Raw genomic sequence first — 144,179 nt, forward strand, 5'->3', positions numbered from 1 at the left:
GACGTTGTTCTGTCGAAATAAGAATGCAAAACAATTATTAATTACCGTTTTAAAAGAGCATAAGCAAAAGGCAATTAGAAAATCGCAATACTCACAATCGGTGCACAAATGGGAAGTGTCTGTAGAGAGAAATGGATAGGAAGCCGCTTGGGATTTACCAATCAAATGTGAGAATGCCTCACATACCACTCCATGTAGTTTGAATGACACTCCCATGGATAAGTAGATATGGGTTCTCGACTGTTGGGTTGGATCACGTGATTCTACCATGACTCCCAATATACAGGCCCAACAGTCATCAATGTCCATCTCACATGATACTCGCGTCCGACTACTGTCCTGGTCGTCCAATTTGGTGTTAAACGATCTGCGGGTATAAATTGCACATGACCCAACTGACACATGACCCTTGCAACAACGTAAATATCTCCACAATGTTAAAAAAAGTATATCACTCCCTAAAAAAAGGCAATGTCATCGATTGGGCGTGTAGCTCTGACATTATCGTAAGGACGCCAATCAACCTTAAATAAAATAAAATGTGTCATTAATCAAATACTCAAATTATCAATTCCAAAAAAAAATTGAAACAAACTGAAATACTTACATTAAACACCATCATATCATCAAGTATCGTTCAATAATACTGCAATGCATGACATGTGTCCTCATAGTGCAGAGCGGTAACTGTGCGTGACACCTTATACTCCAAGTTTGGGATAAGCCTGAATAACAGGAAGTACTCATAGATCCACGTCTATATATATACACACATAGTTAACATTCTCATAAAAAAAATTACCTACCATTAACAATAAAAAGAATCAGCAAAATACTTAAGTTTTGCTTATAGAAGAGTCACGAAGCCTAACACACCTTTCACCTTCGCACACGCAGAAGTCCCAAGTCCTCTATGCAGAAAGGCAAAAATTACTACACCCCACGCATAATCACTGATTTCACTGAATTTCAACAACAACCTCAAATAATAAATAGGCACTCTAGTCCCAGACTTGTCAGTGAAGATCCTACATCCAAAGAAAAACAGTAGATAAACTCTTGCAGCCAGCGTACCTCCGTCAAAGTCGACACCTTCCTCTTTGCCTTCCCATGTTTATCCTTATCATGGACCTTCCCAGCGAACTGGCTCTGCAGGAATTCTAGACTTACCTTTGAAATGAACCGGTTCATTTCCATCTCTACCTAATCAGAGGCAGTGAGATACCCAGAGCATGGTGTATGAGATTCTCCTATTGTTCACGGCTCAACCACTACACCAAAATTGTCATTTTCTAACAATGCCAATTTTAAGTTAGTAATGGTTATAACGGTTACTTACTGTATCACGGATATATCCGTTGGTAATGGGAATAGTTGTTAGAAAATATCTATAATAATAGTTTTCATAATTTTTAATGAATTGGTCACGGTTATCTAACGTTTTTATCCGTTAATAAAGCACTAAAACAAAATAAAAATATATAAACCAAAATAAAGAAAACCAAAAAACAAAATAACAAAAATATGAAACGGGGAATGGTCACGCACCCGACCTCCACTTTTTTCAGTTTTTCACATTTTCTCCTTTCTCTCTCTCCCGTAAACCCTAGTCAGTTAATTCTCTATTTCTCTACCCGTAAACCCCTTTCAATTCTCTCCAACTTTGTCTTACTTTTCGATACGCTGCCGCTAAAAATTGCATTGCAATCATGTGTTGAGAGGGAAAGCGAAAAATTAAGTGAAGTATTGATCTTTATCAATCTGAGATTCGTGAAGAGTTCGAAGCTTCTCATTCTTGACTCTCTAAACGATTCAAGGTGAAATTTCTGTTTCTCGACATCAATTCGATATTTCCTTTTGTAAATTAGTTTTTAGATCAGATATCTGGATTGTTTGGGGTTTAATTTTCCTTCATTACATTTAAATGAATTCTTATGGAATCTTGTAACTCATATGAATTTGATTGGGGTTTGGTGTTGAGTTTTCAGTGATAAACTGAACCGTTTGACAACATTTATGTTTGACTTGTTCACGTTAAGTTTTTACCTGAAAATTATTATTAATTCACCAATCATAAGAAGTGAAGTGAGTTTTAGTGAAATTGTATTATCATGTAAGCATGCTGAACTTCTTTGAGGTTATGTTTGTACATGAATTCTAAATATAATAAAGTGAATATGGTTGATGGAATAAAGCTTTGATGTACACTTGTGAATTTTATTTATAATCATGTTATTGTACAACAGGTTCACTCGCAGGCATGCCAGCAAATGATGGATGACGTAGATAAAGATTACAAGAGGGCATCTTATCTTATCATTGACAATGTTGAAGCCATGACGGTATTATTCTGTTTAGTGATAAGCTTATAATGTATGTTTGGGTGGTGCTTTCTTTTCAGAATTCCTATGCTGAGAACATTGCAAAAGCAAAGGGTTCAACAAATCGTTGTATGTATTTGTCCCTGTCCTTGTTTGTGTGAATGCCTGAGCTTTGAGCTCAATCCATGAAATTATATATTGCAATGTTGTTCTATTCTTTTGTAATGTAAAGAAAAATGTGTCTGGAAAACAATATAAGGGATGATCAATTTGTTAACCTAGATTAAAAGGAAATTAGTTGACTCTGGTTAAAATTTCCCATTTTTTGTGCAAATATAGTTTTCTGAGCTCATGCCACATATATGCACCAAACTGCCTCTGGTAACACATGTTTCCAGAGAACAAGTGATTTTACAAGGTATGATATCTTTTTCTCGTATAACCTGGAGAGTTTCTTAATGTAAAGGTATGATATCTCTTTCTTTGTTTGGCTACATTGAATATTGTCTGGGGTTCTTTCTTTAATGTTACAGCCAAGTTGCATTCTGAAGCCGTTTCATGCTGTTTGCATAAACCTAGATGGCAAATGCAATCTGTTGCTTCTTTTTTTTACCTTTTGTTTCCCCCCCACAGGAAGTTCATTATAATCAGCATGGGTTGTTACTATTAGAAGGACAAGGCATTTACCATTTGAGAGAAACTGGTAAGAACCATGTCTTTTTGTTTCTTGCATTTAGTTGGATCGACTTTTGATGCAACTTTCTGTGTATGATATTCCTACTACTTGCATCTACATTGGGTGCTATACATGATAAGAGCCCAAAACTGTAGTTTTAACCACTTTAACAATATCGCTTTTGACCAATTATGTGATTAATAAGTAAGAGTTAGTACTGTTATCGTGTTCTTGTGTATTTTAGGCATTGGAGTTGAATATGTGCAGAAATACATCCCTTTGTGAGATAAAGAAGCAAAGGTTGGTTGTTAAAAAGTTCTATGCTTAAAGGCCAAGATTCAAGGAGAAAAAGCCTTTTTAATGCCCAGTCAAAGCTGAAAAGTCAAAGTCAACGCGGGCAGAAATAGCACACAAAGTTAGCAGAACTTCCGGAAGCCGTATCTTTGGACTCAGACATCAGAATTGGGCCTACCTTATGTTAAAACGACCGGATCGGAACGAGCTTTCCAATGGTCCAAGCCTTGACCTAATCAAAGGATTAGAAGTGGACGAAAAGGTTGTTGAAGTCAAATCTAGCTGAAAATGCCTCTGTGAACTGAAGAAATTGGGTTTTGGGCTCGTTTTTCCGGCCCAAAACATGGCTCCTCAGCCCATGCACAAAAAAGTGGATCTTGTCTTCTCCATTTCAAGACACAACACTTAGCTCTTAAGCATATAGTTTTTTTAGTTAGCCATTATCCAAAAACTTGTTTTAGATCTAGTTTTTACATTGAATTAATTAGTTTTAGAACGAAATAGATTATTATTTAGAATCATATTTAGTTTTATAATAAAGTATTAGTTTTTTATTTCAATTTAGTTTATTTATTCAATTCTTATTTAGATTTAGTTGTCTTAAATTCATAATTAGTTTTTTTTAATTTGATAATTAGTATTCAGAATCTTAGTTCTAAATTAGTTTTAAATTCGGTTTAATCCATTTTGAATCTTAGACTATTGTTAAATTAGATTATAAAATTTAATCATTTATTCAATAATGAGTTGTTATATTTGTTCTGGTTTAAGAAATGATAGTATAATGATTCAAGGCTAAAATCTCCATTAGAGGGGTTTGAGGAAGTCTTGATGAAACTTGATTTTGATTAGCATAGAATAGTTCGTAATGTTTTATTCCATTCTAGAAAGTAATTATTTCACCATGAGAATGGGTTTAATTGCTTCACATGCTAGTTGTTAGTTTGTAGAGATTACTATGAACAATTAGGGATTAGAAACACCCAATTGTTATGTGGAAGCATTGCAATTCGGATTACGACAATTCTTCGTTAGTAAATTAAGTCGAGTTAAGGTGAAATAAAATTCTCCTAATTCATTATCATATAGTCAATTTAGTATTTCCGTATTTTGAATTATCACATCTTGATTAGTATAATTTCCATCGTAGCATAATTATAAATTCCATCATTACTCTCATCGACTTTAATAGAATTGATAATATTAGTTAAGGTAAATTCTAAAGAACTAGGAGTGGAACGAACTTTCTATTCCAACTATATTGCAATAGTATCGAGAGTAAAGAACTTTGATAACATAACAGAAATTAGTTTTAGTTTTACTTGCATTTGAGTCTCGTTGCTTATTCGTAGGTAAAACTATCATTTTACATTTTATCAAATAGCGCCACTGCCATCTTAGTTCCGTTTAGAATTGTTTTCATTAGTATTGTTAGTCTTCCCAAAATTCCATTAAACCCACCCACCCTTGTTTGATTCTAACAGTGATTATCTGGTTTAGAAACTAAATTTTTTTTCCAAGAACAAGCCTGAGCGCGCCCCGCGCCCATACAAGGCTAATTTCGAGCGCCCCCTATGCTAAAGCGCATGGAACTCGAGTTGGACCTGAGCACGACCCGCGCCCTATCAAGGCAAATTTCGAGTTCCCCTTGTGCTGAAGCGCCTAGAACTCGAGTTGGACTTGAGCACGAACCGCGCCCTCTTCTTGAACCGCCCGATTTTCACCGGTTAGTACAAACTTCCATTACTTCAAGTTATTCAGTGTTTCTAACTTGTTAAATACCCTGAGCTCGCGTATACAAGACGCTATTCATAAGCGAAGCAAGGAGGCATTCAAGTACTTCTTTTTCCATTCCTCGTATCTCCTGTTAGAGGTTTATAATAGCATATCAGGATTATTTTGACGGTTGTCGTGTTTAGTTAAGATTGGTCTTAGCCTTGCATGAGATTAATGTCAGGTACAAGAAAAACGCCTAACATAATCAAACGTCAACGTTAATAAACACGCCTTTCTAGTATACCACTCACTACACCTCTAGCTAGTATACCACACACTACACCTGAAATAATGGCTGAAGAAAGAGAGTCTCCTCTCTCTGACTTTTACAAAGCCTTGAACGATAGCCCAAAATCTTGCATCGTTCTTGTAGACCCAGTGGGGGATTTTCGAATCCCCCCAAATATATTTAATTTGTTACCCGTTTTTCATGGGTTAGACCCTGAAAAACCTTATTAGCACATGCGTAGGATTGAACAAGTCCTTACCACATTTCATCATCCTACGGTTGGTGCGAAACAAATTAAACTGAGGGTGTTTCCTTTCACCCTAGCCGACAAGGCGGCGTCTTGGTTAACTGCCCAAGCGCCTAATTCTGTGGACTCATGGGCCAAACTTGTTCAACTATTTATGGAACATTTTTACCCACCACTGAAGACTAATGAAATACTTCAAAAGATTCATTTTTTCTGCTAGAATCCTCATGAATCCTTTTCAAAGGCCTGGAATCGTTTCACTGATCTTCTCATCGAGTGTCCACACGCTCGATCGTGCCTTTTTCAATGGGTTTTTACATCATCATAAAGAGGTTCTTGATATAATGACTGGGGGTAGTTTCCTCAGTGAAGGAGCCTCAGGGGCTTATAAGTTTTTAGAAGATCAAACAAAGCGTAATAATAACTGGGGGGTATTGACGATATCCCCCGCTCCACTAGTTTTTGTTCAACAGTTAAGGCCGCTTGTATGTTTGAGATTAAACCCGATCCTGAGCTTAAAACTTTAATCGAATCTCTAACTAAAAAGGTAAAAACTATTTCTGTTCAACAAAAGCCTACCCTCGTCATGAATGTCAACTCTAATCCATGTAATTTCTGTTTGAGTCCTGAGCATCCCGACTCCTATTGTCCTCTCGCTTATGAACAACAAACATCACATCAAGATAATGTTTGCTCAATTAATAGCTATCTTATTCCTAACGCCCTTGGAGACAACATCCCAACTTCAGTTGGAGAAATAATCAACAACTTACACCTCCAGGGTATAATAATCAAAATGTTATGCCAGCAAACAATTACAACCAAGCTCCACCACGACAAAGACAAGGTCAAGGACAAGGTCAGGGTAATTATAATAATTATAACAATAATAATTATAATGCTAATAGAGGTATCATTCCGGTTAATCATAACTATCACAACCGACCTGCTAATAATCAACGGGACATAGTTCTTGTCACACAACCTGTAACAAACACTCCTCCACAACCGGATCATTTTGACGCCTTTATGCAATCCCAACAACAGATTTTACAAGTCATCCAACTTTCCTTATAGCAGTTAACACAAGAGAAAGTACAACCAAAAGGTGTGTTTCCAGGTCAAGCAATACTTAATCCTAAAACAACAAACACGGCCTTTGAGGTAAACGGTAATACTAGTAAGGAAAATGCAAACGTAGGTGAGCTAAATGCCATCACCACTCTCCGTTCTAGTTGAGTGGTTGATAACGCCGTAACTATGCCTATAGTTACCGCACCAGTAGTCCCTACACCAGATATTGAACTAGATACCGAATAGAAACTGAAGATCCTACCCCTGTAGAGGTACCAATTAAACCACAACCTAAGAAACAGAAAGCCAAGGTTAGACATCCTGTTGATCCATACACTAAATATAGAGAGAAACCACCGTTTCCCCAGAGATTAGCTATGTTGAACAAGGATACAAATTTTGATGAGATTAAGGAGATTTTTAAAAATCTAACGATAAACCTACCTTTTCTCAAAGCGATTAAAAAGTTACCTCACCATGCTAAGTTTTTCAAAGAGTTGTGCATTACTAGGCGTAAGACAAATATTCCTAAAGACGCATTTTTAACTAAACAGTTTCCAACTTTATCATAACATAATGGAATCGTTAAGTACAAGGACCCTGGTCGTCCTACTATACAATGCACCTTAGGATATTCCCACACGACGATCGCTTTATTAGACCTGGGGGCGAGTGTTAACTTACTCCTGCATTATTTATACAAACAAATAGGTCTACAAGAGATGCAACCTACTAAAATGACGTTGCAATTAGCGGATCGGTCTATTAAGTATCCTAAGGGTGTGGTTGAAAACGTGCTTGTTAAGGTTTAGGATTTCTACTATCCTTGCGATTTTGTTATTCTCGACACGGAAGTCGTTAACGACTCTGTTCCGATCAACTTAGGGTGTCCCTTCTTGGCGCGCTTATAAATTGCCGCAATAGTTCGATGTCCTTGTTTTTTGGCCATCTTTCTATTGAGATAAATGTTTTTAAAATGATGAAACAGTTACCAGATTCGTCTGTAGATGGGGAGGTTAGCATAATCGAGAGCTTAGCTCAAGACTATTTTAATAACACATTTCCAGAAAACCATATGCATAAATTCCTTTCTTTTAGAAGTTCAGATTTCGCCGATGACTCCTACTTAGAGGAAGTCAGCACCATCTTCGAGTCTACACCTACCTTAGACCCTTCTGTTGCTCCATCTACTGAGTTTGAAGACTTGCTACCTAAACAAGTCTTCATTACTCAAGATGAGGACCCTCCAGAAGCATTTATCGACATTCCTTCCACCCCGGTGCTTAAACATCTTCCTTCTGAGTTAAAGTATATTCAACTTGATCCGGATGGTAGTCATCCGGTAATTATATCTTCTCTGTTATCTGCGAATGAAGAGGCACAGTTGATTAGGGTGATTAGGGAACATCGTTCGGCGATTGGTTGGTCCCTAGACGACATTAAGGGAATTGACCCTAATGTTTGCACTCATTGTATCCATTTAGAGGATAACACAAAGACTTCTTGTGAACCTCAGTGTCGCTTGAACCCTGCCATGAAAGAGGTGGTCAGGGAAGAAGTCTTACGGTTACTCGATGCAGGTATCTTATACCCAATCTTTGATAGCAAATGGGTAAGTCCCATTCATGTAGTTCCTAAGAAATCAGGGATTACCATGGTACATAATGCCAAGGGTGAATATGTTTCCATGCATGGTCCTATTAAATGGAAGATCTGTATTGATTACAGACGTTTAAATGTCATGACACAAAAGGATCACTTTCCTTTACCCTTTATAGATCAGATGCTCGAACGTCTAGCTGGTCATGCTTTTTATTGTTTTTTAGATGGCTACTCTGGCTATTTTCAAATTATTATTAATATTGATGACCAAGAAAAGACTACATTCACATGTCCTTTTGGAACGTATGCCTATAAACGAATGCCTTTTGGCCTTTATAATGCTCCTGGTACCTTCCAGCGGTGTATGCTTCATATATTTAGTGACATGGTAGAGCGCTTTATAGAAGTTTTCATGGATGATTTTTCTATTTATGGAGACTCTTTCACTGACTATCTGTCTAACATATCTAAGGTTTTGACACGGTGTGAAGAGAAGAGTTTGGTTTTAAATTGGGAAAAATGTCATTTCATGGTGAAAAGGGGAATTGTCCTAGGTCACATTGTATCTAGTGATGGCATCGAAGTAGATAAGGCCAAACTAGATAAGATGGCATCTCTACCCATACCATGGACTGTCCATGATATTAGAGCCTTTCTAGGCCATGCAAGGTTTTATAGGCGTTTTATCAAAGATTTTTCAAAAATAGCTAGGCCTTTGACTAATTTGCTTTTAAAGGATGCCATCTTTGATTTTAATTTTAACTATAAACAGGCTTTTGAAACTTTCAAAGCTGCCTTAACATCTGCACCCATTATACAGCCTCCCGATTGGTCTAAACCTTTCGAACTCATGTGAGATGCTAGTGATTATGCCGTTGGTGCTGTCTTGGGACAGAAACTAGATAATAAGTCCACTAGCTGTTATTTATTATGCTAGAAAAACTTTAAACGATGCTCAAAAAAATTATACAACTACTGAAAAAGAATTCTTAGCTGTCGTTTATGCTTTAGATAAGTTTCGTCCTTATTTGGTTGGTTCTAAGACTTTAGTTTACACGGACCATGCAGCCCTTAGGTACATTCTCGCAAAGAAGGATGCTAAGCAGAGATTAATCCGATGGATTCTTCTTCTACAAGAGTTCACATTAAAAATAAAGGACAAAATAGGGGTCGAAAATGTAGTTGCCGACCACTTATCTAGACTAACAAATAACGATGATAGTGATTCTGAGTCCATACCAAACTCTTTTCCTGATGAGCATCTGTATGCTATTTTTTCTACACCATAGTATGCTGACATTACGAATTATTTAGCGTCTGATATTCTTCCGGATGATTGGTCAAGAAATGAACGTAAAAAGTTCTTGGCCAGAGTTAAGCTATACTACTGGGATGAGCCCTGCCTTTTTAAGTATTGTGTAGATCAGATTATTCGTCATTGTATTCCCCAGTGGGAATATAATGAGGTTCTCTCATTCTGCCATGACAAAGAGTGTAGTGGCCATTTTAGTGGTATGAAAACAGCTGCTAAAATTCTTCAATGTGGGTTTTATTGGCCTACTCTTTTTAAAGATGCCCAAGTGCATTGCAAGACGTGTGTTCGTTGCCAACAACTTAGGCGAATTACGAAGCGTAATATGATGCCATTAAATCCAATCATGGTGGTAGAAATTTTTGACGTATGGGGCATTGATTTCATGGGTCCTTTTCCTTTTTCCCATAGTTTTATATATATTCTTGTTGTCGTGGACTACGTGTCTAAATGGATAGAGGCCATGGTTTGCCGTAGCAATGACCATAAGACAGTTGTATTTTTTGTTAAGGAGTATATTTTCTGTCGATTTGGCATTCCTAAAGCCATCATTAGTGATGGTGGAACACATTTTTGCAACAGAGTTGTTGCGTCTCTAGTAAAAAAGTATGGAGTTATACATAAGATAGCAACTCCTTATCATCCACAAACTAGCGGACAAGTAGAAGTTTCTAATAGGAAAATCAAAAAAATCTTAGAAACAACTGTAAATCTTGATAAGAAAGATTGGTCGAAGAGTCAAACTGATGTCTTATGGGCGTATAGGACTGCTTTCAAAACTCCTATAGGTATGTCTCCCTTTATACTTGTATTTGGGAAACCTTGTCATTTTCCCGTTGAATTGGAGCACCGTGCTATGTGGGCTATAAAAAGCCTTAACTTCAATTTTGATGAGGCGGGACTCAAGCGCAAGTTGCAATTGAATGAGCTTGAAGAAATTCATAGCGATTCTTATGATCTCGCGAAGGATTATAAAGCTAACATAAAACGTGTTCATGATAAGAAAATCTTGTGCAAAGAGTTTGTGGTAGGTCAAAAAGTCTTCCTTTACAACTCCCGTCTACATATTTTTCTAGGGAAATTAAAAATCAATTGGTCCGGTCCTTTTCTGGTTACGGAAGTCACCCCTTACGGGGCAATCACCTTGGTAAATCCCAAGGACAAAATTACCTTTCAAGTGAATGGCCAACGGTTAAAATATTTCACGAGTTAATGTCCCCTGCTATAAAAAGTCCTTTTACAGGACCCTGTCTATGAGGACTGACCTTTGTTGTTGGTGTACTTCCTTTCACTTCCATATATTGGTTAGTGCACCATTCAAGTAACCAAGCCCTCCCAATGGAGTGTGTGGCTGTAAGTACTGGATCCTAAGTCCATGTTTAACATAATTCATATTTTCCACTCTTGCATGTTTTCTTGGTTTTTGAGTCATGTTTCTCTATGGTGTGAATTATGTCCTTATTGCTTTATTGTTTTTCTTATATTAAATCTTATTAATAAAAAGTAAAAAATATCAAAACCATATAAATAGTAATCTAGAAAGTCTCGGGAATCTGACTTTAAAAAACCCACGTTTGAAACAAATTTTCTAAACTCTGTTCTATCAAATTTGTTTGGGGGTGGGGTGTTGGTATTTCCATCCTTGATTGTTCAACTTTCCATTTTTTTTTTGTGCATGCCATTTAATCATGTTTTGATTCGGGTGAACATTATCTATAAATTTATATTTCATTTGTTCGCATAACTTACGTCATTCACGCACTTTGAGGCATTTTCCATCATTTTATATGTCACCCACAGTTAGAATAGAGTGTTTTATGGATCATTGAATTGGAAATTTTCTCCTGGTCGTTTCCATATCTTATTCGAAAAAATCGGACCGGTAACGAGTCGGAAATTTCAATTTTAAATTTCACATGCATAGGGACAAAATGGGTATTTCCGAATTTGTTGGGCTTGGGCCCAAGTAAACAGTACAACCCAAGAACGCATCGCGTTCTTCTTCTTTCTCACGCATCCAACTCCATTAACGCACAAAAAAAAAAAAAAAAAAAAAAAAAACGACCTCACAATTGAGCCTACCTCAGAAGCCCGGTCAAAGCTGAAAAGTCAAAGTCAACGCGGGCAGAAATAGCACACAAAGTTAGCAGAACTTGTGGAAGCAGTATCTTTGGACTCAGACCTCAGAATTGGGCCTACTTTATGTTAAAACGACTGGATCGGAACGAGATTTCCAATGGTTTAAGCCTTGACCCAATCAGAGGATTAAAAGTGGACAAAAAGGTTGTTGAAGTCAAATCTAACTGGAAAGGCCTCTATGGACTGAAGAAATAAGGTTTTGGACTCGTTTTTCCGACCCAAAATATGGCTCCTTAGCCCATGCACAAAAAATTGGATCTTGTCTTCTCCATTTCAAGACACAACACTTAGCTCTTAAGTATATAGTTTTTTTAGTTAGCCATTATCCAAAAACTTGTTTTAGATCTAGTTTTTACATTGAATTAATTAGTTTTAGAATGAAGTAGATTATTATTTAGAATCATATTTAGTTTTATAATAAAGTATTAGTTTTTTATTTCAATTTAGTTTATTTATTCAATTCTTATTTAGATTTAGTTGTCTTAAATTCATAATTAGTTTGTTTTAATTTGATAATTAGTATTCAGAATCTTAGTTCTAAATTACTTTTAAATTCAATTTAATCCATTTTGAATCTTAAACTATTGTTAAATTAGATTATAAAGTTTAATCATTTATTCAATAATGAGTTGTTATATTTGTTATGGTTTAAGAAATGATAGTATAATGATTCAAGGCTAAAACCTCCATTATAGGGGTTTGAGAAAGCCTTGATGAAACTTGATTTTGATTAGCGTAGAATAGTTCGTAATGTTTTATTCCATTCTAGAAAGTAATTATTTCACCATGATGAGAATAGGTTTGATTGCTTCACATGCTAGTTGTTAGTTGGTAGAGGTTACCATGAACAATTAGGGATTAGAAACACCCAATTGTTATGCAAAAGCATTGCAATTCGGATTACAATAATTCTTCATTAGTAAATTAAGTCGAGTTAAGGTGGAATCAAATTCCCCTAATTCATTATCATATAATCAATTTAGTATTTCCGTATTTTGAATTATCACATCTTGATTAGTATAATTTCCATCATAGCATAATTATAAATTCTATCATTACTCTCATCGACTTTGATAGAATTGATAATCTTAGTTAATATAAATTCTAAAGAACTAGGAGTGGAACGAACTTTCTATTCCAACTATATTGTAATATCATCGAGAGTAGAGAACTTTGATAACATAGTAGAAATTAGTTTTACTTTTACTTGTGTTTGAGTCTCGTTGCTTATTCGTAGGTAAAACTATCGTTTTACATTTTATCAATACATTATATGGATCGGCTCACTTTCCTGTGAGCGATGTTATTACCATGAATATTATTTTTCATAGTAATTCCTTTCTCGTATATTTTAACTGTTGAAATTATTCTCTTGAAACAGGTGTCCAGTTGAAGCTGGTGATGCTATGTGGATGGCACCATTTGTTCCCCAATGGTAAGTGGTTTCATTAACTTGGATAGATTTCAGTCTTCATTTTGCATATGGTAGGCGGAGTTCATTTACAACAAGGTGTAGTTCAAGTCAATTGGCATTGAGTTTTATACTAAACCTTGACCTTCTTGTCAACCTTTTCAGGTATGCTGCACTTGGAAAAAATTGATCCCACTATCTGCTTTACAAGGATGTAAATAGGAACCCATTATAACTGAGCGCCACTTTGAAATATGCACTTGGGTTTCCAAGATAATTTCCAGTGATAGAAGAGCTCGATAAATTTAGAGAAGCAGAAGGGACTGGCAAGATTAAAATATCTTTTTGTTGCTGAAGTTCTTAGTTTCCATATATCAAGCTCTATAACGTTTCTTATCGCCTATATTTTTTATAGGTTTGTCCACAGGCTGCAGATGTGCTAGAACGTTTTATATATCTTGGTGAGCCTTGTCATGTTTGTTAGCTTCTTCTCACTATTTCACCTGGCGCAGACGATTCCACTTCTCCACCAGTAGTTGATGTAAGGGTGGGACGCAATTTGGACGGGCTTAAACTTGTCATAGTCTTGTACCTTGTTCTAATTTTCATAAGATCTTAAATCTTGCTATGATAAGTTTTCTTGGAGTGGGATTGGTATACTGAATACTGTAGCATTTGTTCTCATACTCTGTTATTAGGAATTGATTGAAGTTGACGATGGTTGGTCTTTTTTCAGTGCTTTTAATTTTGTTATGTAGGAGAAAGTCAAGTGTTTTGGGGCAGTTGTACCATTTTATCTGATGATGTTGGCTAGGGACTGCATAGACTATCCTTAACTGTTACAGGTATGCTTCATGATTCAAGGAAGCTATGAGGTACATTTTCTCTTCGCAAAAATTATGCTAAATTTATTCCCGACCAATTTACCATGTTAGTAGGTCTTTATTTTTGTTTCTGCATTGTTGTTTTAAAATTATATTAAAGTTATTATTTTCTATTAGTGGTTCACCAGGTTATGTCAAACAAAGAGGAAGTGGATGTCATTAAGGGGATAAAAGTTTTTGAGTTGTAGGTAATCATATGGTTGAAGAAGCAATTTGTTGATGTGTACTTATGTTTTTTTTTTCTCACTTCTATTTAGTAATATTTCAAGTTGTTCATCTGTTAAGGGACATGTTTATTATAAATTTAGTTTGTTCCTTATTCATGTCAACACAAACATATAAGGCCCAACAGGGGATATATAAGTCCATATGAACTTATGAGTTATACACGAGGTATAGTTATTGATTTGTGCTTTTCTATCTCAGTATTCTATCTTGTGTTCATCTTGTAAGTTGTTAAAGCGCTTGAATGAATGAGAAACAACACTTTTGTTGCAGATTTGTTAAATACTTAACACTTTCTAGTTGTATTATGATGCCTTAACTTTTCTTTTGCATCATGCCATTAATTGTTAAATTGTGTTCGAAATTTAAGTTCATTGGAGATAATGTTAAGGAAATATATGACAAAATGCTTAAGTTAGTTGAAGGGGAATATTCACCTCATAATAGTAAGGTTATGGTTGCTTGAAAAAGTACGCTAATCGAGATGGCATTGCACTTTTTTTTCCAAATTTTATGGAAGACATGGAGATTTGTGAGCTAAATTCCTCTAATTGACTATGGTATGCTTCTCAAGGTATATATCATTATCTTTAGCTTTATTTATGTAATAGTTAGATTATCACTTTTATTTTCTTAATAGTATCACGCACCAATTTCTGCTTAAACCTAGTACATTCATCATCTTTTAAGGTTGGCTTCATGTCTATATGTGATGTATTGTTATAAATGACAAATTATGTGAGAGCCACTTTCCATTAAATGACAAGTTAGACTGCTTGTTAAGTGCTTATACTATTGTGCGTATGTAGGTCTTGTGGAATCAGCTTCTAATGGAATTTTTTTTTTCAAAAATTAAGCTAGGGTTAGGCAGACCCCCACCTGTATTGATTCAACTGTTTCGTACATAAGCTTGTCCACTTGCATCATCATTTACAATACATTGTAATCTATGGTCTAATGGAGGGACAAAATGTACAACAAAGCTAGATGCGTCATGAAGAGAAGCTAGATAGTTTGCAGCTCGGTTCACTTCTCTATACGCATGAGAGAAGGATATAAAAGTGAACCTAGCTCTTTTCGTATCTATAGCTTTAAGCATGTCAAGACAGAACCAAGGAGGTTTCTCTACCTTGTTGATTGCGTTCACGGCTCTCAATGAGTCAGACTAAACCTCCACTTCCTTGTAACCTTCATCGAGACATCTTTGCAAGCATATGTCAATAGCTTTGATTTCCTGAAACAACACAGACGCCATGCCTCCATTGCCACTGAATCCAGCTAACACTTGTCCCTTTTTGTCTCTTATTACCCCACCTTGTCTAACTCCATTACTACTCAAGGCTCCATCGGTATTGGCTTTCACTCGATTGCCACTTGGAGTTCTCCAAACACATTCGATTTGTCTTTGCGTCTTGTATCTGGGTTCAAGATTAAGTCTCTGAAAAAGGTTTCTAGCTTTATCCGAATCAATGATTTCAGGTCTGAGGACATGCAAATAGTTCCTTATATATCTAACCATTTTCTCATATATCATCCTTGCTGACTTGGCAATATGCTAAAATCTGCGATCATTCCTTTCCCTCCAGATATAGGCAACAGCAACACATAAAAATACCTTATATACCTCTCCCACATCAGCCTCTTTGCATATACGCAAAATCGACGACCACTCTCTGTTTGCTGTTCTGTTATCTGTGATAAAACCAAGTATCCGCTTGACTCTAGAGATGACTTCCTTGGAGTACGAGCATTCAAAAAACAGGTGCCCTGAGAATTCGTAGCTGTTATTACATAAGCAACAAGCTGAAGATTGGAAGATTCTCCTTTGCACAAGTCTGTCCTGGGTCGGGAGACTTTGTGAGAATAGCTGCCATGTAGTGAAGGAGTGTATAGGTAACACCCACTTACCCTAGACGAGCTTATGCCATTTTTTCTTATCCTTTTTGGGTGAGAGAGCGTCACGCGACTGCGGTGAGGTAAACTGCCCCCTCGGATGAGGCGTCCACACTACCTGATCTTGTGCGAGATGGGTATTGATATCCACTGCTCTAATACTCTCCTTTAAGGTTTGTGATTGCATCAGGTTAACTGCGTCGTTCCATTCCCCATTGGAGATGATTACACTCACCTTTGCGTTCAAAGGAAAATCCCATTCTGCCTTTGCTTCAGCGTCTTTGATCAGTGGTGATCTTGAGCACCAAATGTCATGCCAAAACAGCGTTTCTTCCCCTTTTGCAATGGAGTATTTGACGAATTTCTTGGCTGTGGTTCTATTGTTCAAAATACTTCGTCACGTCTAAGAACAGTCTCTTAGTACTTTCATAGTCCAAAAGTAGTTGGATTTGATGTGTTGCTTCCAAATCCAATCTACCCAGATGGTATCTTCTTTCGTGACTAATTTAAAAATCAGCCCACAATGTGCACCCACATTCCATCTATGGACATTCATAACTCCTAACCCACCTTCTTCCTTTGGTTGGAAAACTGTACCCCAGCTCGCCTAGTGCAGTCCTCTCCTATTATTTGTACCAGTCCATAGGAATTTTGCACAAATACTTTCCACTTGCTCAAGCACTGTCTTGGGAAGAAGGAAGGTTCTTGCCCAATATGTGTGGAAGGACAACAGAATGGACTTTATTAACTGTAATCTACCCGCATGCGATAATACCCTTGCTTTCTAGTTGGTAATCTTCTGAGTGATCTTCTCTACCAAAGGTTGACATTCCTTGATTCCCAGTCGAGCAGAGGTAAGAGGAAGTCCTAGGTATTTCACCAGAGGTTTAATCAAGTCAACCTCTAAAATGGTAGCCAAAGCACTTGCTTCTTGATCATTTAGTCCTCCCACTGGGATTGATGTCTTGTGCTTGTTGATCTGTAACCCAGTTGCACTTCCAAAGATATCCAGACATTCTTTCATGGCTTGTATGGATGAAGTCTCTCCCTTGCAGAACATAAGAACGTTATCAGCAAAAGCAAGTTCCTTAATCACACAACTGAGAATCTCCATTACTAGTACAAAGAGATACGGAGATAGGGGGTCTCCTTGTCTGACTCCTCTGCCACCATTAAAATATCCTTCCGGCGCTCCATTTATCATGACAGAATAAGAAGGAGATGAAATACACATGTCAATCCACTGATACATGTTTTTAGGAAATCTGAAGGTCCTGATCATTGCCTTGATAGACTCCCAACTGACCATATCATATGCCTTCCGGATGTCCAACTTAATGGTACATCTAGGTGTGCCGTGCTTCCTATCATATCCTCGAAGAAGCTCATGAGACAGAAGAATATTGTCTTGAATGGATCTGCCAGGGATAGAAGCGGATTGATTAGTCTGCACCAAATCATCAATAACTATCTTAATCCTATTTGCAATAACCTTAGAAATACATTTATATATGGTATTACACAAGGCTATAGGTCTAAAGTCTTCAACTTTTGTGAGATTGTTGACTTTAGGGATTAGACATAAGAAAGTAGCATTAACTCCTCTAGGGAATTTGCAGTATTTGAATGCATTAAGAATAGCAAGAGAGAAATCATGACCAACTACTTCCCAGCATTTCTTAAAGAAAATAGGGGTGAACCCGTCTGGCCCTGGGGCTGTATTTTCTTTCATCTCAAAGAGAGCATTTTTAACTTCATCTACTGTAAAATCCGCTTCCAAAATAGCCTTCATATGGCTAGAGATTGTATTTCGGACTTGCAACTGATTGAATAAATTCTCTCCGCTTATCTCCTCGGCTTCAGTTCCTAGAAGAGCAGTGTAATACTCAATGATAGTCTTGGTCACCTCTGCATGTCCTGTAATAGCAGTCCCTTGAGAATTCTGGAGAGCCCATATCCCTGTTCTGGCCTTCTTTTCTTCTAAGGATTTAAAAAAGAAAGTTGTACATTTATCTCCTTCTAACATCCATTCACTGTCTTGCTTGCTTTTGATCTCAGAGATTTCAATACCTGCCAGTTCACTATACCTCTGTAGAGCTTCATGTTCCTTCTGTCCCAAGTAAGGGTCAAATGGCTTTGATTGGATCTGCCTTTGGATGTCATATAGATTCTCTCTGGCTTATTGAACTCTTCCATGGATGTTTGAAAAATTATTCCTTACCCACATGTGCTTCAACCTTTCCTTCAGAAGCGTTAGTTTTTGCATTAGCACATACATAGGATTGGAGAAAATATTACTCGACCACACTTCTTGAAGGATGGTGTGAAACTGCGGCTGTTCAAGCCAAAAATTCTTGAACCTAAAACCGCATTCCTCTCAAAATCATTCCAAAAGAGTAAAGTCGGTGAGTGGTCAGAAACACCATGGGGCAGAAATTCTACCATGGAATTTGCAAATTTATCTTCCCAAAGACTATTAACCATACAGCAGTCAATTTTGGTCATGATTCTGCCTTTTCCCTCCACCTTGTTGTTCCATGTGTAAAAAAACCCATTGAATCTCAGATCGGATAGTTCTGTTTTGTGCAGACATTCCACAAAATCCTCTGCTTCTCTTGGGTGCATTGGACTACCACCCATTCGTTTTTCCGCTTTGGTAATGTTATTAAAGTCTTCTGCTGTACACCAAGGCAAGTTCACTGAGCTTTTGATAGTAATTAAGTTTCTCCATAAATTCCATCTGAGATATCTGGAATTTCTGGCATACACTGCAATTAAAAGGAACTCGTCATTAGTAGGTTTGAATCTCCCCTTGCAATGAATGTACTGGTCAGATTCCGATATCTTATTAATTTCCATCAGGAAAGGGTCCCAGCATATCCAAATACGCCCAAAAAGATCCTTATTGTAGTTATTCATATGCTCTCATAGCGGACAACAAGTGTTCCTAATGAGATCATACTTATCTTGCCTGACTTTGGTTTCAAGCAAACAAAAAACACTAAGCTTCTTCTCTACTCTGACCTTGTTTATTTCTCTCGCTTTCGCAACCTCATTGGCACCTCTCACATTCCAGAAGCACATAGATGTCCTCATCGATGATTCCTATTTTTGGAGCCTCGAGGTCTGCCCTTATTCTTCTTGCCACTGTTGTTACTCCTTGGATTCGAGTCCTTTTGTTTACTGACATCAGGGCCTCTTCTTCCACATTGTTTCCCCAATCTTGTTGTAACACCAGTTGGTATTTCTACATTCGGTGTAACAAGTTCAGCCACTACCACATCCTTGAGCTGAACACGGTCATGGAAGTGCTCAGTCTCGACTTCAGAAGTTTTCGAGTCCTCAGAGTCCAGCCCATCTGTCAAGAGATGGAATCTTCCTGATTCCAGATTGTATAAAGCTCTATCTTTTGTTTCCATGAATGAATAGAGTGGTTCAATATGAGTTACTTCGTGGCTGATTATGTCTTGATCCACCCCATCCCTTCTACTTTCACATTGGACGTCATACTCAGTCATGGAGGACTCCATGGTGTCATTCCCTAGTGCTGCACCACTCACTTTAGGTGCATTCTGAGTGGCCTCCACTTGCCCATCCTGAGTCTCCACGTCCTGTTGCTGCTCATTGCTTATTTCTGGTGCCTCGCTATTAGTGGCTGGTGTAGACCTTGGTCTCCACTCTTGTGCTCTATTATTTCTCTTTAACCTCCTTTTTTGGCTCTTCGACATTCTTGTCCTTTCCTCCTAATTTTCCTGCTTTACTGGTCCTTTACCTCTTTCATTTACTTGGTTTACATTCTCTGTAGTAGCTTGTGCCATTGATACATTTCCTTTTGCTGCATTCCTACACTCAGAAACTAAGTGCCCTACAAACTTGCAGTGATTACAGAACTTAGGAATTGATCCAAATTGAATTTTCTGCCAGAATTCAATCCCTAGTTCAGGCACTTCCACAAATATCTGGTCCGGAATTGGATTGGCTAAGTCGATATCAACCAATACACTAGCATAGTATCCATTATTCCTTTCCAGAGAGTTCAGATCAACACGAATTGGACTACCAAGTCTTCTTCCCATACTCATGAGTGTTTCCACTTCCCAGTACTCAAAAGGCAACCCTGGGAATTTAATCCAAACAAACGCAGATGTTTGTCGATGAGTTTTGATATTAAAATTCGGTGTCCATTTAGTAAATCTAACCAGTTGGCTCTACAAATACCAAGGACCACCAAAGAAAATCCTATTATAGTCTTCCTCATTAGAGAATTTGAACAAGACATATCCTTTCCCCAAAGGTGAGAGCTTGACAGTTGCAGACAAACCCCAATCAGTTTTGATTACCAATCTGATGGTGTCTAGGTTCAGAGTTTTAGCATCCAGCCTAGAGATTAAAGCAAACTTACAGGCCTCAATGCCTTTTTCCACCGTAGCTCGGGGAAGTTTAATAGCCGGTTTATCTCCTTTGCGTGTAGGAAGTGGAAGAGCTGTGATGTCCGCAGTTTGTTTCATCCTTCCTCGAGCTATAGCAGCGTATGAGTCCTTGTTAGTCGTGGCACCATTTCTAAGCTCTCCTTGTCTTGGTGTTTCCACTCCAATAGCATCTGATGACCTTGTAAACCTTACTTGATGTTTGTCACTACTGAGTCCAAATGGAACAGAAGCCATTGATCTTAGATGGACCTGAGAACACGAGAACCTTGTTTTCCGTCTGTGAACTCACACTGTAGCCAGTGGAGGATTTTACCAACAGAAGAAAGAAAGAGGTTAAAGAAAGAGATTTGCTTCCACTGTTGAACGCTCACTATTGGTAGTGACGGATTATACCAAAAGTGGAAACAAAAGGCGCTAAACTATGATAAGAAAAACTTGACGAAGGGTTTTTTTTCCTAAACTTGGTAAAAAGGGGGGACACAGGATCTAAACACAGCTTAAGTTATGTTGCAGCCGGTCGCCACTAGAATGGTCCCCATTGCAGTTTAATGAACTAATTTTTCTTTCAAGAGTAAACCAATGCAACAATCGACATGAAATTCTGGTTTTGGGAATCTCTAAGTTTTATTCAAGCATTGTACTACTTACCATTTGCTAGTTGTTTTTGGTACAATTTGGTATAGCATGTGGATGAATAGAATGTTTTGGTTAAATACATTAGTTTTGGATGAATAAAATACACTAAAAGTATTGTTTGAAGTTCATCGTTGAGGTTGTAGTATATATATTTGTTAAATTATTTGAATGGTAGAGTTGGTGTAATTTGTAGATGAATATAAGTGGTTTTATATTGTTATTACTTGGTTGATTTTTATTTATTTTTTATAAAAGTTGTCTGTTTCATAAGATTTGGTAGTGTACAGTGGATGCCAACCCAAAGTCACGTGGAGTACTAACGGTTTCTTGTTTCTTGTTTCTTGTAGCCTTGTAGGGGGTGCAAGTATCCCCAAAATTAAAACTGATTTTTTTAAAAAATATATCGACCATTAGTAACGGATATTTCCGTTACAAATATGACAAATTTAATCAGGCCACCAACAGTTGCCTATCTGTTACAAAGAATTTTAGTAACGGATATAACCATTACTAAAATTATTATCAATAATGGTTATATCCATTACTAAATTAGGCCTAAGTGAGAGTGACGCCCCAGAGCTAACGGATATAACCGTTAGTAAAAATATAAGTAACGGATATAACTGTTAGTAAACGCCTTTTCTGGTGTAGTGAACTCTGTGTTCCCTAGCACTGCTCTGCCTCTAATCGAGATGCCTAGGATTTGGGAGACATCATCTAAAGTCACAGTCATCACCCCCCACAACATATGGGAGGTGTTGGTCTCTAGATGTCACCTCTCCCCAAACGCAGAGATCAACGACGGATCGTGATGCTTGTAATACCCAAATACGATATCATAAAACCCAGTCCTCTTAAGCTCTCTTTCAAATCCGGGAGAGTTTTTGAACTCATTCCTGATATCCCATTGACTTAACTTGGACAGATGCGGAACACACATCAACACACCGCGCTCTGGCTGAAACAACAAAAACTCAATGAGGAGAAGCAAAAGGTTTTGTAAAGTCAAAGGAAAATCAAGATACTAAGTCTATGATAATACCTTCTTTTTCCAAACATCACGAGCCACATGCACCGTATAGTCATATAGAAACTCTGACTCAGTAGGGCCACCACCATATACACGTCGTGTGTACTCCAAATCATCTTTGGATTTTCTCACATAATCTCCCACTGGAGGTGCTTCGATTTCCACCAGTGCTTCAACTTCCATCAATTATATTCTTCCAAATCATCCTCCTCCTCACCATTGTCATCCTCTTCATCACCCTTCTCCTCACCAGACTCTTCCCCATCATCTCCATCCTCACCTGAGTCATCCCCATCATTTTCAACTACACTCTTCCCACGATCCATTGCTATATTTACATCTAAATCTAAATCTTTATCTATATCTAAATCTTCTACATTAATATCACCCTCACTCTCAGTTTCACTATCACTTTCAATATTTACATTACTCAGAAGAACCTCTTTGTGGTCCCCTCTATGCATTGAGGCCGAGGTGCCCGCTCTCCTTTTTCTCTTCTTCTCTCCTTCTACATCACCTACATTAGTAGGATCAACATCATCCGATTTTCTATCGCCTCTATGGATTGAAGCCGATGTTTTCAACCCCCTAACTCTCTTCTTCTCAAGCTCAAGAGCATCACCACGACTGGAAGAGGAACCGCCGCTACCAAACAACTTTTGTGCACCTTTGAATGTAGATTTAGCTACATTCTTGACATTTTTTTATCGAGGACCCATTGCTACAAAGAAAAATAAAACATGTATTAGTAACTATAATAAGTTTAATCAAATTTAAATCATATTCTGATTTTTAACACTACTATTACAGTTCAAAAACCTCCAAACTTCCAAAACTTCCAAAAATTCCAACAATGATTACTTCGCAACGAAACAAATGTCATAATTGGTATACCACTAAGATTATTAAAACAAAAATCAAACATCATTAAATTCAACAATTTCCAATAGATATATAATGGAATCGAACCAAATAAATTTATATGCTTAATACAAATGAACCTAGTTTTAAAACAATACTTGAACAATGCACCAGGTATACTTCCATAAAACTCATTTCTCGAAAAATCAAGTAACCGAATATTCTAAAACTAACCAACAAAATTACTACATTCTTGAATAACACAAATACTCAAACCCTACAATTACTACAAACACTCAACTCTATGTCATTCTAAAGGAGAAACTTGAACACTCAACGTACTCCTTACAAACACTACAATCACTACAAACATTCTAAATGAAATTGAATAAAATGAATTAAAACTAATAGAATAGGAAACAAACCTGTAGTATTTGGTATTTGGTGAGAGCACAAGAGAGAAAACGAGTGTTTTTAACAATAGTGGTTGCACAATAGAGCAGACGAGTGTTTTGATGTAATGGTTCACTTTTTTAACAATAATGTGATGATTTAATTGCCCAAACTCGAATTAAAATGGTGAGAAAAGGTTTTTGGTTATTGGTTTTAGGTTGGTTTTGTATCTCGAAGGTGTTTTTGGTTTTTTTGTGCGTGCGCGAGAGAGATGATACCGGCTAGAAAGATTGTTCCCGATCATGCGCGTTTTAGGTGGGGGGTGTGCAGGGCCGGCTCTGGGGCAAGGCTAACTACGCAGCCATCTAGGGCCCCCAAGTAAAAGCCCAATAATAAGGCCCCCAATATATCAGTACTTGGGTCCGGTTTGTCTACAATATCAAATGAATTGGATGCAAAAAAGATCCCAAAGAGAGTCGATCTTGGGGTAATTGTAGAGAGATTAAAATTGGCAACCAACTTTATTTACCAAATACATTTGGGTGTTTATTAGGCATTTAAAATAGTTTTGCAGCATAAACAACAGGTTACTTTAGGCACCCTTTTAAGAGTTCGTCTTGGGCTCCCACAATCTCAGAGTCGGCCCTGGGGGTGTATTGGGTTTGCTTTGGACTTCATTGTTGGGTTTGGGCTTGAGGCTGCCCAATATAGGACCCATATTTAAGGAGCACTGTGTTTTGTTGATTAGAAGCTTGTACAAGGGTAATAGACGTACATACCTTTTTTATGCATTATCCAAATATTACCCAGTCTAGTAGCCATTAGCCAAGTCATTATGCAAGAATTGGCCTTCAAAATTACAAGTTCCCATTGAGTTGAGAATATCGAGCTCAGGTTTAATCATGGGTTCACTAAGACAGAGAATCAAAGGGTTACTGCAGCTAATTTCCTAATCCCCCAAACATTCAAATATATGATCCTCATTTAGAAACATTGCGGATTGGGGTGGGGTGGTACTGTGGCAGAACGTGTGCACCTTAATTTAAGTGTAATCTAGTCTAACTGTCTAAGGTGGGGGTCTAGAAGATTTGGGATTCCTTCATTCCTCTTAACCTTAGGCCGATTCACTCTTTCTGTAGTAGAGTGCATGTTCTCGTTTGCAAGAAAACCCTTCTATCAAGCGCCAACGTTGTTTCTCGTTGGAACTGTTATTGAGTATTTGTCACATAATTCATATACGTTCTTGGGCTAAGTTTGGGACGGACTCTTTTTACAAATGGATAAGATATTGGAAATACACCAAATTAAAGGTGTGACCAAACAATTGTATGACCATACCCAACACGTAATAGCTCAAGAGATTCTTCTACCACACAACAAAACCTGAATGCACCCATTTTTATTCCCAAATTAAAGCCCTTTTATCCAAAATATGTTGGAAAATTATTACTGAACCAGACCTTTTCTGGGTTCGGCTTCTCCAAGCCAAATACTTTAGGAACGTTCCTTTTCTGAAAGCTACAGCAAAAAAATCGGCTTCCACTTGGTGGAAAAATGTAACCAAGAAAAAAAAAAACGAGATATCTTCAATACCTTGTTGGAGTATATCTACAAGGGATAACATCAAAATATGGGAGGATAATTGGATTCCATCTCTTTCGTATAAAAAGCCTTTTGGTCCCTAGCCTTGTAATTCTGACTTTGTTTTTGTGTCTAACCTGATTGATCATGAAACTTTTTCTTGGAAATATGATATTATTGATAGTATTTTTATACCTCATATTAGAGATGTGATTCTTCATACTAAGATTCATCCCTATACTCATTCTCAAAAGATGTTTTGGTCTCTTGAAAAAAATGGTTGTTTCTTGGTAAAATCTGCTTATCATTGGTTTCTTAATATGGATAGAATTATTTTGATTAATACTAGTAATCATTATGGTTATCTTAAACAAGTATGGAATCTGATTTGGAAAATTCACTCACCTCTTAGAATTAAAACTTTTTTATGGAAAATAATGCGGCATATTTTACCTACTCGTAAAATTTTATTTGATCGGCACAGCTGTACTTCTGATAGTTGCCCATGATGTGATTCTTCCATTGAAACTATAGAGCATGCTATATTTACTTGTCCTAAGATTACTAAAATTTGGTTTGCTTCACCTCTAGCTTTTTGTTTTGACTCCTGGAATACTCTTGTTTCTATACAGGAAGTAATCAACAAGATAATTGGTCATGGTATAAATAAGGATGATATTTTAGCCTCTATCACTAATCTAGCTAATGTAGCTTACTTTATTTGGTTTGATAGAAATAATCTTATTTTTGACACTGCTTATAAAATGCTTGACTGTTCATAGATTTTGACACAAGCACAACAATCTATTTTAATGAATCACCCTCCTGTTAACATCAAGTACTCTATTCCATAAAAACATGTGGAAAACCTATTCATGTTTTGTACAGACGGTGGTTTTGATCTAATAAGTAGTAATGCTGGTGCTGATTTTACTATTAATGAATGGCATAAACCTTTATCTTTTGCAGGAAGCAAGCACATCGCAGTTAGTTCCGCAGAAGAATTAGAACTGCAAGCCCTAAAGCTTGGGCTTGAACATGTGTCGCTCCTGGGTATAAATAAGTTAGTGGTTTGCTCTGACTGCCAAAGCTTAGTTCAAGCAGTTCAAGGCCCCAGTTCATACTTATCATGGCTTGTGTTGAGTCTTTTACAAGAGATTACCTCTCTATCTATGTCTTTTGTTTTCTTTAAGGTTATCTATGCCCCAAGGTTTCTAATTCAACATGCCCACCTCATGGCTGAAAAAGCAAAGTACGGACTTTCGTCAGGTTGTAATAATCTTGTCCCAAGCTCAGTGCAGCTATGCTTTAATAGAGTCCAGACGGAACTGTAACTCATCTACTATCTATATACTAAAGCAAAGACCTCTAAAAGAGATTTTTCTTTCTCCTATGTGGCACTTTAATATGAGAGATATCATTTTCTCTCTCCTATGTGACACTCTAATATGAAAGATAGTCTTTTCTAATAGTCTACAATCCCACGTACATGGAACCTCTTTAGAGAGTTTGAGTGTATTTCTAATTCTTATAGGAGAGTTTTAGTGTATTTCCAATTCTTATATATTTGATCAAATAAAAAAAATTGCTAAAAAATAGGTGATTTGTATAAGCTAATTCCCTATTACAAATCATACACTTTTAGTGTCTATGATAAAGCATCGACTTATTTCAAATATATCTTTAACACGACCTAAAAAACATTACATATTGTTCAGTTAATAACTTATTATAACGTGTATAATCAGCTTCCGACGGTTCCTCACATTCTCTAAGGATTATGTGAGAAATACTGAATTAGAACACTCAAAATGTTATTTGCATAACCTTTTCATATACCTGGAATTTGCATTTGTTGTTGGTTAACTTCTTAAGAAGTAGACCAATATACTTTCCGAGTAAGTGCTCGAATACCCATCACACACTCTCACATTTTTAACATATGCACTTTTCTTCCTTTTCGTTTTTCTTTCTTGGATCTCATTCTGATTTTCAAACACACATGCATGCTACAATATGATAATACATATTGAAAGTTTAGACCTGTAAAAAGAACACCAGCTTATTATGAAGGGGTGCTTTTATTTGCACATTTGATTTGTGCTTCTTTGTATGGCATTGCTTCTTTAGACAATCTAATTATATATTTAATAATCATCCAAACACAACCTCTCACATACATACACTCGAACACTCGATTCAGAAAATGTCAAAGTTAACACGAGATCAAATACCAAGGTGCAAACTCTCTCAAGTTCTTTCTCATTAATGTAGAGAACTATGCTTTTATCGGTTTAAGAACACTATGAAAGAATTGGACGAATACCGATAGTCATATTTGGAAGACAGGTAGATGTAATGTATGGTTATGCATGTGATGTTGTTTTTCTATTCAATGTATATAGAGCAATAGAGTACATTTACATGTGAATCCATAAAACTTTTTCCATCACAATAAGAGCTAACTATAACAATCTAGATTTTGTACTCGGATATCATCAGGAAACACAAATGAACTCAAAAGCAAAATTGTATTTGGCACTTGGGACGGTTTCCTTTAGGGCCCAAATGGTAAGCAAAACCTTAAGTATATATACTTAACTAATTTCATTTATAAGGCTAAGTCCAATGGTGCGGCAAAACACTAAATATCACGTAAATTGTGATACAATGGTACGTGAAATTGCTAACCCGCTAACGCTATCGGTATAAGTTTTGCTATGTATACAGTCAATTTTAACGATATAGTGTATGCTCTGCACGCCAAAAACGCAGTGGCGCCAACGTAACAAAAGAGCCACACGCCCGATTGAATGGCGGTTACAAAAGTTTGTTTTTTCTCTTCATTTCACACGCCATTGTGAATGGCGGTTAAAAAAAAAAATTCTCTCTCAAGCCACTGCGCCATTGTGAATGGCGGTTACAAAAAAAAAATCTCTCTCCAGAGAAAAAAAAATCTCTACACGCCAGTGTAAATGGCGGTTACAAAAATTGTTTTTTCTCTCTCCAAGCCACACGCCAGTGTGAATGGCGGTTACAATTTTTTTTTTCTCTCTCCAATAGTTAAAAAAAAAAAAATCTCTCCTACACGCCAGTGTGAGTGGCGGCTACAAAAGAAAAACCATTGGGTGGAACAACGCTATCCCACTAACCGCATATACTGTGCTATTGTGGTTTAGTGTTTTAGAGGTTCAAACCATTGGACTCAGCCTAAACAATACATTGGCTTTCTTTGAACTGAATATATATAACTTTCTTACATTTCATTTCAGCTACTGGAATTGACTCTTAAAACAAATACAAGATATGGTGAGTGAAATCACTTCATTCATGAGCGAGGATTAAATTAACTGATTGAGGCAGCTGTCTTTGGTTTCCTAAGTTTTTTTCTTTTTTTTCCCCAGTACAAGAAGATAGGATAGTGCTAAAAATAAATTCTCAAAATTTGTGCTCATTCTGAGTGCAAAATATGTGCTCATTCTGAGTGTAGAAAGATGTAATAATGCTAAAAGATATGGGTCAGGATGCTTATAGAATGTCCATATCATGGAGTAGGATCCTGCTAAGTATGTTTCACCTCTCTAACTTCATAAATGGGTGTGGATGCTTATAGAATGTCCATATCATCATGGAGTAGGATCTTGCCAAGTTGTATAATAATATGATGTCCTATATGAGCTACTCTTGATATTGCATAAGAAAGCTATTATTAAATTTGCATTGTGATGAGCATTTCAAAGCGATGGAACTAAAGTTGAACTTGCAATAGGTCAACAACCTTTATTCGATACGCAACAAACTTTGGTTGCAAAGAGAGTCACCTAAACATTTTTTGTTATAGGAATTTTAATAATTTTGGAATAAAATATATCGAAATTTAAAAATTCTTACGAGTGTTCTACTGATAATTGATAGATGATAATTCTTTGGTCCAAAAGAGTGAAGTGTGTTTGTGTGAATTATTGTTATACTTATTTTTGTAGCACTTTATTAATACAATCAAACTTAACCCTTTCAACATTAGTGCAATATTGGAAGAACTTTGTGGTATTATTTATTTATCCGAACTTTGTTTTGCAATGTGCTTGCAGAAACATTGAGAATAGATAAATCTACTATAAGAAAAAAAAAAAAAAAAAAAAAAAAAAAAAAAAAAAAAGTGGAATAATTAAGATTAAATATTTGAGCATTTTATTATAAGTTCAAGGTGTGTGTTAGAAGCTTTAAGTTTGGAAAGGGAATGTTATTTGGAAGGCACACTCTTCTTCCATCCATTTGATTATATATTAGATTGTTCAAATCTGAAGATTAATGATCATTACTCATTTTACCCATCCAATCTTATGTTAACACTTTGACATGTTCACATTGACGAATTGAAAGACATAGAACGACACGATCTTCTCTATTATTCATGTTGGAATTGAATAAATATATTTTGCATGTATACAAACAATCACCTAGAAAAAAGATAAAATACTTGGGAGAGTATTCTAAATAGGTGAACGCATTTTCTTGAAAGAGATTTTTTTTTTGTATTTATCAATTCATCATAGAACACGTTCATGTGATAAAATCTTTTCAACTGGGAGTAATGTGTATTCTTTGAGGATATGGAAACAATCAATCTGTTTTAGTGATTTGATAGATATTTTAGTGATTTGTACACATTAGTATGTAAGTTGAGCGGTGATGATTTACCGCTAAATCACTATAAATCTAAGAAAACTATTATACAAGCTAGATCAAGTTTAAGATAATTTTATTTGAAAATTACGGATTAATATCCTAAACCACAAAGTGAAGAGGCTATCTCAATTTGATCCCTTAATTTCCAAGTACTTATGCACCATAATCGATGCTCATTAACGTATTTCGGTTTATTTTCAATAAAAATATATTCTGATTCGAAAATTTGTATGAGACATTTTGTAAAGACTTTTCAGCACACAAAATATTTAATAGATCCCGGGCGTATGCCCCAGGTCTAAAATCTAGTTTGCTATCTATTAATGAAAAAAAAAAAAAAAAAAAAAAAAAAAAAAATCCTGAATGTAAAACAGGTGTGACATTTATTTATTTATTTATTTTATCGTCAAGCGAGATTGTTATAGGCCCTACCCCTTTTCATAAATCTCAAATAACTTTATTATAATATGATATAGTCTTTCCCACTAGCATTCTCAAATACAATTTTTTTCATATTTTTTGAGAATGAGCAAGGGATGACTTCTATGAATCCTACCCTAGTCACGTGGCACGTTACTAGCTATCTCTACACTATATGATAGCCGGGTTTGTAGGAACCACACTTTTCAACCGAACAGTGTATTTCTAATCTCTCAATTTTAAGATTTTAGAACCACCTCCCTACATTTATTTAAATTATATCTCTCCTATTTATTAATTACAATTGGCTCCCTGATCTCTATTAAAATTGAACCACCTCCTTCTTCAATAATTTTAGGATAGTCTTCTTAATTTAAAAGCTAAAATTTATGTATAAGAATTGTATATCTTCTCTATTTTTAGAAAATTGTTTCTCTTTTCTTAGTGAGAGATTCACAAAAAATTGTTTCTCTTTAGTTTTTTTAACAATTTTCATTTTAGTTCTTTACAACTTCGCGAACTGATGCGTAGCACAGGACACATTCTCAAATACAATTTATTTCATATTTTTTGAGAATGAGCAAGGGATGACTTCTATGAATCCTACCCTAGTCACGTGGCACGTTACTAGCTATTGCATCTAAATTACAAAGACACAAATCAAACAATATTTACCTTCCCCATCATACCCCACTAAATTAAAAACTGGATAACCACGAGATAATGCAAGGTAATAATAAACAGAACATCCTACGTGTCCTCTTGTCAGCTGTTATAAACTTATAATAATAAATAATTTCTTGACTTCCTCGTTATCCAAAATTTTCAGATAATAACTTTCTAAAACTCTCAAATCATCCTCATCTAAAAAACGAAAAATATTATTATTTTAATAGTTTGACCAGTTTATATGATTCAGTGTTGAATAGTTAGGGCTTTACTGATTTAGTGTTGTTATTATTATTATTATTATGGTGTCTAGAAATGATTACAATGGTGGTGGTGGTATAGACTCATTCATTAAATCGTTAAACGCAGTTAAAGATGAATATTTTTCACCATTTGAATCCAACATTCGTAAAGCTGCACAAGATTTCGAGTCGTGTCGTGTTAAAAAGATTGAACAATTGTTTCCACAATTTAGTAATAATAATAATAATAATGTTGTAGTTAAGAAGAAGAAGAAGGATGTTTTGATTAGGGTTCCATCTGTTAAGTCGTTTTTTACTAGTTTGTTTAATGGTCAGAAATCTGAGGTGTCCAAGAAAGAGGAAAGGGATGATGCTACTTGTGTTAATTGTTTGCAATTGTTTGATAATTTTGCTCAATCGATTCCGAATCCATTTAAGAATACTAAGAAACAGAAAAATGTGGGGTTTTATGGTAAACAAGTGAAGAGACAACAAGTAGTGGAATGTGAATATGATAATGCATTTTGTAAGGAGGGCGAGATTATGTCGTTGGAGCTATTGTTAGGTTTTGTGTTTGATATGTTTATTCAAAATGTTCAGAAGTTTGAGGTGGGGATTCAACAGAGTGTTGAGAAGAAGTCTGATTGTAATTCGTCGTTATCGCCTAAATTTGATCATTTAGGAGTTGTTAAGGGTATTTTGAAAGGAAGACAAGCTGATGTTAATCACTTTTTGGGTAATTTAAATTTTGCTAGAGTGGGAGGTGCGCCGACAAGTTTAGTGGGAGTAACTTCTGTTAAAGATGAGGATGAGGATGTATCGGTATCGAATAAGGAAGAATCAGAGGTGAATTCAGCTCAGAAGATTGCAAATGGATTGCTTAATATTCCGTTGTCGAATGTTGAGCGCTTGCGGTCCACACTATCAGCTGTTTCATTGACTGAATTGATTGAGCTCGTACCTCAGTTGGGGCGTTCTTCGAATGACTACCCTGACAAGAAGAAGCTGTTTTCTGTCCAGGACTTTTTCAGGTACACGGAGTCTGAAGGTATGTGACTTTATCCTCAACTGATTGTTGTTAACAATATATGTGTGTTTCCATTCAAGTACAATGACATGGAATCAATAGCGTTTGTGTTTACTTTGAGTATATGATTTTGTTAGTTTAGCATCTTATTGTTCAGTGCATTGTTAGAGCACATACTTAATTATTTGCTTTAAGATTAGGTATTGAAATTTATGATGCAGAAGTAACTTGTGCAGCTACATAATACACAATTTTGTCAGGAAACTAATCTAGACTAAACAAGTGGGTTTTGTTTATTCTTTTTTGGGGTTGTGAGTTACAACATTTTTTGAGCTGGTACTCTCCATGCTTATGATGCACGGATACTCCAAAAATGCCATTGCACCCGTATCGGTCGGTACGATACTGATACGGGTACTGGATACTTCTAGGGTACTGGAATCCCTGAAATAGACCTGATTCGATAGTTGTACTCTATGGAAATGTAATTGTTCTTGAGGCTTCAAACTGTATTGACTTTGACCGTGTTATAATAGTTTTTCACATGTTCTAACTAACTTTACTCAAAGAACTACTAACATAATTTTCAGAATACACATATTTTAAAATATTCATATTAATTAGCTGTACCTATAGGCCGTACCCGTATCCTAATATTTCAAAAAAGTTGTATCGTACCCCTTGCCAGTGTCGTTGTATTGGTTTCCGTACCCGTATCTGTGCACCATAGCTCCATGCTTTAGTTTTCTCCCCGTTTTATTTATAAGTTGTGGTGGAACTACTGTGGTAGTCCGTCCCCTCGATATTCTTTTTCAGTTTCTCTTCCGTAGAAATCCCAGGGTGGCACTTGCTGCCTTGGCCTAAATGTATGGTTACCCCCACTGCGACCTGGAGCTCATGGGTTTGAACGTAGAACAGTCTCCTCAATGTGGGGATACGGCTGTGTACCGGAGACCCTCCCAGCCTCTGCACTGGTAGGAGCCTCGTGCATTTGGCTAGCCTTACTTATTATGCCGTCAGACTTGTAATTGTACATCCTCACATGCATTATAATCTTACTTTCTTTTGTTGACATTGTTTCAAACTGTGTACTGCCTGTTAAAGTTGTGCTTGTTTGACTATTGTCTTGGAGACTAATGGTGCTACTGAACTTTTTCTTAATTTGTTAATAAGTTGTGTTAATTGCTAATACTCATGTAAAACCAGCCACTTTCACTTAACAGGAAGGCGTTTCTTTGAGGAGTTGGATAGGGATGGTGATGGTCAAGTAACTCTTGAAGATCTCGAAATTGCAATGAGAAGGAGAAGATTGCCACGAAGATACGCTCGGGAATTTATGCGTCGAACTAGACGTCACTTATTGTCGAAGTCGTTTGGTTGGAAACAATTCTTAACTCTGATGGAACAGAAGGAACCAACCATTCTTCGAGCCTACACTACTTTATGTTTGAGCAAGTCTGGGACTCTGCAGAAAAGTCAAATCCTGACATCTTTGAAAAATGCTGGACTTCCTGCAAATGAAGATAATGCCGTCGCAATGATGCGTTTTTTGAATGCAGATACTGAAGGATCTATTTCTTATGGTCATTTTCGCAATTTTATGCTTCTCCTTCCATCTGATCGGCTTCAGGATGATCCCCGGTAAGATGATTGTTTGTCTGCAGATATATCTGAAAGATCTAATAGAATCAGAAATATGTATATATGTTATAAACATTGTTATATCTGTCAATTTTATTAATGTCTTATCTGTCAAAATGAAAACTAAATAAATAAATAAAATAGCTGTGATTCTTGTATGTTAAATTCTCAATTATCATAATTGATGGTCAGTTTCTTTCAGTAGATTTGTCCAATCTATAATGTGATCTCACTCAGACTGTAATATATTGATCGTTAGAGACACACGCATACACAACTTCCCAAAGAATTACTCAAATCTAAAGTAGGTATGGAACATTGATTCTGACTAGTAATCCAACTATCCAAGCAGGCTTGCCTTTCACCAAAATAGAGATCCTTGCTTAAAGTAGCTCCTTTCTTTATCTGTGCTGAAGTTGGCCTCTCTCCATGTAGATGTAATTGTTTGGGACATCTACTTGTTCTCGATCCTTTTCATCTGTCTTTTGTGTGCCAAGGTAGTTGTCCTGACCCAAAAGCATTTGCAGCAGCAGCTGTATCCATCCTCTATTTAATACTTCCTCTATGCTTTCCATGGTTGCCCTACATTCAGCCATATAACCTGTTTCATGTCAGTCAATGCTCCTAGGCCCTAGCAATAGTCAACATGAAAGTACACTCATTGTCCCTCTCTCTTTTTTTATCAGAACGTGTGAGAGATTCACACTGCCAGAAGTACAAACATACATAGACATGCTAAGCCTCAACCAAAGCATCCCCCATCTAAATATGAGATCTTCCAATTTCAAACCCCTTTGTTAAGAAAGACATCCAATCCCATATAAGTGTTTTACATTTGACAATTACCTGCGGACATCTCTGGACTCATCATCGAGAGTTTGATCATTATGTTCCAGCCATATAGACCATGTAACTGTGTGAACTACACTCTTTGCCAATATGCGACCGGCGGTGGAGATTAACCATCTGGCTTGCAGCTGAACCGTCCCATCAGACCTTGGGATGCGACCTTAAGAGACTGCAGGAAAGTACAGTTATTGTCTCTAAAGCTGTACCACCAGGATTTCCAACAGAGGCTCCATCATGGTTTATATAACAGTACCTGGATCAGGTGGCTGCCACTTGGGTCTGTGAGACACACACCAAATTCCAATAATATTTTCATACCCAGAGTTACCTGTGTTCCCCTATGAAAGGATGCTAGTGTAATCACTTGCTTCTTGACTTCTTCCCTGCAGGAACTGATGCTGAGCTTCTTGTCATAAATATAACACTGTTCCTATTTTCAATATAGTGCAAATATGGTGCCAACCACAGCTGCATTCTACACATGTTTATAGGATGGGTCTGACACAAAATTCTCTGAATCAGGCATTATAGGAATATTCTATGTTCACCAACAGCCTTAACGGAAGCTTTATAGTTTTCCTTTATTTTCTAAATAGTTGGTAAAAGGAAAATTTGAAATATATTAGAACTACATAAAAAATTTGGTTCGTCTCCGTTTAGTCACTATGCCAGAAGCAAGAAATGGGATTTAAATACTCCCTCTCTTGATCCTGATGTACCTTAACAATGAAATTTTGTTTTGATGAAAAAAAGGAAAAGATTCACATTGTCATTCTCATCTTTCCATTTCATGTTCAGGAGTATTTGGTTTGAAGCTGCAACTGTTGTTGCTGTTGCACCCCCCGTGGAAATACCTGCTGGAAGTGTTCTGAAGTCTGCTTTGGCAGGGGGTCTTGCTTCTGCGCTTTCAACCTCTTTATTACACCCTGTTGATACAATTAAGGTGTGATCTTGGCCTCCATAATTTGATGATTTAGTGGACAAATTTGTTTCTTAATTGATGTCTGCAACCTAAGTATGTAATTGATGCTTTAAAATTGATAAATGTGTCTAGTGGGGGGAAAAGATGTAGTGAATCCTACATTGATTGACCAATGCTGAAACATTCTTGCTGTTGATTTTGTTGCTTAGACTGTCTGCAGAGTTCCGTTCTCAAACATAAACATTAAAATCCACTCGGGGTTTAATCTTTCGGATTGAGAACTGCTTTAATACCCTGTTTGCCTACAGGATTCTGCCTTACCATTACATAACATAACATAACTTAACATAACAGAATCGATAGTTGGTCACTGAGGCCACGATTGGTACAAGTAACAAATGCATGTGCCACAACATTATATACTATCGTTAGGTATACCGGTTATCTTCGTAAGGAACTCGGCTATTGATAGGTTATTTAAGTTTCCAAAATCATGTTCTTCAAGGTTTCTAATAATCTTTGAAAGCAAGTTAGTTAAGAATAGAATATGTTGGTTCACCACATCTTTAAGGTTAATGACTTCATTGGTGGAAGCTTCAACTAGTAAAACACCAATTTATTAAGGTTAATGATGTACAAGTTACATCCCTTGTCTGAGAAGGGTCATGGTATTCAATCCCCAGAAGAACGCTGTGGACCCTAGCAGGTATTATTAGCCCTCGGAGTCTTTTAAAAATTTCCAAGCACCCCACATAATGAAAACTTCCCCACACACCCAAAACCACCTTTACACTGCCATCAGCGACGGCCACCATTTCCACCTTGCCCACTAGAAACGCCACCACCACCACCACTATGACACCGCCACATGATCACATGACATTAATTGATCATTGATCAATACAATCACCACCACCACCCTGCCGCCACCATTTTCTCCCTTTTTCAACAACACATCAACATCAAAGTCTTTAAGGTTTAAATTTCAATCTCAATCGAAGCGAAGATATCTAAGTGATGGATTTCACAGCACCGACTTGTTTTAAGAGGACATTTTGAAGCCTCTGTTCATTTTATAAGAATCAGGAATATAGGTGAGGGATGTGCAAGCAGTGTCAATCATGGAATTACTCATTGCTTTGTTTGGCGACTTGCTCGTGTTGAGACCATAATTTTCATGAACCATGCCTCTTTCCAAGACGATATCAGGCTATATCCTTTCAAAGTAATAGGCAAATAGTTAGGTCTGCTGAGAAACCATCATAGTCATAATTTGCAGAGGAGAGGATAAGTAGTTCTCTGCTAAACATTGCTTAAATGTGCTTACAAATTTGCCTGAAATTCTAAGACAATCGTTTGGTGGACTGCCCATGGGATTCTAATTTTTTGTTGTTGAACAATTAATGTGTCAATGTGTCATTGTGTTGCATGGCAATATATCAAAGATCAATATTTATTGAACAGTGCCTCCAATTTATCTGGTATATCAAATTTCTACTCTTTTATTGGAGCAAGTTCTCTATCACCATTGGATGTTATTGTTAAGGAATAGTTGGCTCCTCAGCTGTCCGACTATGAGAAGGATTTTCTGTTGCAGCCTCTGAGCCTCCTATATCTTGTCAATGGATCTTTCCGAGTGGCGTGAGCATAGTACAAAAACCCGCATGCTTTTGTAGAGACATGCCGGTTTTTCATTGATCAGCATTAAAAAAAATCGTGTTAGCACTTTGTCTTGTTGACAGAGTCGTCGATAGGTCGATAATGTATGGCGTGATTTCAGGGGTGTGTATCAAGATTTTGAACTATGGGTACAATAGTGAGGCTTTGTGAACGAATATTATGGTAATACTTCAAGTTTTCACCCCGAGAGGGTGATGCTCAATATCTATGTTGGTATGTTGCATATTGTTTTGCTAATTTGCTGAGTTCCATGTCAACCAACTCAAGGGCGGCATTCTTTTAAAGTTGGGGGAAATGATTTAGTGGCCTTGATAAAGTTGACATTATTCAAGCATGTAGATTCAGATTTGATTAATTTATCTATGGGTGCATGTATTTGAGAAGTGGGTTATCTTTAAGAAAGAGAACTCTCTCGGCAAATGATTCATTTGCCAAATGATTTAACCACTGTTTGATAACATATGCGGAATCTATTGAATTTTCCTTTTCTGGTAACATTTGAACTAGAGTGAGCTAATAGGTTTCTCCTTATTGAACAGACAAACGACGTAAAATATAGAATCTAATGTGAAAACAATTTGTTGGTCAGTACCTTACTTACCTTCATATAATTATTAAGATGTTATTTAAGTTATGTACTTTTATTTTAGCTAGGATTTGAAGTACAGTATTAGATTAGTAGTAGTCCTATTTGGAGGCTAACATTTTGTTATTTAAGGCCTTTTTGACATTTTTATCCTATGGTTCGTTTGGAGTGTTATGTTTGAGCAAGTGTTCTATTGTATTTCGAAGATTGAAAGCCTAGTTTTTTCGGTGTTGATATCAGTAAATTTATTGGCGCTTGTCATTGTTTTCACTCGTGTGAACAATATTACACTATTGTGTTAATTAGCCCAGTTATGTGTCAGTTTACAGAGTCCATGTGCTGTAATGTGAATTATATATTACGAATGCCAATACTAGATGCCTAAGATTCAAAGATTGTTGTTGGTACAGTTCAAGGAATAAGTTGGCCAAGAAACTGAAATTTGAAGTGAAATCTTTCAAGTAAAAAAGAAAAATAAAAAATTGTCCTGTTTATGCTAATGTCACTAACTATTACAAATTTGCAAAGTGTTCCGCTGTATCCAGAACTGCATGTAATCCTAAATAACAAAGATACCATTTTCTAGAAAGTTACCTTCTAGTTGTGTTACGTGTGTCGGGCAAATGCATATACACTTCAAAAGGAATAGTGCCTAAGGGCAAATGCATATACACTTCAAAAGGAATAGTGCGTAAGGTTGAAAGCTTAGTCTCTGACACTTGTGTTCTTTGTTTGTTACATGGGTAATTTCTATGAAATTGAGATTTGTTTATTCACTTTAATTTCCTGCATTTCCTACTTCAGCAATTTTTTTGTTCAAGTTTTGATTTGATGTTCTTCTCTCAATCGATTGGCATTATATAATGGATTCAATGTCTATCAGACTCGACTACAAGCATCAACACTGTCCTTCCCAGAACTGGTGTCAAAGCTTCCACAAATTGGAGTTCAGGGCTTATACAGGGGTTCCATCCCTGCAATTCTTGGGCAATTTTCAAGGTAGGTTCAGTCCGTTATTGCTAAGTGAATATTTCTTTGAATACTGAAGAATTGGAACCCATTTTGAATCTGGTTCGCTTTAATATCCATTGACTACAGCCATGGACTGAGGACTGGAATATTTGAGGCAAGCAGGCTTGTATTGATAAATTTTGCTCCCAATCTCCAAGAGTTCCAGGTGGGTGTATTTCTTTTTGTTTAATTTTTTTTTTTGTTGGTGTTCTTCTCCAATCAATTACCAATGTTAGTAATATATTAATATTATTACTGATCTTTCGTATATTTATATGTCCTTTCCCCTCTCCATATGCTACTACCTTGTAAAGTACTTTTTGACAATGGAATTGAGTAACAGGCATAGTTGTTGGAATCTTGCAATAGACTGCACATTTGAATGGGCATATATCAAACTAAATTGGTCAGATAAGCATTAGTGTCTGGTTTTCACTTGTATTTGAAGATGCATATGATGGGTATAATACACCACGATACCTTTCCATACTTGAAAAAAAATCTTTGTAAAAGTTTTAAAATCCCAAGGGATTTCATTCTTCTTCTGAACGAGTAAAGGTCGCCTCTTCATCTCATTTGAACTTTGTTAGTGGTGATGCTAGGAGAGTTGTGACATTATTGTAATGAGGAAACCAAAAAGGAGAAGAATGGAGGCTGGAAAAATAGGGTGAGAGAGAATACTCAACTCTACCCAGAGTTTCATATATATATATATATATATATATATAGATACTTAACCCTAATACATGAAAATAGAAAACTACTAGATATGATTCGGACTTTCATACCTATAGTCGTGCACCTATATACAAGATACAAAGGATAGGCACCCACCCGCGATAGTTCAACATACTTCTAACTCCATTTGCTGCTCACGCCTATATATAAGGAACATGTGATAAGCACACGCCCATACATACTTCATAAAAAAACTTCATAAATTACGTAAAAAATGACCTTTTTAGTCGGTGAGATAAAGTTTCGTAAATGTAGTAAACGAAGCTCATTATGTTTTGTTAGCAATTTCGCATATCTATATTGCAAAAAGAGTTGAAGCATGATGCAGATTTCAGATTTGTTAATCAGATTTTTCACAAAAGATTTACAAAACTATAAATTGCTAACACTTTTCAAGATTATAGGAATATAATAATAGATATAGGATTAGTGTTTTCCTTTATAGAAAGCCATTATGCGCGACAATTGTGTCACAGAAAATATTTATAAACTTTATGTATTAAACATGAATAGCACAGGAGATCGCTTCTGTGAATAGTACAGGAGATTGCTTACTATACATTACTTTCATGTTGTAGGTGCAATCTATATCATCCTTTTGCAGCACTGTCCTGGGAACAGCTGTGCGAATCCCATGTGAAGTATTAAAGCAGCGGTTGCAGGCTGGAATATTTGACAATGTCGGAGAAGCAATAGTTGGTACTTTTCGTCAAGATGGCCTCAAAGGATTTTTTCGTGGGACTGGTGCCACACTTTGCCGGGAAGTTCCTTTTTACGTTGCTGGCATGGGGCTCTATGCGGAGTCCAAAAAGGTATGGGATTCAATCTAATTTAATGGATAATTAGATGTCTGGTCAAATGTTCGCATACATACGTTTATAAGCTGCACATTCACAATCTTTCATATTTGGTTTTGTCATCCAAGAGAAGTTGTAGAAAAAATAACTAGTCAGGTGTTATTCTCTTGAAATTAGCTGATGTATCTTAAGTTGTGTTTGCCTTTGTGGTAGTATATATATATATATATATAGCGCTAGGCTCTCTGACGGACGTCTGTAGACGGACCAAGAGAGAAAAATAGAAAGTCACGTATTCTTCCAATATTGTAGAAAAGTGGGACCCCAACACTACTTAATACTTAATAACCTCACGTGTTTTCTCTCTCTTCTAATCTATTTCTCTCTCGTACTGTCTCTCCTCTTTCTCTCAATCAAAAAATCAATCATTTATGTTCGATAGCCATGAGCTAATAACTGTTGAATTACTTGTGATGATAGAATGGGTGAGACATAAAATCATTGGTAAGACGTAAACCCATTGATAAAATGATAAAGAGCAATTTTTCCATTAAAAAGTTATCAAGAGTTCTCATATCTCCGTTTGTCATTTTTGTACACTACTGATTCAGTTCAAGTCAACCTAGAACCTTCACCAAAAAAAAAGTCAATCTAGAACCAGATCCAAATTTAAATCATCCTTCTCTCTCTCTCTGAAACCCCACTTATTATGTTGTCATTGCTTCCAATTCTCCTTAAAAACTAAAAAAAAAACGTAGTAGATTTTCATTCAGTCAAAATATTCAAGAAGATCAATTAATTGGCATCAAATCATCACGGAAAATAATGAAGTTCTTTTGTTCCAAAAGAATTAAAAACAGCCCACCAAAAGTAGAACAATGTCAGTAGGTTCACGGGTAAATTTTGTAAATGGGTCCTTTTTTTAGCTTGGGAGGGAAGAGGGATAGAAATTCTTAGTTTATTTGTAACAAGTTTGCACCTCACACTGCCCATTTGAAATCTAGTAGTATGTAGTATAATACTTACTGGTTGTAAGTTTTGCACCTTATGGCTTATATAATTACAAACTCGAAGTGAAATTGAATATGGATTAAAACTATCCAGATTAGAGAATAAGAAGAACTCGCTTGTGAAAATCTACGCGATAGCAAGTTCTTCGCAGTAATCACTAGAACAATTGAAAAGCTTGGGCTTCAATTTCGATTTTTTTTCTTTTGTTTTGTTGGAAATAATAATAATAAAATAAAAGCATGATAGAGATGGAGTGAGAAAAGACGGGAGAGGAGTTTGCTTCATCTGGTAGGTAGGACATGTTCATCTCTTCTTCTAAGTGAGAGAGAAATAAAAAGGATAAAAATAGGTTTTCGTATGAGAGAGAGAGAGGCACGCCAGCGTGAGAGAGGAGAGAATATCAGAGATGGAGAGAGAGAGAGGAGAGTTACGAAGAAGAGAGAATATTATGGGTTTCTTTTATTGGTGGGTTTTTTATTTGGAGTGCGAGTGGGGTTTTTATTTTCCTTTCTCACATGAGATCCCTCTGATTTTTGCTAAATCCATATAGACGTCCGCATGAAGTAGTCCGCTTAAGAGCCAACCTGTATATATATATATATATATATATATATATATAAGACGCTGGTCCGGGTAGAAAATGCAGTGGTTGTTGTGAAATACTTGTGTTGCCTACTTTGTGCTCGTTTTCTCACACAAAGATGAAAAAAGATCACCAACCTGACTAGTCTACCCATTTACTCTGTTATTTATGCCTACAAGAGTCATTGTCGCATTGATTAATTGATCTGATTTGGGCTGTGTGAATGCTGAGGTGTGTCTCACTCTAAAGGATACTTACTGTTAAAATATTAAAGAATTGGTTATTAGGGTTATTGACTAAAAATTATTTCTATTTTACTGCTAGCCTATTATTTGTAATGCTATATCTTTATGTTATTATTAATGAATTGAATTTTACCGATAAAAAAAAAGGGTTATTGACTAAAAATTGTTTTGCATACGCTATTATTATTATTATTATTATTTTTATTTTAATTGTTATTATTATTATTTTTTATGAAAAGTATATGGCTGAAGCCTAAAAGGCATAAACTCTTAATATGATCTGAAAAGTGAAGGGTATAAAAAGAATATCCGGAATTAGGCTAGCTGCCATCTTAAAATGAAAACTCTTAGACCTTGGGGCATCCAGCTCAAATCCAATTGGCAATGATTGGAGAGGTCCAGTAGCTTTTATAATGTACAACAAGGCTTTAAACATCCCATATGGTACTACACTAAATATTTTAACACGTCTCCTCATGTGTGGCGTTTCGTGGACAACATATTTGACTGACGTGGAGTAAATGGGCCTTTGTGCCAAACACAATAGCATGATCTGATACCATCTTAATGGTAGTGCTTAAATGCCACTATTTCAATAGAACTTTTGCAGTTTTGGTCTTTTAAAGGTATATGAAGTTTCCAGTTGCTCGTTGAGAGGTTGTCACAGATCGGCAAATCGCTCATTGGTGCTTGTTTCATGTGTTTTGAAAGGAACAATCTTGATGAAAATGTGGTTTCAGAGTGAATAAAAGTAAAAGATGAGAATATATACTTTGTTGACCAGTACAATTAAGAAGTAATAAGAAGTAAGAGCATTTTTTATGGTCTCTCGAATTTGAGTGTGCCTTGCAGGCTGTCAAAAAACACTTTTCCCTTCTCAAACATAAAACAGCAGACATATCCCCAATGGTAAAACTCATTTTCAAGTTTGTTAATCTCATTTTCGAGTGTTGCAGCTATTAGTGTAACGTGCAGCTAAACTTTAGCCGCACGATGTATATGCCAAACTCTATGGGTCGTAGACCGTCATACATTTTCCAAGTTTATTAGAAGAGAATTATGCGTGGCGCGGAAAAAGACTATCCGTACCGTTAAAGAATTGCCATGTGGCAACTTAATATGACCAACACTCAAAAACTCAAAACCCCTCTCAATTTTGAGGGTGCAAATGAGTTATGATATTAGTTTTGACTTTTCAGCTATGATGCACGGATACTGCTGTTTACCTATTGCACTGGTGTCCACTGGGTATGATACTGGTACTGGATACACTTCGGATACTGCGGAAATGTATTGTTCCATATCCTCACATACCTATGAATAATACGAGGGGGGGGGGAGTACACACAAACATAGATGGAACAGAAGAAATAGAGAAAGATGAAGAGGAACTTGTACCTACTTCTTCATAGCAACACCACCGCCTTATGTTTGAAATCATATTTTTTCTAAGAATTTTATATTTGTATTCCCGTATCCCTATCCCTATCCGTACCCGTATCCTAGATTTTCAAAAAACACTGTATTGTACCCGAACCTGTGTCGCTGTATCGGTATCGAGACCCGTATCCGTGCATCATAGCTTTTCAATGTTTTGAGTCCAGGAGCATGTTTAGAACTGGACCACTCAAATTTTAGTTTTGATTCCACCATTAGGAGTATGTTTCAGATTATATTGGACCATTCAAATTTACGTTTTGAGTCTGCCATTGTGGATGCTCTAAGAGACTATCGACAACGTGATGAAGACTAGGTTTTAAAAGTTTTTATGATCTTTATAACTTGGAAGCTGTGGGCATTCTCCATGTGTTCCTAGAGTTATATGGGGCTCAATGACTCATCTTATTCTACCTTGATTTTGGTTTTCATTTTTACTATTCCATGGGGAGTACTAGGTCAATCTTCTCGACTTCCGTAGACTCTATAACAGTGTCTTCTCAGCTTCTATAACTTCTTAGCAAAGCATGAATAAAAAGTGAGGATAGACATATGTAACACACACAAGTTCGAAAACATACTTTTTATAAGGGCCATTTTGGTAAAATTTGTTACTTATATATCAGTTGGCCATTGGCCGTCGTCTTCTAAAAAAGTTCCAAAACCGGGTTCCATATTTGGATTGTTTGGTCGCAACGGATTGGACAAGTAGGAGGCTAAACCAATTTCTTGTGCTTCGAGGATTGTAGCTAAACCCTCTAAGCTGGCAACCCTTTGCGCATCGAGGTCGAATTCTTTTGAACTGCACAAGGCTGATTATGAAATACAAGAGGTTTGCTGAATTCGGCGGGTCTATCTGCATTCAAACTCGAGGAAATTTTTCTTTCATGTCAGGGAGTATGATGCAGGAACATGGAAGAGTATTAAGTACTTCTAATTATATTAGTAGTAGTCTTATTAAATTAGTGGAGTTTCCTATTTGTATTAGATCTAAGTTAATTAGTAAGGTTTCTATTTTGGAGTTCAAGTAGAATTAGGAACAATATTTATTATATAAAGGCATCTTAGATTGGTTATCATTGAATGTTAATTCTAAGAGAACCTTAGTTTTACATGTTTATTTTATTAAATTTTATTGATGTTTATCAATTGTTGAAGCTTCTGCCAACAAGATCATCAAGATTAGTGTATGAAAGAGAGTTGGAAGTAGGAATAGAGGTGCAACAATTGTGTCAATGAACTTTAAACATATAGAAATTGTATATATGGCCGTTTTATGGTTATTGAAGCAAATAGAGTCGTTGGTGATTCTCAGCCACCATGCGGTGGAATACAAGTACGACAGATGACAGATGACTTACCACATGGTGGCTAAAACTAACACGAAATCATCGGTTATTTTCCTGGACAAATATAGCCAAAAATATGACAAATGAGATAGCTTTTTTAGCATGACTCAATCATTGGGGCACACAAAAAAAAAGGTTGTCAAATATAGCTTTTGACAACCATTGGGGTGCTCTTACCTCTTGTTTTAAGTTAGATTTTGTATTTGAGATTTTGAGAGTCTAAAAAGTATGACTTGTATCCTACTTTTCTATACAGTGCGATTATCAAAAAATGCTAAACAGTTGTGAGTCGTATATCAACAAATGTCATCGTGCAAAGATACATGAGCAAAAAAAATCTTGAACTTGAACACCTCCACCTGATATACAGCAATACTTGTTATAAATATAACACCAGATCTAATGTGTTTAGGAACCACAACACAGAGTTTTGGGTGTATGTATAAGATGCGCGCTTCAATTTTTCTCTTCCCCAATAAAAGGAATTGTGTTCATAAAAAGAAGAAGATATATTCCAATGCATGCACAGAGGGAGTGCATAGGCATGTCTGGAAACTAAGTCCTCCAATACGAAGCCACTTCAGCATGTGCTTTCTTACAAGTTAAAACCTTTGGCACACGCTCAACGTGATTGAGATGGAAATTGAGTTGTTCCCATGTGTTTCTGCATGTACATGTCCTAACCTTTATGGTTTTATATAATTATTGCTAATTATTTGGGATAATAATGTTATTCACATTTTTTTTATGGAAATAGTTCCAAGTATCAAACAATAATACGAAGATCGGTTTTAGTAATGGACTTTTCTTGTATGTGTCATTTTAAAGGCTGTGCAGCACCTCCTACGTCGAGAATTGGAGCCTTGGGAGACAATTGCTGTAGGGGCTTTATCAGGTGGACTGGCTGCTGTTGTTACAACTCCTTTCGATGTGATGAAGACAAGGATGATGACTGCTCCTCAAGGTTTACCAGTTTCGATGTCAATGATAGCATTTTCCATTCTTCGCCACGAAGGACCGCTGGGCCTATTCAAGGGTGCGATTCCAAGGTTCTTCTGGATTGCGCCTCTTGGGGCCATGAATTTTGCTGGTTATGAACTGGCTAGGAAAGCAATGAACAAAACGGAGGAGTCAACAGGTGATCAAATTCGTCCAAAGACACTAGAAAACTCTGGGTGAGTTCGGCAAGGAAGAGATCAGCAATTCCTGCTGTCCCTCCTTTGTGGGTGATAACATTTTGAGTTGTGGAGCCTTCTTTTAGGGGGTATTCACCCAATTATCAGTCGACATCAATCTGCAGCAAGGTACTGTAATTTCTGAGTACTTTTAGCTCGTCACAAGAATGTAATTTGCCAATGATGGCCTAGACATGTGATAGAGGATTCAACTGTACATTAAAGATGGCCAAATTTTGATCATCTCTCTCTCTCTCTCTCTCTCTCTCTGTGTGTAGGACTGTAGATGATGATAGTTTTTTAACTTTATCTCAGACATCACATGATTCTCTAGTGCTTTTACCACCATTTAGTCTCCTTTTTGATACGATTAGGATTATAGCACCAATGAGGACATCCAGCAACTGGTACCCAGTGCTTAATCTTTATAGCAAGCGTCTACATTTGTTGATTATAAATCCAAGATGGTTTTTCGTTATTTTAGTAAAGACATCTCGTGCTTTGTGACTTACCTTCTATGTGATATTAAACTATTTTGACTTCTTCTCTGGGGCTGTTTTGGATATGCGTCTCTCAGGCTCTCAGCTACTCAGCTAGAGACCATTGAAATTTCTCAGCAACTGGATTTTTAGGAATTGACCACTTTTCCTGCTTGACCTGTGTTTGGATTCAATTGCTGAGAACTTGAGCTCGTACACTTCGTATGCACGCTTTTAAAGAAGTCTTACTTTTGTATATCCTTCTTTCACTTTAGGTTTTAAATATGTTATTCATCTTTCCTGAAAGTTTGAGTGAAACTACTCTTCTCTTCTCTGGACATGATTCTTTTCGCTTGTGTTGAAATTTTTGTTTGTTTTTCTTCTCTTTTGTTTATCAAATGGGTTAATTGAATTTACTTTCCCAAGTCGCTCTGTCACTAAGGTTCATTACATTTTGGTTTTCCTTCCGTGACTCCTAACATAATGGAAGATCCAACTTCTTTTTAATATGTCACTCTTGAGGGCGCATCTCCTGTTTCTTTCAAAAAGGTCCGGAAACTCTTTGGTTATGAATATTGCTAGGTAGAAAATTTGAGCTGGCGATTTGTGCCCTTGACGACGAATTTTGAAAGAACTAGTCTATCAAATTATCAAAGGGTTGAATAAGAGCTCGCATTCGAGGAATGGCAATTTAATAGAAGTCCTTTACGGGTCGTCATGTACTTTCTTATACTAATAAGCTGCATTTACCATCAGATATCGTCTACATTGGGCTTGTTCTTTTGACTGCTATAAGTTAACTCTCAAAATGGCTTGGCGAGCCCCATTTAAAAAAATGCCGAACTGTCGGTATGACGGCATGAATGCATGATGTACAGGGTCAGAGGAAGACAAGGTGCACAGCAAAGAATTTATTTTCATATACAAGCTGGTTGTATTATGTCTTAGCATATATCATTTTGGCTCAAATAGTTTAAATTTGGTGTTCACTTTCATGATCTAAGTAGGGATAATGTCATGAAAAGACCCTTGAAATGCCATATGACCGTCTGGATTGATTATTTGGTGGGCTATATTTTGTGTTTGTACACGTGGTTCGTGTGCGAATGAACGTCTAGTCGTCTACCGTCAAATTAATGAGTCAAATAGTTGACTGGTTTTAGACAAGCAATAGAACTGATCGGACCTGCCTTCTCCTTAAATGACATTCGCATGGACGGTTCGTATCTCAGAATTTACTTATAAATGATTGTAGGACCTCTTACATATGAGCATGGGAACAGGTAATCCCATCTATGTCAACCTCTTGCTGTACACTTTCATTACTCTTATCTGTTTGATTTGGTAGAGAATCCCTGGTTTAACTATTACAGACCTCCACGACAAGTCTGCGTAGTATACAAACTAGCAATTAATAATGGATAATACTGTTCTCAACCTATGATGAATCCTCACTTTAGTGAGACAACAACATCAATTTAGTAAGGTTCCTCTTTATCATATATATGTTGACCTTTTTCTAGCGTAATGAAGACTGAAACAGTACTAATTATCTTTATCACAACTGTAAAATCTTCATATTGTTACTTTAATGCGAAATGGATGCATCTTGTTTACACTTTTTTTTTCGATAATGACCTGAAGAATCTGAATCTGATATAATTCAACAGGCAACTTGAAGTACCTGGATACTACTGATAATTAATTTGCGTCTACTGGAGACGTGGATTTGCTATTTGTATCATCTCTTTCTTTGACGGCATAAATGAGAGCATTATGTACTGTGTCCATGCAACTGCGTTCTGTTCCTCAAGATTCGCCCTGCATCTTCAGGTCCTGTATTTGGCCAAGTATTTTATCACCATTTTGAGATTTGGTATCAGATAAAGTTATAAAGGGAGGACAACTTGTATGCCAATCACACTAGGGAACCATATCCAAACTGAAGGGTTTTTTTGAAGGGGGAAAACAGGGGATCTCTCATGATAATGCAGAAGATAAGAGAAGAAATGATTTGGAGGTCCGAGGTCCCATTTGCCCATAATCAAATTGAGTTAAACAAAATAACTTCACAAATTATTAAAATTTTAAGAAACTAAAAAAAGTACCAAGTCTTCCATCTTCTCCACCGCCAAGTACTTCAAGCACAATTGTTCCACCACCATCCTCATCCCTAATCTTTTAACCCTTCCAAAATCACCATATTTTTAAGGTGTTAAAACTGAAATTCTTTTTGAATTTGTTTTACTATGCTTCCTTGAGGTTTTTCTTTGACAATCTACTTTTTTTAAGTGATATATTAGTGCTGGGTTTTCTAATCTTCGATATGATGATTTTGGATTAAGAAATTATACTTGCATTCCAGACTGGTTGAGATACTTGTATAATTTCAAATTTAGGGTTATTTAGGTTTTGGCCCCACTTTATATATGGATATTAGCGTTTGGCTTTTTTAAGTTGGTTTATTCGTTTTTGGCCCCCAATTTTGTTAGTTGACTAGGTCAACTTTAACGGCTCCGTAGCATATTTTCAAAATGGCACTTTTACCCTTCACTAAGTTGCGTGTGAATCTCGTAAATACTAGTTTCGTAAAATATCGATTTTGAAATCCAATACAAATTTCGTTTCGATGAATTAAAATTTAATACAAAAGCATAAATTGAAATTTAGTCATTCTATTTACATATATTTTTGTTTTTGGCTCCTGTTTCAAAATAACTTTTAAGCTTTTAGCCATTCCTCCATATAAATCATGCAAACTCAATTTCCCATATTTCTGTGGATCGTGGTAAAGCCGACCTGCATAACAGACTCGTTGGGATGGTCATCATTTAATGGAGAGTATAGTAGAAGAGGATGCGCAGCGAGAAAGTATGCTAAGATCTTGTCCTTTAATGGCCAATATAAAATTGGGAAAGTAGGATTGACCATTGATTGCGCAAGGCGAGCACTTGGAGCTCCTGCTTTGGTGACCAAAATCTTGCTTGGGTTGACCATTGACACAAGGTAAATGGTATGGGATACAAGGTCATGTCTGAGTTTCTGTATCGTGAATATGAGGGCCAGACACTCTTTCTCAACTGGTGGATAACGGTGCTCTGCCCACACCATCATTAGAAAGGGGTAAGGTAATAGGTGGGAATAAAATCCACCATAGTGCCAACTAGTAGAAGTTACTGTTGCATTTGTTTGACCAGTTGTTCTTGTTGCAGTTGTTGCCTGCCGATCAACTTTACATGGTATTATTCTATCTCGACCAAGCCGGCCCATTTGTTTCGAGACCCTAGCTGTTTGCGCTTACCCCGATTATACCGGGATTTATTTGTTTTAACTAAAGCATAGGAATTACCTCGACCGGGATCAGAGCCCGTTTCAAGATCGAGTATCGACATACTTCGAATGCGAGATCTTCCCGTGGGTCGTAGCCTATGAAGATCTTGAATACCTTTTTAGGTGTAACCCCATTGTTGGCATTCACAAGAACAAGTGCAGTATGTATGAGCACTATTCATAGTAATTGAATCTTATGTTATTGTTAAAATTAATATGGATTTAGTTTTGCATCATGGAAGAAGGTGAACAATGCTCATTTAAGAGAGCAGGAGTGGTTAGATTAGGTTACAAGGACGGTCCAGATGAGATCAAATATAGTTCCTTAGATTAAATTGTGTTCATTCGATTGTTGAGATCTGAATTGTTTTGATAAAAACGCGTGTCTATTACACTTAAGTTAGTGGACCACTTTCTTAATGGCATAGTGGTATTTATTGTTAAGGGGTATTTGGCCCATTATGAAAATATGAGAAGTTCATTTCACAGCAAGCACAAAATTGACCGAGTCAACTAACAGAACTGGAGCCAAAAACGAATAAACCAACTTAGGAGAGCTAAATGCTAATATCCATATATAAAGTGGGGCCAAAAGCTAAATAACCCTTTCATTTAGCATAATATAGAAAATTGCAATTTTGTGAGTGGAAATAAAGGGGAAAATAGAAAATGGGTTTATAAATCTATGGAACACTTGAATAGTAAAGGTGAACAGTAATTGGGTTGAACTCATAGTACAAAATATCAAGATATGGCAAAATATCGATTTCTGATTTATAGATATGTATCGTGGATATATCCTCCTCTTTGGGGATATTTGATATTGTTTCATATGCAAATATCGTGGATATATCTAAAATATCGATAAATATCATAGATATTGTGGATATTTTTTGATATATCATGATATATAATTTATATTTATTTAAAATATAATGATAAATATTAAATAAAATTGTTATCTACACAAAATATCGCCAAATATCCCCAAATATTGCAATATATCCTAAAAAAAATATCGATAATATCATTGATATTTGCTGTTGTATATATTTCTAAGCATATCGCGATATTTACATATCCTTTGTTGAAATCTTGATATTTATCGCGATATTTTATACTATGGTTGAACTGTTGAAGTATTGAGTTTTGAGTTTTGAGTTTTGATGAAAATGGGTGCTGAAGTATTGAGTTTTTTATTTTATTTTTTATGGTAAAGTATTGAGTTTTGAATAGTAAGAGGGTGTTTTTTTTTTTGGTTTTTGTAAGGCGTTACCACTTATTCTATTAAAGTGGTGGACCACTTTTTATTTAGAGTTTGTTGTTCAGCTATTTATAAGTAGTAGACTTTTCTATAGTATATTTTTGCTACTTATAACTTATAAGTGCTAAAAATATAAATAACAAAACTCGACTTACATAAACTTATAAGAGCATTCCCAATGCAAGTCAATATTTTTCCCCTCTTATCACCTCCACGTAGACAGTATTTCCCCTCTCTTAGAGCATTTCCAATGCAAGTCAATATTTCCCCCCTTTTATCACCTCCACGTAGGCAGTATTCCCCCTCTTATCACCGTTTTGGTGAAAAGTAAGGTGAAGCTGCCCAATGCAAAGGTGAAAAATAATCTCGGATGGGATGTTGGATTCCGTCTGGAGGCTTTTTGATCGAGACGGAATGTAACATCCCGTCTGGTATTTTGTCTGAAGTTAAAATAAAACCGAAAAAAATCGAAAAAACACGCGAGACGGAATGAAACATTCCGTCGAAAAAAAAAACACACGAAACGGAATCCAACATCCCGTCTGAAGTTTACAAGTCAGCCACTATCTCGGTTGAAGGTTTCACCCTGGTAATGACTTGGGAAAATAGTCACCCTCCTTTTCACCTCCGCATTGGGCACTGGTTTTTCACAAAAAGGAGGTGAAAAATTTCACATTCCCCTCTTTTTCACCTGCATTGGGAATGTTCTTATCACCGTTTTGGTGAAAGCAAGGTGAAGCTGCCCAATGCAAATGTGAAAAATAATCTCGGACGGGATGTTGGATTCCGTCTGGAGGCTTTTTGATCGAAATGTAATGTAACATCCCGTATGGTATTTTGTCTGAAGTTAAAAAAAAAATCAGAAAAAAACACTAGGGGTGGAACTTGAGTCGGGTTAGCCCAAGCCTGATGGGCTAAAACCCGACTTTTGTTGGTCTTGGGCTAACATTTCAGATCCGTGGTCTGGGCTTGGTCTTGTAAAATCAAAACCCGACTCAGTTTCAGGTTGGGCTCGGGTTTGAATATCAAATAACCGAAAAATCCGAGCCCGTTTGCATATATGTACGTATATATTTCATTCATTCTATTTTGTTATAATGATTTATTCTTGTCAAAAATAAGGTTGAGATTTGAGAATATCAATTTTAGAGAGAATAATTGAATCAATAAGGTTAGTTTCCATTTCAAATAATCAAATCCCTTTGATTTAGTTAGAATATTGAATTTCGGTGTTATTTACCTCTTAATTTATTTATTTAACAGTGAAAAGGTGTTGAGTTCTTCACTGTTTAACATTAAAACCCGAGAAACTTGACCAACCCGACCAACCCAAGCTAGGCTTGGGCTGAAAATTTAAGGACCGACTAGGCTTGGTCCCGGGCACAGGTTGAAACATTTGAAACTCGGGTTGGGCTCGGGTTAAGCCTCAACCCGACCCAACCAGCCCAAGTTCCACCACTAAAAAACACACGAGTCATTCCGTAAAAAAAAAACCATTTAAAAAAAAAAAACACACACGAGATGGAATCCAACATTCCGTCACAAGTCAACCACTATCTCGGTTGAATGTTTCACCCTGGTAATGACTTGGGAAAATAGTCACCCTCCTTTTCACCTCCGCATTGGGTACTGGTTTTTCACAAAAAGGAGGTGAAAATTTTCACATTCTCCTCTTTTTCACCTGTATTGGGAATGCTTTAAGTAGCAAAAAAACAAACACAACCTAAATCTCTAGAAAATCAAATAATACTACACCGACTCATTTATTTGAACTTACTGATGTGTCAAAAGCCATAATCATTTATTTACATAAAGATACGTGTTCGAGTGTATTGCAATGCAAACTAACATTATCCAAATAGTGAGTCGCAATAGTAAGTCTAAAAAGTAAGTCCGTGTAGCATTACTAGAAAATAGAAAATGGGTTTTGATGAAGATGAAAGTCTGGATTTTGGGAATTTTGTTTTTAAAGAAAAAATTAATTGGTGGAATACTAGAATAGGTCAACAAGTGACTTTTTTTCGATGGTCCTAACCCTTTAAAGGGCCGTGGCAGGACGCTAGCAATAATCCTCAAATAACTTTTCAAAAACGAACTCTTAGTTCCCACTCAGTTAGAAACTACTTAAAACTAATTAATCTCCTTGAGTCCTTGAGCAGATTCTTTAGATCGAACTAAAACCCTATACGTACTTAGTTTGAACAACATCCTTTTGTGGATTCATGGCTTCGAGTTTGGCCTTCTATGCTCTTAGACTAGTATTATCAGTGACATCTATTATATCAATTATATAAATACAAGACACCACCTCAACCATATTCCTTTTTTTGGCATTCTATAATAATAAATTGTTTAGGTGAGCTGAGTTTCTAAAGTAAGATCAAACCTAATACCACTGATGTGGCTGACTTCTTACAATGAGGCCGATCATTTCACATTTAGTGTTGCTTCTTTTAATATTGGCATAGTTCTCATAGAACAATACAAGCAGTATTCTTGATGAAATTCATGTGGCTATTTCATTTGTTTTCAAACCTAGCTAAGCTATGAATCCTATGAGTGAACACCTTTGAAGTTTGAACATAACTAGACACTCAAAAAAGAAGTCCACTGCATTTAAATCCTTAGGCTATTAACTCAGTACTTTCACTTTAACATTTTATGTGTAGTCCAATTGAATCTCATATCGCAAATATCACTCGACATGTTTTGTGCTGCCGTTATCTTTTGAAAACAACCACCCTTAGTTTCTTCTTACATTTAAAAGGGTTCATACTACTAATTTTACATTTCCATTCTCTAAGAGCGATATGGTAATTGAAACAATGCAAAAATCACGGTGTCCGTCATTGACGACTATAACGATATATCACAATCCTTCTGTTACAGCAAAAAAAAATCTTCATTTCAACCAAAAAATTGTGGGACCAAAAATTGGAGGATATAGCTCAGGTAACGGGCAGGTTATAAAGATCCTGTGTTACAGTGTGGTCGAATTAACAACTTTGTACTGGAAATTACTTTTCAGAATAGTCCACGAAGTCTAGTGTTGGTTGTTATGGACTAAAGTATGATCAGAGAAGTTTGATATTTGCTTATGATGACATGGTTAGACTCTTTTTTCAGTTATTCCAGCGTAAACTAAGATGGGAATCAGTATCATAGTTACATACTATATGAGAAGAAGTTCCCATCATTAGGAACACTCCTGTCTCTTTGCTGTGATGTCATAAGGTCGTTTAGAGTACTTGGCTCACTTACACTGGATTAGAGCTAACCATTCAACATTTCGAATTCAAAAGATCTGTTACACCATAAAAAGGCACAAGGTGGATCCCATGGATCCAACGACTTTACTTTGACTTCTCTATATACCTAATATATTTATGAACACATCATCACAAATCATTTTGACAATTAACAATACAATTGTTTATCGGAAAAAAAAACAATTAACACCGCCGTACCACAAGATAAAAAAAGACTTTGAAAAGTTAAGCAAGTGTACAAGGTGTGTGGAGCTGTTTCATACTTGTGCATGAGTTATGACTTGTTTACCAATTATAACAGACTTGAGGAATATAACTACATTGCAGCGGTTGTTTGCCTCCAGTGCAAAAGTCATTTTTGTTCTGTAGTAAGTCAAAAAAAAACATATCTTGTTATATTGGTGACTAGGTGAGTATTATTGACCTTAAACTAAAGACTTATTAGTAGGGTTTGGTAATGGGAATGGACTAGGGAGCGCTAAAGGATGTTTAAGTTAGTCAAATGATTTTCTTCTTGAATCGAAGAAAAATAAAGCATGTTTGGTTGAGATGTTGAGACGTCTTTTAGACTTTAAAGCATACAATTTTAGGCGTATTTGCATCATAGAGATTAGAGAGTTAGAGACACACCATCATCAAATTGATTGCCGACAATCTACCGTTTCTTAAACAAGTAGATCTGTTAATTTAATATGCACATGATATGAGCACTCGAAACTAAAATCCTTTAAAAGGGATTGTAGTATGCTCCTATTATTATTAGTATCACAGGTCTAGAAACAGGTTAGTTATGTTAAAATGTTGGTTTGAACTTTAACTTCTTTCTCAAAGGGGTGCACATCATTACCTTTCTATTTTTAAGCATAAAAGAAGTTCACCACATAATGGCGGATGGCCCTTACTTTACTTGGGTCCATTTCTCACCAAATAAAAGAGAAAAAAGGGAAAATAGATTGGTCTATGTGCTATCTTTGACAAGTGACCACGACGCATCAATAATCTAGAAGGAAAATCTTTAGGTGATCAAAAATTAGTTTTGCATTCATTATCAAATTGAGCTCAGATTACAGTCATAAAATTATCTCCCTATATGTATATATTACTCCCTTTTCTTATTCATACATTTTATCTCTCCTTGATTAGTACAATATTAAGGTAAAAAGAGTCAAATTCGATTCTCGAATTATCTCTTTAGGAGTAGCGTTCGATCATGTCCATAGTGGTTCCCATGCTGAGCTTACATTGTTATTGTTATCATCCAGGAGACCAAAGTTTTGCTGGAAACCTTGAGGTGTATGAATTAGGTGGTCAATGGACTCTGGCGATGATGGTTGTGGGCAATGTGCCGACATTTCCTGGCAGACTAAGGCCACCAAATTTGCTTGCTGGAATTGCATGTTGACGAGCTCAGCTTGAGCCTTGGCCAATTGTGTTTGGAGCTCATTAACTTGTTTATGGAGCTGGAAAACAGTCCCAGCGCTTCCATACACTGGGTCTCTGATTCGAGCGTTTGCCTCGTAAACCATGCTACTTATCGCATCATCCCTTTGAGACTCCGGCAGTTCCTGAAAATACACAACAGATAATTCAAGACAACATTGTACTTGGTTAAAAGTCGTACTCAAACTTAAGTCTTTGATTAGTTGAAGATTCATTACATACGTGCACGTGTTCCACAATTTTTCTGATGGTTTTTCTGGTACAGTGGTAGTGTTTCTTCGAAAGCTCGTTGTGTTGGTACTTACAATGCCCTTAACTTTACAGAGTAAATATTTAGTTGAAATGCTACAATGCTACTACAGATGTCAAGATTATACTACACATTGTGTTTTGTATTAATCTGGACTGTTGTATGGATGATGAATCGAAACAGAGAATAATTAAGTATGACCATGACAGCCATTGTGTTTTCACGGGGGTTTCAGCAGGCGCTCCTTGTATGATCAATTTAATCAATTGACTTGAAGCCAATTTAATCAATTGACTTGAAGCCATCACATATTCCTTAATTACCTTATGCATATATACTAGAATCGGTAGGATGTGTGATATGGCAGTATGCTTGAACACCAAGCAAAGTATACATATGCATAAATTTTGGTAGTGGTACCTGTAACATCTTGATTATGTTGCTTGCCCCGAATACTCTATGGGCTGTAGTGAACTTGAGGGGCTCCTTTGGGGGAAAATACGGTGCTAAAACACATTTCTCAACACAACGCCGTCGGAGGATCTTGCAGGCGGCGCAAGGACTAACTACGACTGGGGGTGGAGGAGGTGAAGACTGAGGAGAAAGGGAGTGATAAGAAGAGGGGGAGGTGGTGGTTGTAGTGGTATCATTTGAGTCCATCTTAGCAAAGAAAAGGTTGGTGTCCAAGGTGAGAATCCAAAGGAGGATGGGGTACTTTAAGAAGAATAAGTGGGTATTTATAAACAAAGGGCGAGGCATTACATGGGTGGGTGATCACGTCATTGAAAAGCATATTTGACGACATCTTTGAAATTTATAATTGTTACGTTGCTGCGGCGATTAATGAAAATCATCAACACTATAGCTATGCTTGTTGATTGTGGAAATTTCCGTGTTAATTTGAGGTAGAATAAATACTTGCGAAGTTACGGACGTGAAGAAAATTGGTCAGTGAGTCAGTCCTCCTAATTCAGTGACAATCAAGTAGGACTCTAAGTCTCTAACTAATTTGGCTCTACGTACGTCTTCACAGCTTAATTAGTCAAAAGACTCAAAGCTATCCAACTTATACTCACACCTACAATGACGCCCAGTGACTTCTATATCTATATTAATCTATCTATCTATATATTAATAGGGTTAACTAGTATTACCCCCACTAGATGAGCTAATTAGGATTTCTCCCCAAGGCCCAAAATATTGAATTCGGTGAATATTTGGATGTACCCAAAAACCGATATATATTGGATATATCGGAAATATATATATTTTTTTTGTTCACTGGTCAAAATTTTGTTTTGTATCTCGATATATCAAAAATATTGTCGAATATATCGGAAATATCGTCAATTTATCGGTCAAAGTCAAAAATTTATATCGGATATATAGTATATATTGGTCGATATATATCGTTATATCGGAAATTGCGATATATATCGGAAAAAAAGAATTCAATATTTGGTTGAGATATATCGAATATATCCATGTCGGTGTAAAAAAAACGATATATATCGGCAATATTTTGAGCCTCGTTCCCCTTACTAGATGAGGAAATTAGGGTCTCTCTCCAAGTACAAATAAAAAAAAAAAAAAAAAGTGAACTTGGGTTGATCATGTTTTTTTAACTCTCTTAAAATTCCACGTTATCAACTCCTATTAAAAAGGGAATTCTTCTCCTATTGAAAAAAGAAATTTTAGCACTTCTAATTAAAACAGAAATCCTTATTCTATTATATTATAATGGAAATTCTTTTCCTATTGAAAAAGAAAAATCTAGAACTTCTAATTAAAACGGGAATTCTTTTCCTATTAAAAATGGGAATCACACTTCTATATTAAAACGAGATCCCTCTCCCAATTAAAAAACGGGTTTTTAAAATTTAATTAAGACATTTTGTTGAGAAATTAAAACGGGTTTTTAAGACTTGATTAAAATAATTTGTTAGGAAATTAAAATAGATTAGCGACGAAATAATGAAGTACGATTTGTTAGAAAATTTCTATATGAATAGTTATGATTGTTGAACAAGTTTTTAAAAGAGCCAGTGCGTATGCACGGGCCTACAAACTAGTATCTTAATATTAAAGCTCCCACAAAGGGTATTTTTCAAGCTTTATTAAAATTCCACATCATTATCTCCTATTGAAACGGGAATTCCTCCCTATTAGAAAAAGAAATTCTAGCAGTTCTAACTAAAACGGGAATCCTTCTCCTATTAAAATGAGAATTCCTCTCCTATTGAAAAGGAAAAATCTAACATATCTAATTAAGTCAAATATTAAAATGGGGTCCTTCTCCCAATTAAAAAATGGGTTTTTAAAACCTAATTAAAACAATTTGTTATGAAATTAAAACATTAGTGACGAACACAAGAATCACGATTTGTTAGAAAATTGTTATGTGTATAGTTATGATTGTTGAGCAAGTTTTCAAAAGAAATGAAAATTCTAACACTTCTAATTAAAATGTGAATCATTCTTTTATTATAATGGGAATTTCTCCACTATTGAAAAAGAAAAATCTAGCACTTCTAATTAAAACAGAAATCTTTCTCTTATTAAAAACGGGAATCACGTGAGAAAATAAAACGACTTTTTAAGACTCGATTAAAATAATTTGTTAGAAAATTAAAAAGGGTTAGCACGAAAACAGAAATCACGATTTATTAGAAAATTTATATATGTATAGTTATGATTGCTGAATAAGTTTTTAAAAGAGCTGGTGCGTATGCACGGGTCAAATTTCTAGTCTTAATATTAAAGCTCCTACAAAAGGTATTCTTTTAGCTCTATTAAAATTTCACATTATCATCTCCTATTAAAATGAGAATTCTTCTCCTATTGAAAAAGAAAATTCTAGTACTTCAAATCAAAACTTGAATCTTCTCCTATTATAATGGGAATTCCTCCTCCCCTATTGAAAAAAAAAAAAAAAATCTAGCACTTCTAATTAAAACGGGAATCCTTCTCCTATTAAAAACAAGAATCACACTTCTAAATTAAAACATGATTCCTCATATAATTAAAACATGGGTTGTTAAAACTTAATTAAAACAATTTGTTGAGAAATTAAAATGGGTTTTTAAGATTTGATTAAAATAATTTGTTGGGAAATTAAAACGGGTTAGCGACGAAAACATTAATCACAATTTGTTAGAAAATTTTTATATGTATAGTTATAATTGTTGAGCAAATTTTCAAAAGAGCCGGTGCGTATGCACGACTATACTTTCTAGTCTTAATATTAGAGCTCATACAAATGGTATTTTTTGTGCTCTATTAAAATTCTACGTTATCTCTTATTAAAATGGGAATTCCCTCCCTTAATAAAAAGGAAATTTAGCACTTCTCATGAAAACGAGAATTCTTCTACTATTAAGATGGGAATTCCTCCCCTATTGGAAAGAAAAAAAATCTAGCATATCTAATTAAAACGGGAATTCTTCTCCTATTAAAACAGGAATCACACTTTTAAATAAAGTCAACTATTAAAACGGGATCACTCTCCCAATTAAAAAACAGATTTTAATTTAAAACTTAATTAAAACAATTTGTAGGAAATTAAAATAGATTTTTAAAACTTAATTAAGACAATTTGTTAGGAAATTAAAATGGATTAGGCAACAAAAACCGGAATCATGATTTGTTAGAAAATTTATATATGTATAGTTAAAACGATAATCATTTTCCTATTAAAACGATAATCACATTTCTAAATTAAGTCAACTTTTATAATGGGATTTTTTCCTAATTAAAAACAGGTTTTTTAAAGGACAATTAAAATGATTTTGTCAAGAAATTTGTATATGTACTGTTCTTGAGCAAAATTTTAAAAGAGCTGGTGTGTATGCACGAGTCTATAAGCTAGTCTTAATATTAAAGCTCCCACAAAGGGTATTTTTCGAGCTCTTTCAAAATTCCACACCATCTCCCTATTAAAACGGGAATCTCTCCCTTATTTGAAAAAGAAATTCTAGCATTTCTAATTAAAACGAGAATCTTTCTCCTATTAAAACATGAATTCCTCCTCTAATGAAAAGGAAAATTCTAGTATATCAAATTAAAACGGAAATCCTTCTGTTATTAAAACGGGAATCACATTTCTAAATTAAGTCAACTATTAAAATGGGATCCCTCTCCCAATTGCAAAACAGGTTTTCAAAACTTAATTAAAACAATTTGTTAGGAAATTAAAATGGGTTAGCGGCGAAAACATGGATCACGATTTGTTAGAAAATTTATATATGTACAGTTATGATTGTTGAGCAAATTTTCAAAAGAGCCGGTGCGTATGTACGTGCCTACATTGTAGTATTAACAATGACACGTATTATTCTTGTGCTAGTCAAAGTCTAACTACAACATGATGGTTAGTAATAAGTTTTGACTTGATTAATGATCTATGAAGTAGTGTGAAGCCAACCAAAATTTGGACTGTAAGTTCTTATTAATTAGTAGGGCAACAAATTTGAAGGACTAACCCATAGCCCATTGAAAAACACATAAAATATATATTATTTGTATTGTCGTTGTTTGTTTTACGTTTCTTTTGCAAATCTTACTTGACCTATTAAATATTGATTAATATATATAGTGCGTGACAAGTAAATTATCAATACTACTCTAAATTATGAATTGGTAGTAATAGAATGTCCTAATCTAAATTTCTCTAATGATGCAAGTAAAAGTTATGGCTAAATACTAATGAATATATGGTTGATTTGATTTGATATTTAAACTATGTATAAACTAAACTAAATTAAATATATGAATATGAATCAAGAGAGAGAATATCTTGGGAGAGATGAATCCACCAAAATCATAGAATTAGTATAATATATCTAACTATCATGTTTAGTAAAATCACAAATAAAAACTCACTATACTTACAAACCTTATGCTCATAATTATGGTGATATATAATATATGGTTTTCAACATGCCTTTTGCTTTTCTGTCAAATACTTTTTCAATCTCTAATGATATCTTATATATAATCAAACTGTGTTTTAATTGACATTAAATATACAATTCTAGGTGCCATAGAAAATCCATTCATGGCATTAACAATACAACTAATTGAGGTGCCATAAATAATCGAATAATCATATTAGAACACTAAAAACTAGAAGAAAAAAAATCCATGATTTGTATTATTTGGCTCTACACAATCATAAATTATCCTAAGACCTCCTCCTAACCTCCGCTACGAGCGTTAGATTAATGGATGAATAGAAAGAAACTTAATATGAGATTTACACTAAAACACGATAGAAGAAGATCGAACTAAACTAAAACATAATAAAAATGTTTTATCTCCCCTCCCAAGAGAAAGAGATATTAGTTCCCCATATTATGCTATAAACACAATATGAAAAAGAATAATCTTTATTGATGATAATGGTGAAAAACTCTCCTAATTGTAGATCTAAGATGCAAAAACAATACTTTATTCCTAGATGAGATAAAACTTTTGTGCCTTATATTATGGCTTACATTTTCGATCTATATAGAGATGCAATTAATGCGTTTATTCGGTGTAAAACTCTTTGTAATAATTCTAGAAGCAATCTTGGAGAAGTTGAATTTGGTTGTACAAAAGTCAGACGTGGTCCACTTTGCTTTGCAGGTTAATTTCCACATTGCAGCTTCTGACAATTTCAGTTTTCTAATTATTGTAAAACTCTGAATTCTTTTACTTGTTGATCTCCTATTCTCATGATTTCAGAATTAAAGCTAGGAAATAATATTTAAGACTCTTCTAACTCAATAATTATTCTCTTTTAAAGTCTCATTAGGGTTAGCACTTTTAGAGACAAATAAGATGTTTTTGGCCTTTAACCTTTAGCTGTAATTCCAAATGGTTATTCTTTTATATTTGTTTGACTTCTTTTCCATACAAATTTCGCATTTAGGTTCTTTGACCTGCAAAAACTCAAATTGCATCATATTCAAATATTCAAATATAAAATGGAGACTAACCTATACATAATTGGGGATATAAATCATTATTTTTGAACACTTATCACCCATCCAAGCCTAACTCAGGAAATTGTGGCCTATGCCTAGTATATTGTAAAATTTAGGAACCTCTGAGTTGAGAATAAAACCCAATGATCATTGTGTTGAGATGTTTATTAGTCGCACAGTTAAACCACGTATTAAAGTATATAAATCCTGGGGCCTCTCCACTTATCACCAATTGGTTTTAAGTTAGATGCCCATTTTCAATATGATATTAGAGTGGGCTATTGAGGTTAGTTGGGAAATATAATCCCAATTAAGCCAACCTTTTGTAACCTATTCATATTAATATACTTGCTAACTAGTAAAAAAAAGGACTATTGTTTGCTGGCCCAAATGGCCTTGTTGTGTACTGCCACGTAACTCAAATATGTTTGTCCACGTGTTAGGCTCAAGTAATGCCACACGTGAAGGGGTGTGTTATGAAATGTTTAGTCCTATATGAAATGTGTTAAACCACGCATTAAAGTACATAAATCTTGGGGCCTCTCACTAATTAGTTTTAAGTTGGATTCTCTTATCTTCAATATATCGAGTCAGAAAATTTCAACTTGAATTGGGTTTGGATTACCTGGATTGTGTTGGGTTCGTGACCACTCAACATCGAGTTGAGCTGGACGAAGTCACTAACAAATCCACGCGTTGGATACTTGCAGCAGTGATTCAGTGGATTCAATCGTTTTCTCATCGTCCGTTATTTAGCTTAACCATAATTCAGGCCACACTCCAACATATGTGAACGTACTATATGGCTTTTCACATCTGTGAACTGATTATTCATTGAGTACGTGTTGATCCCGACCAAAGGTGGCCACCCTGTCAGGGCTTTAGTATACGTACAAAGTATCATTGTTGGCTACCGACGCACGAATGCTACCCAAACCATAAATTTCTATCTCCAAAAAATCTCATAAATAACCATTTAGTGGGAGAACAAATCCATCTTTACTTTCTTAGTGTTGCTACCTTTCTACAAAAGAAAAATATTATTGGAATGATATAACTTTTTTTCCATCTCAATCTCTTTTTATCTAATGCATACATATGTATAAGGGTTGGTTAATGTGCAATCCATCTTTTTATTATGATCTTTAAACGCGTGAACTTCATGATACCTATTTCTTCTTGCTAAATCGTACCATATTCTCACTACTAGATAAATAAACCTATATTCTGAACTGATACACTCGTAGTTCTTAATAAGTATTACTTATATGCATCAGTTGGCCCTCGTTCTCAAGCACATATTATAGCGCAAGGACTACCGTACCGTTCTGTGATTTCCAAGACTTTGGACCAGCTTCCTCCCAACATATAGTATATAGTATGCGTAACCCTCTTATGCGAGTGACACACAGAATTTTCAATTGAGGAGACGTTGTGCGTGCCTCGAATTATTTTTCATATATCCAGTTGCCCATCCATAATAGTTTTAGATACCAATTCATTTGGCGGGCTAGGCCAAATTTTGGTTACGGACAATCTTTGGACCAGCAATATGAGGTGGCGTGGTGACGAGAATTGAGAGCAACTCGAGTTCATCAGTCCACTAGTAGGCACCACCTCCTAGCTAGGGTCCATGTTAATTTGGTGCAAAGCCGGTTAGCTCGTTGGGCACGTGAAATAGGAAATCCTCAACCATGTCACCAAAGTGCTACTAACGAATTTCTGAATTTGACTGTTTCTCATCAAGTGGCACTACAAGAAAAAAGGCTTTATATCACTGTTAAAAACAGTGACAAAAAGTCTTTTGTGACGGTTTTTTTTTTTTCCAAAACCGTGACGGAGTGAGAGTCATTTATTTTTTTCCCAAAACCGTCACAAATATTTGTTCCAGACTAGCCTCTCTCTACCATAAAAAACGGTAACAACTACTCAAAAACCGTCACAACAAATCATATCATTTGTGACGGTTTTAAATAAACGGTTATGCATTCATCCTTTTTAACGGTCACAAAATCATAAAAAACGGTAACAACTGCTCAAAAACCGTCACAACAAATCATATCATTTGTGACAGTTTCAAATAAACAGTTATTCATTCATCTTTTTTAACAGTCATAAAAAGTATCATTAGTCATATTTGTTTGGGTAAAAACATTGATATGTATATATAAATATATTTTTTTTATTAAAAATAATAATAAAACGTGAAATATATAAAAACCCCAAAAATTGGGGACCTGCAATAAACTACACTTTGAATAAACTACATATCTGAATATGATCCATTAAATTTCAAATAACACTCATATATATTGCTAATTTCATTGAAACATTCCAATCCCATTAGATAACCAATATATATTTGTACTTAATCGTAAAACGTAATGAAATAAATAACACATTTCCAATCTAATTCATATAAATATAATCAGCCTAATCCAAATCCAAATCCAAATGAAAAATAATCTAATCTCGTCAAATTCGATCCACCCATATATATGTCTCTTCAAATTTTATGGTCCATCTTCATCTTGAGGATAGTTCATAATACATTCTTGGATGAACATAACAAAATCCATTCGAACTTCATTTATTTCCTTTGTCGGTGAAGGCCTTTTATTGCTAAGATTTTTTATCTGAAATATAAGAAACAAGTTTAATATTTTGCAAAATAGAGAATAAAAAAAAGTTAAAAACACAGTTGCTAAAGATATCAAAAGCATAAATTAAGTTAAAATGTGAGAGGTATTTTATTTACTTTCAATGACAAAGGAGAAGGATCGCTCATTATGTCTCGCATAAAGCGCATTGAGTGAATACCACATTGTTTACCGTCTGGTTGCAGAGGGCCCTGCAAAAATATCAAATTATGAAATTGAATCAGGGGGCAAATTACTTATTAGGGGCAAAATTGTATTTTCAGAACAAATTAGTTCTAAATAGAAAAAATGCAATCGGAGGCAAGGGTTGAGCAATAAGAATTGCAGTGCCTGTATCAACCAGTTGTTTGTAACTGTATATTAGGGTCCTACGCATCGATGTCAAAATATTGTCATTGTTAAAATGATAACCACACAGGATAGGAACATTGTTAAATTAGTTTCCAGAGTACAAAAGTTACATTAATTATTCAAATGGAAAAGCTAATGGTAAAAGAAAAGAAACGAGGTGATGCTGCTTCACTTCACTTAACCCTGGAAAGAACAGATGACAGAGAGACTACGCACCAAATATATTGTTAGCAATACAGTTGCATCAAGTAATAAAACTACGAACTATAGCAGTATTAGGCTGATACACCAATCGTATTAGTAGTCATATATTAGGCTGATACAGTTACACTACAACTAAACAAACACAACTAAACAATCTATTCACTTCCAAACAAGTCTCCAAACCTTCAACATCACCATTTCCAACACACAAAACCAACAAGGTACCACGACTTGCACTGGGGGGACACAGCATACACCACCTGCACCACACCCCAGCCAACACACACAAGCACCAAGATGGCTTTCTAGCATTGGTCTATTCTTGGTCTTTGCAATGTTGACTTGATCTGTTATAGCACAAGGTCCAACCACCAACTGCTACACCCCCATTGGCTTCACCACCAGCAAGTGAACCTGCTCCAGTAACAACTATTGTACCCACACCATCATCTGCTCCTTCAATGGTTCTAGTCAGTTCTCTACATCACCCTACTGCTCCTGTTGGTATACTGCATTGCAGTGGGCGTGGCGTAGTATATCATTTATTTGGCTCAACGAACTGTCTAACTCTAAACATCATAATACTCATGAGCAGATTATATGCATGTCTTGTCAAATCTAATGAGAAATACTATACTGATTCTGCTGAAGATAACCAACTTTTATAGAAGTAAAATATGCATGCAGCAGAATTAAAACTCACGCGCAACTCAATAACTTTGAGGGTTCTTATTTGAATTTTTTTTTATGGGAAATGGTTCCTGGGCAGTGATGGTGATTACAAGCCATGAACTGTTCTCAGTTCTCACTACTGCAGAAGGAATCACGAACAAACTGGAAAGAACCGATTCTGCAGATTTAGCCGTTCTACAGAAGTTTTTTTCATTTTATGGGCCTGATTTTTATTGATCATGCAGAGGCGTTCAGACCTTCAGGGCCGATAGTTTGAGAACTGATACTTAAATAAAGTGCCAGTGATTTCCTTTGATGTGAGACTTTGAGTTTGGAGATGCACTTGTCATTCATATTTGCCTCTCCAAATTGCATTCGTTTCCCCTCCAAATTGCATTCGTTTCCTCGCACACAAGAAAAACTGTACATAGCCTAACCCATTCAATACAGCATTATATAAATAAGAACTGTTCTTAAGGTACAGAAGATACCCTCTTAACTATGGCGTAGGGAAGCAAGGGATTTCCACACTCGTGAACAGCTGAACTTAATTAACTAGTGAGGTTGGCATATGCTTCTACAATCCCCTCCTCCCCATGTCGCTTGACTTCTCCGTTTTGAAAAAAGAATTTTTTTGAAGAATACTTTTTGATTGAACAACCTTCATTCCAGTCTTTCATAAAGTTGATGAGCAGGAAGCAACACTCCCTCTTGTCTGCCGTGTATTGTAGGAGTTGCAGCTTAGACAGAAAGGCAAAGGGAGTTGTCCGCGGGTTTGTCTTTGGCGATTGCACCATAGATAGAGCGGGTGGTCGATCCGGGATTCTACTGCCCTACCCTTCCGATACGTCCGGCTCATCCACAGCTCTCTCTTCCGAGCCCACTATGTTGTAAGGCTGCATCCCCTTCGTCCAATACCGGCTGCGTTTAAGATCAAGGAGGGGCTGGAGCTTGTTTAGAATCGGAGTTCACCCGCGCTTTAGCTGCAGCAGACTTAGCGCTTAAGGAGGGGGTTTTCGTAACCAGCTCTGCCTATCAAGCTTGTTGAGGATCCACTTGAGACAAGAAGGCAGCGTTGGAATTGGCGTCGTCTCGTCTACTTCTACTCGGAAATGGGCAGAACAGAGTGCTGTCACTAATACAAATACGGCACCCCATATTAACCTACTTGAGGTTACGATAAAGAAAAATCACTCTTTCTTCAGAAATCGTATCCGTAGCTCAGTCGCTAGTCACGAGGAGACTGCCCGGCCGAACTCTTGAAGGCAGCTAAGCAGCACGAAGCTCCGTAGTCCGTGCTCAATACATCGATTCTATTGCTGCTTTTGGTGCTTCTATCGTCATAAAATGAGATCCCATCGGCGATAACTATCGTCAGAGTCCTAAAAACGTTGGAAAAGTCTAAGTATAAATGGGCTTATAGCTCGTAAAGTGCTTTTCTAAGGCTGCCTTGAGTTGACTTTGATAGACATATTTCGGTTATTTCAGCGTTGCAAACTAATTGAAATCTTGTTTGATTAAAGCTATAAAGCTAGTAGAACAAAGATAGCCCGGCTTGAAAGTAAGGAATAAGTGCAGAGGAATCAACAGCTGGGGAGGACTCGAGATAGATAGATAAATAGCGGTAAATCTCTTCCAGCACCTTACCTAAGGGTACAGCTGCTAAGCAAATATCGTTGTTATCTACAACAAGCCTTCATTCTAACTTGCTATAGACCACCCGGGTTCGCACCACGCCCCACAATACCAGATACCGTTACAAAAGTTCGGCACTGACCCAGCTTGTTGCTATAGGCATTTGAGACTGACTTGTGCTTGGGCGAGGGTTATGCCAGCTTTGAAAGCATTGATGATGCAGAGACAGCTATCCAGGGTCTGAAACAAAACTATGGTTCGTCCATTAAAGGCCTGTTTGATGCCAATTTATTAATCCACTGCTTCTTGCTAATATGTTTGTTTGTAAGTGATAATATATAGAGATGTTCAGGCCTTCAGGGTCCGATAATTGACAACTGAAACTTACAGTGTGAATGACTATCTTTGATGTGAGACGAGGCTTAGAGATGCACTTGAAATTTATTATTGCACTTCTACTACTCGTTCCTCTAAATTGTTTTCCTTTCCTTGCACACAATCCTTCTTATCCGGATTTTGGATGTACTTCTTTATACAAATACTTTGAGGGTTCTCATTGCAAAAAAATTGAAGCAAATGGGAAACTGTATAGATGTGTTGTGCAGAATCAGTAGTTCTACAGAGAAGTTTATGGGAGGGTTATGTATATACAGACTCTTAAGCGATAAGACTCAGTGTCAAATAAGGATGGTTTGTTATGGAAAGTAGGAGATGGTTCTAACTTCTTGCCTGTGTTTTTATGCTGAACCTTGGATAACCTATCGACCTATCTCAACAAAACAACCTGTCTAAAAAGCCTTCTCGATTCTATCCTAAATACAAACACAAATCTCAACAGGGTCCCAACAAGTCCAAGTTACTCAAAACCTCACTTGGAAGTTGGAACCAAAGTAGGATAGGAGAGGTGTTTCCTCAGGCTCTCACTAGTAGTAAACTAGTGAAAATTCATCCAGAAATCTCTGATAAAATCATTTGGGTTGCTAACAAAAGTGGTGAGCTTACAGTCAAGTCAGCTTACAAACACATAAACACGGAGGGAGACACATATAGCTGGTGGTTCTTGCCCTCTTGGATCAGTACAAAAGTGTCAAAGACTGTTTTGACAATAGAAGTTGTGAAGGTGATGTAGGGTGTATCCGTTGGTGCTTGTGGTTTGGGTCTGATTTGAACCTAAGAGGTAGAGGAAAACAGGGACAAAACCCTCAGAGACTGACTTGAGGAGGCAATACTATGGAACAACAATGAAAAGAGGAGGCGGCTCAGATATGTACTTACCTATTTCTCGCTGATGATGTATGAGATATGTAGCTGTAGAAACAAGCTGGGATTTGGAAACATAGAACCTGAGATAATGTAAAGGGTGATGTCTTTCAAGTGAAGTAGCGGAACTAGGTATATCCGAAAGTACATTATCAAATTCAGAACTGCAGTCCCGTATCAATATAAGAGGGACCAACGCAGACTAGAGACTGAAGCACATACAAAAATCCTGTTCATAGATGTGAGCCAGATCACCTAATTGACCTAATCTATTATTTAGAATTAGTCATACAGTTAGTAAAACAGAACCTGTCATCACTTTGAACAAAGACCAACTATTTAAAATAGAGGGAGAATTCACTACTGTTGGTGGGGTAACAATCTTCCGACATGTTAACTGTTAATATCGATGACATGGAAAGGGTCCTACGATCGATTTTGACCGGTGGTCTATGTAATGTAGATCGGATGGATTAGTTTCCTCGTTTTGAGAGGTGTATTCCACAAAAGCGTCAAAGTCGTTGATCGGATATTGGTTTGACGCTTAGGCGGGAACTCTTGTCATCATTTTGGTAAGCTAATTTTCTGTGGATATAAAGAAAATAGTCTATGATGATGCTATGGGGAATGTGTATGTTAGGATGTAATACAATTTTTACAATTATTAATGAAAAGGGGTAGGGGACCTCTCAAACAACCTCGCTTTGCTTAAAAAAAAAAAAATAAGTTATGTCGTTTACCTTGATATGGTGCCAACATGGTTTTGAGAACTTCTATTCACTTGGATCCCTTTTAAAGCTATCAACGCACTACAAGTTAAAAATTTAAGCAATTAATGTCAATATAAGAAATAAAAAGTCTACATATATAATACAAAAGTATACCAATAAATGCATTATGGAAATAGTTACGTGCGTGTTGATAATGATTTCCATGTCACCGGTGCATTTACCATGTAATGAATCCAACCAATAAACATCCATACTAGACAAGTCGATGACAATCACAATCAATGGAAGCTAAAACCAAACAAGTTATTAACTAGCATTTAATATGTATTTGTAACCAAATATGAGTTCAACAAAACCAATATAATATATGTCCATACCTTGGGTTGTAAGGAATGAAAACAATTTCATTCATGTTTGCTTCCCTCGATCTATCAAGAACAAGTTTAGTTTTTTCTTTTGAATCCACAACTTTGAAGACAGTAGGGTTGACAAACAAATATCCATCTCTAGAACAAACAAATTTCTCATACAAGCATCCGAAATGTGAAAACACAACTCATTTTATAAGCGCGATAAACATTCAATAAAATAGTTAGTAACAACGTAAGTTTTATCACCTCATATATGCAACCATACAAGGAGACTCGTGATTCAAGATTACAAACATCCTTCCGTCATTTGTCTCTATGTATGAAAACTCTATGTTATCTCGAATAATTCTTGTCCATATGGAAACTTAAATTCGACCACTTTGAATAATTGTACCAATCATGGCACCAAAGGAAGTGCATAGATCGCTTCCTTTGTTGTGGGCCGGTGACTTAGTTTTTAAGCCTTTACTTTTACTTTCGGTTGCCCTATTTTATCACGATTGAAACCGAAAAATAAAAGATAAGCATAAAAATTATAATGTCATGTCTAGCAAAGGGTGGCGTAACATGGTCTATGTGTAATTAATGGTGGAAGTGGTCTCGTAGGTATCTGGCGGTGGCTTGAAGTGTCTGCAGTGGGAACGTGTTATGGCCTATGTGTATGTGGGCGGAAGTGTGCGGATGCACATCTACACAAGTGGAGGTGGAATGTTTACTTGTGTAAGGATCATGAGGTGGATTAGAAGGAAGAAATGTATAAATAGGGAGCTAGACAGAAAAAGGGGAGGTCCGATCCTAAAGTGGGATTCTTATAAATTTACAATCATCGATATTTTTACGGTTGGCTTTCACCACTAATTCCACTGGGCCAAGCAGCGTGTGATCCAATAGCGTCTTCCACAAATTTCAACTTATCACCAACCGGGTACGGGGAAGAAGAGCTTGTTCTTTACCTTCCAAAATCTTCCCAACTGCTACATGTGAGTTGTATTGCCCTAAGGGAACATTGTGCAACTTAGTTTCGGTCCAAGCTCCTCGTAGACTATACCCTTAGCAACAACATTGGATTTGAAATCCACACCAAACTGCAACTCCGCCCTAAGATGAATTGTAAAGTCATAATGGGTTAATTGCAAATACAACATAAAAGCAGGGATTCAAGCACTAGTATTCACCTTTCCAAGATCCCATGTATGATTTAAATCTTGGTGCCACGACTTGTTACTTCAAGCATTTTCCTTTTTAGAAGTTTTTGGTGGTATAGGAGAATTAGCCTTTTTGGTCTTCAACAAATTTTAGGTGAGAATATTTAGAACTAAAAAAAAACTAGACACACACAAAAATATTTTAAAAGTACTTCAAAATAAATTAAAACTTAATGAAATTACCTCAATGCCTTTCAATACTAAGTGCTTTTGCCAAGCAACTTGTGATCCAAGAGCATCTTTCAAAATTACATTACTCATCTCGGTGGTATAGGAAGAACAACATGATCTTTACCTTCCAAAATCTTATCAACTCGTCTGGCGTGCATTGTTTGGCCCTAAGGGAACATTGTGCAACTTAGTCTCCGGTCCAAGCTCCACGTAAACCTTTACCCTTAGCAACAATATTGGACTTGGAACCCACGATGGCCAAACCTTCAGTCCTAATTGTATCTGAGTTTTTAGTAATTAACAATATGAAAATAACGAAGTGGATTAGAAGACGTGTGTTAATCAGATTGAGGAACCTATCTATTATATTAAGTAAAATGTGATTGCAAGGATTGTGACAACGATACCTTTTCAAGAGGAAGCATAGGATTTGGAAGTGGGGAATGACTTGTTCCCTTAGCATGTACCTTCCTAAAAATCAGGTTGAGTTTTTTCCGATTGGGCGACTCTTCTCTTCCTTGTTCTTTTGGCTATATATGTTAGAGAATATTTACAAAATAAAAGCGAAATAGGAAACAAAAACACCCAATTCTAAAGTAGTGTAAACAATATTTAAAAGCTTACTTTTACGCTTGCTATGTGCACCACCTAAAGGGGGATATGGTCTCTATTGTCACTTTTGTGGCTATTGAAGCAATTTTTTCGAGCGGGGAGAAGTGAGGCGATCATTAAATTTTGCTTCTAACTCCTTGTATTTATTCTTCAATTCTTTTCTTTTTTTCCGTTCTTCCTTTCCCTTTTCTTACGCTTTTTTTCTTTTTGTTCTTCCTTTTTTCTTTTTCCTCTTCCTCGCGAGCTTTTCGACTCAATGCGCACATGTTTCTTAGATCCACGCTTTATTAGGCTTAAAATCGCGTGTGGGGGTGACTCCATCTCCTACGCCTCTAACACGACCACCACCGTGTTCGGAGTACCCAATGCGAGTCGAAGACGTCTTTAGTACCCTCAACCTCTAAAGTTCCTTCCTTGACCTGCGTTTGATAATCATCCTACAAGATAATGAGTGTGGATGTAGACTTATCAGTCACCCAAAACCACAAAAGCAGAAAACAGTGCAAGATTTGAATTAATAAGAGGGTTGGTCACAACCATAATCTACACCTTGTTTATTGTTTCTAAGCAAGTATCTCGAGCAACCCATCAAAAGTTTCTCAAAAGTGTTGTCACCCTCTCAGTTGAACTTTGATTCATACAGTGGACTTAATAATCACACAAATGTTTCTCAAAATAAAAAGGAGTTTTATGACACCCTACTGAAGTGATTTTGAACCCCTCCCCCACCCCTGTATATCCATTCTAGTTGTGCACGTGCATGGGGGCAGCATGAAAAGGAGTGCAAGTGGGTAACTTATATTCTTAAAATTTTCCATGTACCATTCAAGAACTGCCCCTTAGTATGATAAGCTAAGCAACATGATCAAATATAGAAAGTAAAACAAGAGAAGCAAATCATCACCTTGGTCAATGTGGCACCTTTCTACTGCCTCTATATTGTAACCTTATTATTACTATTAATATAACATTCACACTATACTAGGAAGTATACTAGACTGAAACGTACTATTCTCTCTGCAACTTCCTTGGTAGCATCATTTGCATAGTTACCATCTTTGCCTTGGAGGGAAAGTTGCCACCCATAAGACACTGTCCTTTCCAATAAATGATCGCCCTCCTCTTGTCTCTGTTTTTGAAGTATATAGCACATCAAATAATAACAAATTAGAGGAATGCAATATTACATAAATAAAAACAAATTAAAGGAATGCTATATTACATATCAAATAACAAATTAGAGGAATGCTATATACATTTACTTACCTTTTTCTCCACGCGATTAGCAATACTCATCCTGCCTGTTCGGTGGTTAAACTTCTTTTGCTTTCGCCGCGTTGATTGCACTTCGCTAAGATTCTTACAAATTAAAAATAAAAATAAATCGTGTTATGTACTAGAGTTTGTTTTAAACCATTTCTTGAAATAATACTTTATTTGGAAGTAGTTTTGAATGAGAAAAACATTCCTATCATGCCCTTAAAGTGATTAACTCAAGAAGATAACTCGTACGTCTATAGGAACAATTACTGATATGGGATTGTAAAATGGCAGTGGGTTATACACTCAGAAAACCTCAATATCCAGCAGACATCCCAGAAAACCTCAAGGTAATAGCATAGTGAGATACGTGAATGCGGTATATAGCAAATAAAGAGAACAAGCATAACAGCCTAACGTGAATGTGGACGATAGCTTTCTTGTTCTCTCTCGTCCCCTAGTAGCTAGTTTTGAGTTCCCTTCCTCTAGTAGCTAGGCTGCTTCTAGTAGCTAGATTGTTTTGGTTTGGAGTGGGGTGGGACGATGTGATACTCAAGTATTCCCCTGTACTGGTACTCTTTCCCGATCGAACAGGGAGCAGGACCAGCAATGACAAATATGAAGATAGAGGGAAAGAGTACCGTCAATAAGGTACTGCTTCAGGGGGTCCATCCAGCTCGGCTGCTGCTTAGGCCGAATGGGGGCCACAGTCAGCCTCTGGAGACTGATGCTGGGTAGCTCCTTATATTGGGTATACTCCGAGCTTCATGAGTTGTCAAGGTGGGTAGCCATTCGTTGTCATTCGGGGTGCCTATTGTCAAGTCGGGGAAGCTGGAATATCCTGAACTGTTGGAAGTGGGTAGAGAGCCCCTTAATCTGGTCAAGGTGGGTAGCCATTCGTTCGTCCTTGTACCTATATCAAATTTCAAGCACTTATGAAACCCACTGCTAGTCGACCATTTCATTTTGGCCTCATATTTTCATGCACTAGTAGTAACCCCTATTCAAGTATTCAACCAAAAAAATTCCAGCTGCAAACACAGAAAATTCCAGCTGCAAACACAGAAAACACAGAAAATTCCAGCTGCAAACACAGAAAATTCCAGGATAAGATGACTATGGAGTTTGAAAACCTTTATCAAGGGAAGATGACTGTAGCACAATATGAAGCCACGATTCGCAGAGTTATCTCGGTTTGCTACTCACTTAGTGGCAGGCGAGGCCACTAAAGGCAAAGAGGTTTGAAAGAGGGTTGAATCCTTCTATTCGAGGCAAGCTTGCAGTACTAAAGATCCGTACTTATTCAGAGATTATTGAACGAGCACTACTGGCAGAGCAAGAAATGGAAGACAGCCAGAAAATTAAGGAGAAGAATATCAATCGAGTGCAAACTACCAATCCGAACTCTAACAATCAACATCTAATGCAAAACAAGAAGCAAAGGACTTATGGGAATTCACGTATTATAATAACAACAATAATGGGAATGGGAAAAACTATAGTAGCAGTTCTGGGAATAAGTCAGATGTTCCGTTTGCATGTTACAAGTGTGGTGATCCTAATCATATGAAGAGAAATTGTCCCATTCTTGCAGCAGAGAGAGAAAAACAGCAAGTACCACAACAACAACAACAAAAGTCACAGGGTGGGCAGTACAGAAACAATAATAGCAATGGACCGAAAACTCAAGGACGAGTATATGCATTGACTAGTGATGCTAATGCCTCGAATGCAGTTCTGGTTCTCAAATTTACCCAGCATGTTGTTGTCCCTGGTTCTGGTTCTCTCACCCTCGAATACCTGGATCAACACACCTGGCTGGTTGTCAGAGTATGTAGAGAAGACCTGTTCCTTCTTGGTGGGGATGGTTGTGTTCCTTGGGATCAAGGTAGTCATGACACCTCCGGCAGTTTCCAACCCAAGGGAAAGTGGAGTGACATCCAGTAGCAAAAGGTCTTGGACCTTCGTTACCCTCACCACTAAGAATAGCAGCTTGAACAGCGGCACCATAAGCAACAGCCTCATCAGGATTGATGCTCTTGCAGAGCTCCTTTCCATTAAAGAAATCCTGTAGAAGCTGCTGAACCTTGGGAATTCTAGTGGAACCACCAACAAGTACAGCATCATGGACAGTACTCTTGTCCATCTTAGCATCTCTCAAGCACTTCTCAACAGGCTCCATACACTTTCTGAACAAATCCATGTTGAGTTCCTCAAATCTGGCTCGGGTAATGGTGGTATAAAAGTCGATACCCTCAAACAAGGAGTCAATTTCAATTGTGGTTTGAGCAGTGGATGAAAGAGTCCTCTTTGCCCTCTCACATGATGTCCTCAACCTCCTAAGAGCTCTAGGATTTCCACTGATGTCTTTCTTGTGCTTTCTCTTGAACTCTTGCACAAAGTGATTCACCATTCTGTTGTCAAAATCCTCCCTCCAAGATGGGTGTCACCAGCAGTTGCCTTAACCTCAAAAAACCCTCTTCAATAGTAAGAAGAGACATCAAAAGTACCACCACGAGATCAAAGATAAGCACATTCTTCTCACCAACACTTGTAGCCTTCTTATCAAGACCATAAGCAATAGCAGCAGCAGTTGGCTCATTAATGATACATAAGACATTAAGTCCAGCAATAACCCCAGCATCCTTAGTAGCTTGGCTGGGAATCATTGAAGTAAGCTGGGACAGTAACAACTGCATTCTTAACTGTAGAACCAAGATAAGCCTCTGCAATCTCCCTCATCTTAATAAGAACCATTGAAGAAATTTCTTGGGTAGTAATTCAATGTATTGTCAGAAACCATATAAAACAGCATAAAACATTATCAGCATAAAACAACACTACCATTTGGAGGGAGGGAAACTTCAGTGCTGATGCTTTGGCTAAGGCAGGAGCATCTCTACAACCGAATGAAGCTACCTGGACAAATGGCAGACCTACATGGTTGGTCGCAGAAGTAGGAAGCACCTTTTGATAGGCTTTTTAGATTTGATTAATTGTATCCTACCCCCAAGTTTGTTGACAATGAGCTGGGAGTCACTGAAGACAGTTAGACTCGAGATGCCGAGCTCCCGAGCCATGTTAAGCCCAGAAGACTTTGTAATTATTCTGATCGTGTGTGCGTAGAAGTAAGGCCTAAGCTTCTTAACTGAGAACACTAATGAAAGGGTAGACAAGTCGATCTAGGAGTACCTCGTCTCTGCGTCGAGCAGAGTTCAGCTGACGAAGTACACCTGATGTTGTGAATACAAACTCCCACAGAATTCTAATCATCTAGACATAGATTTATTTATTATAAATTTAGACGAATATCATTTTGTCACATTCTCGCACACAATTTCAGTCAGCAGAGCCCTTGAACTCGGTAAGCATGATTAAACAATGGCAGACTTGGCGTGAATACAAAGGCGGCAGCAGAGAAACTCTGACAAAAGGAATACAAAGGGCAGCAGCAGCAATGAAGGCGAACCCGAAACCAAATGACAAATCTAAAGTAGAAGCATAGAGATAAAAAGACTTTTACTGTTGCAGTATGGAGATAACAGGTTTAAACACTTAGTCATGCCAACTGATAACTTTCGGAAGGGAGACTACAACAGCTAAGGATGACATGCAACCAAGAATAGATGATGCAAGGGAATCCACCTAGAATCTTACAAGATAAATTCTCGCAAGCTCTCTTGTATAATCAACCCTTTGGAATCTAAAAAAAAAAAGGAAACCACAAATCAACAAAATCCTCTCAAACTAAACTTGGCCTTCGCCACAAGTCCAACCTCCCGGAGCACAGCCTCTTTGCTTGAATCCACCACGATTACATGGATACTAGCTTCTTTAGGACTTTCAAGAAACTAAGGCGGTAAAACAATAGCTTGCATGCATGTACAAACAAAAGCAAAATAAAATTAAGAGAAATACGCCAGAAATTCAGGTGTAAGTCTACTTTTTACAAAAGTATCCCAATCTTCTTGGACTGATTACTTTTCTATACAACTTTGGTATTTTCTTGAGTCTCTTCGGTTTATTCTTAAAAGGTAAGATGTACCGTCTAGTAAAGGCGAGACTTGAATGCTTTCCACAACCTGCCCATCGCGACTTGTATGCGAATAGATCTTTCGTTTGTGTCCAACTTAAATTTTTCCTATTTGTAGGTAGCATATTAGTTAATCATGTAAACAAAATGAAATTAGCTTATAAAGCATTAGATTAATGTACCTTCAAAGAGATCCACAAATTTTTCTTCAATGTTGGTGATACATCTTTCCAATTAGTTATTGTAATCCTTACTCTTGCCCTCACCAAGTAGCCTCCATAACTACCGATGTCGGTTCCACCTTGACCAATTGTTTGCTTGATTCATTATAAACAACTCCTTGATATTCACCCTTTTCAATTTTTTTATTTTTACACACTTTGCCGCTTCTTGACTTTCCGTTTTTGCTTGAACTTTTTTTGCTCTTGCCTCGTCAACTTCCATATCTTTTGAGCCCAACCGCTTCTCGAGTGCGAATGGTCTTCAAAGCCATCTTCGAGTTTGAATGCCCTTGTGAACCATCTTTGGAGTTGAATGATCTTCGAGCCATCTTCCGAGTCTGAATTCTCTCGAATTTGAATACTCTTGTGATTCTCAATGCTCTTACGGATCCATGAGTGTACTGTAAAGACCATTTTGTTTTTGCAAGGTTTGTCAATATATATATATATATATATATAAATATTCCATATATAAAGCTTCCACCAAGTAGGTCTTTAATTGTTTAGAAATGTAAACATGCAAATGTAAACAAGACTAGTCATCTCGGTTTAGGCTGTAAGTTTAACACAAAAACTTGAAACATTCTTAAAACACGATAAAAACAACAAAAAAAAATAAAAGAAAAGAAAAGTCCCATAATGACTAGTAAGAAGTCTTATTTAACTTAAAGAAAAACTCATTCGGGCTCGACCCAAATCCCTTCACAATTTTCACGAGCATAAGGCAATGGCAATTCATTAGCTAAATCAAAGGAGTCAATAGTTGGCAAAATTGTGCCTTAATGCGTAATGGAATCATCATCGAACCCAAAATCATCGTTCTTATTGCGATAGTCTCTTTCGGGGAGTTGCAAGGACAACTGACCATCCCATATTTAGTTGGTCACTCACATAAAAAACTTGCTTGGCTTGGGACGCTAAAATAAAAGGGTCGAACTTGTGGCCAACTTTACCAAGTTGCACAGATGTGAAACCCAATTCATCAACCTTAATGCCTCTCTTGCTGTCAACCCAATCACACTTGAAAATAGGAATCTCGAAGGTCAAGTAATCCAACACCCATACGCCCAAGAAAGCACACCATAAAAGCACATATCCGAAATTACAGGATTCTTGTCCTTGGCACTAGAAATCTGCATTCTTTGAGGCCACTACACCGACTCCAATCGTTTTGGTTGACTAGTTTAGCTTCTCGGTCCTTTGTGTGATAGCGAAAACCCTTAACTTCATATCCGGAATATTTTAGCACATCTAGACTAGGTCCCATGGCCAAAAACTGCAACGTTTCGGAGACTTTGTTATTTGGTATGTCTTGCTCTTCCTCAACCGGTTCTCAAACAATATTAAAACGGTGTTTTAATTTTTTAAGTAACAATAGAGTGTTAACAAAACATACCTTTTGGCGAAGCCAATTAATAAAGGTGCGATTATGCAGCTTTTATCCATTTTACACCCTTGCGATGATTTTGAAGCCTTAGGTAGTCCATATGCTCCCTTTTATGTTAATAATTAAAAGAATACAAGTATTAACTACCAGCTCCCTTATAGAAACGTTGGAGATAAACATCTAGTTAAATTGAACTATTGTGCGTTTATCTACTTACTTGATATAAGGTGAACTTCTTTCATGTTTTCCAACACATAAAGATGTGCTTGTTGCCGGGACTTCTCATCAACTTCAACAACATGCGAACCCCCAATCGGTCTTCCATCGCAAATTGTATCTCCATCTTCCAAATCATTTATGCGTCATGTTTCTTGTGGAAGGAACTCCAATTGCATCTACTTCACTCAAGAATTCAGCACAAAACTCAGCGGCTTCTTCGCAATATAATTCTCCGCCATACATCCTTACGGGCGGTTTGATTCCTAACATATCCCTTTAACACCATCATGTACCTAGAAAGTTTTTTAAAGCTTTAAACCTTTGATCGTGCATTGTGAGACATTTAATAAATAAATTAAAAAATCATTAACTTACCTCTCAAAGGGATACATCCATCGAAAAAAAACTGGACCACATAGCTCGACCTCCCTTACAAGATGAATCTGTCAAATGCACCATGATGTCGAAGAATGATGGTGGGAAAAACTTTTCTAACAAACACAAAGTTACCACCAAATCTTTTGAATATTATCCAATTTCGACACATCCACTATTTTTGTGCAAAGAGCATTAAAGAAGAAGCATAACCGAATAATGGTATACCTCACATGCTTTGGCAACACCGATCGATCGCCCACGGGGAAGAAGTTGTTGCATTAGTCGGTGGCAATCATGAGATTTAAGACCATATAATTTCAAATCTTTCATTGAAACACAAGATTTGAAATTAGAACAATATCCATCCGGGACCTTCGGTTCAAAAACGATTGTGTTGCAAACTTCCTCTTTCTCTTCTCTAGATAATGTATAACATCTTTGGCGGTAGGTAGAATCTTGTCCCTCTCTTCTCGGTGCTAGTTCTTCCCTTAAGTGCATCTCTACAAGGTCAAGTCGGCTTTGAAGTGAATCCTTTGTTTTCAATGGAATATTAAGCAAAGTCCCAATGATGCTATCACACACATTTTTCTCAATATGCATGACATCCAAGTTATGTCTCAAAAGCAAATGTCTCCGGTAAGGCAACTCAAAAAAATATAGATCTTTTTTCCAGTGACCTTCCTCATGATTTTTGTGTACACCATCGGTTTTCCTCCGCTTTGGTGTTTTACGTATCCTTAGAACTTATTTGCTCCTTTTCCCTTTTTTCTTTTCTTTGAACCTTTGGACCTAATTCGCGCCTTCTCCTTCTTTGATTTTTTGACTTTCTAGCACTTTCGGTGGCTTTCCCCATGAGTTTTGAAATGCTCAACTTTTGTGAAGATTTGCACCCCATTCAATGATTACGGACTTGATCGCAGCTCTTGCTTACCATTAAATGGTCTTTTCTCCTTTTCGCACGGATGGTTTTTCGGAAGCCATCTCCGCGGTGCACTGGTATACATTCTTCTTGCCGTGTTTCAATCTAATAGAATCTGTATTTTTCCCAAGATCTTGGACAAGCAAGATACCCCTTGATTTGATCTGACCGAGCTAAGTTTCCAAGGCGGAAAATCAGCGATTGTCCACAATAGCACAGCCCTAAGTATAAAGGATTCTTGCTTATAGGCATCATATACCTCAACACCGGGCTGCCATAACATTTGAAGATCTTCAATCAAAGGTGCAAGATAAATATCAATGTTGTTACCAGGTTGGTGCGGACCTGATATCAACAATGTTAACATTAAGAACTTTCTCTTTATGCACAACCATGGTGGCAGGTTGTAAGTCGCCAATATAACAGGCCAACAACTATGCCTCCGCTGCTAAGAGAGGCTGTGTGGATTAAAGCCATCGGTTGAAAGTGCAAACCGAAGACTTCTCGAATCACCGCAAACTCGGCCAAGATTGATCGGCGTGTCTCCATGCTTGGGAATCCGGTGGGTGACTCATTTGACCATCAACTACCTCTCTTTCATTCGCATGCCATACCAAATTCTTCGCCCGTTTCAACAGATTGAAACATTTTTTTAAGTCTAGGGATTATTGGGAAATACCATAGTACTTTTCTTTGGAACACTATAATTTTGGTCGGGGATTATTCTTTTCACCTTATACCTTGACGGCTCCACATGTAGGACAAGTAGTTCTATCCTTGTTTATTAAACCTCTATAGAGAATACAATCATTGGGACATCGCGTGAATCTTCTCATGCTTTATTCCAAAACGAGACAAAGTTTCCTAGCCTCTCTCTCATGGTCAAAGGCAGCTCATTGCAATCTGGGAGCATATCCTTAAATGAGAGCCAACACCATAGAGAAGCTTTTATCGGACCACCCACTCATTGCCTTCACATTGAAAAAGCTTAACCAGAGATGATAACTTGGTGTATTTTTACACCCGTCGCACAAAGGTAAATCAGCTTCTTCAATCAGTTCACAAAGTTTTTTGGGGTTCCCCATGAAAGTCTCCCCGAGTGGCCTCAAACATTTTTCGCGATGTTTGCGGCCTCATCTAGTCCACCCTCATCAAAACCTTCCTCGACTCCCTACTTTCGATCTTTGACTCCTTTGGAGCATCTTCCCCATGCCACACCCATGTGCAATACGTTTGTTCAATCCTTTCGTTCTCGGATGGCGCCCCACCTCCACTATATCAAATTAGGTACATATTCCCACATTCAATGCATGGATGGGGTATACAATTCTTACGTTTTGCATTATCAAAAGCAAATGTAAGAAACCGATTAACGCTTCTACATCTACATATTGAGTAGAAAATATATCTCTCGACATCCATGACTTGTCCATCTCAAGCTACCAAAACAAAATACGATAAGTCCTTATTGTCGACAAACAAGCAAATACGAAAATAGAGTTAAGCTGAAAAAAATATAGTCTAGTTTAAAATTAAAAAACAAAAATCATGTTAGATAACCATTTGTGAAACCTTCGTTTATAGCCCCTAAAGTAAACCTTCGTTTCATAAACCTTCGTTTATAGCCCCTAAAGTAAACCTTCGTTTATAGCCCCTAAAGTAAACCTTCGTTTCATAAACAAAAAAAAAATAAAACACTAACGACCACCTCAAATCGGGAATAAAGCACAAATTGTAAAAAAAAAATCCAAATCAAATGAAAACCCATACCTTACTTTTACATTACTTTTTACATTTTTTAGAAGACATCATATACTCATTTTTTTTTTCATATACTCATTGATCGATCCAAGTAGGGAACGGAAAAGCAATGGTAGTTTGAGACTTATTCCCTTTCTTGTAGTTGGAAAGATCGTGCCATGCAGTAGTCATTCTTATACATAGCTAGGTACAAAATGCGATATTCTTATTTATGCAAAGAACTGTTATACAAAATTGTTCCTATTGAAAAAATATAGGACCGTGCCTAGTATTTTTGTGAAAGATTATCGTATATAGTAGTTAAAATGAACAAGAAAGCACCCATTTGGAAAGGGTTAGCGGAACTATGTAAAACTCAAAGAACTTCACAAAAGCATGGGACAACAGAATAATTTTGTACCTTCGTTGTACCTTGCGCTTAATTATAAATGAAAATTGAAGTTCTCTTATTTCCCCATCCATTGATCCATGTAGACATGTAGTGATTGTCTCGGAATGAGAGTAGTATGAGACAGCAAATCAATTTAGGTATAATTATGTATCTTAGTTAAAAGTAAACAAACTTAGGCGTTATATCAATTTTCCCATAAATTTTTTCGATCTACTGAGTTAACTTAAACATAAAGCTTAAATATTAGGTTATTGCGGTTTCATTTCATTATGTATTTATCTTTGTGTAAAATTTCAAAGTGAAGTAATTCTATTTTATTTCTTAAAAAACAAGATTCAACAGCAAGGATCTGTGCAGACTGGACTTGTCACAAAAACAAAATTATACCCCAATTCAGATCCAAACACCGGCATGGAGTGATATCTTCACCGTCAATCCCTGAATATATTTTTCCATTGATTTCATGTTTTCATTCACAAATTTTACAGAGAATTCCTACATAAGTAAAAGACCTTCCACGTAAAAGACCTTACTTCTCCCTCCAAACCCAAGACGTTCGTGACGGGGAACTTCGTACAAGTTCTTCAAGGATTCCCAATAAAAACTAAATCCTACTCTATTGTATGCACTTCCTACCACATCTCTCTATGCTTTCAACCTGAGCTTACCGTATACTCTTCTTCCAACTCACAAACATCTCTCCACAATTCTAAGTACCAAACCGACTTAGTTGATTTTTGCCAGGGACCAACGACCGTTGTTACTTTTCAATACACCAATATGTTTAAAACTGTGAAGATGAGCTCTGAAATTCAAATAGTCCTACCTAAGTTTCACTCTCAACTCTGAACTTGTTTGCCTCAAAGTTTCTTACTCTAAGGAGCATAAAACATCAATTAGAACTTACAAAACATATAAACATGCAGACCAAACTTGATGTGTATCAAATACTTGTCATAAAAACAAGATTTACAGAGAATTCCTACATAAGTAAAAGACCTTACTTCTCCCTCCAAACCCAGTAAGTTCTTCAAGGATTCCCAATAAAAAATAAAACACTAACGACCACCTCAAATCAGGAATAAAGCACAAATTGTAAAAAAAAATCCAAATCAAATGAAAACCCATACCTTACTTGATTTAACTGGATATTGTTGTTCGAGAGAGCTGTGAACACGTAGAAATCCTAACCACAATCAATTGAAATTCCCCTGTTCCAAAAAAAATATTGGTATACAACTCAAAAACCAAAACTTTTTACTGCAACAAATTCAAAATCGAATAGAGATAAAGAACTAACCTTGTCTGTCTTCAATTACCGAACTGAATTTTGGAGAGGTAATAAATTTTAGATGGAGAATGAGTGAAGAGAGAGTCGTGAGGAATTGATTTAGGTTGAGAGAGTGAATTGAAGATAGAGTCGCGAAGTCGTGAGGAATTGAAGGAATAAATTTAGGTTGAGAGAGTGAATTGAACGAAGCTCGCGAAGGTTAGCAAAAAAAAACGAAGCTCGCGAAAGTGTTTCTGAAGATAGAATTTGAAGAGTTTCAACTCAAGCGGGAACTGATGAGCGAACGTGGTTACGTGGGTGTGTCGTGTTTTTGTTTTTTAGTTGAGCTGTGGTCTTAGACAAAAACTACCTAGGTCATATAATGGGTCAAACGGTCACTTAAGAGTCTGATAATACGTAACTATTTTAGTGAAATAGTCACAAATAGTTCTCCACACATATACACCTTTTTTAGAAAAAACCATTTGTGACCGTTTCGAAAACGCACGTCACTAAAAACTTTATAAAACAGTCACAAAAACCCTTTTATGCCATTTGTGACCGTTTCGAACAGAACAGTCACAAATACTATTTTAAAACAGTCACAAAAAGCCTTTTTTCTACTAGTGTGGACCAAAATCTTACTAGTATTATCATATAAATATGGTTCTAGAAGATTCCAGAAGATGTACAGAACTATTAGTACACTAGATTCCAGAAGACGTACAGAACTATTAGTACACTAGAGGATTGAGCGACGAACTTCACCTAAAATTTGCAGTTCGATGTGATTGTGAGACTGGGGTTCCTAATGCTCTATCTTTTTCTTCAAGAGAGCTTGGCATTTTGTCTCCAAGTCCAAAGACTCTACCCCGTTTTCCTGACCTTAGAAAAAATAGGTTCAGTTTGATGGAGGTATTAACATGGATGGTGGTGGAAGTAGTTGGACAGTAGTATTCTCCCTCTCAATGTCTAATATGTCTCATATACACAAGAGTCTTTTCGTGTGGACTTAATAGCTAGATCAAAATACTAAGATTATGCTACATACTCTCAAGGGTTAATTCACCTCGATCATTTATATATTCATCTCTCGTTGACAAATGGTACGGTCTAGTTTGTTACATTAACCTGCTCATGAGGAGTGTTGGCGTCATCTTTGGACTGAGGATTGAGGTTCAGTATATAAGTCAAACCATACTATACATCCATAACTAGCCTACTGCTAAAAATCTTTTAAGATCAATTAGTTTGATTTTGTGTTGCTTGGTCCCAATAAAAATTATTTGCATGGTTGAAAAAATGACAAATTAAGGACCTTCGTAGAATGGAAAAAAACGTTTATATTTCTAATTGGATGTGGAATTGATAGCTGAGCACCCAAGTACATTATTCCAGTTCACAAACCAAGTAGTCGTTGCCAAAAATCTTGATCATGTGGCGCTATATAAAAGTTGATGACATTTTTTTCTTCAAGAGGTCCACGCGGCATTTCTATGAATCCACCCAGTCATCCACTACTATCAGTGTATGTATAGATGTACCTAAAGTATTACAGCTAGAGAAAGCAACTATTTCTTCTCTTTCTTTTATTTATTCTTCTTCTTTCTGGAGTCTGATTCCTAGAACCCGACACATTAGCTAGAGTGAATATTTCTATCCCGTTCTCTTATGTTTCTTTTCTTCACATTCTTCTTTTGTTCTAAAGTCTTCCAAAGAATAGTAGAATGCTTGCTAGTTGGGCGCTACTATCTAATGTGTCAACTTAAGATAAAGTTGTTATAGACCTCTCTGTCTATGGGCACACCCCATTTCTAAGAGGGAATACCCCACCTAATTTCACTTTTTCATCAACCCCAACTTCGGAGCTCTTACCATTTTGTTACAAACTCTAGCTTTAAGAGGTTGCCTTTCATACTTGGGTGGACTTTTAATTCTTGGGCTATTAATAGAAAAATATATGGAACATAAATCTATATCAATCAATATCAATATCAATATCAATATATCACCTCTCTCTATATTAAAGCCAAGTACATATGAGGTGGACAATTTCTTTCCTACGTGGCACTTTCCCAATGCTTGGTTCTGCCACATGGATCACTTAAATTATGAGAAGTTTTCTAATACAACTTAAACTAATAGGAAAGGTCCTGCCACATGGATCACTTAAATTATGAGAAGTTTCCTAATACAAAAACTAACAAAAACCAGTTCGTAGTGAGATTAACTTCCTTAAGCAATTGTCTATTAAAAAATCTTATCTGAGCAAAATCTTACACTCTTATCCAGTTTACAATTGAAAATCTTCCTATTAAGAAATCCACGACATATTTACAAAAAACTTTCCGTAGGAATTTATCTTTTTGATCCAATTCTAACTCTTTCGACTTGGGAGAAGGACTAACTAACACGTAAAGATAAACCGTTTGTATTAAGGTGCCAAACATCAACCATCAGGCTATGTAATAGCTATGCAGTCTAGGAAGGAGAGCATGAACAATAAGTAAATGTATATAGAATGCAGCCCTGAACCATATCATCCATTCACCGAGCCTAACTACAGGTGTGTACCTTTATATAAAGTCATGTGAATACGTAATTATATTTAGTGATATTTTCTTAAATTTTGTTGATGCATGGTAGGAATAATCTTAGCCAAGGAATAGATGTAGTGCTCTCAATTTCTCTACTTTCACCGTGTTGTGAATGAGTTTTTTTAGTTGTGTAAAAGATTCACAAGTTAAAAAGAGATCAGGGTCGAAGTGATAGAGTTGTAGATGGTATAGTTGCCTGAAATATTATGTGAAAAAATAGTGTTGGATCCTAATTGCAAACAAAACGAGTTAGAACATGTGTATAAATGAATCTGTAAACAAAAACAAATCTTAACACTAAGTTGGCGAAAACCTAGGCAAAGAAACTCAATTCGAATTGAGTTTTTCATATGATAAGAGAGTTTTACTCTCATCAATAATTCTTTCTAACATAACTTAAACATGTAGTTTTCATATAGTCTAATGTACATAGTTGTGGTTGGCATAGGCAAGGCAGTTTTGTTGAAAAGATATCTATTCATTGCTATGAGTCGATTATTGGTATTATTTTCAAATTGCTACGAGTTCTTTACATGTACGTAATTCACTTTGATATATACTTTCATGCTGCTTTTAGTACAAATTAAATGAAAGTGACTTGAAAAGATATCTACTCACTTTCATTTAATTTGTACTAAAAGCTATATATATATATATATATATATATATATATATATATATATATATATATATGATGTATATATGATGTTATTGAGCGAATCTTTTGAAAGTTTGAGATAAAAAAACATTTGCAAGACTTAGTGTACGTTCTCAGTAAATATATAGTACTATACTATGGTACAAAACCTCTTAAGATTAATCATATTGCTAATTTTATTGTCGTTTGGTCATGACAAATAAGCAGCACTCTAGCTAACAAACCATTTTTAAGTACTCAAAAGGTTATTGAGGGCATATAGAACATTGAAACAAATAAGCAGCATTGTAGATAGAGGGGCCTGGACTATGGTTGCTTTTGCACTGTAAAATTACTTAATTTACTTGATGGTTATCCGATCCGATTGCCTTTGAACCAAGGATAAAGGCTATAGAAAAGATTGCATCAGTGAAATATATTTCCCTATCCCACTACCTTATTAAATAATGCTTCTCATGAAAATATTTAGAGTATACTTAGATTGTTTGTTTACTAGGTTAACAAGGCTAGGATAAGGAAACATATTGGCCAAATAAAAATAATGGCCAAAAACTACTGATCTTTACATTGAGGGGTTGGAAGGGACTTGGCAATTTTTATTTGCATATCACTTCAAGTATCAACTTCATTCCTCAATGAGAATGACACCTGAACCATGTACTAGGCAGGTTATAGTGGATTTGAAGCAGCAATTTAGTTCCGAAAATGATATTTGTCAGTGTATAATCTTGGCATCTTGCTTGGTTACACTCTTGAAAACATCATATGTGCTTCTTCTCCAACATCAGAATTTCAATACGAAGGAAATTTTTACTTTAAAATATCTAATATATGTATATTGCATACATAATTTTAGTTGCGAGCATAGAAGTCTCAACGAGTTTTAGTTTGAACTTGGAGAGAGTTGAGAAATTGCTTAGCTTACCTAAATTAAATTTTGATTGTCTCCATTCAACATTCCGTCGATCTTTTGATCCCTAACAATCGAATGGAACAGATATGAACACTGGATTGATTTATAGTGGCCACTAACAATGGATATGTATGGGAGTCACTCAAATGTAGGTGAAGATACTGTTGCATATGGCCTGCCCAGCTGTCCTTGGACAAAGATGCTTATGAAATTATTAGCACTTTGAAAACTAAGACCACTGATGTTGTTTTAAAGTTGCAAAGCTCTTAAGATTTGGGTACTTAACATTTAGCTCATTATCATGCATTATTGCTTCTAAATATTCCATGGCCATTTCCTAATTTTGTGGAATTATTTCTTATTGCTATATAGTCCATGGTGAAAGGTTCACATTATAGTACTTCCGAAGGATATTTTTTTTTTGTGATATCTAAAAGAGTTCGGCCATATGGCCAGGTACAAAACCTTGTTAATATTAAAGCTCCCACAAGGGGTATTTTTCTAGCACTCTTAAAATTCCACATCATCAACTCCTATTAAAATGGGAATTCCTTTCCTATTGAAAAGAGAAATTCTAGCACCTCTAATTAAAACGGGAATCCTTCTCCTATTATAATGGGAATTCCTCTCTTATTGGAAAAAGAAAAATCTAACACTTCTAATTAAAACGGGAATCACTTTTTATTTTGCTCGAAGGTAATTGATTTGATTAAAAAGAAAGAGCGAGGATTACAAGAAAAAAAATAGTTCTGAGAAGCAAAAGGCCAATAGGCTGGCCTTATGCATTAGTTAACAAAACGGAAATAGGTGCTATGCTGATTTTCGATGTTGGCTAGAAATCTTGGCCTCGCATCCCACCACACACTGCTCCATTGCCCAAATTTGCGCCATGTCTTGCACACTTGTGTGCCCCTATATTGACTTCTCTCTATGCCGTAGTGACATTGATCTAAGTGACTCTCGACTTAAGTGATAACCATGCTGCCCGAGCCCTCCAATGCACCTTGTTTCCTTGGAAAGCCTTCACTACTGCTATGGAATCAGTTTTAATCCATATTCCCAACCATCCCAACTCCACTGCTTTTTGAATGACATGAATAATTGCCATTGTTTCTGCTATGTAGTTGGTTGTTACTCCAAGATCACCAGCAGAAGCACCTAAGAAATATCCATTATGGTCTCTTAGTACAAAGTCCTAACCTAAGCTTCAAGGATTGCCCTTAGAGCATCCATCACTATTAGCTTTGATTATGTTAGATGGAGGCACTTTACTGTCATACTTGACTTTGTTCATGTTCTTCCATATACTTACTAATAAGAGCCCAAAATTGTAGTTTTAACCCCTTAATAGTATTACATTTATGCTAATTATGTTTATAATAAATAAGAGGTAGTAATATATGTTTATGTGTTTTTGTGTATTTTAGGTGTTGGAATCAATTATGTGAAGAAATACATCACTTTTGCAAGAAAAATGAGTCAAATTGCTTACTAGAGAAGTTATATAATTAAATCCCAAGTTTAAAGGAGAAAAAACCTTTTTAAAGCCTAGTCAAAGCTGAAAAGTCAACAAAATTTCAACATGCCATATCTTTGGACTTAGAACTCAGAATTGGTCCTATTATATGTCAAAACGACCGGCTTGGAAAGAGATTTCTAATGGTCCAGGCCTCAACTCAATCAGAGTAGTAAAAGTGGACAAAAATGGTATTGTAGTAAATTCCAACAAGAAAACCCTTTTTGGACATAAGTATTTAGGTTTTGGGCTTGATTTAGTTGTCCAAAACATAGCTCCAAAGCCTACGCACGAAAATATAAACCTAATCCTCTCATATATAAAGAGGATTAAGGCTAATCCTAAAACATCTCTCCCATTAGTTAGAATAGTTGAGGCTTCTCCTCTTCCTCTCTTAGCTCCCCTTTCTTTATTTTAGTATAATTTAAGTAATTAGGGTTTATAATTGTAGCATCCATAAAACCTCCATTAAAATACTTTCAAGTTATTATTATTCAATTCAATTGCTTCTCTTTCTATTATGTTTTCTTCTCATTCTTTTATTCATGATAGTCTAATGAATCAAAACTAAACTTCCATTAGAAGAGGGTTTGAATGAAGCTTTGATGAGGACTTGATTTGTTAGTATAGAATTGTTAGTGAGTTTTGCCATGAGAATGGAAAACAAAGTTTCTCTCATGTTAATTAGTTATGACTAGAGATACCATAATTGATTAGGGATCATTAAAGGTTTAATCTTTATGTTTGAACCTTGTGTTTGAATATAAAGATTAGGGTTTGCAACAAACTCTATGCTAGCATGTTAGGTATAAATCAGGGTGGATTCAAATATATCTAATTCCTTCTTTATATTCACAAGTTCATATTTATTTGCCTTAATTTAATTTAGAATAGATTCAATTTAGTTTTCTCCATATTAGTTATATTTAGAAATCATTACTCTCACACTGTTTTAATTGTTGAATTAATTAAACATCTAAGCAATTAAGAGTGGAACGAATTATTTACTCTAGTTATATTACATGATTTATCCAGAGTAGAACTTTGATATAAGCATAGAAATAGTTTAGTTTACTTTCTATCTAGTGTTCTTTAGCATTAAGTAGGAGTAAACTTACGCGTTTTCTCAATTATCAAATGGCGCCGCTGCCATCTTAGTTGCCTTTAGACGTAAATTCCACTAGTTTTTCAATTTTAAAACATCCCAAATTCGCCCACCCACCCTACTGTTTTTACACCTGTTTTGTTATTTCCGTACACTATTACTGAATTCGTGATTGTGTTTTTGTTTCGTGCAACAGGTTTCTCAAAACAAGGTCTAAAATACGTTCCTGAACTCATGGGGACCTTACTGGAAAAGTTTGGAGTACTGAAGTGCTATCTCAGAGCACGCCCGAGTAGTTACACTGTATTTGAGCGCACACGCGCCCTGACCTCCAGTAACCATATTTTGAGTTTTCTACAGTCTTTTATTTGGAGCACGCACGCGCCCTAGTTTTTCTATAAGTTTAAACACAACCCATTTAAAAGCCCAGCCCATAACTTAAGGTCAAGATCAAAACCCACTAAAACAACCTAAGGCCCAGCCCATTAGGACTTATTCAAAACCACAAGAGAAAGCCTGTTTCTCAATTTTTCTTAGTACAGAGCGCGCCCGTGCCCTAGTTACCCTATATTGGAGCACGCAAGCCCTTTGAAGTAAGTTTGATCGCTCTGCCCTTTTACAGGTTAGTTATAGGTCACATCTTGATTCCAAATACTTGTTGGTTCGGTGTTCCAGGCTTCTATAGGACACTGAAATTTGAATTAAATGCGCTATTCATAAGCATAGCAAGAAGGCATTCAGGTTCTCCTTCTTTCACTCCCTGTTTCTTCTGTCAGAGGAGTTTAATTCTAGTATAATCAGGCTTATTTGACTGCTGAAATTGTTTCTTACATATTAGACTTAACCTTGCATGAGATTAAAGTCTGGTAAGAAGAAACCATATAAAGTTATATATCGTAAACATCAACGCACACTCCTATCTAGAATATCACACATTACACCTGCATCAATGGTTGAAGAAGTAGAGACTCCTTTCTCTGATATTTACAAAGCCCTAAACGATGGCCCTAAGTCATGCATCATTCTTGCAGACCCAGTGGGGGATTTTCGAATTCCCCAGAATATATTTAACTTGTTACTGGTTTTCCATGGTTTAGACCATGAGAAACCTTATCAACACATGCGTAGGATAGAACAAGTTCTCACTACATTCCATCATCCTAGCATAAGTCCGGATCAAGTTAAGCTTAGGGTGTTTCCATTCACCCTAGCCAACAAGGCGACGTCTTGGTTAACTGCCCAAATGCCAAACTCCGTGGAATCATAGGCTAAACTTGTTCAATTGTTCATGGAACAGTTTACCCACCACTGAAGACAGATGAAATGCTTCAAAAGATTCATTTCTTCCACCAGAACCCTCATGAGGCCTTTTCAGAGGCCTAGAATCATTTCACTGATCTTCTCATTGAATGCTCGCATCATAACCTTGCGAAAGACACGCTGGTTTGTGCATTATTCAAGGGGCTTTCACATCATCATAAGGAGGTTCTAGATATCATGAATGGGGGTAGTTTTCTTAGTAAAGGAGCCTTGGAGGCTTATAAATTCTTAGAAGATCAATCTAAGAGAAACAATAATTGGGGAGGTAACGACTCTTCCCGCTCTACTCCTTCTTCTTCAACAGTTAAGGCTGCAAGTATGTTTGAGGTTAAATCTGATCCTGAGTTTAGAACTCTTATCGATGCCGTCACTAAAAAGGTAGATGCCATCTCTGTTCAACAACAACCCACACCAGTCATGAACATAAACTCTACTTGTTGTAATGTCTGTTTTAGTCTTGAGCATTCTGACTTCTATTGTCCTCTTGTCTATGAACAACCACAACCAAAAAATGTTTGCACTTTTAATAACAACCCTAACACACAATGGAGGCAACACACTAATTATAATCCATAACAACAAGCTACACTTCTAAGTTTTTAATAATCAAAATGTTAGACCCACTACAAACTTCAACCAGTTTATTTTGCATCAAGGACAAGGAAACTTAGGTGAACACAATAGAGGTTTACTGCCTATGATCCAAAACTATCAACATCCAAACATGAATGCTCAACAAGCCTTAATTCCAGTCACTCTTCCTATGACCATTCCACTAGTCAAACCATCTAAGACGAAGTAGGAGTGACCTTGTTTGAAAAACAAAATCAAATTATGCAGCAAAACTTCAACTTGATGAAAGATCAACATGATCAAAACTCTAACATACTACAAGAAACGATGCAAATGATGCATTCTTTGTGCCACAAGGTTATTGACGTGTCTCCTAACCAAAATAATAACTAAACAGGCGTGTTTCCAGGTCAAGCAGTACCTAATCCTAAGTCAACAAATAACCCCTTCGAAGTAAACAATATTCAGTGTAATTATAATATATACCAAGGGGAACTACAGGCAGTCACTACCCTTCGTTCAGGTAGAATAATTGATAACAAAGTGAATATGCCTGATGATTGCCCACAAACGGAAGCTGAGAATGACGCCATACCAAATACTGTAATAGAAACTAAAGACTCTACAACTATAGAAGTTCCAGTCCAACCACACCTAAAAGGGAAAACCTTACAACCCCATAATAAAAGTTGAAGATCCTACACCTGTAGAGGTTCCAATATGGAAACCTAGATGGAAAATGACAAAAGATAAAAACAAGGTTAAAAATACTGTTGATCTGTATGCTAAGTATAGAGATAAACCACCGTATCCCTAACGACTAGTTGTGTCTAAAAAGGACAAGAATTTTGATGAGATTAGGGAAGTGTTTAAAAGTCAGACTATAAACCTACCTTTTCTAGATGTTATAAAAAGTCTACCTAGACACGCTAAGTTTCTGAAAGAGTTGTGCACCATGAAAAGGAAAATGAACATACCCTAAGAAAGCTTCTTAATTGAATAGTATCCTTCCTTATCTAAACATAATGGAATTGTTAAGTACAAGGACCCTGGTCGTCCTACTGTACAATGCACCTTAGGCGATACCTTCATAACAACTGTTCTACTAGACCTGGGGGCGAGTGTTAATTTACTCCCTTTTTATTTATATAAACAGCTAGGTCTCCATAAACTTAAACTAACCAAAATGACTTTGCAGTTAGCCGATCGTTCTATTAAATACCCCAAGGGCGTAGTTGAAAATATTCTCGTTAAAGTTCAGGATTTTTATTATCCAACTGACTTCGTTATTCTTGACACAGAAGTTGCTCATGATTCTATTCCTATCATCTTAGGGCGTCCTTTCTTGGCAATCGTCAATGCCCAAATCAATTGTCGGGATGGCTCAATGACTCTTTCCTTTGGAAATCTTTCTATAGAGGTTAACATATTTAGACTCAAGCAGGGACAAATAGGTTTGCCTGTAGAAGAAGTGAAGTCTATTGAGAGTTTTGTTTCTCACATTAGTGTGGCTGACGCTTTCGTCTCCACTTTAGTAGATGCACCTCTTCTGGAAGAAGACAAAGATCACAATTTCGACTCCCTAAACATAACTGAAATAGAGGAAGAATTTTCCTGCCTTCCGACCCTATGGGACATGGCGTCAATCTCACAATGGACGAGATAGATGAATTCCTCAAAGATACAGATGAATACCATAATTATGTGGATGCAAACAACCTAGATGAGGAATTCTATGAGTTTCTAAGAGCCTGTGATGATCCACTGATAACCGTAAAAATAATAGAATCCAAAATATTAATGTTAACAACACTAATACGTAATCCTACCGTTCTTACGTTTAAATCAATTCTTCTTACTCTCAAAACATAATCATGTAATATAATGAGTAAGGATTCGTTCCACTCTTAACTGTCTAGACTTAAATTGAATTCAACTAATCAAACCCAAAAGGAACAATGGTGAGAGTAATGGTTTGATGTGAAATTTCTATACTACCATTCCCAACACAAGAACAATAATAAGAACATGTCATTATGGAATAAGTAATTAACTTTATAAATCTAATAGAACAATAAGAACAAGATATGATTGAATGAATAACAACTACTTATTAATCTAATGAACAATAAAAACAATGATTCAATACTCAAGAAATAAACTAATTAATTAATCTAAAACTAGATCTAGAACTAAGGTTTAATGGCTACTTTTCTTATCCTAACCTAATTTATTTTCTAACCTAACTATCTACCATTAACAAAGAGTCAAACTTTTGTTTTTATACTTTCAGATCCAAAAATCGTGCATGGGCTTAGAGCCATATTTTGGGCCGGAAAATCGGGCCCAAAACCCAATTCTTTCAGTCCGAAAAGGGCTCTTCAGCTAGATTTGGCTTCAATAGACTTTTCGTAGACTTCTGCTCCTCTGATTGGGTCAAGGCTTAGACCATTGGAAAGCTCTTTCCGAGCCGGTCGTTTTGACATAAGGTAGGCCCAATTCCAAGGTCTGAGTCCAAAGATACGGCCTTCGGAAGTTCTGCTGACTTTGTATGCTGTTTCTGCTCGCGTCGACTTTTCAGCTTTTGACCGGGATTTACAAAAGATTTGTCTTCTTGAATCTTGGCCTTTAATCACGGAACTCCTTAGCAACCGACCTTTGCTCCTTTATCTCACTAAAGTGGCACATTTCTGTACATAATGGACTTTGAAGCCTGAAATGTATAAAAACACGTAATCAGTTTTGGGCTCTTATCAAACCACCCCCAAACAGCATTTTGCTTGTCCTCAAGCAAAGATGAGAAATTAGAATAAGTGACCAAAAATGGAGTTCTATATCTACTCGTTTATTGCTGAGTGCAATTGCATTGACCATATGCAACAAGGCCTTAAACCACTAGGAATTCTCTAGTGGGCCGAGTTATAGCCTCGTGAGAGTTTTTCGATGAAGGTACTCACAAACTTCATCTATACTACAACGACTAAGAAATAAAATTATTGTTTCCTTATTTATGTCTCAATTATCTATACATCTCACTAGCAATGAATACAGAATAATCATGTCGAAACCTAAGCTAATATATGCATAATAATCAATCATCTATGAATAAACATATATACAATGAGTAATGCTATGAAATGCGAATGTGAAGTCCGTTTTTCAAACTTTTGGAATAGCGTCCTTAAGTAGGTTCTCACATAAAAGTCAAGACAAAAATCACTCTGATTTTTCCACTCAAGTTTTGCTACTCCAGTGTGCAGTGGGCATACTTTATGTTTCGACGACCGTACTATACGGGTGAAAAATACTCGAGAAGAAAACTCGATGATGATCGCAGACTTGGTGAGGTGGAAAGAAGGTGACAGATACAGCGACTACCTGAAACCGCGTCGATGGTCGCTTAAAGAACTACGGAAAATACTAGTACTCGAGAGATTTGAGATGGATGAAGTGTATGCATTTGAAACGAAAGTCGAAGAAGATGAAGTAGTAACGGCTTACTCACAATTAAGTTGCGAGAGTGCAATTCCGTTAAGCAAAGAAATTGCGCAATTATTGAGTTATTTTGGGCTGCCGAAGAAGACGGAGAAAAATTCGGAGAATATGACAAAGCGGTGGCAAAAAAATTCGACAACATGAAACAGGTATGTCAGTATTTTTTTCCATTTAGCTTCAAATTTTGGTTAAGTCTGAAAGACTAAGAAAAAAATTTGTATTTTCTTCGCAGGTTAAAATGGCGGAATTACGAGCAAAAGATATTGACGAAAAATTTCGAACGGAAAGTTCACAATGCCGTAGAGAAATAAATAAATAAGCTGAATAAAGTTTTCACTTACAAAGTTAACGTAAAGCGAATTTTTGCCGCACAGAGAAACGACGGTTGTACGAGCCTCAGAAAGTTTCGCTCAGAAAGTTCGGCTTAATGCCTTAGAAAAAATAATGAAGCTGTCAAAAATTTTCACTTGGTAAATTTCTCGTAGAAAGATAGGCAGAATGCCTTAGAAAAAATAATGACGATGACGAAAATTTTCGCTCGGAAAATTTTTCGTAGAAAGATCGCCATAATTCCTTAGAAAAAGAATGATCAAGGAAAATAGTTAACCAAAAGCTAAGTTAAAGTTTAATGCAGATTTCGAAGAAGAAAATGAAGATTTAATCGAACAACCGTAAGACAATTGATTAGGTAATTGTGTGAATGTAATACCATAGAGCTAAAACTTCTTTTGATGAAAAATAAAAATAAAGTATGTTTTGGCAATTGAATATAGTTGCGATGTCTGATAACATACCTGTGTAAAACTGACAATGTTGTTGATTTATATAGATGACACAAAATAGAATGAAACGCCCCCAATACTAACTTTAAGCTTGCAAAATTAGATTGAGCGAAAAAATGCTCCGACGCAAAACTGACGAAACGAAACGGGGTAACTTCATCAGATGTTGACATAGCGCGAGTAACCGACTAAGCGAGCGTAAAATCGTTCAATTTAGACTGACAAAATTAAATGTGGTAAGTTCGTCAGATTTTGTCGTAACGATAATACGACTAAGCGAGCGTAACAGCGTTCAACTTAGACTGCCGAAATTAAACGTGGTAATTTAAATTCGGTTTTTGTTATAGTGATGAGTAACGACTAAGTGAGCGTAAAAGCGTTCATCTTAGACCGGCGAAATTAAACGTGGTAATTTCGCCGATTTTGTCGGGCGATAGTAACGTTTGCCGCGTAAAAGCGTTCAACTTAGACCGACGAAATTAAACATGGTAATTTCACCAGATTTTGTTGTAGTGATAGTAACGACTAAGCGAGCGTAAAAGAGTTCATCTTAGACCGATTTAAATTAAACGTGGTAATTTCTTCAGATTTTGTTATAGTGATAGTAATGACTAAGCGAGCGTAAAAGCGTTCAACTTAGACTGACGAAATTAAACGTGGTAATTTCGTCAGATTTTGTTGTAGTGATAGTAACGACTAAGCGAGCGTAAAAGCGTTCAACTTAGACTGACGAAATTAAACATGGTAATTTCATCAGATTTTATCGTAGCGATAGTAACGACTAAGCGAGCGTAAAAGCGTTCAACTTAGACTGACAAAATTAAATGTGGTAATTTCACCAGATTTTGTTGTAGTGATAGTAACGACTAAGCAAACGTAAAAGCATTTAACTTAGACTGACGAAATTAAACGTGGTAATTTCGCCAGATTTTGTTGTAGCGATAATAACGTTGCGATGGAAACAAAATTATAACATTAGAACTCAGGTTTTTCGTTCAACTTGTTAATTTTGTACGCTCATTTAGTAAAATAATTTGTTGCGACGAGCCAAAAATGAACACTGTCAGGGGCTGTCGGAAATAAACCAACAATGTCAAGGCCCAATTTCGCAAATGACCAAGGTTTATGGATTGGATGACGCTTCGTCGCGGGAAGTTGACCCATATCATATATCATGTGTTTGACAAGGCACACACTTCTCGGACAAACGTTTAACATCCTTTGGCATGTATAGCCACCAATACCATTGGGTCATTGCTATGTGAGCGAGACTTCGCCCCCGGGAGTGGTGTTCACATAGTCTTGAATAAATTCCTTCGAGGCCTAGTAAATTGTTCGTTCTGCCCAAACAACGAAGGATAGGATTGAGACTTGTGCTGCTGTGATAGAGTTTTTTAGTCATCAGGAATTCCTGAGCATCGTTAGTTGCATGATCGTCGTCGGTAGATACCGAGACATTATCAGTGCCAAGCTCATTGGAATCATCTTACAGCATAAGTGGTTAATCCAGTGTTGTCATAACAGTGACGACTTGATTTTCCACGGATAAGTATGCGATAGAATCAGGATGCCTTACATCATAACGCGGATACTGTACAGTAATGATAGATGTAAAATTTTATGCAATTCGTTGAACGAAGTCTAAATAAACGTCCATTCTATCATTGCGAGCCGTATATTATCATTCAAATTGGCTAACGACTAGCTTAGAATAATTAATCGTAACTTATTTAGACTTATATTATCATTCAAATTGGCTAACGACTAGCTTAAAATTTCATGCAATTCGTTGAAGAGTTGTGCGTATACCACAAATGACAGTTTCAGACTTGGCCATATTATTTGACGCGTCAAATTCCCAATGTAGAGACCTCTCAATTATGTCCTCATTTAGCTTCAAGATGACACAAACAAGACCGGAGGCAGACTTATTATGCGAACTATCGGTGTAAATCTAGCAAGTAGCTGATATATCCGATAAATATTTCAAGTCATAGCCCCGGGAGGTAATGACAATTAGAGATTGACGTTCTCCTCATCGAGTAATGCTTTCGATATAGGAATATCATCAATAAGAAAATCAGTCATTAGCGAAACCAAAGTTTGTCTCTGTTTAATTGTATGAGTGTCAGAGACAATGTTGTAAATGCTAAGGTAACTTTTCCATTATGCAACTCGATCCGTAGACGTTGCGAAAAAACTTGCGCAGCGGATATTCGACAAGTATAAACTTCGACTATTCCTTCTTTGAAATAAGCTTAAGACGTCTGACAGCATGAAATAAGACCAGTGTAATATTTTCAATACAAGAATGCCTCGATACATATGACGGACATTATTTGCAACAGATGACGAAGAATCGTCAGAGGCAATAACCGTCTTTGAATAATTTGGCGATCGTCGGTGGAAGCGGTAGCCGGTCGTATCTGTCGGATGTTGAAAAGGAATAGGAGGGAGTAGTTCAATACCGCCAGGTTGACCTGGAACCACACATTCGCGATGATTGTTAGTAAGTGCATCGAGAACTTAGGCTCGTCGAGTATTCGTCATAACTTTTGTAGAACATGATCGTCGGTTTTGCATAAGAACCGCATACGGCGCCAATTATATTTCGACCAGATATGATCAAAACATCAAGTGTTGATAAAAGAGACGAAGAACGTAGAAAAGTAATTGGAAAAATGATGGTGATCGGGGGAATGATGAGACTGTACCTTGCGGTTGCCTATGTACCCAAATTATCAATGGGATCAAGTCTCAAGAACGTAGTTCTGAATGAAAAATAGTTTGGTATTTATATAGGTAGAGTAGATAATCCTTGTAGCTCAAGTATTCTTGTAGCTTGAGTCATTGTGATAGAATATAACTCTCAACTGATAATTATCTCTTTTGATAAGAAACGAATCTGGACATAAATTAACGTACATTAGTGGCAAGCTATATGGCTAAGGTTCAGCCTTAGACACATGAGTTAATGGGCCTGTACATCGATTCATGGTATTGCGAATTGGGCTTTAGCCCTGTCGATTAAACGAATAAAGTGGAGATTCCTACCAATGGATGTTCGCCACGTAGGTGGGGGTCGAAACACTTTACCTTACAATCTCAATGACACACAAGGAAGCCGAAGTTGATCAAACACATCTGCCACTTACTATCCCACTAACCTATTCCTAATTGAGCTAGAGGTCTTTATTAGGTGTTGCGGGGATTAGGAGATGGTTTAAGAATGAAGGAAACGGATATTCAAAAAGATAAGTCTGAGATAATAGGGTCTTCATATTACGTAACTAGAGAAAACCTTGTTCTTTTGCTTCTACACTTTGTTTCCATCCTTAGCCTTTTTCTTTTGGCTTTTCGACTCTTTTTATTCTATTTTTGAAGTTTTTATTTTATTTTTATTTTTATTTTTCTTTTCTTTTCTTTGGATGGAAACTTCTTTTCTGAAGCAACTAACTAATTTCTGTTTACACAGGTTTTTCTCTTATATTTTCTTCACTCATCATATTCTCAGACTTATTCTAAAATGGGTAGGTTGATTTTTTTTTTTTTTTTTTTATATTTTGTTTTGTTTTTATAATAAGGTAAAGGAATTGTGGTTTATGGAAGGGCTAATGAAAGGCTCAGTGGGGCGACTAGCGGAAAATATACTTAGGTCAGAATTTCTAGCTATATCGATCCAAAAAGGGCCTAAATTCTCTCTTAGGACATGGTATAGTGGTCAAGCAAGTGGACGTGTGATTTCTCTATTCGGAATATACTTCTCCCTTGTGTCATTTCTCAAATGTTTCACTCATATAAGGCTTTAGGCTATATTCTCACAAGATTTGTAGAATAAGTACTCTAGCCTAGATTTCAGAAACTTACTGCCAAACAATCATAGATACTCATGTAATATATTTATAGATAGATGCAAAGATTATTACCTACATATTAACCTAAGTTTCTAAAACTATTCTAATGCAAAAAAGCTCATTGAGACTTCTAGATTATTAAGAGCATAGAGAAAGAAACAATACCAATATTCCTAAGTGTATAGCATAAACTTTTTACTTTTATTTTTATTATTTTAAGACAAATAATACGTAATATACAACCTAATATGTGCTTAACATTTACATCGTGTTTCTATACCACCCCTAAACAATTTGGGAGAAGGGGTTCATGAAACAATTCAATAGCACAATTAAATTATGTAACTAACTAATTTTTATAATTTTTAACATTTTATAAATAAAAGTCGTAATTTACATCGTAAAAGTGTCTAATTTTTGCAAATGTTTCTATCCCACCCCAAACAATCGAACGCTTTGTCCTCAAAGTGTAAAGAGATAAGGAAAAGAATTTACCATAGAAGCGTGGCAAAATTGGCAGCACTGTAATAGAAATATTGTAAAGATGATATGATAATATGAAGCACAATTAAAGTGCATAATGCATACTAACTAACATAAACTCTCTTTGGAGTAAACATGACAGGCTTAGTGGTGGCAACATGATTTGAAATGAATACCAAAATATGCCACCCCCAAACAAAATTGGAAAACTCTTTTTAAGTTTGAAAATTTTGTTTTGGCCTATACTCGTAAAGTTGGTATTGTACTAAAAACTTGAGTCTTTTAAAGTCGATTCCCTAGACTTACTAATATATGTTTATGTTTTTATTTTATTTAGTTTTTATATGTTTGATTTTTAGAAAAACAAAACAAAATTATGATAAAGAAATAAAAATGAAACTCACTCCATAGAGAAGCACTACTCAATCCACGAGAAAAAGTGCAAGAGATAAATGCATGAGTCACATGAAACGTAGACTAAGAATCCGACACTTACAACCACTCACTCCAAAAGGAGGGTCCGGTTGCCTTAATGGTGCACTCCCATAACATAAGATTGGAATGGAGTACACTGAAGAATAAAATGAGTCTAATATATATGTATTAAAATGCAGTTTACCATATATCAACAATCGAAAAAGTTGTGGGTCTTTCCACAAATAATTAACATGGAATGCACCATCAAACAGAATTAAGCACCAAGATTTCCTATGACGTAGCTTAGTGGAATGAGAGCAAAGCCTTATAGATCTAAAACCTAATCGAGCATACTGGTTTCTTCTTTGTCCTCCTACGAAGGGGATGTCAAGTAAATGAACGTGAGAAAATTGATGGTTGTGGAAGATCATTAGGATGTGGATACTTTTGAGAAGGAAAAAAAATGGAAAAAAAAAAAAAGTGTCGGTGGCTTGTCCTTGGGTGTTACTTCTTCACCGGTTGGTTTTAGATAGTTATGAAGCATAGGAGAAACGCCAAGGTCAAGTACAAACTCAATGGTTCTTTTGAAAAAGGTAGAGGGCGAGGAACATAAGTGATGGAAGGTGAATGAGTGACATGAGGATGTGAGGTGGGTGAATGGTGTTCAACTAGTGTTCTTAGGTCTATATCATCGAGGCCTTGAGATATGCAAGATATTCCTCAATAGGTGGGTAAGAAGAATCAACTTTGGGATAGAGGGAAAAAATTCTTCTTCCGCCATGGCGTCAAGAGATGAATGGATGTCAATAGGAGAGAACTTCTGAGGCAAGAAAAGAAGGGTTGCAAAAGAGTGAAGAAAATCCTCCTTGATGTTATCTACGCCTAGGGAGTAGAAATTGTGATCCTTGTCTTCTTCCATAAGAGGGGTATCTACTAGTGTGGGGACTAAAGTGTCGGCCGCACTAATGTGAGGTACAAAACTCTTAATGGACTTCACTTCCCTTCTACGAGGCAAAACCTAGTTGTCCCTGTTTTTGTCTAAATATGTTAACCTACTAGAAAGATTTCCAAAAGAAAGAGTCATTGAGCCATCCCGACAATTGATTTGGGCATTGGCGGTTGCCAAGAAAGGGCGCCCCTAAGATGATGGGAATGGAATCACGAGCAACTTACGTGTCCAAGAATAACAAAGTAAATTTGGATAGTAAAAATCCCACGAACTTTAATGAGAATATTTTCAACTACATCCTTGGGATACTTAATAGAACGATAAAACTAACCGCAAAGTTATTTTGGTTGGTTGAAGTTTTGTTAGACCTATTTGTTTATATAAATAAAAGGGAGTAAGTTAACACTCGCCCCGTGTCTAATAAAGCGTGAGTTGTTATGAAGGTTTCACCTAAGGTGCATTGTCTGATAGGGACGACCGTGGTCCTTGTACTTAACAATTCCGTTATGTTAGGATAAAGAGGGATATTATTCAGTTAAGAATGCTTCGTGGGGTATGTTGGTTTTCCTCTTCTTGGTGCACAACTCTTTTAGAAACTTAGCGTGCCCGGGTAGACTTTTATAGCTTCTAGAAAAGGTAGGTTTATAGTCAAATTTTTAAACACTTCCCTAATCTCATCAAAATTCTCGTCTTTTTTAAACACAACTAGTCTTTGGGGATATGGTGTTTTATCGCTATTTTTAGCAGAAGGGATAAAAGTATTATTAGTCTTTGCTTTATCTCTTACCGTTTTCCATCTAGGTGTCCATATTGGAACCTCTACAGTGTAGGGTCTTCACTTTCTATTATTGGGTCTTGTAATGTTTTCCCTTTTTGGTTGTGGGTTTAACTAGTACTTCTACCGGTTGTAGGGTCTTGAGGTTTCTATTATAGTATTTGGTATGGTATCATTTTTAGTTTGCGGGTAATCATTAGGCATAGTCACTTGGTTATCAACTACTTGCCCCGAGCGAAGGGTAGTGACTTTCTGTAGTCCCCCTGGTTTATATTACCATTACGATAAAATCTTGTTTATTTCAAAGGTGGTGTTTGTTGACTTAGGATTAGGCAATCGCTTGACTTGGAAACACGCCCGGTTTGGTTATTATTTTGGTTAGAAGACATGTCAATAACCTTTTGGCACAAAAGACTGCATCATTTTCGTCGTTTGTTTCATCATATTAGAGTTTTGATCATGCCGATCTTTCATCAAGTTGGAGTTTTGTTGCATAATTTGATTTTGTTTCTCCAACAAGGTCACTACTACTTTGTCCGTAGATGGTTGTATTGGAATTAAAGCTTGTTGGCGTTCATGTCTTGATGTTGATAGTTACGGGTTATGGGTACTAAACCTCTATTCTAGTCACCTAAGTTCCCTTGTCCTTGATATTGAGTTAGCTGGTTGAAGTGTAATGGTTGTGGTGGTGTTCGCATTGCATAGACAAGAGGACAATAGAAGTCGGAATGCTCAAGACTACAAACAGACATTACAACGAAAGTAGAGTTAATGTTCATGACTGGAGTGGGTTGTTGTTGTTGAACAGAGATGGCATCTACCTTTTTAGTGAGGGCATCGATAAGAGTTTTAAGCTCGGGATCATATTTAACCTCAAGAGAAGAAGGAGAGGAGCGAGAGGAATCGTTACCTCCCCAATTGTTGTTCTTCTTAGATTGATCTTCTAAGAATTTATAAGCCTCCAAGGCTCCTTTACTAAGAAAACTACCCCAGTCATGATATCTAGAACCTCCTTATGATAATGTGAAAACCCCTTGAAGAAAGCACGAATAAAGCGTGTCTTTTTCGCGAAGATTATGATGCGGCATTCAATGAGAAGATCGATTGAAAACGATTCCAGGCCCTCGAAAAGGATTCATGAGGATTCCGGCTGAAGAAATGAATCTTGTGAAGCATTTCATCTGTCTTGATGGTAGGTAAAACTGTTCCATGAACAATTGAACAAGTTGAGCCCATGAGTCCACAGAGTTTGGCGTTTGGGCAGTTAACCAAGATGCCGCCTTATCGGCTAAGGTGAAAGGGAATACTCTCAATTTAATTTGTTCCGCACCAACCGTGGGATGGTGGAATGTTGTTAGGACTTGTTCAATCCTACGCATGTGCTGATAAGGTTTTTCATGGTCTAAACCATGAAAAACGGGTAACAAATTAAAAATATTTGGGGGGAATCGGAAATCCCCCACTGGGTCTGCTAGAACGATGCAAGATTTGGGGCTATCGCTCAAGGCTTTGTAGAAGTCAGAGAGAGGAGTCTCTCTTTCTTTAGCCATTATATCAGGTGGTGTGTGTGAAATTCTTAGATAGGCGTGTGGTATTTATGTTTACGAAAAACAAGCCTGATTATACAAGAATTAAAACTCCTCTGACAAAAGAAACGAGGAGTGGAAGAAGGGAATACCTGATTGCGTCCTTGCTTCGCTTATAAATAGCGTCTTGTTCACGCGTGTTCAGTGTATATAACAAGTTAGAACACTGAAAAACTTGAAAATTGAAAATTTGAATCAAACTGCGAAATCCGCAAAATCACCGAGGGTAGGGTGTGCTTCACTTAGCGAAGCTTTCGGTGCAAATTCGAGTTCCAGTGTTTTGAGCGCGGGTCGTGCTCAGTATGGGCGCAGGTCGCGCTCAACTTCCAGTGTTTTGAGCGCAGGTGCGCTCCTTTTGGGCGCAGGTACGGTGCGCCTCAGGGTTTTCGAATGTCCAGTGTTTTGAGCGCGGGTCGCGCTCGGTATGGGCGCAGGTCGCACTTCAGGGTTTTCAAGTTGTAGGCCTTTTATCGTACTCCAAAAAATTTGAAATTTTTACAGTAATTTGCTAAGACGTCTATCAAGTAGCTTGTAAAATGTCAGATCAATCGGAGGTATGAAAGTCCCTCTACTACCCTGCAAAGATTGCGAAACAGTTTTCAGACACAATACAAACAACCGAATGGTTAACCCATCAAAACAAAGCCAAAATTTTTTAAATTTTTACTGGAGATTCTTGACAGATCCTACTTGTTCCTGTAAAAACTTTAGAGCAATTGGAGTTCTACAACCTCTCCTTATTGGCGGGTGTTCTAGATATTAAGTGTTTGCAACACTGCAGAAACACACTGGAAACACTCTACTATTTAGGAGGTCAAAACAAATCAAAAACTCGTCAAAGTTTTACTACAAACTCCTGAGTTAGGATAGATACTCCTGTAAAAATTATAGAATTTTTAGAACTCCCTAAGTAACCTTACTTGTCTGTTTTTCAAGAACATACGGTGTGAAAACTGAAATGCAGCACTGTAAAGATCGTATTTTTTTCACAAGGTAAACCAACTTTGAAAAATCTGAAAATATTCCAGTAAATCAACAACACATTAAATCTTATGTCTGAAAATTTTCAGAATTTTCGAAAATTTAGAAATACCTTCACCGCAGTGTTTTTCTCTGTGAATCCATAGCCCCTATGCCTAAAACAGTGAACAGTTCCGAAAATTCAAGAAATAAGAATGAAAAATTAAAAGGGTGGGTGGGTAGAGAATGGGGGATTGCCCCTTGGATTCAAGCAATTGAATTCTTGTCTTGAACGAGATTAATATGGCAGCGGCGCCATTTGATAACCGTAAAAATAATAGAATCCAAAATATTAATGTTAACAACACTAATACATAATCCTACCGTTCTTACGTTTAAATCAATTCTTTTTACTCTCAGAATATAATCATGCAATATAATGAGTAAGGATTCGTTCCACTCTTAACTGTCTAGACTTAAATTGAATTCAACTAATCAAATCCAAAAGGAACAATGGTGAGAGTAATGGTTTGATGTGAAATTTCTATACTACCATTCCCAACACAAGAACAATAATAAGAACATGTCATTATGGAATAAGTAATTAACTTTATAAATCTAATAGAACAATAAGAACAAGATATGATTGAATGAATAACAACTACTTATTAATCTAATGAACAATAAAAAGAATGATTTAATACTTAAGAAATAAACTAATTAATTAATCTAAAACTAGATCTAGAACTAAGGTTTAATGGCTACTTTTCTTATCCTAACCTAATTTATTTTCTAACCTAACTATCTACCATTAACAAAGAGTCAAACTTTTGTTTTTATACTTCCAGATTCAAAAATTGTGCATGGGCTTGGAGCCATGTTTTAGGCCGGAAAATCGGGCCCAAAACCCAATTCTTTCAGTATGAAAAAGGCTCTTCAGCTGGATTTGGCTTCAACAGACTTTTCGTCCACTTCTACACCTTTGATTGGGTCAAGGCTTAGACCATTGGAAAGCTCTTTCTGAGCTGGTCGTTTTGACATAAGGTAGGCCCAATTCCAAGGTCTGAGTCCAAAGATACGGCCTTCGGAAGTTCTGCTGACTTTGTGTGCTGTTTCTGCCCGCGTCGACTTTTCAGCTTTTGACCAGGCTTTACAAAGGCTTTGTCTTCTTGAATCTTGGCCTTTAATCACGGAACTCCTTAGCAACCGACCTTTGCTCCTTTATCTCGCTAAAGTGGCACATTTCTGTACATAATGGACTTTGAAGCCTGAAATGCATAAAAACACGTAATCAGTATTAACTCTTAATTATTACTCACATAATTGGTCTAAAAGTATGATGGTTAAGGGGTTAAAACTACAGTTTTGAGCTCTTATCATCCACCGTCTCAAGAACTACCTAGAGAACCACCCGACCACCATCCACCTGAGCTAATCCCTCATAGAATCCAATAATTTTTCCCACCCTTTCCTTCTAACACTTATCCACATTCCAAGTATTTTCCACAACAATTCATTTTCTCACAATCATTCACTTGGACAACCTTTCGTTTAAAAAAGAAGAAACTGCATGCTCGATTAGGTTCTAGGTCCATCACACTTCACGCTCATTCTACTAAGCTGCGACATAGGAAATCTTGGTGCCAAATTCTGTTTGGGGGTGCATTCTGTGTTAATTATTTATGGAAAGACCGACAACTCTTTAGGTTGTTGATATATGGTAAACTACATGTTAATACATGTTTTAGATAAAATCTCGAGTATCTGACAATAAAAGACTTATTTTATTTTTTAGTGTACTTCATTCCAATCTTATGTTATGGGAGTGCACCATTAAGGTAACCGGACCCTCCTTTTGGAGTGCATGGTTATAAGTGTCGGATCCGTAGTCCACGTTTCATGTGACTCACGCATTCATCTCTTACACTTTTTCTCGTTGTTTAAGTAGTGTTTCTATATGAAGTGAGTTTCATTTTTATTTCTTCTTCGTAATTTTGTTTTTCCAAAAATCAAACATATAAAAATTAAAAAAAAATTAGAAATTAAAAACATAAACATATATTAGTAAGTCTAGGGAATCTGACTTTAAAAGACCCAACTTTTGTACAATACCACCTCTATGGAGAATAAGCCACAAATTTTTTTAAACTTAAAAAGAGTTTTCAAATTTTGTTTGTGGGTGGCATATTTTGGTATTTAATTTTGAAACTTTTTGCCACCCTTTGCCTGTCATGTTTACTCCAGTAGAGTTTATGTTAGTTAGTACATAACAGTTTAATTGTGCTTCAGGTTATCATATTATCTTTATAATATTATATTTTTGTTACAGGTACTGCCAATTTTTGCCACGTTTCTATGGTAAATTCTTTCCTTATCTCTTTTCACTTTGAGGACAAATCGTTCAATTGTTTGGGAGGGGGGGGGGGGGGATAGAAACATTTGCAAAAATGAGGCACTTTTAGGATATAAGTTACGAACTTTCTTTATAAAATGTTAAAAATTAAAAATATAGTTTATACTATGCACTTAGTGATAATGGTATTATTCTTTTCTCCATGATGATATTAGTCTAGAAATCTCACGTAGTACTTGAATTATGATGTAATTTTTGAAACTTAGATTAATATGTAGGTAATAGTCATTACATCTTTTCATGAACATCTTATATGAGCATCTATGATTGTACTTAATAATATTTTTCCGAGACCTAGGTTAGAGTACTTAATACATATCTTGTGAGCATCTAACCAAAAAGCCCATGTGAATTAATATCTGAGTGATGACACAAAGGAGAAGTCATATCCAAGTAGAGAAATCACTCGTCCACTTGCTTGATCACCACACCATATCCTAAGCAAGAATTTAGGCCCCCTTTGGATCGATATAGCCAGAAAATCACACTTATATAAAATTTATTATCTGCTAGTAGCCCCACTGAGCATTTCATTAGCCTTTTCACAAACCACAAATCCTTTACCCAATAAAATAAAATAAAAAATAAAATCAGCCTACCTATCTAGATAAGTCTGAGAAATAGGATGAGTAAAGAAAAGAGAAGAGAAAAACCTGTGTAAACAAAAATTAGTTAGTTGCTTCGAAAAAAAAGAAATAGAAAAAGAAAAGAAAAGAAAAGAAAAGAAAAGAAAGATTTTTTCTAGTTAAAAACCAAAACAAAAGGAGTCAAAAACCAAAACAAAAGGGCTAAGAATGGAAAAAAGTGTAAAAGCAAAAGAATAAGGTTTTCTCTAGTTACATAATATGAAGACCCTATTTTCTTAGACTTGTCTTTTTGAATATCTATTTCTTTCTTTCCTTCTTTAACCAACACCTACACCCCGCATCACCTAATAAAGACCTCTAGCTCAATTAGGAATAGGTTGGTGTGATAGTAAGTGGTAGATGTGTTTGATCGACCTTGGCTTCCTTAGATTGTCATTGAGATTGTGAGGAAAGGTGTGCCTACTGCACACTAGAGTTAGCAAACTTGAGTAGAAAAATTAGAGTGTTATGTGTCTTGACACATTCCTTGTGAGAACCTACTTAAGCACGCTACCCAAAAGTTTCAGAAATAGACCTGCCATTGCATTTTATAGCATAGTTCATTGTATAGTTGTTTATCTTAAGATGATTTGATTATTATGTATGTATTAGTTTAAGTTTTAGAATGATGATCCTTGTTTAACTACTAGTGAGATGCATATATTCTGAAATAAAATTAGGGGACAATTACTTTTATTTCTTAGTCGTTGTAGTATAAATGAAGTTTGTGAGTCTCTCACTAGGCTATAAATCCTCCACTAGGGAATTCTTAGTGGTTTAAGGCCTTATTGCATATGGTCAATGCAATCACATTCAGCGAAACGAGAGTAGTTAGGAATACATTTTTGGTCACTTATTTTAATTTCACACATTTGTTTGAGGACAAGCAAAATGATGTTTGTGGGTGGCTTGATAAGAGCAAAAAACTGTAGTTTTAACCCCTTAATAGTATTACATTTAGGCTAATTATGTTTACTAATAAACGGGTACGTGCGTTGCACGTGCTAGGAAAGAAAATTGGGGTGGAGAAAATCAAAGGAATGAACGCATGTAAATTAAAATAGTAACATATTACATTTGTTTGAATGGATTATGTAACATATTTTAGATTAATACAGGTCGAGGTCTGTGATAAGTGCCTAAAATTGTATATTTCATATATAGTTTTATAGGTACTTTATAATATCATTTATGCTTAATTGCGTATTTTTAACGTAAAACCAAACATTTGCTTTATTCCATGACATTATGCATATTTTTTGGTCATAAAGGATAATTTGCATATATGTGCATGTCTTTGGAAAAGTCTAATGCAAAATATGTTTTATTAATTTGGTTTAATATTTTTTGTAGGAAATAAAGATGTTGGTCAAAGCGGAATCAAAGCCCGAGCCCATGAGCCAAAAAGGATCATTTAAAGAATCAATAAGTGAGAGCTCATGGAATAAATTATGCTATCAAGAATGGAAGGAAATGTTAGATAATTGATAATTATGGAAGGAAATCAAGAAAGGATAATCACAACTACCACTATATATCCTTACCATTTTCACCCCATTAAATATCCTCATTTCCATTAATCATTTATTCCCTTGATTTTATCATATCAAATCATTCCTTAATACCTTATATTTTTGCCACCATATATATTCCCCCATATCCTCCATATTCTTGCCAATCACTCCATTCCTAATTCAAAACCATATCATTCCATTTTATCATTTATTTGATTACCAATTTATATTTCCTTCCCTCATCATGCCTTGATAATATCTCTTCTATATTCCATTTCCAAAATTTCTTTATCTTATATTCTCTTCTCATATCACAAAAATTGTTTCCATTTCATGTGAAGATATTATGCACCAAGATATTCTTTGTAGAAGTTATAAATCGAGAAGAGAATTGGCATTGAAGACATCTAGACTTGAGAGAAAAATACAGCAAGCTAGTTCTTTAGTTAGTTCATTTTTGTTTTAAGGGAGAGAGTTTTGAGTGTGTATTAGTTTCTCTTGTTCTCGATCAACAATCAATACAATAATTCAAGTTTCAAGTGAAATGGTGGTATCTATTTCTTATCTTTTTATGTGTTCTAAACTCATGATGGGGTAAAATCTCTACCCTAATGGTGGAAGATGAATCCCTTATCATGAAGATGTAGGCTTATTTTCTTGTATTTCCAATTTTTATTCTCCAGTATAATCTTTAACGTATCCAATGATTTTCTTCATATGAATTAATAATATTGAAATGAAATGTGCACGAGTTCTGTCACCATAATAATTGAGGTATTTCTCATTGTTAGTTTCTTTCACCATTATTATTTTTATTAAAGTTTGTTCAATAACGTTTTAGTTGCCTATCCTTGATGACTTATACTACTTTAATTTGTTTGAGTTGATTTGTCATGCTTAGATAGCTTCCTATAATGCTTGAAGAATTTGAGGATTTATTCTTTTAAAAAAAAATGTGACTAGCGTCCATAAAATGCGTTTATTGAAAATCATCCATTAAACTTGCAATTAGTATTGGAGTTTATTTGATGAAATTTATAAAATAGAAAGGAGAATAAATGTTTAGAAATATATGAAATAATCTATTCTTTAAAAATAGGGGTGAAGTCATTCACCCTTAGGATTTCTCATTAATTGAATTCTTGAAAACCAGAAAAATTTAGTTTAATTAGTTGATAAAATAGAAGCAAATTTTCATTCTTAGATTAAATTAGGTTGATAAAATGAAAATCCAAAAATTGTTTTAAATCTCACGTACCTAGTTAGTTATTGGTTTATTAATTCTCTTTGCTCTAATTTCTCCATTTCAAGGTGTGGTTCGACTCTAACTTGCCACTATTCTTTTTTAATTGTTGCAGGTTTGAAAATTATATTTATTGATTTGCAGGTTCTATACGACAAGAATTTGTGTAAATCAAATGGTGCCGCTGCCGGCTTGAAGTGTAAAGAAAAAGAGGTGAAAGCTTTGATTTTCCAGTTGCAAATTAGGTTTAAAAAAAAAAAAAGTACAGGAAAGGAAAGCATAAGGATTTAAGCAAAGGAGGTACAATTTTTAAGCCCTCCTTGAATCCCCTGTCAGAGGAGTTCGATGTGTGTTCAAATGCATATTGTGTGTTCGGTGTTTTAAAATTTGCAAGTCAATTTACATTTCAAATCTGATTAAAGGCAGACCCAGCCTACAAGTGATCACCTAGTTCTGACTTATTTGAGTTTTGCACTTGGACTTAAAATTTGACCAAGATTAGAGCCAAATAATTAGATTAGTGTTCATAGGACCCCAACTAAAGGGTAGATTGCTGGGAAAAGCCCACTGTTGACTGTAAACATTTTTCAAGTTCTTGGAACACATGGTTTCACTTCAGTGACTACTGGTGCAACCGCCAGAGAATTTCAGTGGAATGCGGAAAGTTTAGTGAACTTAGAGTACACATAGCCCCATTGGAGTTACCATTGACCACCTTGTGGATGTGAGCGGTTATTCATAGTGGTAAAGCCCAGGCGACACCCCTACTCTTGGTAGGAACACAAACTCCCTTGACGGAGATTCAAGTGTAGACCTTTTAAGTCAGACTTTAGGATTTATTGCATTTTGCTTGGCATTTGTATTGTGCATCTAAAAAAAAAAAAATTGTTTGCTAGGTGAATGTTTAGGAAGTGTGTGTGCATCTAGGTTAGAATTTGCATTTGTTTATGCCCCGTTGGAAATGAGTTAACAAACGGCTAACTCGATCTTGGACTCCATACGATAAGTCTGAGCGAAATCCACCTTTTTCTCCCACAATCATAAGTTTCTCTCCACCAGTCAGCCCAAGACCATTCACCATGGCTGCAAATAATCAATCAGCTGAAAAGCAACTAAGGGACTACTTTGCCCTTATTGCTTCAAACCCACCCTCAAGCATCAATTACCCACCCGTGGAGGCGGTTCAATTTGAGATTAGGCCGCCTATCATTAATATGCTTGCTCAGCGCCAGTTTCATGGTTTGGATAATGAAGATCCATATGCCCATATAATAAACTTTCTCAACATTTGTGGTACTTTTAAAAATCAAAATTTGGATGAGAACAATGTGAAGTTGAGGCTTTTTCCATTCTCCCTTTCGGACAAAGCCCTTTCGTGGCTTAATTCTTTCCCGGACAAGCCCATTAGCACCTGGGATGAACTATTGAAAAAGTTCATGGGACAATTTTATCCTATTTTGAAAACTAATGCGATGAGAGCGGCGATAATGGATTTTAACAAAGCTGAGAACGAGCATTACTATGAGTGTTGGGACTGCTTTTACACTCTCCTTTTAAAGTGTCCCCACCATGGTTATGAAATGTGGCAATCAGTCTAATTTTTCACTAAAGGACTTTTGTAAGATCAACGCCAAATGATCCAATCCATGCACAAAGGCAAGTTCACTTACTTGACCGGATAAGAGGCATTCACATTCCTCCAAGATTTAGTTGATGATTCACAACAGTGGGGTATTAGTACTAGTACCACCCAAATCTACGAAAGACAGACTAGTGAACCTAGGAAAAGAGGTATGTACGAAGTGAAGAGAGATGCTGACGAACTCAAAAATGTGTTAGATAGTCTGAACAATTTGACTAAGCAGTTTGCTACTTTTGCCTTAACATCCAATAAGGCCCAAAGTCAACAAGTGCCGTATGCTTCTAGTTCTGTGATGAGTGTGCACAATGAACCAAACCCTTTTCCGTGTACAATTTGTTTAGGTCCATACCACACTGCCCATTCATGTCCCATCTTTGTTCAACAACCTGAGTCCACCATGGAACAAGTGTGTGCCTTTAATGATTTTAGGAGAACACCCATAAGAGCTTTTAGTCCAATATACAACAAGGATTGGAGAAACCACCCTAACTTCTTTTGGAGACAGAATTTTCCTCAAAACCAACAATTAGGTCCACCAGGCTTTTCTAGTAGCAACCAGGGTAGGCAACAAAACCAATTCCTCATGAACCAGCAGATGAACCCAGCCCAGTACAACCCATCTTCTAGTTCCCAGTATGTTCCATCCCAACAACCACAAAGACAACCATGGGAAGAAGCCTTCCATAAGCTTGAACAACAAGTGAGCCAACAGTCTAACCAGATTAGTCAACTCATTAACCTTGTAGCCGCTAGAGAGAAAGGAACGTTCCTAAGCCAACCATTGCCTAACCCAACGGGGAACACCAAGGAAAATGCCTTTGAAGTTTCAAGTTCCCAAGACAATACTTTTCCTAGGGAGCTGAAAGCAGTCACCACACTAAGATCAGGGAAACAAATTGACAATCAGGTTAGGATGCCAAGTGAGTCCACTATTCCAGCCCCACCTAGTCAAGAAACTAAGTCAACTATAACTCCGAGTTCCAAGAATCCACAACAAAAGCCAGATGACTCCCAGACTAAGCCAGATTCCCAGATTAGAACTATCGTGCCAAAATCCCCTTTCCTAGAGCGTCTTACTCAAAATAAGAAAGATAAATAGTTTTATGAGATTATGGAGGTTTCCAAAAATGTGAGCATTAATATTCCCTTTCTTAGCACAATTCAGCAGATCCCATCCTACATGAAATTTGTGAAAGACTTGTGCACTATTAAGAGGAACACCCATGTCCCTAAGCAAGCCTTTCTTGCTGCTCAAGCCACATCTTTAATCCACCAGAAAACCACAGTTAAACTTAAGGACCCTGGGAACCCTATAGTCTCTTGCCACATTGGAGAAAAGTTCAAAGGTAATGCTCTAATAGATCTTGGTGCTAGTGTCAACTTGTTACCTTATTTTGTTTATTAGGAGTTGGGCCAACAAGATTTAACGCCCACAAAAGTCACCTTGCAACTAGCAGACCGATCTACTAAGATTCCGCGTGGTATAGTTGAGGACGTCTTAGTCAAAGTAGCTGACTTCTACTACCTGATAAGAGCCCAAAATTGTAGTTTTAACCCTGTAACAGACATACTTTTAGACCAATTATGTGAGTAATAATTAAGAGTTAACACTGATTACGTGTTTTTATGCATTTCAGGCTTTAAAGTCCATTAGGTGCAGAAATGTGCCACTTTAGCGAGATAAAGGAGCAAAGGTCGGTTACTAAGGAGTTCCGTGATTAAAGCCCAAGATTCAAGAAGACAAAGCTTTTCTAAAGCCCGGTCAAAAGCTGAAAAGTCGACGCGGGTAGAAACAAAGACACAAAGTCGTGAGAACTTCGAAGGCCATATCTTTGGACTCGAGACTCGAATGTGGCCTACCTTATGTCAAAACGACCGGCTCGGAAAGAGATTTCCAATGGTCTAAGTCGTGATCCAATCAGAGGAGCAGAAGTGGACGAAAAGTATGTTGAAGCCAACTGCAGCTGAAGATGCCTTTTTGGACTGAAAGAATTGGGTTTTGGGCCTGATTCTCTGGCCCAAAATATGGCTCCAAGCCCATGCACGATTTTTGGATCTGAAAGTATAAAAACAAAAGCTTAGCTCTTTGTTAATGGTAGATAGTTAATGGTAGATAGGTTAGAGTAAAAAGTAGCCATTAAAATAGCTTCTAGATCTAGTTTTTATTTAATTGTTTCTAATTAAGTTTAATTTCAATCCAATTCTTGTTTTAGATTAAACTATTAGAATCATTACTCTTAATTAGTTTGATTAATAAAATAGCTAGTTGTTAAATTTTGATTCTTGTCATTTACATTTGTGTTAGATCTGATTCATTTATTACTTGTTATTCAATTCTTAGTTATTAATTAGATTTTAATTATTGTTTAATTTAGATTAGTAAATTTCAATTATTTATATCATGTTTAGTTTAAATTTAATCGAAATGATCACAGTAATGATTCTCGCTAAACCTCCATTAGAGGGGTTGAGAAGCCCGGATGAAAGCTTGATTCCGACTATCGTAGAAGAATCGCCGTAATTTCCTTTCCACTCTAGAAACGATTAGTTCACCATGAGAATGGGTTTAATCGCTCACATGCTAGTTATGAATTGGTAGGAATGCCATGTGTAATTAGGGATTATGAAGAACCAAATTGTTTCCATGGGCGATTCAATTTGGATTACGACGATTCATCGTTAATAGGATTAAGTCGAAGTTAAGGTGGAATCAATCCCCTCTAACTCCTTATCATAGAATCAACGAAGCATTCCCTTAGTTGTCCTAATAGTTGACTAGTGCATCTTGTGGGTAGTTGCATCGTAGTCTAGTTGCCTTTTCCTAAAATCTCTCATTAGACCTTTAAGTAGAGTAATTACACGTGATAACAAAGTACGCGGAAGGACTAGGAGTGGAACGAATCACTCTACTCCACTATATCTCATAGGATTGAGAGTAGAATCTTTGATAAATATAGGCACATAAGATAGTTTTAGTTTACTTACGTTTTGAGTTTCATCGTTCATTTCGTAGGTAAACTATCAATCATATGTTTTATCAAATGGCGCCGCTGCCATCTTAGTTTCACTTTCGTATTGTTTTCGTAGTGTTAGTACTTTTCTTAAAGTCCCATTTCACCCACCCACCTTTGTTTGATTCATACTGTGGTTATCCGTTTCAGCGTTGACAAAGTTCCGACAAATTTACACTGAGCGACCGGCGCTGTAAAGGAGCGCACCGCGCCCAGTAATCTCAGAAGTTCGAACACGAAGACCGACCTCGGACCAGACCGAAGCGACCCGCCCTCACACCGAGCGCGACCCGCGCTAAGTCACTGAACAAGGAGCGCGACCGCGCCCTATGCGAGCGCACCTGCGCCCTCATCAAAATTTTTCGGATTTCTACAGGTTTGTTTCGAACTTCGATTTTTTAAGTTTTTCAGTGTTCTAACTTGTTATTTATTAATCAACATGTGTAAATAAGACGCTTATTCATGTTTAAGCAAGGACGCAATCAGGTATTCCTTTCTTCCACACCTCGTGATCTCCCTGTTAGAGGTTTATACTAGTATATCAGAATTGTTTTGGAGTGTTGATGTGTTTAGCTAAATTTGGTTTTAGCCTTGTATGAGATTAAGGTCTGGCCGAACAAAAACACAGAACGTAATTACACAACAACGTCAACAAACAAGTCTATCTAGTATACCACCCACTACACCTCTAGCTACTATTTCACACACATCACCTGACACAATGCCCGACGAAGAAGAGACTCCTCTCTCTGACTTCTACAAAGCCTTGAGCGATAGCCCCAAATCTTGCATTGTTCTAGCAGACCCAGTGGGGGATTTCCGAATCCCCCCAAATATTTTTAATTTGTTACCCGTTTTTCATGGATTAAACCATGAAAACCCTTATCAGCACATGCATAGGATTGAACAAGTCCTAACAACATTCCACCATCCTCAGTTGGTGCGGAACAAATTAAACTCAGGGTATTCCCTTTCACCTTAGCCGATAAGGTGGCGTCTTGGTTAACTGCCCAAACGCCTAATTCTGTGGACTCGTGGGCTAAACTTGTTCAGTTGTTTATGGAACATTTTTACCCACCCCTAAAGACGGATGAGATGCTTTCAAAGATTCATTTCTTTCGACAAAATCCTCATGAAACATTTTCAGAGGCTTGGAATCGTTTCATCGATCTCTTTATAGAGTGTCCACATCATAACTTAGCGAAAGACACGTTAGTTCGTGCCTTTTTCAAAGGACTTCTACACCACCATAAAGAAGTCCTAGACATAATGAATGGGGGTAGTTTCTTAAGCAAAGGAGCCTCGAGAGGCTTATAAATTTTTAGAGGATCAAACTAAGTTTAAATAACAACGGGGGTAGTGATGATATCCACCGCCCCGCTAGTTCTTCTAATACTGATTAAGGCACCGGTATGTTTGAAATTAAACACGATTTCGAGCTTAAAAAACTCTAATCAATCACTCACTAAAAAGGTAGAGGCCATTTCGTTCAACAAAAGCCTATCCCGTCATGAATATAAATTCAAATCCATGTAGTTTATGTTGAGCCCCGAAAGCATCCCGACTCACATGTCCTATTGCCTATGAACAAGGCTTGTTCCATTAATAGTGAACCTAACGCCCTTGGAGACAAAATCCCAACTTCGGGTTGGAGAAATAACCAACACGCCACACCTCAAGGGTACAATAATCAATATGTTAGGCCTACGACGCCTTTAACCAAGCCCTACTACGACAAGGACGGGGTTAGGGTAATTTTAATAATTATAACAACCAAAGCAACCTCAACAAGGTCAAGCACAAAGTCAAGGTAGTTATAATAATTATAATGCTAATAGAGGTATCGCTTAAATAAATAATAACTATCAAAATCCACCCATAAATAATTCACGGAAATAGTTCCGTCCACACCACCCGTGACTACTACACCCAATAACAACCGGATCGTCTTGACACCTTCATACAAGTGAGCCAAAAACTTTTCCAAACCATGGCTCAATCTAACCAACAACTTCTACAATCCGTTAATAATTTAACCCAACAGTTGGCTCAAAATAAAGCCCAACCCAAAGGTGTGTTTCCAAGTCACGAAATACCTAATCCTAAAACAACAAATACAGCCTTTGAGGTAACCGATAATACTAGTAAGGAACATGAAAATGTAGGTGAGCTAAAGGCCATCACCACTCTCCGTTCTGGCAGAGTGGTTGATAACAAAGTAACTATGCCTATAGTTACCCCACCAGTAGCCCCTACACCTGCTATATTACTAGATACCGAAATAGAAACTGAAGAGCCTACCACTGTAGAGGTACCAGTTACAACACAACCTAAGAAACAGGAAGCCACGGTTAAACATCGAGGGTAATACCATTGCTAAATATAAACGTAAACCGTTTTCACAAAAATTAGCCGTGTTAACTAGGGATACAAATTATGAGGAGATTAGGGATGTTTTCAAGAATCTAACTATAAACCTTCCCTTCCTCGAAGCTATAAAAAGCTACCACACCATGCTAAGTTTCTTAAGGAATTGTGTACTACTAGGCGTAAGACCAATATACCAAAAGACGCCTTTTTTGCGTAACAATTCCCAACTTTATCCGAACATAATGGAATTGTTAAGTACAAGGACCTCGGTCGCCCCTTCGTACAATGCACCTTAGGAGATTCCTATACGGCGATCGCGTTATTAGACCTGGGGGCTAGTGTTAACTTACTCCCGTTTTATTTGTATAAACAAATAGGTCTAGACAAGATGCAACCCACTAAAATGACGTTGCAATTAGCTGATTGGTCTATTAAGTATCCTAAGGGTGTCGCCGAAATGAAAATCGTAAAAATTTAGGATTTTTACTATCCCGCTGATTTTGTCATCCTCGACACAGAAGTCGTTAACGACTCTGTCCCGATCATCTTAGGGCATCCTTTTCTGGCAACTGCCAATGCGCTCATTAATTGCTGTGATGGTTCAATGTCCATGTCTTTTGGCCATCTTGCTGTTGAAGTCAATGTTTTAAAACAAAGAACACAGTTACCCGATTCGTCTATGGATGGAGAGGTTAGCATGATCGAGAGCTTTGCTCGAGATTATTTCAACAACACGCTCCCCGGATAATCATATGCCCAAATTTCTTTCCTTTGGAAGTTCAGACTCCAATATTTCCATCCCTACACTAGTCGATACACATATTACGGATGAGGATGAGATAGATGACTTTCTCAAAGATGTAAAGGACTATCATAGTAACGAGGATATGACCAATCTAGATGAGCAATTCGATGAGTTTCTTAGAGCAGGTGATGATTCACCCTATCAAAAACTACTTTGCACAACATCCACCCGACTTCCCTCCTTCCACCCTTTGAAAGGAATCTCGAGTTTGCACTCGATCCTTTTGTTTCTCCTGTGCTCCATAATTTTTTAAATCCACCTAGTAAACAAATACTTCAGAAGGACAACCCATTTGACACCTTCATTTTCAGACTTGAGACAGTCCCTACACACAATGAATGAGTTTTGTGCTAAAACCACATCCTCATTGTTTACAGGCTGTCTTTCTACAACTTATCCATATCCACCATATTCTCCACAACCATTCACTTTTCCACACTTATTTACTAGAACACACACTCCTTCAAAAATGAAAAAGAAGGTGCATGCTAGGTTACGTAATAGGGTTATCCGACTTCGCTTTCATTTCACTAGGTTGCGTCATAGGAAATATTGGTGCTTGATTGTGTTTGGATATGTTTTCTGTGATATTTATTTATGGAATGATCCACAACTATTTCGGTTGTTGATATATGGTAAACTGCATGTTCATACATACGTTTAGATAAAGTCTCGAGTATCTGACTATAAATGACTCAACTTTTGTGTTTAGTGCATTTCCTTTCATTTCCATATATTGGTGAGTGCACCATTAAGGTAACCGGGCCCTCCCTATGGAGTGTGTGGCTGTAAGTACCGGATCCTAAGTCCACGTTTGACATAATTCACGTTTTCCACTCTTGCATGTTTTCTCGGATTTTTGAGTCATGTTTCTCTATGGGGTGAATTATGTCTTTCTTATTTATTGTTTTCTTTTTAAAATTAAAAATATATATATTAAGGAATAAACATAGTAATATAGGAAGTCTCGGGAATCTGACTTTAAAAGACCCACTGCTAAAAACAAATTTTCTAAGCTCCGTTGTAAAAAATTTGTTTGGGGGTGGGGTGTTCGTGTTTCCGTCCTAGAATGTTTATGTCCCATTAGAGTTGTTTAGGCCGTTTAATTGTATAACGATTCGGGTTGACATAATCCATGATTTTAGAGTCCAATTGTTCGCATAACGTACGTCATGCACACACTTTGAGGCGTTTTCCACTATCTTATATGTCATCCACGGTCGGAATAGAGTGTTTTATGGATCATTGGATTGGAAATTCTCTCCCGATCATTTCCATATCTCATTCGCAAAAATCGGACCGGGTAAATCTAAACGGCAATTTTGATTTGAAGTTTATGAAAAATCGAAAAAAAATCAAAATTTTGATTTGGGCTTGGGCCCGACCGCCCAACCAGCCCACCGACAAGTGGACACCGGCGCCCTTACCTTTTAGCCAACGGTCGCGATCTTCTTCTCCATACCGCCATTAAGCCCAAAAGCTTCAAACAAACAAAAATAAAAAAAACCTAAATTAACCCACCCCCAATTCAAATCGATTTCAAATCTAACCTAAAAGCTTCCCACCACAACCCCCACCGATTTACATCACCAAAAACCACCGAAAACTCCAAATTTTGGTGCTGCCGCGCCACCACTCCACCACCACCACCACCACTGTTGCTTCAGTTGGTCGATTTAAATCCCACCACCACATCCCATTTAAACCCCCACTACATTCCAAACTTCCAATGGCTCAACAACGCCGAATTTTGCCGGAGCAAGCTTTTACCGGCGACCACTTCGCGCCGTTCTACGGTGACGAAATGATCAGTCGAGACTGGAATAGCTTGTGGTACTCGACTGAAGCCTATTACCATGAGGACTTAGTCAGACGGTTCTACAATACGAGGGAGTTAGAAGGGACTAGATTTTTTTGTCAGGTGGCGAAGAGGGGGAAGGAAGTGACGACTGGTTGTTATTGAGATTCTAGGCATTCCGCCTAGAATCCATCTGGATGTCACCCTGCAGGAGTCCCAACATAATGGGGTAGAGCCATTGATGAACGAGACAGTTATTGGAGGGGACTACAATGCGAGATCGCATTGTGTTCGACAGGCTTCCCTAGCTTAGGACCAACCAGCTGGCTGCAGCTCAGTGGATTGGTCGGAACGGCCTGGGGAAGGAGAAGGTCAGCGACATCGGCCTGAACTGCCTCCACATCTTATGGATACTCCAGGAGCGGAAGTATGAGTTCTGCATCTTGGAGTTTTTACTTAGCATGATTAGGGGAGTAGGAAAGTCTGTTGCCCATCTCCCTGTGTTGATAACCAAGATTATGTTGAAGTTGAGAGCAGCTCAGGCGACTGATAGGACTTACATCACCATACACCGTAACCCGTGCATCTATAGGGAGTGTGACCAACGAGTGTGGAGGTTGGCTGAGGAAAGAGAAGAAGAAGAAGAAGAAGAGGCTGGTGGAGAGGAGAATGCTGAGGAGGCTGGAGGAAATCAGAATGCCTCGGAGGATGAGGAGGATTTGACGTGTTTTGATGCGGATGCCTTGGAGAGGTCTTTGGTCGGATGCGTAACGCATGGCTGTGATTCATCGTGGCATCGTTTCGCCAACACTATCTGCGAAGACCTCCGGACTCGGCAAGCAACGATGCATCATAACCGAGGTCCGTACCCGAGAGCGGACGAGAGGTGGGAACAGATGAGGGGCGAGCTAGAAGCTCGGCCAGCGCCGATTCAGGAAGAGATGCTTACACGATTCCCACCTCGCGGGGACTCTCTTCCGAGGACACACCATCGAGGCACGAGCGACGTCGCCGAAGGACGAATGGTGTTGGCCCATCAGGAGCCCAAGAGCAGTCTCCGGACCATGTGCCCTCCGCTACCAGTTCGGAGTAGTTAGGGATAGCATCGGTTGATGTTTTTATATTTAATTGTAGTTTCATTATTGTTATTTATTTTAATGTAAGTTTTATGTCCGTAATTTGATTTTTTTTTTTTTTTTTTTTTTTTTTTTTTAGTGAAATGTACTTCGAATGAAAATTTTAATATAATGGGTTATTTTCAGTATGCGTGGTTGTTTAATATTGATCCCACCTTCCCAACTTGTTTGGGGGTGGTTTTATCTATTCCAGCATGATTTTTAGATAACCCTCGTGTTAGAATTTATTGCGGAGTCAAGGTGAAAATATGGCCGTTTAGGCATATCCAGGAATAAGTATAAGAGTAGGATGAAATCTAGATTAAATAGGTAGATTCTATCATAAATTCAACCTAAAAGATACTAGGTTTGAATTATAATCAAGATAATGAGTTGTTTCCGTTTTCGGGTTTGGAAATTTTAGAATTTTCGGAAACTGCCGTAAATACTTTTGGCAACTTCCCGATCCATTTTAGCAACTTAAAACCTATATAAACTTCATACATTCTACACTCACAACTCACACTACACCTAAACTCCGTCACTCACCTTTCACTCCCACGATTCCCACGTGTCGGCTCATTTTCTGAGTTTCAAGAACTCGGCGCTTTTCGCGCTTCTGAGGCGCATTCAAGCGCTTCTGTATTTTTTTTCACATTTTTGTCGAGCGCTTTTCAGGCTTAAGCTGAGCGACCAGCTCAAACACTGAAAATTTCAAATACTCAGAGCTCACTCGCGCCCTGACTTCCGTGGACCAGAAAATTTCCAGTTTTCTACGGGTAGTATCCGGATCATTCGCAGCTATTCCAGAGCGTAATTTTGAGATGACATCTCCAACATTGATACCGGAACAGTCTTTCGAAAATTTGTTCCAAAGCACTACTTATGGTGCTTGGTTTCGCGAGGCGATCACATACGTTGGCTGGGAGCCGCTTATGGTAAGACCGGATGCACTTTATTCTCCAACACTAGCATCTTATTTTTACGATAACTGCATTTTCTTTGAAAGACCAGATGGAGAACAAGTGTTCTCCATCAATATTGATAATGAACCAATGGAAATTACCAGGTTCTTGCTAGCATTTGTTCTTGGACTTGCTATGCCCGCTGAAATACAAGACCCATGGTGCTATTGGGTAGATAATATGTATGTCTACACTTATGAGTTTTTGCATGAGTCGTATGGGGCGGGCATTTTCCGTATCGAGGACCAAGGGGACTATAACGTCGCTTTTGGTAGCCTGTCCATGAACATAGGAACTGTTATGTTTTGGATCATGCTAAACATTTTAGGGGAATGGCGGTTTTCTTCTGTGAATGATGCCACTTGCAGCGTTTTCCTTACTTTAGCCACGGGACGTATGTGTCATGACCTTCCCCGAACCTTGATGTCTAGTTTAGCTCGATCCCATAGCATGAGGCATAAGTTCCTTCTTATGCCTGTTCTAGTTTTCCGTATTATGCTATGTTTCTTTCCTGTTTTTTGTACACGTTTCACGGATTGGATTACGATCGACACTGTACGACCCACCAATAGTATTATTCGATCTTTCCGTGCAATGACTTGGCAAGGGTGGAGGATACAACCTCATCAGGTTGCACCCTACACCCCGTCAGACCAAGTGGCTCTTAATAGGTTAGCAATAATAGATGATAAATGGCGGGAAGCCTGGCAAATTATCATGGCATGGCAGGACGCAAAGGAATCTCACTTCTTTATGGACGAAGAGGATGAGGAAGATGATGAGTAATGCGGGAGATAAAGTAAGTTTTCATTCTAGTTAGAGTCTGCTTATGTCCCAAGCAATTTCATTTTTCTTAACCCCATAATGGGTAGAACTCGTATAGAGTTGCGTCAGTTTTATTTCCTTTATTAGTACGTTCTAACTTTGTCTTGCAGATGTTCCTGAATTTCACACATTTCAATGGTATTTTTCTTACTCTCTTTATTTACAATGCTTTGAGGACAAAGCATGCTTCTTGTTTGGGGGCATAGAAACACGTGTAATTAAGGCATCTGTTAGGATATAGATAGAGTTAATATGCATTTGTTTTCTAGTTAAAATTTTAAAAATTCAAAAATATAAATAAATAAGTTCATGCTATACACTTAGGAATAGTGGTATTGTTTTCCTTCTCTATGCTCTTAACAATCCAGAAGTCTCACGTAGCTTTTGCATTAGAATAATTGTTAGAAACTTAGGTTAATATGTAGGTAATAATCTTTGCATCTATCTATAAATATATTACATGAGTATTGATAAATGTAAAATGAGTAGTTTACCTACGAAATGAACGATGAATTCAATCCGTAAGTAAACTAAAACTGCTCTTTTGAGCCTATGTTTATCAAAGCTTCTACTCTCGATGCGAATTGCACTAAGTGGAGTAGGAAGTTCGTTCCACTCCTAGTTCCCTAGCATGGATTGTTTTCTAAGTCTAAGAAATCAGTCTTAAATCAAATGAGAGCTTTACGAAATGTTATGCTAACAAGACGCGTTAATTTAAATAACAAGATATAATAATATAATAAATAACAAGATAAAATATAAACTAAAGTTAATCTACGAAAGCTACGGAAATACGATTGTTTGAATCTAGATAAAGAAATAGAGGGGAATTAAATCCACCTCGAATCCAACTTAATAACCTAGTATAGATTGTCGTATCTCGATTCTTACGTTTTCACGGCGAGAATTTCGAGTTCTAATCCCTAGTGTTCATGGCATTCCTACCGGATACTAACTAGCATGTGAGGTCGTCCACCCATTCTCATGGCGAAACACGACCTTCTAGAGTGGAATAGATTCTACAACCAATTCTATACTAACCACTAAGTATTCATCAAGGCTTCATCAACCCCTCTAATGGAGGTTTTAGCCTTGAGTCATCAAACTAACATTTCCCATTGAATCTAAACTAAACATAATATAAGAAATTGAGATTTACTTAATTAAACAATAATGAATCTAATTTAATGGCTGGAATGAAATAAGAACAAGAATTGAAATTAGATCTAGAATGGAAATAACCAAATTCGAAATTGACAAACTAACTATTTAATTTATCTAATCAATCAAGAACAATGATTCAAAGATTTAATTTAAAACAGGAATTGAAATGGAACTAAAACTTAATTAATTAATAAAACTAGATCTAGAATTCTATATATTAATTTAGGTCTAACTAGCTACCATTAACAAAGAGTGAAGCTTTTGTTTTTATACATTCAGATCCAAAAATCGTGCATGGGCTTGGAGCCATGTTTTGGGCCAGAGAATCAGGCCCAAAACCCAATTCTTTCAGTCCAAAAAGGCCTCTTCAGCTGCAGTTTTCTTCAACAGACTTTTCGTCCACTTCTGCTCCTCTGATTGGGTCAAGGCTTGGACCATTGGAAAGCTCTTTCCAAGCCGGTCGTTTTGACATAAGGTAGGCCCAATTCCGAGGTCTGAGTCTAAAGATATGGTCTTCGGAAGTTCTGTTGACTTTGTGCCTTTGTTCAAGCTGCGTGGACTTTGACTTTTCATCTTTTGACCAGGCTTTACAAAGGCTTTGTCTTCTTGAATCTTGGCCTTTAATCACCGAACTCCTTAGTAACCAACCATTGCTCCTTTATCTAATCAAAGTGGCACATTCCTGCACATAATTGACTTTGAAGCCTGAAATACATAAAAACATGTAATCAGTATTAACTCTTACTTATTACTCACATAATTGGTCTAAAAGTATGACTGCTAAGGGGTTAAAACTACATTTTTGGGCTCTTATCAAGTATCTATGATTGTTAGCAGTAAGTTTCTGAAATCTAGGCTAGAGTACTTATTCTACAAATCCTGTGAGAATATAGCCTAAAGCCTTATATGAGCAAAATATTTGAGAAATGACACAAGGGAGAAGTAAAATCCGGATAGAGAAATCACACGTCCACTTGCTTGATCACTATGCCATATCCTAAGCGAGAATTTAGGCCCTCTTTGGATCGATATAGCCAAAAATTCAAACCTATGAATTATTTCCCGCTAGTCGCCCCTCTGAGCCTTTCTTTAGCCTTTCATAAACCACAATCCTTGAAAAAAAAAAAAAAAAAAAATCAACCTACCCAATTTAGATAAGTCTGAGAATAGAATAAGGAAGAAAGAAGAAGAGAAAACCTGTGTAAACAAATGTTAGTTAATTGCTTGAGGAAAATAAATAAAAGAAGTTTCCATCCAAAGAAAAGAAAAAAGAAAAATAGAAATAAATAAAAACTCCAAAAAATAGAATAAAAAGGGAGTCAAAAGCCAAAGAAAAAAAAAAAGAAAAATATGGCTAGGGATGAAAACAAAGTATAGAAGCAAAAAGAAAATAACAGGTTTTTCTAAGTTACATAATATGAAAACTCTATTATCTCGGACTTGTCCTTTTGAATATCCATTTCCTTCCTTATTAAACCATCTCCTAATCCCCGCGAACACCTAATAAAGACCTCTAGCTCAATTAGGAATATGTCGGTGTGATAGTAAGCGGCAGATGTGTTTAATCGACTCCGGCTTCCCTTGTTGTCATTGAGATTGTAAGGTAAAGTGTGCTTGGCAAGACTAGAGTAAATAAACTTTAGTGGAAAAATCGAGTGTTGATCTTGACTATTATTGTGAGAACCTACTTAAGGACGCTTATTCGAAGTTTGAGAAACTTAACCCGCTAGGCATTTCATAGTATTACTCATTGTATATATGTTTATTGTAGATGATTGATTATTATGCATATATTAGCTTAGGTTTCGACTTGATTACTCTATATGCATTGCTAATGAGAGGTATAAATAATTTAGAGCATGAATAAAGGAAACAATAGTTTTATTTCTTAGTCGTTGTAGTATAGATGAAGTTTGTGAGTACCTTCATTGGAAAACTCTCACGAGGCTATAACTTCGTCCACTAGGAATTCCTAGTGGTTTAAGCGCCTTTGCATATGGTCAATGCAATCGCGACTTTCAAACGCGAGTAGTTAGAACTCCATTTTTGGTCACTTATTCTAATTTCTCATCTTTGCTTGAGGACAAGCAAAATGCTGTTTGGGGTGGTTTGATAAGAGCCCAAAACTGTAGTTTTAACCCTGTGAATGACATACTTTTTAGACCAATTATGTGAGTAATAATTAAGAGTTAACACCGATTCACGTGTTTTATGCATTTTAGGCTTCAAAGTCCATTATGTGCAGAAATGTGCCACTTTAGCGAGATAAAGGAGCAAAGGTCGGTTACTAAGGAGTTCCGTGATTAAAGGCCAAGATTCAAGAAGACAAAGCCTTTCTAAAGCCCGGTCAAAAGCTGAAAAGTGAAAAGTCCTTGAGGCGTAAACAAAGACACAAAGTCGTGAGAACTTCCGAAGGCCATATCTTTGGACTCAGACCTCGGAATGGGGCCTACCTTATGTCAAAACGACCGCCTCGGAAAGAGTTTTCCAATGGTTTAAGCCGTGATCCAATCAGAGGAGCAAAAGTGGACGAAAAGTCTATTGAAGCCAACTGCAGCTGAAGAGGTCTTTTTGGACTGAAAGAATTGGGTTTTGGGCCTGATTCTCTGGCCCAAAACATGGCTCCAAGCCCATGCACGATTTTTGGATCTGAAAGTATAAAAACAAAAGCTTAGCTCTTTGTTAATGGTAGATAGTTAATGGTAGATAGGTTAGAGTAAAAAGTAGCCATTAAAATAGCTTCTAGATCTAGTTTTTATTTAATTGTTTTTAATTAAGTTTAATTTCAATCCAATTCTTGTTTTAGATTAAACTATTAGAATCATTACTCTTAATTAGTTTGATTAATAAAATAGCTAGTTGTTAAATTTCGATTCTTGTCATTTACATTTGTATTAGATCTGATTCATTTATTACTTGTTATTCAATTCTTAGTTATTAATTAGATTTTAATTATTGTTTAATTTAGATTAGTAAATTTCAATTCTTTATATCATGTTTAGTTTAAATTTAATCGAAAATGATTGCGTAATGATTCTCGGCTAAACCTCCATTAGAGGGGGTTGAGAAGCCTGGATGAAAGCTTGATTCCGACTATCGTAGAATCGTCGTAATTTCCTTTCCACTCTAGAAACGATTAGTTCACCATAAGAATGGGTTTAATGGTTCACATGCTAGTTATGAATTGGTAGGAATGCCATGTGTAATTAGGGATTAGGAAGAACCAATTGTTCTGCGAAGCAATTCAATTCAGATTACGACGATTCCTCGTTAATAGGATTAAGTCGAGTTAAGGTAGAATCAATCCCCCTCTAACTCCTTATCATAGAATCAACGTAGAATTCCCTTAGTTGTCCTAATAGTTGACTAGTGCATCTTGTGGGTAGTTGCATCGTAGTCTAGTTGCCTTTTTGTAAATCTCTCATTAGACCTTAAGTAGAGTAATTACACATGATAACAAGCATGCGGAAGGACTAGGAGTGGAACGAATCACTCTACTTTATTATATCTCATAGGATTGAGAGTAGAATCTTTGATAAATATAGGCACATAAGATAGTTTTAGTTTACTTACATTTTGAGTTTCATCGTTCATTTCGTAGGTAAACTATCAATCATATGTTTTATCACCCTATAGACTTCATAGTTTTGGACACTCATAAGTCGGTAGATAATAGGATTCTAATCATTTTAGGCTGACCATTTGTAGCTACAGCCAATGCTTTGATAAACTATAGAAATGGTGAGATGAAGATGTCCTTTGGGAATATGTCTGTAGATGTGAATGTTTTCCACCTTATAAAGAAACATAGTGATGATGAGGATGTTGGTGAAGTTTGTCTCCTCAATAGTTTGGTCCCTACCCCATAAGTAGATGACCCATTAGAAGTCTATTTAAACCATTTTGCTTGTGACTTTGACATAGATGGATCCATTAGTGCTATGAATGAGTTATTAGATTCTGCACCTATCCTAGAAATCGAAAACTAGAAAGCTAAGGTAGAACCACTCCACCTTCCTATTCCCGAAACAATTTCCAGTGTTGATTCCAAGGTTGAGCCTAGTAGTGAGCCCAAGGTTGATTCTACTCCTTTACTAGCAAGCCCAGAATTTAAACCTTTGCCAGCTGAACTCAAGTATATTTTCTTAGGACCCAATGAGACATACCCTGTTATTGTTGCCTCTGATCTATCAGATGAATAAGAGATCTTGTTAGTTGAAGTTTTGAAAAAGCAGAAGTCTGCCATTGGTTGGTTCCTTAGTGATATCAAAGGTATTAATCCTTTAGTGGTTCAACATAAAATTCACTTGGAAGATAATGCTAAAACTTCTAGAGAACCTTAGAGGAGATTGAACCCACACATGAAAGAGGTAGTCCGAGCTAAAGTTTTGAAGCTCTTAGATGCAGGTATCATCTACCCCATCTCAGATAGCCAATGGGTTAGCCCTGTACAAGTTGTACCCAAGAAATCTGAGATAACTGTTGTTCCAAATGATGAAAATGAGTTAGTCCCAACCAAAGTTCAGACCGGATGGAGAATGTGTATAGATTTTAGGAAGCTTAATGCACAAACAAGAAAAGATCATTTCCCTCTCCCGTTTATTGATCAGATGTTGGATAGATTAGCAGGTCATGCTTTATATTGTTTCTTAGATGGTTTCTCTAGTTACTTTCAGATTGTTATAGCCCCAAAAGACAAAGAAAAAACTACCATTACCTATCCTTTCGGTACGTTTGCTTATTGACGCATGCCTTTCGGGCTTTGTAATGCACCTACGACTTTTCAAAGGTGTATGGTTAATATCTTTTCTGACATGGTAGAGAGGTTTTTAGAAGTTTTCATGGATGACTTCTCTGTCTTTGGTTCTTTTTTTGATGATTGCTTGACCATCTAAGTCTTGTCTTAGAAAGATGTGAGGAGAAAAACTTAGTCCTTAATTAGGAGAAATGCCACTTCATGGTGAAGAAAGGCATTGTCTTGGGTCACGTTGTTTCTAGTGAGGGTATCCAAGTTGACAAGTCTAAAATTGATATGATTTCTACTCTACCCATTCCCAAGTCTGTTAAAGATGTTAGATCTTTTTTAGGGCATGCGGGTTTTTATCGTCGGTTCATAAAGGACTTTAGTCAAATCGCTAGGCCTCTGAGTAACTTACTTGCTAAGGATATATGCTCCTTTTGATTTCACTGAGGCCTGTATTAAAGGTTTTGACTATCTGAAAAATGCTTTGACCACTGCACCCATTATCTGACCACCTAACTGGCCACTCCCTTTTGAGTTGATGTGTGATGCTTCTGATTACGCGGTTGGTGCAGTCTTAGGTCAAAAGTTTGATAAACTCCCTCACATCATCTATTATGCTAGTAGAACTCTCAATGATGCCCAACTTAACTACTCAACCATCGAGAAAGAGTTGTTGGCAATTGTTTTTGCTTTTGATAAGTTTTGACACTATTTGATTGGTTCCAAAGTGATTGTTTACTCTGATCATGTGGCTTTAAGGCATCTTCTTTCTAAGACGGATGCCAAACCATGATTGATCTGATGGATCTTGTTGCTCCAGGAGTTTGATCTTGAGATTCGTGATAAAAAAGGAACTGAAAATATAGTTGCCGATCATCTGTCTAGGCTAGTGACTGAGGCCATTGAAAACTGGCCTATTTCTGAGAGTTTTCCTGATGAGCACTTGATGGTTGTTGCTTTGACCCCATGGTATGCTGACATAGTGAACTTCCTCGTCACCACTCAATTACCCAATCATTGGAATAAGCACGATAGATCTAAGTTTTTGGCCATTGCCAAATATTTTGTTTGGGATGACCCCTACCTCTTTAAGTGTTGTCCAGACCAGATAGTACGTAGATGCATTCTTGAGTGGGAACATAGAGCTATTCTCTCATTTTGTCATGATCATGCATGTGGTGGCCATTCTGGCTCCAAAAAGACCGCTGCAAAAGTGTTGCAATGCGGATTTTATTGGCCTACATTGTTTTGTGATGCCTATACTTATTGTCAAGCTTGCAGTAAATGTCAACACCTAGGGCATATGTCTCGTAGACACATGATGCCTCTTACCCCTATTCTGATTGTGGAAGTTTTTGATGTGTGGGGTATTGACTTTATGGGACCTTTTCCTAACTCCCATGGCTTTGAGTACATTTTACTGGCAGTTGACTATGTCTCAAAGTGGATTGAGGCTATTGCATGTAGGACCAATAACCACAGAGTTGTTGTAAATTTTCTAAGGGAACACATTTTTTCAAGATTTGGTACTCCCCTCGCTATCATTAGTGATGAGGGAAAACACTTTTGCCACAAAGCTTTTGAAAGTTTAGTGAAGAAATATGGGGTTACTCACAAGGTTGCCTTACCTTACCACACCCCCAGACCAAGCCAAGCCGAGGTCTCCAATAGGGAAATTAAGCAAATCCTTGAAAAGACAGTCCGACCAGATAGGAAAGATTGGAGTTTAAGACTCCCTGATTCACTTTGGGCCTACAGAACTGCTTTCAAAACACCCATTGGTATGTCACCTTATCGTCTAGTCTTTGGTAAGCCTTGTCATTTGCCTATAGAGTTAGAGTATAAAGCCTATTGGGCTGTAAAAAGCCTTAATTTTGACCTTGTCAAGGCTGGTGACCATAGAAAGTTACAATTGAATGAGCTTAGGAAGGATGCATATGACCTCTCTAAAAAGTACAAAGCCAATATAAAGAGGGTGCACGATAACCAAATCATGAGGAAGGAATTTTTCGTTGGTCAAAAAGTTTTACTGTATAATTCCCGTCTTCATTTGTTCCCTAGGAAATTGAAAACTCGTTGGTTTGGTCCTTTCATAGTCACACATGTCACTCTTTATAGAGCAATCACAGTTGAGAACCCAAAAGATGGTAGTACTTTTAAAGTCAATGGTCAACATTTGAAGCCATTTTTGGAGTTATGTTCCCTAAAAGTAGAGGAAGTACTTTTGGAAGATCCTGTCTATTAGGATTGATCATCTCTTCGATCATTGCTGCGTCGGGCTAACGACGTAAACCTTAGCGCTTTTTGGGAGGCAACCGAAAGTATTGTACATATTCCAAACTCTAGGTTTGGGGGTGCACTTGTATATATAGTCGTTGTATTATAGTTGCATTTTCTTGTGCTTTCATTCTTATTTTATTGGCAGGAAATGTGATTAGTAAATAAGCATCAAACAAGGTAAAATGTTTTTATTTCTCTCTTTCCAAGCTTACTTTCATTTTGTCCTTAACATCATTATTGTCATTTTGGTGGCTTAGTTTTCAACATTGGGGACAATGCTTCATTTAGGTTTGGGGGTGTTGAAATTTAAAATTTTCTTTTTGATGTTTATGAGTTTTGAAAAAAAAAAAAAAAAAAAAATTGAGTTCTAGATTTCAATTATGGGATTCTTATGATAATAAAGGTTTGATACCCTTTCGATGATGAAATAGGTCTAGAAGTCTCAATTTGGCTACATACTTTGACTTGAGTCTCAGAAATCTGAGTTAATTAGAGTGTAATAGACCTTGCATTAGTTCTTGAGTATCTTTGCATGAATCTTGCATTGCATTTTATGAGTAATGAACTTCTGGAATCCAAGAGTCAGATGAATTAACTAGACAAAACTTGTGAGTCTGAGCCAAAAGCCTGCATTATGTGTGAATTTTATTGAGTGATGACACCATGGATGAAGCTTTTTCAAGTAGAGAGATGCACACTTCTTCTTGCTATATCACCACACCTAGGTAGAATTTAGGCATTCTTTGACCGTTTGAGCCTGGTATATCCTACCTATATATATATATATATATATATATATATATATATATATATATATATATATATATATATATATATATATCATTTCCTTAGAAGCCCTTTTGAAGCCTTGCTCTTTAAGCCTTTTCCTTATGAGCCAAACTCCTTAATCCAAATCTTTTAACCCATAATATAGCCTACCTAAGTTGTTACTTGAGAGTTAGGATGATTGTGAAGAAAATAAAGAAAGTGTACTCAAAGTTAGTTGCTTCCTTAACAGAAAAGTCAGAGTTTCAAGACCTTGCCGCAAGTCAATCAAAATGGCAAGAAGAAAAAAAAAAAAAAAAAAAAAAAAAAAATCTTAGGCCTCCTTGAAAGTTACAATTTGAATTCAAGAAGCACTAAAGTTTGAAGTTTCTCTAAGTAGTTGTGAAGACCCTATTCTCTCAAAGTAATAGCTCTTTGAAATATCCATTCCTTTTCTTGTGAACCCATACCTAAGCCCCATTACAACCCATTTAAGACCTCTAGTTTCCTAGGCTAAGTGTGGTGTTAAAGTAAGAAGATGATGTGATGATCGACCTCGGCTTCTTTGGTTAGTCATTGAGAGTGTAAGGATTGAGTGTGCCCTCGCACACTAGAGAGACCTTGACTTGGAGTGTAATAATATGAGTGATACGTGTCTATGACACAACCGGTGAGAACCCAAGTTAATGATTCTTTCTAAATATACCAGAAGTGAAGTTACTTGTACATAGCATTGCATCTTTTCATAGCAGAGTGCTTATATTGTTTAATGCTTGTGTTTATTGCATTTTTATTAACTCTGGTGTCACGAGAATTGAAGTTTGTTGCCAAGAGAGATGAAAAGACTTTGTTGAGATAACTTAGGGTAATAACCTGGATAATTGAGTATTTGTAATCTAATTTAGAACACCGGAATTTTGTGGGTATATTCTCTGCAAACCCTCACGAGACAAAACTCGTCCTCTAGGGGTAACCTTGAGGTTTAATGGCTTGTTGCACAAGCTAAGTGCAATCGCGATTCCTGTAAAAGTGAGTTAGGATTTTCTTTTGTTTTTTTTTTGTTTTGCTCGAGGACTAGCAAAATGTAAGTTTGGGGGTGTTTGATAAGTGCCTAAAATTGTATATTTCATATATAGTTTTATAGGCACTGTATAATATCATTTATACTTAATTGTGTATTTTTAATGTAAAACCAAACATTTGCTTTATTCCATGACATTATGCACATTTTTTGGTCATAAAGGATTATTTGCATATATGTGCATGTCTTTGGAAAAGTCCAATGCAAAATATGTTTTATTAGTTTGGTTTAATATTTTTTGTAGAAAATAAAGGTGTTGGTCAAAGCCCAATCAAAGCCTGAACCCATGAGCCAAAAAGGATCATTTAAAGAATCAATAAGTGAGATCCCATGGAATAAATTATGCTATCAAGAATGGAAGGAAATGTTAGATAATTGATAATTATGGAAGGAAATCAAGAAAGGATAATCACAACTACCACTATATATCCTTACCATTTTCACCCCATTAAATATCCCCATTTCCATTAATCATTTATTCCCTAGATTTTATCATATCAAATCATTCTTTAATACCTTATATTTGTGCCAACATATATATTCCCCCATATCTTTCATATTCTTACCAATCACTCCATTCCTAATTCAAAACCATATCATTCCATTTTATCCTTTATTTGATTACCAATTTATATTTCCTTCCTTCATCATGCCTTGATAATATCTCTTCTATATTCCATTTCCAAAATTTCTTTATCTTATATTCTCTTCCCATATCACAAAGATTGTTTCCATTTCATGTGAAGATATTATGCACCAAGATATTCTTTGTAGAAGTTATAAATAGAGAAGAGAATTGGCATTGAAGACATCTAGACTTGAGAGAAAAATACAGCAAGCTAGTTCTTTAGTTAGTTCATTTTTGTTTTAAGGGAGAAAGTTTTGAGTGTGTATTAGTTTCTCTTGTTCTTGATCAACAATCAATACAATAATTCAAGTTTCAAGTGAAATGGTGGTATCTACTTCTTATCTTTTTATGTGTTCTAAACTCATGATGGGGTAAAATCTGTACCCTAATGGTGGAAGATGAATCCCATATCATGAAGATGTAGGCTTATTTTCTTGTATTTCCAATTTTTATTCTCCAGTATAATCTTTAGCGTATCCAATGATTTTCTTCATATGAATTAATAATATTGAAACGAAATGTGCACGAGTTCTATCACCATAATAATTGAGGTATTTCTCATTGTTAGTTTCTTTCACCATTATTATTTTTATTAAAGCTTGTTCAATAACGTTTTAGTTGTCTATCCTTGATGACTTATACTACTTTAATTTGTTTGAGTTGATTTGTCATGCTTAGATAGCTTCCTATAATGCTTGAAGAATTTGAGGATTTATTCTTTTAAAAAAAATGTGACTAGCGTCCATAAAATGCATTTATTGATAATCATCCATTAAACTTGCAATTAGCGTTGGAGTTTATTTGATGAAATTTATAAAATAGGAAGGAGAATAAATGCTTGGAAATATATAAAATAATCTATTCTTTTAAAATAGGGGTGAAGTCATTCACCCTTAGGATTTCTCATTAATTGAATTCTTGAAAACCAGAAAAATTTAGTTTAATTAGTTGATAAAATAGAAGCAAATTTTCATTCTTAGATTAAATTAGTTTGATAAAATAAAAATCCAAAAATTGTTTTAAATCTCACGTACCTAGTTAGTTATTGGTTTATTAATTCTCTTCACTCTAATTTCTCCATTTCAAGGTGTGGTTCGACTCTAACTTGCCACTATTATTTTTAATGGTTGCAGGTTTGAAAATTATATTTATTGATTTGCAGGTTCTAAACGACAAGAATTTGTGTAAATCAGTCTGACAAAAAACTTCAATAAGAAAAAAACATTTCAATATGCTAGTTGTGTTCTTTGTTCGATTTGATTTTTACTGCTCTGCCATGTTGCGAATAAATATTTGAAGAGGTATTTAACCACCTATAATTTAGTCAATATATAATTATTAGTGCATATGCCACAAACTAATTTATTAAAAAAATAGGTATTATGTTGATGAAGTTAACCTTTGTGTTGCTGGTTGTGTAATTATCTTGTCGATCATTTATATGTGATTGAGGAACATTGTTGGATTCATGAGTGTACAACCTATAAGATATAAGAATATTATATCATGGTGTGCAACATAATTGTTATTCTACACTGGAGAATAAAATATCTAAAAAAAATGCAAGAAGAATAACCTTTTTTTTTTTTTTTTTTTATCATTGTCTTCAAAATGATCTAGCGAATCCATCATCAACTCTCTTTTTTTTTTGTCGTTTTAAATATTTTGGTCGGTTTAAATAAGTAGGTAGCTTGGACAGAGAAAGAAATTGTAGCTAGCTAACAAAAGCCGTTTTTTTTTATTTAGAAACGATCACTTTGAGAAACAATTAAATAAAATACATTGGACATTGTTAATATTTGTTCTATAGATCTATTAAGTCGGACATAATATGTGGAGTGAATTGAATGTGTAAATAAAAGCTTTCCGGAAGATGGCTATGTGGCAAGATTACTATTTAAAAGGTTTCAATATAATGTGGATCTTATTTCATGTGTATGGAGATTGAATTATTCAAATGATGGAGTGTTGATTTTTTCAAACCATCTGTATGGAGGCAACAAAAGGAAGAAATTATGGATGCTAGTCGCATTGCTGAATTACAGTTGTTTCACCTTGTTGTTAGTCGCATAATCCTTTGATAAATTCTTACACTGGTTATTGGTCCCCATTCTGAAAATATTATTAGCACCCAACTCCACATGCAGAACTTTGGCAGGTTTCGAGCTTCCACTTGATTAACATAATGCAATGGAATGTTGGTTCTTTGAGAGTCAAATTAAGTGTAATGATCGAGTAGTTAGCAGCAGGTGCATAGTGCATGGTGAAGGAGTGCAAAGGCATTATAAGCGGGATCCATTGTGCATACTCACTATGCTATGCCTAGATGATTATAGAAATAGTTTTTCAAGCAGCAATAATTTTGATTATAGAAACATCCATAATACAAACTGGTGTACTGGGAAAAATGCTAGTGTTCTTCAAAAAAAAAATGAAAAAATTGTTTGACTGGTATTAAAAACTCTAATATTGCTTCCAATAGATGGAACTTCTATATATCAGAGGTGTCATGTTGAATAAAAACCTCATCTACAAATGTCTTAAAATGAGATTCTCTTCCATACGTTGGTTTCCTCTCATTTAGTATTATGGAGTGAAAATAAAGAGTCTCCATGTTCAACCAAATTTTCGCCATAGATATAACTTGCCTATCATTTGATTCCATGGCTGAAGAAACTTTCAAGCTAGGAAAAACAATAGTACAAAAAAATTAGTTTATTTATATTAGTGAAAAAAAACAAACTACATCACACTTACACATGCAAGAAGGAAATGCTAAGACTGGAACCTAAGCGTATTGGCAAATCTAGTTTTTGATGCGTTTTCTATTCCCTAGGACCGCACAACAAAGAAGTAAACGATGGATATTTTCAACTGTTTATGTTTCATATTATGATTTCCTACATAACAGTGCCAAAAGCAAAAAATAAATAAGCAAATAATACTCAACCAATATGTGGCTTTTATATGCAACTTGAAGATGTTGAAAACAAAGCAACCATCACGCAAAACAAATAAAGATAAAAAGTTTGGCTAGTAAACCAATTTATATGAACTTTAACTTGGGATAAGAGGCCCCAAGTTTTTCATGGGAGTTACAGAGACTGGAACGAAAGTGAGAGAGGTTACAATTCCTTTACAACTTGAAAGGTTTCATGGTGTTGAAGGAACTCTTATAGCAACTTACGAACATACATTAATTTTTTTTTAGTGTTAAAATTAGAAGTGGAAAATGTTAGTGGCAAAAAGCCATCAGAGCAAGTTTTAAACGCATGACCTGTGTAAGTTATGAAGTTTGATTATAATTGAGTTTCCAGCCTGCTTCCATCTGAGTATCCAATTAATATTTTAAGAACGCTTAGTACAAAAGGGTGTATAACAAATATTGTAATTGACTATACAAAAATCATGGATAAACAAATTCAATCAGTTAACAAATACATTAAAATCATGTATAGACTCCATTGAGGTGAGGAGGCAACAAAAAAGTCTGAACATCAGAATGTTGACTGAGTAATTATCATGTAACCTTTCACAAATTCAATAATGATGGGGCTGTTGGGAATTCAAGCTGTGGTTATGGTGGGAGTGAGGTACCAGGAAGTTGATGTAGTGTTGATATGAAGTCATGGTGGATATCAAAGAATTGATTCCAGGATTTGATGGTCAATTGGGAAGTCCTATCGTACTAACATATTTGCAGGTCGGGGGTTATGTCTTTTGGTTTGGCTTTGGTGAAAATTTACCTAACTTGGACTTTCTGTCAGACTCTGTTATGCAACAGGTAACCTGTCTAAGTCCTTCCTGGTTTAAACACTTTAATATCACTTGATTGCAGCTTATTTAGGAAGGATACTAACCTAACCTTATCCCTGACTGAGAATATTAGACATCAGGGAAAGAAGCTCAACTTACCTGTTAGACTGTTTTATAGAACAACTATTAACGAAAATCATGTTGCATCACTGTTGCATGCCAAACCAAATCTAATAGACATTATTAACATCATTGTTGCATGCCAAATCAAATATTATTTCTTCACAATCTAATTAGAGCATTATTTTGCAAGTGCAAAATGCGCAAATTGAATAAAAATAGTTGAAACAAATTTGAAAATATGTAAAATGAACTCAAATATTGCTCTAACAATTCTTCCAACAAAAAAATATCTAATAACCAAATACAGTCATACAGTTAGAGTTTAAATGAGTTGTTGCCATCACTATAATTAGTAATACACAATTTACCATAGTGAAAAAGGACTGAAAAATACATACTTCTAGGCCCCTCAACACTTGAGAACTAATTCGAGTCCGTTCTCAGAGATTGATAAAGGCAAAAGAACCTATACCTACTAATTTATGCATACCTATTTAATGTCTTTCACATTGTTTATAATAAATTTCGTTGACATGCTCCAATCCATCTCCAGCATTCAGTCCTATAACCACATATTCTTTCATCAAACTTTTATTAAAACTAAAGATCACAATAGATGGAAGTGTAACAGTCTTCTGACCATAACTAAAGTGTCTTACCTGGTAAAATTTGCGGATTCTCTTAGATGCGACAGTCGTATCTGAAGTTTGCACGGTTTCATTAAAGTTGTATGAATAAATTTCCTTTGCCAACATAATAAGCACATTTTTTTCCCCGTGTTAGTTATAAATGATTAAGCATTGATAAAAACAAATAGTAAATAATCAACGCGGTTGTATATTTACCACACATTCTGACTTTCTACGCATCCGTTTAGGCTTTGTTTCCTTAGTTGAGGTTCTAAGCGTTTCAGCAGAATTTTCAAATGGTAATATCTGAATCAAGAATGAATGAATAAAAAAGATTAGTATGGTAATGAGGATTCCCTGATATAAAGATTTTGCTATGCTGGGAACTTAATATGAAGGTATTAGTATGTAAATTTACAGACTAAATGAAACAACGCAGGCCCAAATGACTGTGTGATAGCATATATATATATATATCGGTTTGGCTATACTGCCACTCTTATACTGCCACTCTAATCTCACACTTCTCCTCAGCCGTCCGATCTCGCCTTAAGATCTGATGATCTAATTCCCTCGATAAAACCGATATTTTTAAAATTTCGCGTTATTTCAAAATAAAAAAAAAAACGAAAAAATGCGAAATGTTTGATCATCTCTCATGGTCGTCTTCTTCTCCACTCCAGAAATTTTCGAATCTAGAAAAACTGTTTACCAAACAATTAATCAATTTTCCGATCAACAAGAACATTATTCGGCCTCGAAAGTTTCTCAATTTTCGATCTAAGCTTCTTATAACTAGATCTCTTCGATGAAGCATACGGTTTGACATACAAGAGAAGCTCACCGGGCTCAAAGTCCAATCTCAAGATGTAAGCAATAAAACCTCAAATCTATTTTATAATATTTATTCATATAATGTTTTCGGTTTAGGATAACATCGTAAGTTTGCTAAGAAGAGGTTACCACCATCTCAATCGGTGTGTGCTTCTTCGTGATTATCACGGTATCGCCAGTCAAAAGTGTTACTCAGATTCGTTCACGTTGCCACCAAGGAAGACATCGATGCCTTACTTTTTGAGCAGGCATAATGGGTTATTCAAGAGAACACGAAAAGAATACTCCTTCAAAGAATCGGGTAAATCACCTCATCTGAAAATCCTTACTTCAGATTAATTAATTATGTTCTCAAAAGATTTAGCGACTTTTTCGTTCTGCGGGGATAGTTGGAATTCTAATATATCCAAAGAATCAAGACCATGGCTGAAACGATATTAGTGCAGGCTCGTGACCCATCTCGCCTAAGTGTGGAATTTTAAAATGCCATTGTAAAATGCATGGAAGTTATACCAACGGTATAAGGAGATGGAAGGATTTCCTAGAAAATCCATACTAAATAATCTTCTTCTTTGGCCGGTCTTGCAGAAGCTCACGGTTCTGAAGTTATCGGTGCGGTCGATGTTTTTGGGTTGCCAATTCATGCGTGTGACATGAATACTTGCATTTCTTGAAATAAAGCCACCGGTGTACTTGAAATGCTTGTCGAGTCGAGTTTGAAATGTGTATTTGAAGGTGATCGACGGTTGCAAACATCGAAGTCCGGTGGAGAGTTCACCGCCTCAGTGCCGATGAGATTATTAAAGCTCGTGATTTCATTCTTGGAAGAAATCTGATGGTATGAAGAAATCCATGGAAGGATTGCTGTATCGGGGCTCGTGTTGATGTTTTTTTGCTGGTCATGTTCATGCATATGAACGCTTTGTAAGTTTCAGTGACAATCTTCCTTCTACTTTTATTTTTTTTTGCTCGCTAATAGGAAAACCAAGAACAATAAGAACAACGACCACAATAACAATAATAGGAAAACAAAATTATCTGAATCTTTTTATGCGTAACACGAGTCGATTCGAGTCGAGAAGAGGATTGAGGGAACCGGATCAATAATTTACGCCTAGAATTATATAGTTATTTACTGATATGATCCTATATGATTATGTCAATAGTACCTATATCTTGAAACAACTTCTATTTGACAATTTTCTATCTTTTGACATTTATTTTCCCGAAAAGATGCACCTTTTGACATCATTATACATGTAGAACTTATAAAGGGGTGTACACATACCGGTTAAATCTTAAAATAAAATAAACTTCTTGATCTCATATTACTGAAGTTCGGGTTAAACCAATATCTTTACTTGTCAACTAGATTGCCTTCTTTGGATTGTTTATTGTCGATGTTATTGTGACTATGAAGAGTTCAAACGGACATAAGACAGTCCGCTAGAAATCCTATAATAATCCGGTGATGATAAGACTTTATTGACGTTGGTCTAGTTAGCACAAAGTGCAAAGATATTTTGGTTTATTTACATGAGTGCTTTAATTTCTCCGACTAAGTTGTCTCTCAAAATGCAATACCGTGCACTGGCACATAAATGACAAAGCCGACGATTCGCGGCCCAGTTCATATCACCATTGGTGATGGGGAAACCGTGAAGGCCTTGCTAGCAAGTAAGTTAATTGTTGATGTTACTATTGCACTTGCTACCTTTTAATGATGTTTACTTTTTTTTTTTCCTTTTGGGTGAAGAGTAAGTAACTAAGTATATATTTGTCGTGTAGGTATATTGATCCCAAACCAGAAATATCACTTTTAGGGAAGCAAGTTTCGAGCATGGAAGGTTCAAGGTTGTGAACACTAGTCATGCGCTATGGGAGTGGCATAGGAATGATGATGTTCAGTCCATCGCGGGCTGACACCGTTTGGTTAAGAAGCCATGTGTCCGATCCGGCTTGCAAAGTGTAGATTGATCGATTAGTTGTTTCTCTGTTATACAAATTTGAACACAAAAATCCTTGTAGAGGAGAAACCAAGTGTAGTAACTTGTATTTGTAAAATACATTGTCACGATTACTTTTAAACACATACAATAGTTTAAATGCCAATTTTTCTCCTATGACCTCACCGCTTTCTTTACCTCAACGAATGAATTGGGACTTGGCCTTAGGTGGTGAAGCCACAAGATGGAGATTCAAGAAGAAAAGCAGAACAATGAAAGAGAGGAGACTAGAATACTTGATGGGTATAAGGAGAGGTGTCGATAGATGGCGAAAAAATTGATAGGTAATTTCGTACACCTAGATGAAGATAGATTTGTAACGGGGACAGCCTGAACTCCGAATGATAGATAACTACTTTAAGGTATATCAATGTAGCAGAAAACGGGTTCGTATTATCGAAAAAAAATGCAGCGCAGAAGACGTAATTGAATTAGAAATTTCCCCAACATTAATTGTTAGGACAGAGGTTGAAAGGTAATACTACAATTAACAATCAACGGATATTTTGAACAAGTTGCTTTCTGAATAAGTTGTTGCAAAGCTTTATATTATTGATCATCATAATCACCTCCTCGTGAATTTTGTGATCAAATGGCAAGAAAAGCTTACATGACCAACCTCATAAAGTGTACGTACTCTATTATCATTACATTAGGAGTAGAGATGAGGCAAAACAAAGAATAGAAATATATGTAACTAAGACCATATATAATCTTGAGACAAACCTACTGATTCATCCGATACGATTGTAGATAGATTCCTAGAAGAGAAAGAGTGAACGTAAAACCTCCAAGTTAGATAAGCAAGAGAGTCATGGATCATTACTTGTCTCTCTAAAAGTTCACTTGAAATTATTGAGAATCTCGAATGAGTAACCACAAATACATCCTTTTACAATTATCCTTGCATGTGATAATATTCTAGTCGGCCATATGTGTCCGAAGGGGAAGAGAAGTTTCAATTTCTTTAGCACCTTCATTCTTCTCGAGACAATCTTTGACATTCAAACATTTGGTATGAAAAACATGAACACATAATGTCATAAATATGTTCAATTATGCAGTTTAGAAAAAGGAAAAAAAAAAATAGTAACCAACCTTCCGGATAGTGAATTAGATCATCAAAGACTGAGACGGTGAACTCTCCACCGGACTCGATGTTTGCGTGCCTTGAGCAGGGGCCTTTAGTAGCGAAGACCCAACCACGTCTTCTTCAATATTGATTGATGTCTCTGTCTCCATTTCTATAAATCGAAAAAATTAAAAATATAAATAACTTAAACAGACAAAAATCCCAATGTACATAAACAGTGTAAATAACTTAAACATCAAAACTCTGATAGAGTTCACCGAACTCTGACAGAGTTCACCGAATATGCTAATTCACCGAACTCTGACAGAGTTCACCGAATATGCTACTTCACCGAACTCTGACAGAATTCACCGAATATGCTACTTCACCGAACTATGACAGAGTTCAAAACTCTGATAGAGTTCACCGAACTCTGACAGAATTCAAAACTCTGACAGAGTTCACCGAATATGCTACTTCACCGAACTCTGACAGAGTTCAAAACTCTGAAAGAGTTCAAAACTTTGATAGAGTTCACCGAACTCTAACAGAGTTCACCAAATATGCTACTTCACCGAACTCTGACAGAGTTCAAAACTCTGATAGAGTTCACCGAACTCTGAAAGAGTTCAAAACTCTGATAGAGTTCACCGAATATGCTATTTCACCGAACTCTGACAGAGTTCAAAACTCTAAAAGAGTTCAAAACTCTGATAGAGTTCACCGAACTCTGACAGAGTTTACCGAATATGCTACTTCACCGAACTCTGACAGAGTTCAAAACTCGATAGAGTTCACGAATATGCTAGTTAAAACTCGACGACAGAGTTCACCTACATTGAACTCTGTCACCTAAAATCAAATTTCTATTCTAGATCCCTAATTCACCTAAAATGCATCATTTCATAGATTCCCAATTCTCCCATTCAATCCATACATTTTACCAAAATAAAAAACAATTAGCAGTTCTAATCCCCAAATTTGAACTAT

The 144,179-nt window shown here is 36.4% G+C and overlaps 2 protein-coding genes, 2 long non-coding RNA genes, 1 other non-coding gene and 1 pseudogene across 5 annotated transcripts; 1 reads left to right on the forward strand and 5 right to left on the reverse strand.

The window, feature by feature from the left end:
- Nucleotides 1-30,855: 30,855 nt before the first annotated feature.
- On the forward strand, nt 30,856-46,328 carry SAMTL (mitochondrial substrate carrier family protein). Its single transcript, XM_086576006.1, has 7 exons — nt 30,856-32,082; nt 33,285-33,702; nt 35,350-35,494; nt 38,623-38,738; nt 38,838-38,916; nt 40,067-40,300; nt 45,739-46,328. Exons 1-7 carry the CDS (start codon nt 31,095-31,097, stop codon nt 46,087-46,089), a joined length of 2,331 nt encoding a protein of 776 aa, XP_086432132.1. The 5' UTR covers nt 30,856-31,094; the 3' UTR covers nt 46,090-46,328.
- A 1,509-nt stretch (nt 46,329-47,837) lies between these two features.
- LOC147481565 (uncharacterized) lies at nt 47,838-49,662 on the reverse strand. The gene is made up of 2 exons (XR_015206021.1): nt 48,673-49,662; nt 47,838-48,400 (listed from the first exon to the last, which is right to left on the reverse strand). It is a non-coding gene; the product is annotated as an uncharacterized LOC147481565 (long non-coding RNA).
- Nucleotides 49,663-55,447: 5,785 nt separating this feature from the next.
- LOC147481566 (LOB domain-containing protein 1-like) lies at nt 55,448-56,832 on the reverse strand. Its single transcript, XM_086576956.1, has 2 exons — nt 56,538-56,832; nt 55,448-55,992 (listed from the first exon to the last, which is right to left on the reverse strand). The coding sequence occupies exons 1-2, from the start codon at nt 56,775-56,777 to the stop codon at nt 55,636-55,638; spliced, it is 597 nt and encodes a 198-aa protein (XP_086433082.1). The 5' UTR covers nt 56,778-56,832; the 3' UTR covers nt 55,448-55,635.
- Nucleotides 56,833-64,375: 7,543 nt separating this feature from the next.
- Nucleotides 64,376-69,010, reverse strand: LOC147481567 (uncharacterized). The gene is made up of 3 exons (XR_015205141.1): nt 68,884-69,010; nt 64,845-64,937; nt 64,376-64,722 (listed from the first exon to the last, which is right to left on the reverse strand). It is a non-coding gene; the product is annotated as an uncharacterized LOC147481567 (long non-coding RNA).
- Nucleotides 69,011-74,841: 5,831 nt separating this feature from the next.
- Nucleotides 74,842-75,999, reverse strand: LOC147481568 (heat shock 70 kDa protein 1-like; annotated as a pseudogene).
- A 41,325-nt stretch (nt 76,000-117,324) lies between these two features.
- On the reverse strand, nt 117,325-117,428 carry LOC147481569 (small nucleolar RNA R71). The gene has a single exon (XR_015207085.1). It is a non-coding gene; the product is annotated as a small nucleolar RNA R71 (small nucleolar RNA).
- Between the last annotated feature and the right edge of the window lie 26,751 nt (nt 117,429-144,179).

The sequence above is a fragment of the Coptis chinensis genome, chromosome 8 (genome assembly GCF_015680905.1).
Source record: "Coptis chinensis isolate HL-2020 chromosome 8, ASM1568090v1, whole genome shotgun sequence".
NCBI classification, from domain to species: domain Eukaryota; kingdom Viridiplantae; phylum Streptophyta; class Magnoliopsida; order Ranunculales; family Ranunculaceae; genus Coptis; species Coptis chinensis.

What these genes read in the sequence shown, in the direction of transcription:
- SAMTL (XM_086576006.1), top strand. Translation starts at nt 31,095, where the DNA reads ATGGTGTCTAGAAATGATTACAATGGTGGTGGTGGTATAGACTCATTC. An exon ending in ATTCTTGGGCAATTTTCAAG is followed by an intron (nt 38,739 to 38,837) that starts GTAGGTTCAGTC and finishes CATTGACTACAG; the next exon opens with CCATGGACTGAGGACTGGAA. An exon ending in CCAATCTCCAAGAGTTCCAG is followed by an intron (nt 38,917 to 40,066) that starts GTGGGTGTATTT and finishes TTCATGTTGTAG; the next exon opens with GTGCAATCTATATCATCCTT.
- LOC147481566 (XM_086576956.1), bottom strand. Translation starts at nt 56,777, where the DNA reads ATGGACTCAAATGATACCACTACAACCACCACCTCCCCCTCTTCTTAT. An exon ending in ACATAATCAAGATGTTACAG is followed by an intron (nt 55,993 to 56,537) that starts GTACCACTACCA and finishes GTGTATTTTCAG; the next exon opens with GAACTGCCGGAGTCTCAAAG.